The sequence below is a fragment of the Oryctolagus cuniculus genome, chromosome 5 (assembly GCF_051225735.1).
Source record: "Oryctolagus cuniculus isolate XC-2025 breed Fujian yellow rabbit chromosome 5, ASM5122573v1, whole genome shotgun sequence".
NCBI lineage: Eukaryota > Metazoa > Chordata > Mammalia > Lagomorpha > Leporidae > Oryctolagus > Oryctolagus cuniculus.
In genome coordinates, this window is record NC_142871.1 from 153,254,763 (window position 1) to 153,388,604 (window position 133,842).

Below are 133,842 nucleotides of genomic sequence, written 5' to 3' on the forward strand. Positions count from 1 at the left end.
AATCTGGTTGTTTAATAGCTCCGTTATTAAAAATTATATAAAATTGCAAGTCAACCTGGGATAGGTAAAAATGCTCATTGCTCCCTAACATTTTACGGTTTACTATCCCTGTTTTTGGAGTCGTTTGTGTCAATTCTATCGGGAAAGTGGAAATGCTGTTTAATGGCATCGGTATTGTGGGTCTCCTCCCAACTCTGCATTCAGTGTTGTGTGTGGGTAGCTGGAAGCCAGCCTAGTAGACTTTTTATTTGAAAGGCAGAACACGAGGAGAGGGCAGGGGAGGGGGTGAGATTGTCCATACATTGGTTCCTTCCCTAAATGGGCAGGACTGGGCCAGGCCAGAGCCAGGAACCAGGACCTCCATCCTGGCCTCCCACGTGGGTGGCAGAAGCCCAAATACTTGGCTCATCTTCCACAGTTTCCCAAGGCAGATCAGCAGGGAGGTAGATCGGAAGTGAAAGAGCCAGACTCGAACCAGCAGCCTGGGAGCAGAGGCTAACCCCCTGCACCTCAACACTGGCCCCTTAGTGGGCTTCCCCACAGCGTGGAGATCATCGTACATTGTAAATCAACAACTTTGTTCTTTTGACAATTGGTTAGACTTAAGACTTAAGAAAATACCATATATAATTTAAATTCAGCTTACAAGTATGACATATCTGTAGCTACTGAAAATTTAAATTTTTAAAAATGTATATGAAGGAAACAAATGTCATGTATTTCACATATACAGTTTTTTTTTCTAAAGATTTATTTATTTGAAAGGCAGAGTTACACAGTGAGAGGAGAGGCAGAGAGAGTGAGAGAGAGGTCTTCCATCTGCTGGTTCACTCCCCAGATGGCTGCAACAGCTGGAGTTGTGCCGATCCGAAGCCAGAAGCCAGGAGCTGCTTCTTCTAGCTCTCCCACACAGGTGCAGGGGCCCAAGGACTGGGGCCATCTTGTACTGCTTTCCCAGGCCATAGCAGAGAGCTGGATTGGAAGAGGAGCAGCCGGGACTAGAACCGGCATCCATATGGGATGCCGGCGCTTCAGGCCAGGGCATTAACCTGCTGCGCCACAGCGCCGACCCCAACATACACAGTTTCAAGAACACAACACTTCCCAATACTTCACTGAACTCTAGAAATGGCAAAGCTCTTCCGGTACGGGTCTTTTCTCCCTGCTGTATTCATCTTGCAACAGTGCAGCAAAAGCAATTTATTGCGAATAGAGAAGAACTCAGAGATTTCCAGGGAAAAGCGTGGGCCTGGGGGTTTTGCAGCTTTCTAACAGAGGTCATTGAGGCAATGGGTGCAGTTATATGTTAATGAAGCATTCAAACTGGGAAAACTGGGTGTTGGCAGAGTGTGATCGGTTCAGCCAGGAGCCAATCAGCAGTGGGGTTAACCAGGATTTTTTTTTTTAACATAAGGGAATTTGGAGGGTGCTCAATCAGGTCTGCAATAGGCTGGGCCTTGTGCAAAACGGGAACCAATCAGCAACAGCCAGGTGAGAGGCTCTGCGGCTGCAGGACACCGACCTGGCCGTCAAACCCATACACACACACACACACACACACACACACACACGCACACACACAGACCGAGTGGCGGTGCCCGCGGGACGCTCCCATCCAAATCCCCCTGCGTCACTGTTGTACTGTGGACAGCCTAAACTATCAAGAAATCTTATTTCACTGTGTAAAAGCAACTAGTGAGTCAAAAAAGAGGTGCTCGTGCTATTCACGTCTGAGCAAAGTTCTGACACCTTTCAGCTTGGTGAATTTCTTTTCTTTTAAAGGAACTAAAAACAATTAGTAATTATACCAGATCCACACCCGGTATGTGACTGACTTCTGTGATGACACGGATGGCAATGACTTATTTCCAGTCTGATTTTGTAACACTATTGGCAAAACGAACAAACAACCCCCACCCCCCTAATCAATTTTGCAAGACATAGTCCTTTCTTTGACATTACAGGTCTAAGAAGCATTTTATCTTAAAATTTATTTCTAAAATTATGCAGAGAAACATTTTTTTTATTTTTTACTTGAAAGGCAGAGATAGAGAGCTTCTATCCACTGGTTCACTCCCCAGAAACTCACAACAGCTGAGGCTGGGTCAGGCCACAGCTGGGGCCAGGAATTCAGTGGAGGCCTCCCACCTGGGACTCAAGTCCATGGACCCTTACCTGCTGCCTCTCAAGGTCAGCATTAGCAAGAAGCTGAAACTGGAGAAATAGTCAACAGAAATTTTTACACTAACCTTCAAATGATATAATGCACTTTATTAACATATGTAGATACTGTCAAGATAAAATCAATGCATCTCAATTTATTGAGAACAAAGAAGAATTTCATTTACTTGAAGCTTACTAGGATTAAAATCAGGCAAACACAAATTTAAACAATCTTGCAACTATGCTCTGAGGTGTACAAGATGGAAGCTGTTTTTAGAGCATAAGCTGCATGGGATTGTTAATTACTTTTCTTGTTTGTCAAGAACCCTGACTGATGAAGCAAGAGTGAAATTACCTTGTAAGAAAGGGATTAGGTGCATTTACAGGAGGCAATACAAAGGCTGGTACACGCTGCCGTCAACCAAGTGCACAGGGCTCAGGTCAAAGTTCAGCTGTAGAGTTCAGCTGAGACCTGTTTAAAAGGGGTCTCCCAGCTTCATTGTTCAGTGTGCTGTACCAATGCTTCTGCACTCTGACTTCCTGGACAGTAGGTGTGTATATATTTTTTTTTAACTTTTATTTAATGCATATAAATTTCCAAAGTACGACTTATGGATTACAATGGCTTCCCCCCCATACCGTCCCTCCCACCCACAACCCTCCCCTTTCCCACTCCCTCTCCCCTTCCATTCACATCAAGATTCATTTTCGATTATCTTAATATACAGAAGATCAGCTTAGTATACATTAAGTATGGATTTCAACAGTTTGCTCCCACACAGAAACATAAAGTGAAAAATAATAGATGATTTTTTTTTTAAATGATGATGAAATCAGAGCAGACCTATTGTCATGTTTAATCCCAGTGAGAGTCAAGTTGGGAATTGATAATTTCTTTTTCTTTTTCTTTTTTTTTTTTTACAGAGGATCAGTTTAGTATGCATTAAGTAAGGATTTCAACAGTTTGCACCCCCATAGAAACACAAAGTGAAATATACTGTTTGAGTACTCGTTATAGCATTAAATCTCAATGTACAGCACATTAAGGACAGAGATCCTACATGAGGAGTAAGTGCACAGTGACTCCTGTTGTTGACTTTACCAATTGACACTCCTGTCTATGGCATCAGTAATCTCCCTATGCTCCAGTCATGAGTTGCCAAGGCTATGGAAGCCCTCTGAGTTCTCCGACTCTTATCTTGTTTAGACAAGGTCATAGTCAAAGTGGAGGTTCTCTCCTCCCTTCAGAGAAAGGTACCTCCTTCTTTGATGACCTGTTCTTTCCACTGGGATCTCACTCGCAGAGATCTTTTGCCAGAATGTCTTGGCTTTCCATGCCTGAAATACTCTCATGAGCTTTTCAGCCAGCTCCGAATGCCTTTAGGGCTGATTCTGAGGCCAGAGTGCTATTTAGGACATCTGCCATTCTATGAGTCTGCTGAGTATCTCACTTCCCATGTTGGATCACTCTCCCCTTTATTTACTCCATCAGTTAGTGTTAGCAGGTACTAGACTTGTCTATGTGCTCCCTTTGACTCCCAGTCCCTCCACCATGACCAACTGTGAACTGAAACTGATCACCTGGAACAGTGAGATGGCATTGGTACATGCCACCTCGATGGGATTGAATTGGAATCCCCTGGTATGCTTCCAACTCCACCATTTGGGGCAAGTCAGCCTGAGCATGTCCCAAATTATACATCTCTTCCCTCTCCCATTCCCACCACCATGTTCAACAGGGATCACATTTCAGTTAATTTTCAACACTTAAGAATAACTGTGCATCAATTACAGATCTAAACCAGTCATATTAAGTAGAACAGATAAAAAAACTACTAAGAGGGATAATGTATTAAGTTGTTCATTAACCGTCAGGGCTATGCTGATCAAGCCACCGTTTCCCATAGTGTCCACCTCACTCCAACAGGTTTCCCTCTTGGTGTTCAGTCAGGTGTGTATATATTTATATTTCTCCTGGGGCCTTTGTTAAACATGTGTCAGATCACCATTTACAAAGTCCCCAAGGGAAATGCACAGACAGAGGACAATGAGAGGCAAAGGAATGCTTTAGAATCCCCTTGGTTTTTGCTCTCAAATCCCAGCAGATTTCCTGAGGGCAGTGGGAAGAATAACTTTTCCTGGCACTAAAGAAAACGGAAAAGAAATAAAACTTTCTCTGGCTTACCATTGCAGACTTTCCTCTTATCACCAGTAATGGATCCACAAAATAACAAAAATAGATACTCTGGCTTCTTTCCAGAAAGGGTTGATCATTTTGTGGCTGAAAGATCTGAGCTGTGTTGTGTGCCAATAATTAGAGTTTCATTTGTTACATAACTTTACCTTTCCTAACCAATACAGAAATTAACACAAGGTATAGCGTAGGGTGTTACAATAGAGTGAGAACAAAATAAGGTGCTGATTTATTTTGGCATTGGCTTCAGGGACAGGGTATAAACAGCAAGGAAAAACATTAGTTTTTGATTTGCATTAGTGAAACATTAAACATAAATTTTTACAATATATAGGTTAATTTCCATATCAAACCTATTAGTGAAGTTCCTAGCAAGATAAATGTCAATTATGTAATTTATTGTCAATTGTATTTCATAAAGCACTACCAAAAAAGATATAATCTCAAAAATGGGAAGGATTGTATTTGACAGAAACTAAAATTTCTAGACTCATTGAGTTGAAAAATGCTACTTTTTCTTCACCTCAAAGAGTTAAAGATGAAATTGAGAAATGACTTGAGAAAATCCTGCTAAAACTTAGCCTTGTGCAAATATCAAGTCAAGGTGGTGACCACTGCATCAGTTGTTAAAAACCTCCAAGTGGACTAAGATAGCATCCAGTAAACGACTTTAGCTCTCAAAATTGCTCAAAAAAATGAATGAAGGTGATGACTTTTCTATTAAACTGAGAGGCTCAGAGTACCCCAAATAAAAGACAAGGAGTGGAGAGAGAGGATGGACTGAGAGAGGAAGAGGGAGCAAGCCCTCTGGTTTCTTCATTTCTTATCAGGACATTAATTCTCTCAGGGGGTCCATCACAGAGCTTCTTCTAAAGCCAATTATGCCCCACAGGCCCCACCTCCAAACAGCATCATGTTGAAAGTGAGGGCTTCAAAGTTCTCGTGAATTTTGGGAAACAGATTCAGTCTATAACACCCATCAAGGACATATTTGAAGATGTATTTTCCTAACTTTTAGCTAATTATGTCTTATCAAATTTTGATAACTATACTCTCAGTTTTAATAGTTTTATAGTTTTAATTTCTCTTTTATTATAAAACAATGTGTATTTGTGTGTGTGTGTGTGTTTAAAATCCATTTGGGGGTGGGCATTCTGGCATAGTGGGCTAAGTTGCTGTTTGGGATGCCCATATCTCACATTGTGTTGGTTTTATTATGGGCTAGCTTGGACCTAAATTAATTTTTCAGGCTCTTGCCTTTAACTTAGAGAGTTTAAACATAGGCCCAAACATGGCATGCAGTGTGATAAACTATTTACAAAGTGAGAAAAATACACAGGCCCATTAGAACTTTATTAAGGGAGAATGGGGCCAAAGAAAGGGAATTATCATACCCTGCTCTGCTCGTCCTTAGTCCAGGTGGAGGAGAGGGCGACCTTCCCCTCTTCCTAGCTTTGTGTGAGCTTTAGAAAAAAGGCAGTGTTCATGTGGTACCACCCCACCTCCCAGGTAAGAGGAAGTACTTCCTGGGGAGGGGGTCCCTTGATTGACAGATAGATGAACATGGCAACACAGAGCAAAGGAGGTGTGGCTTCCAGCTCATGAACTTAAAATTATCTCTCTAAGCTTTCCCACATCATTTGAGACCTCGCTACTCCGTTTCTGACCCAGCTTCCTTTCTGTGCCTGGGAGGTAGCAGATTATGGTTCAAATCCTTGGGCACCTGCCATCCATGTGGGAGAAACAAACGGAGTTCCTGGCTCCTGGCTTTGGCCTGGTCCCATCTAGTCCCAGCTATGGCAGGCATTTGGGGAGTAAACAGAGATGGAGATATCTCTCTGGCTTGCTCTCTCTCTCTCTGATGCTACTCTCATTTCTAGTAAACAAAAAAAGTCAAACATTTAAAATAACATAAAAATCTCTACACATTAAGATATCAAACCCATCTGTAAATTTTCAAGACAATGTTTCCTTTACCCAATTCTCTGTAGGATTGTTGACTGTTTACCCTCTAGCCCTCCCTCCCTCCTTCCTCTTCCTGCTCCTCCTCCTCCCCTTTCTTCCGGCTGTTCTTTCTTTATTCAAGTGAGTCCTTCGAAGTGAGTCCTTCGCGGTATGTCACAATATTTTCTTGTCTTCTTGTTTGCTTTTTTTTTTTTTAACTGTAAGGACTTTTTGTTTTTATTTACTAGGATTCATTAATCTTTGAAACAATGGGTTCTGGGGCTTTTGAGGCTGGCTGAGGCGTTTTCAGTACAGCAAACCTCCCCTTCCCTTTGACCTGTCCTCACGTACTACCATGTCATTCCTCTCGCCCTGCAGCATCCCCCTTGTTCTTGTCACCCTCCGGCACGCAGATGGTGATCTACTCTGTTTTCTGCTGCTGTAACCAACTGGGTGATTTATAAAGGAAAGACTATTTGCTTCATGGCTCTGGAAGACCCAAGAACACGGCAGGAGAATCTAGGGAAAGCACAAAGGACAAAGGAAAACCCGGGCCAAGCCCATCCTTTTGCCAGAAACCTACAGCATTGATTTCATCGTGAGGAAAGAGCCCCGTGATCTGATTACCACCCGCAGGTCCCGGCTCCACGCTGCCGCTCGTGATGCCAGTGAGGTTCTGCCTTGAGGTTCCGAGGAGCCATTCACGCCACAGCAGCTGACGCAGACATCGGGCCTCCTGCGCTTCTCCCACAGCTTCTGCGTTTCTGCTCATTGGTCTCACCTCCTGCCCTTGCTGTCACGTCACTGTGTTACTGGTCCACCTCCCGGACTCTTTCCTCTCCATTCTCCTGCTGCGCCCAGCCAGTGCATTGATTTTGGTTATCGGAATTTTTTAGCCTTATTAAAAACCTCGTTGTTTCTCCTTTATGTCTTTTCTTTCTTTGCTGAGATTTTTTTTTTTTTGACAGGCAGAGTGGACAGTGAGAGAGAGAGACAGAGAGAAAGGTCTTCCTTTGCCGTTGGTTCACTCCCCAATGGCCTCTGTGGCCGGTGCACTGCACTGATCCGAAGGCAGGAGCTAGGTGCTTCTCCTGGTCTCCCATGCAGGTACAGGGCCCAAGTACTTGGGCCATCCTCCACTGCACTCCCTGGCCACAGCAGAGAGCTGGCCTGGAAGAGGAGCAACCGGGACAGAATCCGGTGTCCCGACCGGGACTAGAACCCGGTATGCTGGTGCCGCAGGCGGAGGATTATCTTTGCTGAAAATTTCTATGCTTTCCACAGCTGAGGGGTGGGCCCAGGGGTTCACAAACAACTTCATGGGGTCAGTCTCGCTAGTTGATCTCCGGGATCTCTTAGCACTTTCTGGTTGCCTTGGGGGCTCCTCTTTCCAGTCCTCCATTCAGAAAGGGAGGCTGTAATTCTGTTCTATCCTGCACTTCTGTAACTTCCCCTACATCTTGGCCACGTAATGGGAAGACTGGTAAACTCATCATCAGTTCAGTGTAGGAGGAACTTCAAAAAGTTTGTGGAAAGTAAAATTAAATGGTAAGTTTATTTGGTGTAAAAATTTTGAAATCCGTGCACAGTTTTTTCACAACGCACATTTTTTGCAACGGACTTTCTGAAGATCCCCCACATTTTCAGTTCATATCTTTCTCCCCAGTCCTCCTGCCCTATTTTTCCAGAGTGACCAAATGCCAGTCTGTTCAGCCATAGAATACTCATTACTGTGTTCACTGAGAGACACAGAGCGTGCCCATTCCTTCTTACTCAGAAACGCTCTGCAGTAAATTGCCTGCATAGTCTTTCTGAGATTTTATTTATTTTAAAGGCAGAGACAGGAAAGGGGGGTGGGGGAGAGGGGAGACACAGAGTGAGTGAGCTCCTCTCCACTGGTTCATTCTCCAAAAGCTTGCAGTAGCCCAGGCTGGGCCAGGCTGAAGCCAGGAGCCAGAAACTCAACCCAACTCTCACACAGGATGGCAGGGCTTAACTACCTGAGCCATCACCTGCTTCCTCCCAGGGTGTGAATTCACAGGAAGCTGGAATGGGGAGAGGAGCTGGGGCTCAAACCTAGGCACCTGATATGCGATGCAAGCAATCTAACTGGGGTACAGCGGTGTTATTAGCCAAAACGGGGAGCCCGCTGCAAGAATGGGCCTAGAGGGGGAATTCAGGAATTCTGATTGTGGCTACGTTAAGACTGAGTTGCCAAATGGCCACTCCAGGAGAGAGGAAGGCTACTGAAGACATGAGGTCCATTGCTCAGAGAAGAGGTCGGACTGGGCCCGCAGAAAGGCATGCCAGGAAAGGGGACTGGCCGGGATCACCCCGGAAGTGAGTTTAGATAGGCAAGAAGTTCAAAGACAGAGTTCGGGCACACTAACTTTAGAAGTCGGAAAAAGATAAAGACTCAGCAAGGTGTTGGGAAGCATCAACCACTGAGTCACGAGAAAACTCAGGCCTGAGCGACGCTGAATAACCAAGACAGGCCTGTGGAAGCGGAGTGGGGACAGCTGGGAAGCACCGACAGCCCTGCCAGTGACACAGGGGGCCCTGCTTGAAGTCTCCAGAGGGCCAGGACACCTGCTGGGCGGCCCACACCAACTTGCATTCTGATGGCGGTACAGCGTTCTGCAGCTGCTGATTGGCTCCTGCTTGTCACCAGGGCCCGCCCACTGTGGACCTGTTTGCGCGCACACCCAACTTCCCCACGTATCAGGTGCGCCACGTTAGCCCACGGCTGACTGGTGCTTCCCAGAGCCAGTCACAGCCAGGTTCTGCGACTTCCCGATTGGTTTACGTAGAATACCTCATTAGCATACAGGGGGACCAATCAGGCAAATATCTTCCTTCAAAAGCAGGTAAAAGGTCTGAGCCAAGCGGTCGTGGTGTTTTCGTGACCGGTTGTGGTTGCTGGGTGCTTGGTTTCTTTCAAGCTGGTTTGCTCGGTCTTCGTCATCTTTTAGCCTCTGTTCATGACAATCCTGAGACAAAGAACCTGGAGAAGAGGAAGCCTTCACACTGAGCACTGCAGCTCATGGAGGAAGCCGGCAGAGAGGAGAGCCTGGAACTCCAGTCCTAAGAGCTGCCACACGGGAGAATCTGGCGAAAAGAATCTGCCGGTTATCTTGGGGATGACACAGACCCCTCGTAAAACACTCCTCCTGCAACGCCAGCCCGGGCCAGTGTTGGCTTTACCAAGAGTGGGTGCACAAGAAAACCAGAGGAGAAAACAGAATGAAAATACGTCTGAGTGTTCTCAAAGGTTCTGCTACAAAACGTTTTTCATTTTCATGGAAAAGTCAGAGGCTTGGTGCAAATAGTTAAAATCCAGTCCCCACCCCCCCCAAAAAAAGTGGCGTCAGCCCACCAGAATATAGTAAGAATCTCCTCTATCAGTTCTGATGGGTCTCCCGAAGTTTCTCAGATGTGTATTCTGGAATACTGTGCACGGATCTCAAAATGTTGATACCCAAAGAAGCTTTTATCTTTTTTTCCAATTTTCCATGAACTTAGAAAAATGCCAGGGAGATGGTGGAAAAGAGACGGGGCATACCCTAGTCCCAAGAATATAATAATGCTGAGACCCTGACAATGGTGAAAGCAGGGACAGTGAGGGGTGTCCCTCCCCCCTCCCTTTGTTTATAAAGATTTATTTATTTATTTATTTATTTGGAAGTCAGAGTTACACAGAGAGAGAAGGAGAGGCAGAGAGAGAGACAGAGGTCTTCTGCTGGTTCACTCCCCAATTGATTGCAATGGCCGGGAGCCAGGAGCTTCTTCTGTGTCTCCCACATGGGTGCAGGGGCCCAAGGACTTGGGCTGTCTTCTACAGCTTTCCCAGGCCATAGCAGAGAGCTGGATCAGAAGTGGAGCAGCCAGGTCTCAAACTGTTGCCCATATGGGATGCCGGCACTGCAGGTGGCGGCTTTACCTGCTCCGCCACAGTGCCGGCGCTGCCTCCCGTTGTTAACTGCAAGCTTCCCCTAGCTGACTATCGTACTGGCTGCATGTAATAGTCGTTTGCGTGCCTGTTGAATAGCAACTCGCTACCCCGTAATAGCTGTTGTTGCTAAAGACGACTGAGTTGTCTTTTTAGGGTTCTGATAAAGCTGTGTAAAACTGGTTGCGGCCAGGGTGCCTGGAGCCTCTGAAGAACGAATCAGACTGCCTGGAGCGCGACCTGATGGTAGGTTTTCATCGTAATGTTAGATGACGTCTGTGATGGTGTCTCAGCAGCCAGTCTGAACATGCGATGTATACAGAGGCAGGGTTTGCTACTGTGCTCTCACAAAGGACCCCCCACCCTTTGCTTCTGCACCTAGCGTGTTTTTCACTCAGGTTCATCCAGTCGTGCCTCAACGACCCTTACGCTACTGATTTCCAAACCTCTTTCTGAATTGGAACATGGATTTGACTTTTGTTTTAGCCCCATATCCTGTATAGTAAAGCTTCTTTCTTGTCGCTCCCCGTCTTCGTGGAGGAACGACACAGGACCCTGCACTGTTCTTTCGTCTGCTCGGCCCTCCCCGGGTTTGCTGCTGGTTCTTCCCGGGTTGGCTACCGTCCCTTCCACCTCCGTGGAAGGGCGGTTCCCCCTGGCCACTTTCCCCACTTCCGCGGGGGAGCGGCACACCGCCGGCCGGCTCTCTCGGGGGCTGCACAGGTGTTCCTTCAGATAGATGTTCCTCTTAGATGTTCCTAGTGCATGTTGTTTCTCTCCTCCTTTATAGTCCTCTTCCACCAATCCCAACTCGGCTGCCCACACGCCGAGTACGCTGCTCTCCTCCAATCAGGAGCAGGTCCTACAGTTTGTCAAGTTGGTGAGAGGCAGCTGCGTAGAAGCTGTTTCCTCCTCTCCCAGCGCCATATTGTGGGGGAGCAGATGCATAGAATAAGTCTTAATTCCAGTAACTTAGTCTAGTCCGAGTTGCTCCCCACACTTTCTCGCAGAAGTTCAGGGTTTTTCTGATGACCATAGTGTGCACGGGTGAGGCAGGCCTGTTGCTGGCCTCTGGCAATGCTATGGAGTAGGTGAGCAGCTGATACGGGCTTGGTAAGGAGCTACTCAGAAGACAAAGGAGCCAAGAGGCTTCCAGCAGCCTCTGTGCTTTAGCCGTGCGCTGCCAAACCTCGGCCCTACCTCGCAGACTGAGCACACCCACTTTCATGCGGGGCCCCTGAGCCTCACTCCCCCAGTGCGCACAAGATGCCGTGATGAGTACCTGTATGCTAAGCTCCACATGGAGATGCCAGGAAACCTTCCCGAGACCATCATGCATACCGGACCCCTCCCAAACTCCACCCCATTTGTATGTTCAACCAGGCACCATCCCTTAGCTGATGAAGGCAGTGAGCAAATAGCTCGTGGTGATTCTCCACCATTCACTGCTGAATGTCTACTAGCCATGCCTTTATTCTCTTTAAATCCTGCGCCCATTCTTGCACTTTATACGTGTCTCAGCAGTGAATTTGTCTTTTACATGAAGCTGGTGGCACCTCCATACTGCACCCCACCACACAGGGTGTTGAGATCCTTATTCAAGGAAAGAAGGGGTAGGGGCCGGTGCTGTGGCATAGTAGGTTAAGCCTCTGCCTGCGGTGCTGGCATCCCATATGGGCACAGTTCGAGTCCCAGCTGCTCCATTTCTGATCCCACTGCCTGCTAATGTGCCTGAGAAATCAGTAGAAGATGGCTCAAGTGCTTGGGCCCCTGCACCCATGTGGGAGACCCAGAAGGAAACTCTTGGCTCCCAGCTTCAGATCGGCTCAACTCCAGCCTTTGTGACTATTTGGGAGAGTGAACCAGATGATGAAAGATTTCTCTCTCTCTCTCTCTCTTCCTCTCTTCCACTGTCAATAACACTGCCTCTCAAATAATTAAATAAAATCTAAAAGAAAAAAAGAAGAGGCATTGGGTGAACATTTGGAGGTGCTTAAGACTGCTTGGAATGCCTGCATCCCATATCAGAGTGCCTGGGCTTGAGCCCCGCCTCTGCTTCTGATCTAGCTTCCTCCTAATGCACGCCCTGCAGGTCAGCAGGTGATGGCTCAAGTACTTGGATCCCTGCCATCTACATGGGCAACCTCAATTGAATTCCAGGCTTCTGGTTTTGACCTGGCTTAGCTGTGACTATTGTGGGCATTTGGGGAGTGAACCAGTGGGTGGAAAATCTCTGCTTGTTTGGCTCTGTGGTTCTCTGCTTTTCAAATAAAGAGAAAATAAACGAATAAAATAATTTAAAAGGAGCATTCTTCTGGTTGGAGAATCAGTGAAGATGGCCTCAGCTGAGTTTGAAGCATGGGAAGACCTAATGAGCTTGATGTACTTGTCACTTAAACAATAAAGTTTAAGTTAAAAATTAAACTATATGCCAACAAAATCCTCCCAGTTGGGAACATAAGGGCTAAAGGTTTGGGGTAATCATTTACCTTATGGGTTTAGGCAGCTGCATAAAGCTGAGAGATAGTGGTTTGGAAGGTGTGAGGATCCTGCACTCCACCTCCCTCAGGTCAGCTTTCAAACTTTTGCCCTTGATGTTCTGCTTTTGAATTGGGGGTGGAGGGGGATTGAGTCTTTCTCCCTTGGAGAGTGGCTAAATTTGTTGTTTGGGGGTAGAGATTGTGAGGGTGGGGAAGACACTATCTCTTTTCTGAGATAATTTGGAAAGTGGGAGAGGATGTTGACTTTTCTTAAAAGAAACAGAAACCCTGGACCTCCAGGGGAAAATATTCTCAGAAAGCATAGGTGAGTTGGGGCGTGGTGGGGAAGGGGCTGAATTGCCTGAAGCATCTGCAGGTTAACCAGCAATACTGTTAAGGGTTAGTGTCCCCCAAATATAGGCAGCATACGATTCATATTTGGGGCTTGTTTTGGTTGGGGAGGACACATTAATTTTGAAAAGCATTTATCAAACCTGACAGTAAGTGCAAATGTTGAATAATTGCAGAGGAAGAGTTCCATCAGGCATAAAAAGATCAAATCCATCAAATCTGACCACACCCAATGAATTTAGGTCAGGGCAGAAATCAAGACACATGACACCCCACTGGTTTTTAGGAAGGAGTTCATGGTGGGGAGTTAGGGGCAGAGAACTGTGGTTTGGGAGCTGTGGGATCCGGGAGCCCTCACAGCGACTGAGGGAAAGTTGCACCCCACCAGGAGCTGGTGACTGGCTGGGAGCAGGCTTACTGTGATGCAGGGGGAAGAGACACAAATAGTCAGGGCAAGGAACACTCACGGGGAATCGATAGCTAAGAGGACTGACCCAGCTTCTTTGCAGTTCTTCATTTCCCTAGTCTCAAAGTCAACAGATAAGCAGGGACTTCTGAATTTCTACTTCCTCCTAGGTCCTCTGTTCTGAGCTATAGACTCATCGACACAATCTTTGCTTCTGGGGCTAGCAGTCATCCCAAAGCCTGTGAGTGTGAAACTCTGGAAACCTTCTCTCCTCCTTGCTCATCACCCACCCCCCCCCCTGCTGAGGGCAACATCACTCACTCATTTGCTCAGCCCTAAATCTCAAGGATTTCCCTTTTCCTCATTCCATGCCCACTTCACTGGCCAGTCTTCCCAGCTTCTCTCTGAAGCAGGAGCCAAATCCACTTTTCATCATGGCCAGCCTAGTTCAGTCTCCATCAGCTCTTGCCAAGGTGCAGAAAACAGCTCTTTTTATTTTTTTTTAAATGGATTTGATTTATTTGACAGAGAGAGGGAGTGACAGAGAGAAAGGTCTTCATCTGCTGGTTCACTCCTGGTTCACTCCCCAAATGGCCGAAACGACAGAAGCTGGATGGATTCGAAGCCAGGAACTTCATCTGGGTCTTTCACGCAGATACAGGGGCGTAAGCACTTGGGCCATCTTCCACTGCTTTCCCAGGCCATAGCAGAGAGCTGGATCAAAAGATGAGCAGCTGGGACTCGAACCAGCATCCATATGGAATGCCAGCACCACAGGCAGAGGCTTAATCTACTACGCCACAGCACCAGCCCCCAAAAAACAGCTTCTTGCTCAGTCTCTTGGATCGGGTCTTGTCCTTTCTAGGCCATGGACCACATGGCTGCCGAAGTAAATCCAGTCTCCTTGTAGACTGGTGTAGTTCTTTGATTTCATCTCCTACCATCAGTCTCCTCACTCACTCTGCACTGGCCACCCTGGGCTACCTTCTGCTGCAAAACCCATCAAAATCATCCCGGTTGCTTTTGCTTTGCCTGGAATGCTCTTGCCCTACAGCTTCCTTCAGCTCGCTCCCATTTTCAATTGATGCCAGTGACATTCAGTGCTATTCTTATATTTTCTTTGTAGAAAATAGCATTCTTCCTCCATTCTTTTCTTTTTAAAATTTTTTAAAGATTTATTTATTTATTTACTTATTTGAAATGGAGAGAGAGAGAGAGAGATCTTTCATCACTGGTTCACTTCCCAAATGACTACAGTGGTTGGAGCTGTATCAGAAGTGGGGCAGCCGGGACTTGAACTGGTGCCCATCTGGGATGCTGACACTACAAGCGGCAGCCTAACTCACTGTGCACAGCACCGGCTCCCAGTCTTCCTTGGTTCTTTTCATGATGTGTGCCTCCTGGCACTGTGACCATGGGAGCACGTATTTCAGGGAGTCCTCCACTGCCAACTTCCACTGCTCTCATTAACTCCAGAGAAACCGTCGTTTCTGGTCACCAGAAAAGCCGCCAAGTGCTTCTCTTGTAATTACAGTCATGCGTCGCTTAACCCTGGAGATAAGTTCTGAGAAATGCATCGCAAAGTGATTCTGTCCTGTGGGAACATCACAGGAGCACACTGACACAAGCTCAGACGGCTCCATCACCAGGCTGTGGGACCACCGTCACGTACGGCGTCTGTTATTGGCCCAGGTGTTGCTATGCGACTGTATGGAGGCCGGGCAGGGGTTGGGGGAATGCCTTTTAATGAGAACTGGGTCCTCAGTCACGCAGAACAAAGAGCTATGAAAACAGAACATTTCATTCATTGAGACAACAAATGTTTCCAGGATCTGTGAATGAACCTGTAGTCCCTGAACTCAGGTAGTGGCGCACAGGAAGGTGCTACATGGTCCAGCTCCTGGGATACAAGGTTACCTTGAAAGCTCACTTTTCATTCTTGGGACTGGTATCATCTTTTGAACTCAACTGATTGTCCTGAGATATGGACATAAGTAACCAAATTATTTTATAGCAGAAAATTCAGTCCCTTCCTTCTACAGCTTTCTTCTCAGAGTTACCAGAACTGCCCTATTTCAATAAACATTGGTTTTGGATTTTAATTCAACTTTCAGTTTATTTATTTATCTTTAAATATCTATTTATTTGAAAGGCAGAGTGACAGAGCGGGGAGAGACAAAGAAAGAGGGGAGGGGAAAGAGAGAGAGAGAGAGAATGAATCTTCCATCTGCTGTTCACTCTCCAAATGGCCAAAGGGGCTTGACTGCAATTTCATCTGGGTCATTTTCCACTTCTTTCCCAAGCACGCTAGCCGGGATCTGGATCAGAAGCAGCGCAGCCAGGACTTGAACTGGCTGTGCCACAGTGTCAGCCCCTCAGTTTATTTTCTGACTTTGATGCAGACTGAAGGGTTCCATGGTCTAGCATCTGTGTTTGCAGCGTGTCAGTGAGGCTACTTGTCTGTTCGGTGGTAACATACCGATATTAGTGCCGGCTGCACGAGACACTATGCACTGTTTCCCTGAAGAATCGACGTACATCTTCTTCCATAGTAGTAGAAGTAGTACTACACAGAAAACAAGTGGAAAACGATTTTGTTTCCCCAGCCACTCCTGCCCCATCCTCACTTCTCTTACATCTGCTTGGCCCCATAACTTCTCCCATCCTGAATCAGAAACTGGAAGTCTACGGGTCAATTTTCAGTCTCGGAATGATCTCATTGCGTGATGAATGGGTCCAGTGTGATGAAGAGTCCCGAGCTCCAACTTTTCGTAAGCGCAAACTTCTCTGCTTCCCCAGCTCGGATTGAGGCAGGGAACGTGGCTTGGTCTGGCCTCTGGTTCCTCTCCCTGCCAGTTCCACGGCCATCCTCTTGCCAAGGCCACTGCCCCTTCCAGGCCTGGTGCTAATGGGGGTGGGAGACACAGCGGCAGTAAGAGGCAGCAGGTGGCTCTCCTTGGTTGGAACGCTAGTCACCTGGCCCTGGAGCAAGCTGGGCTGCGTAGGTGCTCAATGCTGAGTCCTTTCAAGTCTCCTCCTGGGGATGTCACCTGTCGTTCCCATGTCCCCAGTGCTGTGTTTACTGACCCCCTCCTGTCCTCCCTCGGCTGTAGCGCACCAGGACCAACGTGGCCCCGCCAGTTATTGTGGGAAGGATTTTTTTTTTAAGATTTACTTAGTTGTTTATTCTTTGAAAGGCAGGGCAACAAAGAGAGGGGAGGGGAGACAGAGAGACAGCAAGAGTGAGAGCAAGAAAGAGAGAGTGAGATCTGGGGACTCCATTCAGGTCTCCCACGGGAGTGCAGGGACCCAACTTCTCAAATAATCAGCTGCTGTCTACCAGAGCCTGTGTCAGCAGGCAGCTGGAATTGGGAGCCCAGCCAGGCCCGAAACCCAAGCACTGCCACATGAGGTGTGGGTGTTGCAACCAGTGTCTTAACCACAGGCCTTCCACCCATCCCAGAGGCTTACCACTTCCACCAGTGAAATTCCATGATATATTATTTTAGATGACTTTTGTGCTTTTTGTATCATTTAGTATTCTTATGATATGTCTAGGGGTAGCTTTCATTTCATTTCTCTGGCTTGAGACCCACTGGGATGCCTGAACCTGAGAAATCTTGTGTTTCATTTATTCTGAAAACTTTCTATGTATTATTTCTTGAAATACCACCTCTCTTTAATTCTCTTTATTTTCTCTTCCTAGATGTCCCATTCAACACACACTGAACCTTTTCACTCCATTTCCAGGTTCTTGACCCTGCTATCATCCCTCATTGTCTCAGTGAGCTTTATTGTGAATGATTACTTAGTGCTACCTTCTATTTCGTCAGTTCTTCCATTAGCCACAGCTAGTCACTTAGTCTCAAACTTCAACGCATAATGTTTTCTCTTGTACTTCAGGTAATCTCTTTCTTAAATCTGCCAGTTTACTGAGATCCTCGGAGTGGTTCCTATGCTATTTTCCAGTCAATTTTAAGCTCACTTATGTAATGTCTTTATCACATTGTTCCTATTTCTGGAAGTGCTCCATAGTCTAATCGTGCTATGTGTTGAGTCTGGGGAATTGCTCTGCATGGATCTCTTCTTTGAGTGCTTGTAATTTGAGGTCTTGAGCTCAAGTTAAGGGGAGCGGGAATTTTGCGTGATCTGTGTTGAGCAAATCACTTGAGGCTTGATTCTTCAGCCAACTTTTCAGCCCAGGATGAGTTCTGAGTGGACAGTGTGATTTCCAGTCCTCAACACCCCATAACACAGTCATGAATTTCAGAATTTGGGGGAGGCTCTTTATTTTCACACTGGAGCTCAAGACAATGTGCACAGCTATCACTGTCTCGCTGCTGCAGTGGGCAGAGCCTCTGTAAGATCTGAACCCCTTCATGGCTTTTGGATCTGTATTAGGACCTCCCTTAAAGTCTCCTTGCTGGCACGAGCCTAAGGCTTCATCCCTCACACCCACAGAGCAATCAATCTCAGTGCCCTGCATCAATTTCATCCATAGCCCAACTCTGGTCAATGATGAGGTAGCACAAACCTCTAATTCTCATAACATCCGTGGAGGTATCTCTTATTCTCTTTGGGTTGAAAGGATCTTTTCTGTATTTTAACTGATACATTTAGGTACTTATAAGAGCAGTTTTTCAGGTAATTGAATCTATTGGAAACTTCCCAATAAAATTTCAAATAAGATTGTCAAATTTTCACATGCAGTTGATACTAATGTGAGTTTAGAGATATCTGAACACAGAACTAGGGGAATCTTGCAATTTATGAAGGCAATATAGACCAGGCCCCTCATTTTGGAGAAGCATGTAGAAGACCCAAGGTAACAACAGTGACCTGTCCCAGGCCACTCATTGATCAGCCAGGATGACAAATTGGATTTCCTGAATCCTAATCCAGCATTTTCTCCAATAAACAGCATTTCCTCCTAATTCGTAGAAAGAAGGATTGTGATGCTGTCATATGAGATAGAGGGTGCTTCACTCTTTGTATTTGCTTTTGCATTTTTAAAATGATTATTTCAGTAGGTAAATGCCAGTCCCCGGGAAGAGAGAACGAAAATGTGTCCTGAAGCAGCTGTCAAGACCACAGATGTTTCTAAGGAGAACAATCAACAAACGACTCAAGAGCAAATCCCCAGGAAAGGTAGTTATGCAAAAGAATCTGGTTGTGGTTAAAACCGGGATCCATATCACCTTGCCTTCCTTTTTGGATGCTACATAGCTTTCCTCTTCCTACTGCCAAATGCCAAGAATCCTATCTGCTGCAGCACATTTTCACTGATAACCATTTTATGCCTCACAAGACACCTTAAATGTATATAGGACAAGTATACATTATGATATTACTTAGAGATGAGAAAAGTTCAGAGCAGATTCTAAGTAGGAACATGGAGAGTGACCTTGGCTTGTCTGACTTCAAGTCCAGGGCATGTCTCATTAGATCTGTCTGCTCACGTTATACCCAGCCAACATGCCCCAGGAAGAACAGACTTTTCTTTTCTACCACAACATAGAAGTCACTCCTCTTCTTCTCATCTATATCACATTTAGTTATTATCTATTACAAGCCATAGAAAACTATAGAAGACCTTATTTTACTCTAAGCCCTTACTGACTTAAACTACACTATTCATTAATTCTCTTGAGTATCTAACCTTTCAAAAGATAATGCCTTTAAAAAATGAAACGATAACCAAGATGGAAAGCTTTGAAATAGTCAACACTTTAGCCAGCTTCTCTAGGGATGTAGGGATGTAGGCATGCCTTTGAGGAAAAAGAGTTCTCCTTATGTCATCCACCAAAGAAGAAACCAGAAGACACCCACTCCAACATGCATTCTACAATTAACCAGAATTTGGCCTACAATCAAAATTTTTCTGGCGGCCACAGCTCAAAGTCTCATCCATCTCTAAGGATTTCAGAGTCTACTTTCTGTATCTGTTTCTCCATCTTTAAAAATGGGATGCTAGTAATGTAGGATAAGTTAGCTGATAACAGTAGCTAATGCTGGCATTAAACGAGTTGAAATACAAATACATAGAACAATAACTCACATAGAGCAAGCACCCTATAAACATTACCTATTATTGACACAACTCACTCCATACCTCTCACACCATACCACTCCTCAGCCCACTTTCTGGAACATTCATTTACAGTTTATCTAAAATGGGACTCCTATTGCTTCTTGGCCTTTTGGCTAAGATCAAGTATAAAATGGGACTCCCAAGTGGTCTTTCTGGTTTCTTCCACTGTCTTGTAGGACATCTGCCCCACCACTCTGTTCAGCACTCTGGTGACCACTCCAGGAGCTGAAGCAGACAATGCCTTTGTAAACCACTTTACCCAAGCCTGCTGTTAAAAATGACACCGGGGCCTGTGCCATGGCTCACTTGGTTAGTGCTCCGCCTGCAGCACTGGCATCCCAGATGAGTGCGGGGTTCTAGTCCCAGTTGCCCCTCTTCCAGTCCAGCTCTCTGCTGTGGCCTGGGAAGGCAGTGGAGGATGGCCCAAGTGCTTAGGCCCCTGCACCCGCATGGGAGGCCAGGAAGAAGCACCTGGCTCCCGGCTTCGGATCAGCGCAGCGCCGGCCGTAGCAGCCATTTGGGGAGTGAACCAACGGAAGGAAGACCTTTCTCTCTGTCTCTCTGTCTCTGTCTATAACTCTACCTGTTAAATAATAAAAAAAAAATGGCATCATGCTAAAAGCAGTCACACATTTTTTGGCAAAGTTCATCCTATTTGATAGGACAGGACCACAGCTGCTCCTCAAAGTCTCACCAGATTACAGTGTTGCATCTCCAGGTATTACTTTCAAGTGCTTAAGAATAAACCCTGCTGTTTCATCAGTTGGTGTCCAACATCATTATTCCTCTCAGCTCTTTGGCTCATAGTCACTGGGCACTGGGATGTTCTCCACATAAGATCCCCTAAGGCACGCTGGGTTTTCTTAGGGTATAAGAGCCTCCCACCCCCACCCAATGGCTACTGTCATCTTTACTTGGTACAGCTATTTCAGAGATACTGAGAGAACCAAATTGTGGTGTCCTATGGAATGTGGGGGAAATGCCCCTCTGTCATTATAGTGAGTCACCTGGTCACATCATGGAGTTATTTCTGCCATCATATCCCAGAGACCCTGAATAAAAACAATTGCACCTTTGGGTTCTGCAGAGTGTCAGTGGCCTTTCTTGGGGGCTGGCACCACGGCTCACTAGGCTGATCCTCCACCTGCCACGCCAGCACCCTGGATTCTAGTCCCGGTTGGGGCGCCGGATTCTGTCCCGGTTGCTCCTCTTCCAGGCCAGCTCTCTGCTGTGGCCCGGGAGTGCAGTGGAGGATGGCCCAAGTGCATGGGTCCTGCACCCGCATGGGAGACCAGGAGGAAGCACCTGGCTCCTGGCTTTGGATTGGTGCAGCGCGCTGGCTGCAGCGTGCCAGCTGTAGCAGCCATTTGTGGGGTGAACCAATGGAATAGGAAGACCTTTCTCTCTGTCTCTCTCTTGCTGTCTAACTCTGCCTGTCAAAAAAAAAAAAGAAAGAATTCATGGAGCTCATGAGCTTTCTCCCAGAGGCCCATGAGCTTCTGAATCTATCTAGGTTCAACCAGAAAACAAAACAGAACAAAACAAAACAAAGACAACCAGAAGCCAGAAGCCATTCTAGGTATGTCAACAAAGAAGGTATTTAATATAGAGACTGGAAGATTCCACAGGTCTGGGAAGCAAAATTCAGGTTGGTTACTTATGGGAAATCCATAAGTACAGGATGAGACATCACTAAAGCGGATGATTTTCAGGAGGGTGTTCCAATGTCACAGGCAAATATACCATGTACATGGTCATTGATTCAAACTTACCTGCCAGCAACTGCCTCTTGAGCATGATGCTTTCTCATTGTGTTCAGCCTTCTGAACAGATGTCCTCATTAGTAGAATCTGACAGTAGAATCTACTCACATGGTGATTGATCTGAGGATTGTAGCTTCCCAGGGCTTGCCCCTCTGATACTATGTGGGCTGTAGAAAGGTCGGTGAGACAGAGAATCAATAAACAGTTTCAAGGCAGCTTCCTTTCTTCCTATAAAAACCCTCAACAGCTTTTCAAAAAAGCACCTCCAACTGGGAAATTCTTCCCACTACACACTATGAACTCCAAGGGTTACTGACAGATTTCACACTCTGGTTGGACTTAGGAGAGGAGGCAAAACTCTCATCCTTAAAGCATGGTACAAAGTTAGAGAAAGAAAGAGAATGGTACTGTGAACCTTCAGTTCATGTCCCCAGCATGGAGTAGAAATATCTAGAAGCTGGACAGACCACAGATCAGGTGGTTCTACACTGCTGGGTAGTGCTTACCTGGTCTCATAGCTCATCAGCCTCTCTAAGCCAACTTGGTATTGTGTGTGTGTATGTGTGTGTATGTGTGTGTGTGTGTGTGTGTGTGGTGGGGAGTACAGTGCAATGGAGCAGAGGAAAGCATGTGTGCCTAAGAAATGAACTTGGAAATATGGAGGGCTTATCCCAGAATTCTAGGTCATTGCAGAATTAAAATGGAAGAGTAGTTAGCCACCCTTGAATTGATAACAGAATTCCATGACACCCTCTTGGCTCCCACCTGATGCTTCCTGCCAGCCACATGCAAACCATCAGCATCGCAAGGTAGCCTGGCCCTAAGCCACCAAGGGTGCCTCTGGACACAGGTTTCAGTAGGGGCAGAACAAAGTCACGCATGATTGGCTGATTAGCCCTTACAGGGGTAGACCCCAAAGGACCTACATAAACACCCATAGCGAAAAATAAAAGGGAAGGCATGTGTTAGACAAAAGGGAGATCAAGGAGCACACCTGCATACATACATTGCAATAGCTGCTGCCTACAAGTGCATGCTCTATGACAGGCATTGTTTGCATTTTGTGTATAGCAATGCCATTGAATACTCAAAGGAATTCTTAAGGAAGGTACTGCTAGCCTTATCCTCATTGCACAGCAGCCAGACCTCAGGCACAGAACAATTAAGGAGCTCATCTAAGTCATCCAGGCAGAGAGGCAGCCCTTCCAAGATGCTTCCCTGGCTCATTATATGTGGGAGAATCTCCAATTTCTGAAATTTCTCAATAACAACAATAATATTAAAGCTCAGAGTGTATGAAGTAAATCATCAGGGAAAAGGAAGAACTTTATTTATATAGAGATGAGAAGGGGAACTAAAGAAGAATAAACGTCACCACTTAATTAAAATTGGAATTAGACGCAGCAAGGGGAGAAATTATTGCTATGAAGTCAAATCAGGGATGTGGAGCCAAATCTTGAAAAAGTCGTGGAAAATGCAGGCTTAAAAATACTGGATGAGGAAAACAAAGATTAGAGAATAAATGAAAACTGGTTAATGTAGCGTCCAATTCACTGAGTCTGCAATTTCAAGATAAGTGTGTAGAAGAACTAAATAGACAGCTTACATGTAGAAAATGCATGAATCGTATACAAGAATTGGTTCCTTAGGAAAGAAGATGCCACTCATAGCAATGAAACAACCTGCCATTCAGGTTAACCAGGCAGAGATTAAACACAACCAAACTTGACAAAATAAGAGACACAAAGATTTAAAATGTATGCTAATTATAAGGAAACATAAAGGAAATGAATTTCTAGGAATGATGGCTTATAATAATGTAAATTTAATTAAAGTATGTAACATAATTTAATTAATGATTAGATATGTGATAGCTGATATAATTTGATTATAATACAATTTTCTAGGAATCATGACTTCTAGAATTTATAAATTTGAATAAAGAAAAATAAGAAAAATTTTATGGGTCTGAAAACATGTAAGAAATCAAAGAGGTTGTCAAAAAGTTGTCCCTTTCTAAACAGACAAATTATATCTTAGTAATTTAACTGGAAAAACTCTATGAGACTTTTAAGGAGCAGAAAATGCCTATGTATCTTGTGCAGAGGAATTTCAAATGATTTATGTAGATCCTTCACCTTAAGATTTGTCTGGGCCAGCGCCGTGGCTCACTAGGCTAATCCTCCGCCTTGTGGCGCTGGCATACCGGGTTCTAGTCCCAGTCAGGGCGCCGGATTCTGTCCCGGTTGCCCCTCTTCCAGGCCAGCTCTCTGCTGTGGCCAGGGAGTGCAGTGGAGGATGGCCCAAGTGCTTGGGCCCTGCACCCGCATGGGAGACCAGGAGAAGCACCTGGCTCCTGCCTTTGGATCAGCATGGTGCGCTGGCCGCGGCGGCCATTGGAGGGTGAACCGACGGCAAAGGAAGACCTTTCTCTCTGTCTCTCTCTCTCACTGTCTACTCTGCCTGTCAAAACAACAACAACAACAACAAAAGAAGATTTTTCTGACGAGAAAAACACCAGGCAAATCCCCACTGAGGGGCCTTGTACAAAATACCTGTCTGTACTCTTCCAAACTGTCAAGGTTCATCAAAAACCAGGAAAGCCTGAGAAACTGTCACAGCCAGGAGGAGCCTATGGGGACTTGGCAACTAACTGCAATGCGATCCCAAAATGGAATTTTGGAACAGAAAAAAAGACACTAACTAAAAACTAAGAAAAAGCTGAATAAAATACTAACTTTAGTTAACCATAATGTCAATGTATTTGAGAATTCAATGATTCCATAAATCTAAAGCTGTTTTAAATGATAAAGTTGTTAAGAAAACAGGAAATGGTAATTGCCTAAAATATTTTGGGTCAGAGATTGAGGTGGCAAGCTGGTAACTTTCTATTTTTTCCAAAGCTCACATGGCAAGAACAGCACATGTACACACACATATAACACAAACTGTATGCTTATAATTCTAGCTAATGTCAGAGCAAAATAATTCACTTTTTTTTTTCATTGAAAACAGCTAGTAAGACTAAGGCATCATTCTAAGGATGCCATGATAGGCAGATATCTTTAATAATTGTTGCAATGAATTTGCATGAGCTGGATCAGTTGTGTCCTGAGACACAGGTCGTGAACCTGTTTTTCGGGTGAGAAACAGAGGCAATGGAAGCTCAGAGACTTGCCCAAGAACACACAGCTGAAAATAAAGCACCTAGGATTGGAACACAGGAAACGGACTCTAGGACTGAAATGCATCTGATAAAACTCATGTAATCTCCTCAGATATTTTAGAACAAGAGGATAATTTGATACGATTAAAGCGTGTCACACAAAAAAACAATAGCATACCTAATGGTATAATGTGAGAAGCCTTTCTAGTAAATTTCTGTACCTAAGGACTGTCACTCATCATTCCTATTTAATATTGCTTTGAAAATGATAAAATTACTGAAGTGAATGAAATAAATGTTGCAAATGGAAAAAATTATTTTAAATCATTATTTAAATCATAATCATTCCATTATATGTAATTTTAAATTATTACTATTAGTCAAAATCCACAGGGGAAAAACCCAGTTACAGAAACAATACAAAATAACATAAAACTTGTGTGGAACTTAACTGAAGAGAATTATAAAATTTTACTGCGGGCAAAGCAAAAACATTGAATATCTGGGTAGGCTAGGAGAAAGCAATACTATAAATGTGGCAATCCTTCTTAACTTAATTTGCCATAACAATAGACATTGATCAAAAATCCAGGGTAAATTTTTGTAGATGGGGTGCATGGGCTCCTAGAGTTAGATGCCCTTAGATTTAAACCCAAAGTGAGGGTTGGCCAATTCCTAGAACTCAGCAAGAACATCAATACACAGAAGGGTGCAGGGCTGGCCCCTCCAAGTGTGACCAAGGACTCTGATCACATATTACACATATTATCCATCTTCTCTGCAGGGACAGGCAAGTAAGCCTTGCAGCTGTTGTCAAACCAATACGAATATGCTACTCAGTCACAAGGACAGCCCCAGAGCTCTGATGGCACACTGGCATGCTTTGTGCAAGCTTGGATTGCAGTATTATGACACTGAAATACTTCTACCATCTAACTCTAGCCTATCTTTCAAGTTTCCTCTCCTACAGGCCTCCAGCAAGTCAATCTTTCATGTTCTTGTGTTACAAATGCCACTTTGTTACATCCCAGCTGCCCCAGCAAGGTGCCTGGGAATCATTTCCAATCATCCTCTCTCTTTTGCCCTCTATATTCAATTAATCACTGTTTCAAGTCTTTTACATCTGTTTCTTCCCATTCCCCTTCTCATCAGTTCATCCCTTGGGCCTGCTGGGACAGCACTGCCTTCATGCAGGCTCTGACCAATCACACCATAGTCTCTGTTGAGGAGTGCTTGGGGGGCGGGAGAGACTACCTGCCTCAGCTCCTCCCAGGGGGCAGGTCCACCAGACACTAGGGGGCGATATCTGCTCTCTCTATATTTCTGCTTCACACACAGACACCAGTCTTCTCCCTCTTCCAGACTGGGTAGGGATTGGGAAAAAGCATTCTGACTTAAAGACTTGTTGTGCCTTCTGGTTTCAGGTTTTTGTACAGTCCGACATGGCCTGGCCTTCATCTTGCATTTCTGTAATTTTTCAATCTACGCCCAACAGACGAACCTGAGCATCGCCATCACAGCCATGGTGAACAACACGGCCCTGCCCAGCCAGGCCAATGCCTCCTTGAGCTCCCAGGACAACTGGAATGAAACGCAGACGGAATTCCAGGCAACAGTAAGTTTAATGAGGCTGTGAACCCTTCCTCGGATTCAAATGATTTGACTTAAAGGATTGTTTTACAAAAGAGTGTGAATCATTTAACCAGTGAATATTTATGAAGAATAAACTATGTGTCAGGAGAGGCATGAGAACATGCTGTATATCTAAGGAGATTATAACCCGACTTGGTGTATATGAGTGTAACTGGGGCCTATGAGTGATGGAAGCAGGCCATTTCAAAGACATAAATTTTTCTCCTACAATGATGGAAATCACTCAACCTGGGTCTCCCATTTGGGTGGTAAGGACCCAGGTACTTGGGTTCTCACATGCTGCCTCCCAGGGTACACATTAGCTGAGAGCTGGAATTAGGAGTAGAATATCCTCAAACTCAGGCATTTCCATATGGAATGCGAGTATCACAAGAGACATCTTAATTGCTATACCAACTGCCTGCCCCCAACGATGTCTTTTCTTGATAGACTCTCTCTATTTTATGGTTTTATTATGTTTTAACTGGCTGATTATTTGTGTCAGAGTAGTGGAAAAGGTTGTGCATCGTTTAGAGTTTTTTCTTTTTTTAAATGAAACCCATAGATTAGAGGAATTTTAGAGAACTAAAAGGAAAGGAAATTGACCCTCCTCCTCTTTTTGCCTCTCAGGTCCTCACAATAAAAGCTGTCAGCTTCCCAACCACAGACCAGTGAGCTTCTCTTTGTTGTTTAGGCCCCTGCATATGACTGGAGTCCTGAAATCCAGGGGACCATCCTCAGCTCCCTCAACTATGGCTCGTTCTTGGCTCCCATTCCCACTGGCTATGTGGCTGGAGTATTTGGAGCCAAGTACGTGGTTGGTGTTGGCTTGATTGCTACCTCAGTCCTGGGCCTCCTCATTCCACTGGCCGCTGACGCTGGAGTGGCCTGGCTCATTGTTGTTCGCGTTTTTCAAGGCATAGCCCAGGTACCACACTATTTTCCAAGTATGAATGAAACATAGGTTTCGGAATGAGCTCATATTTCTAAGAATGGAATTTCCCTCCCCGCCACCCAGGTTATGGTTTTCACAGGTCAGTATGCACTTTGGGTCAGATGGGCTCCACCTGTGGAAAGGAATCAACTCATTAGCATTGCTGTATCAGGTAATTGACCCCTCACCCTCACCTAATACACACAGTCCAAGAGGATGCAGCAAAGACCCACACTTGCTCTAAAGCCTTACCCCAAATGGAATACTTACTGTGTACTAGACATTCTTGTGTTTTGCACATATTAATTTCATTTGAGCCTCAGAACAATCTTTCAATTCAGCTATATATAAAATTATTTCTGTTTCAAAGACAAGGAATTTGAGACACAAATAGAGTAAAAACGTGTTTCAGATCCCATAGCTGAAAGAAAGAACACGGCTTGAACCTAGGCAGTTGCACTGAAGCTCATACCTCAGTCATGTGTGGCTCAGCTTTGTAGGAAGCATGCAGAGTGCAACGCTGGCCCCTCACCCAAAACATCCTTGCATCTTCTGTTTAGGGGCGAAGCTGGGATCCTTTCTTGTGCTCCTTGTTGGCGGTCTCATCTGCCAGAACCTAGGGTGGCCTTATGTCTTCTATATTTTTGGTGAGTTTGTACTTTCTGAATCTCAGAATTTTATCTAATGATAGAAAATGGTGGGCGTAATTTCTGTGATTCAACTTAAATCCTAATAGATACAGGTGTTTATACTGTTAATGTTGAATGTTCAGAGCTCACCATGTTGTGAGTTTTATGTGTTATAAAATGGCATACAAGTTTTAGTAGCCTGAGTGTGCAGCTAGAATAACCTTATGACTTTGAAAGACATCATAACATTCCTTCTCACTTCTTAATTGCAATGAAAGGACCCTAGAGAAGTTTCTTTAGAAGAGGCTGAAAGTGCCATCTTGGTGGGACTGTAATGTTGGTCATGCTTATTTATTTAGCACAGTGTTTTAAATCTCTCCTATTATTACAACAACCAGCATATCATGTGAATTAACCTAATCATAGGTTAGATTCTAATGGGTGTAGAGAATTAATCAGGAGAGACTGCAGAACAAGGCAGACCAGGTGAAGCTCAGGAGGGAATATGGTACACAGACAGATGCTGCAGAAAGATTCCAAAATCACTTGGAATATTCCAGAAGCAATATTTCACCACATCACAATTTGACCTTCATTGACCTCTGGTTGGGATCTGTCCAGCAGATTTGGTACAATTTTGAAATGTTTCCTGAAATCCCACCTGCAAATTGCCTGATTCCTGAAGTTAAATCCCACTGATGTTTTCATTAGGGAGTTGTCTTCTCACATCAATGGTCCCTGTAACATCAGGTCAATATATTCACTAGAAAAAAATCTTTGAAGATTGACTACTACAGTATATCAACCTTCAGAGATTACAAAAATTATTCAAGGAAAGGGCCTTACTGTGTTTAAGGTTTTGAGAAACAGTAAGAAGTACAAACAAAATAGAAACTCATTAAGTATTTATTGAATCAATAGTAATGTCTTCCAATCCCAATGAGCACCTTAATGCTTCCCACTTGCTTAAGTTCCTTGATGGCACAACTGTGACTTTGTAGTGTCATATACTTAAAATTTAGCAAAATACATGGTGTACGGTGGCTTCTGGATCATGTTTGTGAAGGAATGTGTAAATGATAAGTTAGCCATATGAAGAGGCCTCTTAAACCTCTGTTAAGATTTTAAAAAGGGAATTTAAAAGAGATTTATTTATTTATTTGAAAGGCATAGTTACAGAAAGAGTGGGACATACATACATACACACACACACACACACACACTTTTGTTGGCTCACTCTCCAGATGACTGCAACTGGGCCAAACCAAAGCCAGGAGGACTTGGGCCATCTTATGCTGCCTCCCCTCACATATTAGCAGGAAACTGCATTGGCAGTGGAGCAGCTGAGATTTGACCTGACACTCATATGGGATGCCAGTGTCAAAGGTGGCAGCTTAACCTGCTGTGCCAAAAAAACAATCCCATAAAAGGGAATTTTAAGTCATATTTCTACTCAAAACTGCTAATGTTGACTTCCTCAATACTTTAATAATGTATATGTATTAGAGACAATTTCTTGGTTCAGTATTAATTTCATTTAATGTCTGGAAATGATCTGGGTAATCCATTTTACATAATAACATACTGCTTTGAACTCTTAAGTGTTCTTGGGAAAGGAAACAGATATCCAAAGTTTTAATGAGGAAAGAAACTGCAGAAGCATGGGTAGTGGTAGGGCTGCTGATAGGTACTTAAATGTGGTGGGTACATTCAAGCACTTGGGGCAGACACAGTAATAAGTAGTAACAGCGTGTTATGCCTCCAAGAAGGGCATTCCAGAAACTCAGTGGTTTAAGATAGCAATCATTCACTCGCATTGTTCTGTGTAGCAGCTGGGTGGTTCTGCCTTCGGAGTGTGGCATCTGCTTTGGACAATGGATTAGCTGGAGCATGTCCCTCCCAGGGTCAGAGCACTCCCTGTTCCCCTCAAAAAAGGCAATGCTACTTAATGCCTGGGCTTAGAACTGTCCCATTCCATTGGCACAAGCAAATTAGATGGCTGAGACCAAAGTCAAATGGTAGGGGTATCTGACCACCCACCATAGGGCCATGAAAAGATAGTACTGCATGGAGAGGTGGGGTGTAGGAGCCATTCTGTCAACCTCAGGGCCAGGGCTGACTGAAAGAAGAACTCCAACTGGATCCTCTTTTTCCAGGTGCAATTGGGTGTGTCTGTTGTCTTCTCTGGTTTCCTCTTGTTTATAATGACCCCAAGGATCATCCCTTTATCAGCGCGGGTGAGAAGAGTTACATCGCGTGTTCACTGGCTCAGCAGGTACCTGGGCACTTCCTCCCATTTCCCTATGTCTCTGTGTCTGCACATCTCAGTGAAGAGTCCATCGGAACAGAGCTCTTGTCGCTGATGGATGGATACTGATATGTGCTTTCTTCCAGGACTTGCCAAAGAAGTCTCTTCCCATTAAAGCTATGATCAAATGTCTACCACTTTGGGCCATCTTAGTATCTTATTTTTGTGAATACTGGACTGTTCATATAGTAACGTCATACTCACCAACATACATCCGCTCTATACTTCAAACCAGCGTCACAACTGTAAGTACAGAGAAAGACAGTTTACTTTGCCCTTGTGTTTAAATGCTTCGTTATATAATCCTCTGTTTTCCCCACGGTCACAAAATCAAGGGATTAGGCCCAGGTCTCCAGGTGGGGCCTGCCACCTGGTTTACTTGGATTCTGGTTGCTCTTAATATGGTTTCCTACTTACTGGGTTGGGACAGTGTGGGTCTAGGCCAGCTTGGTATTCACAGAATGTCATACTTTTAAGGGACCTACACACAAAATTTTATCCTCATTTCAATCAACATTTGGACACAAGATACTGTGCAGATAGTATAACAACAAAAGAAATTCTGCCTTTGAGAAAACTAATGATGACTATCAACAATATATATTGAAAATAAGACATTATTAATAGGACATAAAGTCCCAAATAGGACATATATAAAAATTGTAGATCATTTTAATATAAATGTTTTGTTCAAGTTTAACATAGAAAAGGTGACATATTTGTAGCTCTCTGAATTTTCATTTGGCTGACAGGAGCCTTTCAACTTCTGCTGGATGGATGTCTTTTTTTAAAAAATTAATTTTTATTTATTTGAAAAGTAGAGTGACAGAACATTTGCTGTTTCACTCCCCCAAAATGGCTGCAATAGCCAGGGCTAGGTCAGGCCAAAGCTGGGAGCCAGGAACACCATCCAGGCCTCTTACACTCTCACATGGTGGCAGCAGCCCAAGGAGTTGGGCCATCTTCTACTACTTTTTCAACTGCATAATCAGGAAGCTGGATCAGAAGTGGAGCAGCTGGGACTTGAACTGGGACTCTGTTATAGTATGCTGGTGTTGCAAGCAGTGGCTTAACTTGCTAGTGACAATGCCAGCCCCTAGATGTATATCTTAAAAGTGGCAAAAAATGGGTCTGGCACTGTGGCTCGGTAGGCTAATTCTCTGCCTGCTGCACCTGCATCCCATATGGGTAGCCGGTTCTAGTCTCAGCTGCTCCTCTTCCAATCTAGGTCTCTGCTATGGCCTGGGAAAACAGTAGAAGATGGCCCAAGAACTCGGGTCCTTGCCCCAACATGGGGGACCCAGAGTAAGCTCCTGGCTCCTGGCTCTGATCCGCTCAGCTCCAGCTGTTGCAGCCATTTGGGGAGTAAACCAGCAGATAGAAGACCTTTCTCTCTCTTTCTCCCTCTCACTGTCTGTAACTCTACCTCTCAAAAAATAAATAAATAAATAAATAAAGTGGCAAAAAGTGTATCAGGTGTCATGGCCTGCTAGCGACAGATCACAAAGCCCCCAACTACTACTCCACCCTTGTCTTCTGTACTCAAAGGTAGGCCTCTTACACTGATGGTAACAGAGGGCTGACCTTGGTGGTGGGCAGAGTCTGGGGAGTATGCATGCACAGAACTTTCTGAGCTGAGTTCAGAAAGTCCCAGAGGGAGTGGCTCTGTGTCTGCTCAAAAAGGGTCAGGGCCTGAGCCAGATTTGCCAACCAGGGACTCAGGGGACAAGCCGGCTGACAGGGCTGGCCGACAGATATCCTGAATCTCACTGGGGCAAGTGATTTGTGGCTGGTGTGGCACCAGGAAGACCAAGCTGAGGAGGAGGAGGATGGGGGAAAAGGGCCTTAGACTAAGTTACATAAGCTTATTCTCATCTGTAGAATGATCCACTTGAACCGGGTGAGGCATTACTCCTTTTGACTATTTGGATTGTACACTGCACAGGATGATCTTTTCCTTGTAATTTAAGGCTAAAATTTTAATTTAGAAATTGAATTGGTAATAACAAGATTCAACATTTAGAAACTAGATTCATAGGTAAACCGTGAAAAAATCTTACTCTCATTCATGTTTTTAATGCTCCTGCTATCCTGGCCCACTCCATAAATCACTCTGAAAATTTCTTATTTTGATCCCTTTTGAGAATGCAAGCACCCATGAATGGTTATTTTTATTTTTCCAATGTGCTTTTTTACGTAGAATATTATATACTATATATACTGATATGTTTTATATATGTGGATACTTCAAAAAGTTCACAGACATGTATTGTGAAAAAACTACACTTGTATATAAAAAATGTTCTTTTACATCAAACTTACCTTTTAATTCTATTTTCCATGAACTTTTTGAGTTCCTTGGTACTAAGTTTTTGCCATTAAATATGCCATGGAGATCTCTTTACACCCATGCACGAGAACCTTACTGATGAACATTTGTATTGTTTCTAGTCTCTGAGTAATGCCACAGTGAAAACCTTGCTCAGCTGTCATGCATTTGCATGAGCATTTCTGCGGCATAAATTTTTGCATATCAGGTTGCTGAGTCAAAGGGTGACTGTCCTATCAATTGTCCCCATATAGATATTTGAGACCTGGCCACAGAACATGCCAAAAACCTCCCATTTTTTTTGCTAGTTTGGTCCTTGAAAAGGCATATCTTGCGATTGTGTTATTTTGCTTGTGTTTTATTTTAAGTGAGCTTATGATTATTTGGTAACTTTTAAATATGTTTAGGAGCCACTTATCTTTCTTTTATCTTCACTTGTTTATATCCTTTGACTATTTTTCTGCTGGTTTTGATCTTTTACATATCTATTTCCTGCTGAGTTTTGGACTTGTAGGTAAAGACAACATTTATGTTTTGCAAAGTGAGCTGCACGTGTACGCTTTCTCAGGCACCACGGTTACACTGGCTCATTCCAGGAGCATGGGATTTGCATTAAAAGTGATTTGTATATAAAGAGAAGCCATAGATGTGGACAACCCATGAGAGGTCAGTGCGTGTCACAGTGGGCGGTGAGGGCACACGTATTCACCTCGTCTCTGGTCTTCAGAGTGGGATGCTGTCATCACTGCCACATATCTCTGGCTGTATCTGCATTATCCTTGGAGGTCTACTGGCTGATTTTCTCCTCTCCAGAAAAATTCTCAGACTCATCGTCGTCAGGAAACTCTTCACTACTATAGGTGAGGCTCAAACTGATACAGGGGTGGATGTGAGAAACGCAGGCGGCCCCCTATTCATTCTATTTTTCCTCTGCCTCAGGGGTCCTTGGCTCCTCTGTGGTCCTCGTGTCTCTGTACTGGGTCAAATCCAGCCCCGCGGCCACCATCACCTTCTTGATACTGACTACCGTCTTCACCAGCTTCAATCAGCCAGGCTCCCTCATAAACTTCTTGGATATTGCTCCTCGGTATGGACCCCTTTGCCTCATTCCTACCAGCTCAGTGCCGGTCCAGTAACCTTAAATCTGACATGCAGGCAACTTGAGACATTGTAACACAGGTCACAGGTAATGTCAACTCCAGTCCTACCTCCAAATAATTCCTGCAAGGGACCTGGAGCTGGTCAGTCATGCTGAACTTGGTGTTTCCAGGTATAAAAAGAGAACTCAGCAACCATGTTCACAGCTCAGCTGTGGGAAACACACACTTTCTGTTGAGGAATGTGGCAATCACACAGGACTTGGAGACAGAAAGTATTCATGAGAAGTCACAGGGTTAGCTCATATGAGGCTCCAGTGAAGGGTGAGAACACAGAATCAAAGCAGAAATAGTTACCTCTACTGGAGGTCCACAGAGTAGCCTAAGGCTTCCAACTGTAGCTCCAGGGACCTGTACAGTCTAACACAACATACTTCATCCTTGGAGAAGTAACCACTGAGACATGTGGGAGATACCTTGGTCTCAGCAAGCAAATTTCTCATGCAACAGAGGTTTCTTTATACCCCAAAACAAGGCTACAGAAGCAGGCTCAATTGTAGTAATCAACTATATAAAACAGGTGCAAACCATCATTCTGCATAAACAATACACAATATTGACCAGTTAGGACATATTACCCCTTGGAAGTCTTGAATTTTAGCACAGGATTAAACTAGTCATTAATCAGTACATTTCATTCAGGTTTAACCAAGGGTCCGCACCATCACAGGCTAGGCACAGAGCTGCAACAGAACAGCCGAGAATAATCCTCTGCCCACATGGGAATGTCTCTCTTTTCTCTCCCACCATCAGGTACGCCGGCTTTATCAAGGGACTAATGCAAGTGTTTGCAATCTTAGCTGGAGCCATCTCTCCCACCGTTGCTGGAGTTTTAGTCGGTCAGGTGAGCTTGACATTCGGATGAATATTCAAAAGAGAAACATATAGGAGTCACTTGGTAAGAGTTGGATTAATGATATTTTTGTTATCTCCTCAATGTGCTTCAATGACAACTCAAGAATCTTGAACACTTGACCATCAGCCCCACTTAGAGAAATCATCACATGTTTGGGTGTGGAGTAAGGGAAATGCTGACTGTAAGGAATCTGTGCTTTATGAGTTCTTAGAGGATAAGCTTCATGTGCTCAACACAAGATTTCTAGCAATATTCATGATGTTTCTCCTAGAGTGGACCACCACCCTGGTTTCCGGGGACTGAGGGATTTCCCAGGATTTGGACTTTCAATGTTAAAATATTGAATGTCCAGGCAAAATGAGATGATTTGGTCACCCCATACAGAAACCTGCAAATATTCACAGAGTGAATAAGCCATCCATGAGTGAGGGTGCTGAGCGCTCGCCAGGGTGAAGGAACAATGTGCACTCACATGGAGGCTCATGAGTGGTCAGTGCGGAGGCTCTTCCGAACAGTGCTGCTTACACGGTGCTTTTCTATTGGCACAGTCTTCCATCCTAGGACATGTATTTTACATAGTCAAAACAAATAAACTCATTTGAGGACTTGAGCATTTCCTAAAAATATTACTGATACAGACTTGAAGAAAGATGTATGTTATAGCCACACATCATTCTTCAACTTTCCTGTGGTTTTCCATAAGTAAATCAGGAAAGGGAGTGTAGAATAACAAAGGAAGGGTATTTCTGAAAGAGTATTCAAGAATGTTTATTGTATTAATTTGAAAGAAGAGATGAGAGAGAGAGAGAGAGAGAGAGAGAAGAGAGAGAGAGACAATTGTCCACAATAGCCAGGGTTGGGCCAGGCCAAAGCCAGGAGCCAGGAATTCCATCTGGGTTTTTTATGTAGATGGCAGAGATTCAACCACTGTAAATATCACCTGCTACCCCCCAGGGTGTGCATTAGCAGGAAGCTGGAATGAGGAGAGAGCCAAGACTCAACCCCAACCACTCTGATACAGGATGTGGGCATTCCAAGTGGAGTCTTAATATTATACCAAATGCCAGTCCCAGAAATTATATTTTTAAATAAAATGAATTTCCTTCTCTTTTTTGAAACTTTAATTCCCTTCCTGACATTGACTAACACACTGTCAGGAAATTATTGTTTGAAACAAAAATTCTCAAACTGATCTTGCTTTTCCTGCAACTTGTCCATTCATTCATTATGCATCCATTCATTCATGCCACAGTGTTGTGCACTGTTTAACTGAATAAGGAAAGCAAAAGTTCATTCTCTTGTGAAACCTATATTGTAGGAAAGAAATGGATAGCAAATGAGTGAAATAAGTAAAGTATATGGCATATTGAATGATGGTAAGTGGTAAGAGAAAAGAATAGGGCATGTCACAGGGATAGAATTTCAATTTAGATGAGTGATCAGTGTCATTGGAAAATGTCACAATCAAGCAGACTGGAAGGAAGGGAGGGAGTTGGGTAGGTGGGTGTCTTTGTGGGGAGCATTCGGCTAAGGGAACAGCCAGTCCACAGGCCTCATGGCAGAAAGGTACTTGCTCATTACAAGAGCAACCAGGAAGACCCTGGAGAGATAGCTAAGCTGGGGGAGGGCCAGATGGCTGTGAAGCCACAGCCTTTTGTGAAGCAGAGGCACAGGAATTCGGTGACTCTGAGTAACCTGGAGTTTCCTGCCTCTAGGATTCAGAATTGGGTTGGAGGAATGTCTTCTTGCTTGCAGCTGCCATTGACATTTCTGGCTTGATCTTCTACCTCATCTTTGGCCGAGCACATGTGCAGGACTGGGCTAAAGAGGAGACATCCACCCATTTCTGAGAGAGCCAGGTGAGGGATAAGATCCCGGCACTTTTATTCCCACCCACACTTCCCTTTTGTGCTGCCTCACCAATTTATCACTTAACTGGAGCTGGTGTTGTTTCTAGTGTTTTCCAAGAGAACTTGGCCATGGAATACCAACGACATTGTCATGCCTGGAGATTTTAAAGGAAGAAAAAGGGCAACAGCTCCTGTGTCTGAGTTTCTGTGAGTTCTCCACTCTTTCCACTGTTCCTGTGGTGAAAACATCAGGGGCTGGAAGGACATTTTCTCAGAAAAGCAGAGGAGAAAGCTGGAACCATGGGAGTGGGGATTGAGAATCACAAGGAGAGTGGGGCCCAACCACCCTGAGAGCTGTCATCGAAGGAAAACCTGCAACAAGGGAAAGCATCGTAACTTCTGGAGGCCAAAACAGGCAAAGCTGCTGAGAGATCCCAGTGAGAAGCGATACAAGGCCACTCAGACTTGGCACGGAGAGGAGGCCTAAGTGAAAAATGACAAAGACGGAAGGACGATAGCGTGAACTCATCACGACAAGGCAAGTCAGCATTCCTGCAGTTAAGGAGCAGGACCAGGCTCCCACTCTTGCAGATGACTGGCTTTCCACGGATGCTGCTGTGGAGCTGGAGCCACCCCCAGGATGCCTGAGCTACACAGGCACTCTCCCCCATCAGCTCCCTCACTCTGACCTTCCTTCTGGCCAGCTCGACCCCAGTCCCACATCTGGCTTGTGGATATGGGCACATCCTTTGCATCTCAGTGAGTGGACACTATCCAGTTTCTCTCTCCTCCCCTTCATGCTGTCACCCCCATCTTGGGTACCCATTGCTCCTCTGACTTGGAATCCTACTCACCATCCCATGGGCCTAGTTCAATGTTCACCTCCTTCACCTGAAATGTCTTCCAAAATACATGCAAGACCCACATTGGCTTGAGCCTGTTCCAAATGTCTACAGAGTATGCATGGTGTGTCTGCTTCATTAAGTTCCCATACAGGTAGCATGGGGCAATGCTGAGACCAAACACTAAATGAGTATCAATGAACACGTACCATGGTGGCATGGCAGAAACTACAATCACACACAGCTTCCAGGAACGGAACGTCTCAGGAGGAGAGATGACTTTAATCAGAGGATCACACAAAGGAACGTGTGATGACAGCTGTGGGAAATGAAGTAATGAGGAGCCCTGGGCCAGGAAAGTGGACAGTGAAGGCACTAACCTGAGAGCGAGGGAGGACCACGACCACACAGAGCTGGGTTCTGAAGGACAGCAGTTTCCTGGTGCAGAACATTCTAGAAAGAACGCACAGCACAAGCCAAGGTTTGGTGGCAGGAGAGAGCATCAGATGCAGCCAGAGCACAGAGAGTCAGGGAAGCACGGTTGGTTTGGGAGGAGGCTATAGAAATATTAAGGTCAAGGACACGTAGAGCACCATGAACCAAGAGAAGTGCAGTGGCCTTTATCCCGCAACTAGAGCAGTGTTTCAGCGGGAAAGTACACAGTCAGGGTGTTGTGTTTCAAAATTGCTCTGCACGAGGCAACAGGTTAGAGCAGGAGTCCACAGTGTATTCCAGGAGAGGGATGGCTCCTGGCATGAGGGAGTGGACACGGTGAGGGGTAAACAGAATATCTGATTTATGAGAGAAACCTGACAAGGCTCCAACACTGAAAGAGTAGAAGCTGTCCAGGGCGACTCCTGGGTTTGCTCTCAGGTTATTCCTTTCTGTATCTGAAACTTTACATGGCATTTAAACAAATAGACATTCTCTGGGTTTTCAGTGGAAACACCCGCTTCCATTTCCTACTTAGTCTAATGTGTTTACACAAGTTAGCTGCAAGTGATCATTCCTTTACCTAGGCACATAAAATGCATCTTATTCCAGAGAGAGGAAATGCTATCCAACAGGTATTTGGCCAGCTACTGAGAGAAAATTCAACACCTCCAACCAATATGTTCTGCTTTGAGTGCACAGAGTCTATTTGAAGAAAAGATCGTTTGTTTTTCTTTCTTGTGATATGGTCTGTTTTTGGCAAAATCCTTCACAGAAATCTGTGGTTAAATAATTCCCTAGCAGGGTATATGATAATGTCACACTGGAAACTCTGGTCTAGGTAGAAAAAGAAAACAGATGTAAATTCCCAAGTGAGGTGTCAGGGCGCCTTTCAGAGCCTACTCAGAACATGATCTTATTCAGCCACAGGGGTCTAAGAGCTTAGGGTTCCATGAAAGTGAATTTGCCACAGTGTGTACATGGGGAAAGGCTCTGTAAGAATTGAAAAATGTGTGTTTTTTCCAAGAACCAGGAATGAGGCCAAGACATCTACTCTTGTCAGTTCCATTCAGAATTGTATTTGGAGTTCCAAGCAGGGCAACGAGGCAAGGAAAAGAAACAATGGCATCCAGATTGCAAAAGAAATGTAACTCTACATACAGATGGCATAAGTTTGTATACAGAAATCCATGAAAAAAATAATAAACTAGTAGCAATAAACAAGGGCAGCAAAGCTGCAGGACACACGGTCAGTCTACAAGAATCAAGTCTATTTCTATGTACTTGCAGTGAGCAATCCAAAAATTGAGTTTAGAAAACACTTCCATTTAAAGTGGGACAAAAAAGCCCAAAGCACTTAGAAACAAACTTAACAAAAGAACTACAAAGTTTACACTCTGAAAACTGTAAAACATTGTTGAAAGAAATTAAAGTCTGCTCAGGCTTCTATAACAAAATACCATTACCTCACACCATTTATAAAAATTAACTCAAAATGAGCCAAAGACCTAAAAGTAAGAGGCAAAACAATAACAGAGAGATGCCCAAGCCATCCATGGCTGATTTAGGAGACATGGACCTCCTGAGACAGAAGCAAGGGCTATGAAAAATAAGACACCAATACCACAGAGGAAACCAAGCCAGTAAAGGCATCTAGAAAGCAAATAGCTAACCATCCCAAGTCGGTGATGGTGGGCTTGTTGAAACAGCTGCCAGTAGACAAGATTCCCACCAATCCCCCAAAGGAAAAAAGTGGAACAGGTGCAAGAGTTAGAGTGGACCCCTTCCAAGCCCTCACTGTAGATGCAGACTGTTCTGAGGGCTGGTGGGAAGAAGACAAGGGGCGACCGTGACAGCACCTCTCCCAGTAGAACCCTCTCCCCTGCAGGCTGCCTAAGTGGACTGATGGCCACATGCTGAGCTTGCTGTTCACTGGGAGCCACCCTGGGACGTGATGAGTCAGCGAAGAGCCTGGAGCAGGAGTTGGAATCCTCATCAGACCTCACTGGGCGAGTTTCTCTGACTCTCACCTCTTTCATGCTTGAGAGCCGTGGTTTCTTTGCCTGGAGGATCTCCTCCTTGCTCCTAGTGCTCTCCGCTCTGTTTATGCCTTTTAAACTTCCCTTCAACGGGTAACTTTTAGGCACGGTCATATCAGATCTCGGCAGGCTGACTGTGAAACACCAAGCAGGCTGCTGCTTGGCTGAGGTGTTACAGTTCAGACCTGACCAGTTCAGACCAGTTCCTGACTGACCCCATGCACTCCTGCGAAGGAGCCTGAGGACACCCAGGCGTCTCGGATCTGGTTGAGATCTGGAATGCCAGGTCTGAACCAATCCACCCTCTCCCTAGGTCACAAACAGGCTTTTCTGGCCATGGGTAACTCCCCATACATTCCCATGGACTCAACCTTAAAAAACTGGAAAAACGTCATGGAGAAACCTCTAGCTAAATCATAAGTTCAAGTAAAAGGCAGACCTGTGTTACTAGGTGAAGCAATGGGAGACAGACCCAGGGTGCTTCCACCTCTTTGAGGCTGCCCACCCACCACCGGGAAATGAGGAACAGAAGTGCAGGTCTGCTGCCGAGACCTCCACGGGGGGAGGAGCCCTTTCAGGAGCAAATTCCAGGAGTGCTCCCTGTTGGTGACATATACTGGCACTGTCCATGTGGTTACGGTGCTGAAGCATACAAAACACAAGAGTTAGGGGGTGTGGCAGCTTCCACTGAGATGTCAACAGGGGCCCTGCGAGGCCAGGCGGAACTGTGCTGCAGGGCTGGTGCCCTGGTGTGAAGCAATGTGTAGTGAGGCTGTGCTGGGGAGCTGCAGAAGAAACCCAGCAAGGTGGGACGCCCACCGAGAAGAGCTACAAGCAGCAAGGCAGGACAGCCTGGAAAAAACACGGGCTACCACTTAGCAGGTTCAGAGAACAGCTCTCACGCCCCAGCCTCTAGAACAAGCTATTGCTTATGGTCCAACTCGGGCTGAGGATGGCACTCGAGGCTACCTTCTAGCTTAGCCCTTTGGAGATGTTTGTTGGGAAGCCTTTCCTCGCCTCTGGTTTCCTCTTTGATCCTCAATATCAAAAAGGACTTTATCAGGTGCAACAAGATTCTTCTGGTGCTAGAATCAAAAAATCATGAGCCAGTCAATCTCCCCCAGGAGATCTATCTTTGTATTGTTTTTTTAAAAACAAACAAAAATCTTCGAGAGAAAGATCTCTCTCTGACAAGTTGCATCCTGAGTGAAGGCCTTATCAGAATTCAATGGTTTCATGTAAAAGTGCTATTCTTCTAGGGAGTCTAGCCCTTGGCACAAGTTGTTGGTGAACCTCTAGCTCCTTGAACTGAATCTAGGGATCAGTTAGCAAGGGTTTTGCTTTCCCTGACTAGGAAAGGACAATGCCTTAACACAGCGGAAGCAGCCAGAGCAGACCCTCCTCTCCAGACCTCGCATAAAGATTATGGGATGGAGATCTCGGAGGGGGTGAAAAGAGGACCTGAGGACTGCCAGCACCCGTGCTGCAGCCCCTAGATGGCAGCAAATTAGAACCCAAAAAGCCAACATGGGACCTTCAGGGGATATAGACAACAATTTGCTCCTTCCAGCTCTGGTAGATACTGAACCAGGTAGACATACTCTCAGACAGGTGCAGGTGGAACCACGCTGGTGCTCATCCCAACACCTTGGGACAAGAACATAACACACAACCGGCCTGTAAACCTTCAAGTTTTAGACACTTGGAATAAAGCTATATACTACCATCTCCCTGGTAGCACACTTATTCCGAAGGGAACCATGGTGATCTCTCCTGGCAATTCAGAATTCTACCTTTAGCGCAGTACATAACGGACTTGCTCAGGTTTGGCAACCTAAGAGCCTGTGACATCTGCCCAGGACACGCCCCTCCGCATCACTGTATCTTCTCAAGACCCTGTTAGTGCATGCATTCCACCTGGTAATCACAATTTGCCTCTACCAGTACCTATTTAACATCTTTGTTATCACCCCTAGCACTATTCTCAGTAACAGGAATTTTGTTTGTTTCTTTGTTTGCTTTTAGTGGCCAAGACCATGGTTCTGGTAAGTCTGCCTGCTGGCTGTGCTCAGAATTTCCTTTGTCCTTGATCTCCAGCCAGAGCTGGTGTTGCTACAGTGAACACTACCAATTGGACCCTCTTCTGTCTTTGAAACAAGGGCAGTGTCCAGGGTGGCTGTCTGGACACTGTGAAAATAGAAAGCACATACTTTGTAAGGGAACTGATAAATAAGAGTTGGCCTTCTTTGGGCTATCTGTTGACTCATTACAATAGCCATCAATGTTTGGGGTCTTAATTCAATTTGCTTAGAGCATCTCAGTGATGTGCCCTACATTGTAACTATGGGAGCTGGATGCAACGTGATTCACAGGTGCTTACCCTAGGGACTCTGCAGATGATTAATGAAGCACAAAGATGGTAAGGGTGGAAGGGTTTCATGGGGACGGAGTAAGCTCATAACACTACCCTTCTGCCATGAGAAAGACCACTCCTTCCTTAGTGGTGGCCTGTGTTAGGCCTCTTGCTCCCACTGCAGGGTAAACATCTTAAGTAGAATCTGATGGGGAGGGCAAATGTAAGCCAGATACAGCTGTGGCTTGTGTCCTTGCATTGATGGCCTCATGGAAGGAACACCAGGGAACGCATGTACTCATGAACCAATTGTGCTTGTTTACTGTTTAATGCTGTGCCCTCTAGCCAGGCGGTAAGGATTTCTGATCGGCTGTCTGCTCGTCATCCGTCCCACCGGTAAGCAGAATCCAGAATCAATCCATGATTCTCTCCCAAATTTGGAGGTGGTTTCTCGGGCACTAATGAATGGTATACACAAACCTTCTGAGACTTTGGGCTCCATAGCATGACAGAGGTTTATCTAACTCCCAGTTTTGGAGGCTGAAAGTCCAAACAGCATGGAGCTGGCTCTGGTGAGGGCCCTCCTGGCAGTATCATAGCACAGCAGAGGGCATCACAGCAGGAACGCACGTGATAGTCGGCACATGGAGAAGAACGAGTGGGGAAGAAGGTGGATGGCTTTGCTCAGGGCCAGCTGATGCTAAGGGGTGCCCTAAAGACTCACAATGGGGTCTCCTTGGCCCAGTAGAAGAGTTTAAGAGTCTCCTATAAGCATCAGCTGATGAATTCAACATGGATCATACTCATCCAGCTGTCAGGGAAGCAAGACTCTTTGGCCATGAGACAGAAACAAATGTTCTATTGAATGTCACATTCAAATCAAACTTTTCTTACTGTGCCAAAGAACACAGTTGATTAAGACAACTACAAAAACTTCCACTAAAGTTGAGTGTGAATAGTGGAACAGGTAAGGGCATTCTGCCCCTCTTTTCTTGGTGCTCCAACATAAGTTTATTATGCTTAGTGGCTCACCCAGGGCTGTCCCAACAGCCTAGAGTAAGGTGGCTGGGCTCACGCAGATGAGGTTGTACTTGTGCAGGAGGGCAGCCCAGGTCAGGTGCGGTCTGACCAAGGTGCAGAAGGTGCTGTGCTGGGTGACAGCCTGGAGTGCTGAAGTGGGTTAAAGAGAGCTTCTGAGCAGAGATGTACCTTCCAGTGTAGACATAAGTGCCCCACCAGAGCTGAGGAAGGCAGATGGGTAGAAAAGGATGGTGTCTGGAAGGGAGCACAGGTGAGGGGTGTGGGACTAGGGGAGGAATGAGGAAGAATCTGTGGCCGTGAATGGATGGCAGCCAGCAAGAGACTGGTGACACACAGGGTAGGAGGTGTGGCGGGGAGGAGAAAGGGATGCATTAAATACATATGGATATCAAGGGGGAATGGAGCCCACTGCTGGGACAGGGAGTTACAAATATGGAAAAGTGGAAAACTGGAATGAACCTTGTAATGGTGGATGGGATTGGAGGTATAGCTGTAAATTCATGAGTGGTAGGTAGATTAGTAGACAGATGGATGGATAGGTATGTATGTAGAGACCCTAATTTTGTCTATGTAAAAAAAAGCTTGAGAGCAGAGACCCTGGGAGCCATGGACATACCCTGGCATTGAAATCTTGGTTTCTAAATGTGATTTTCAAACATTCAGAGCAAACAGAGCCTCTGAGGGAAATGGCTAGTGAAAAATACAAGATAATCCTAGAATAATATATTTTGTCAGAAAATAAGGAAATATTTAAAGAATATCCCAACCTGGGGCTGGCGCTGTGGCACAGCAGGTAAAGCCACCACCTGCAGTGCTGGCATCCCATATGGGCGCCAATTCAAGTCCTGGCTGCTCCACTTCCGATTCGGCTCTCTGCTACGGCCTGGGAGAGCAGTAGAAGATAGCCCAAGTCCTTGGGCCCCTGCACCCACGTGGGAGACCAGGAAGAAGCTCCTGGCTCCTGGCTTTGGATTGGCACAGCTCTTGCTATTCAGCCAACTGGGGAGCAAACCAGCAGATGGAAGACCTCTCACTCTCTGCCTATCCTTCTCTGTAACTCTGCCTTTCAAATAAATAAATAAATCTTAAAATGAAAAAAAAAAATGAATGGTCCATCCTGAGACAAACTGAGCATCAAATTAAATACTGATGGGAAAATATAAACCACTGAATAAAGTAGGAAACCGTGAGTCCATACTGAAATAAACAAGAAATTGAAAGTCTGATATGGATGGGAATATTTACACAGTCCCAGAGTAGCTTCCCACAAAGCACTTATAAATTTCAATGGAACAAGGAATAACTTTGCACAGGAAATACCTGATAGATACCACCCTACTCAAGAGTTAAGATCGCAAAGAGTCATATGAACCAGCACCATAGGCCTCTTGGGAACCCTGGCCTCAGGACACAGCCACACTTGCATGTACTTTGCCTGCCATGTCTAACCTGAATCTAATCATGTGAAAGTATCAGAAAAACCTATCCTGAAGAAGGTTCTACAACATTGCTGACCTGGAACCTTCAACATTCTTATCAAGGTCGAAGAAATATTGAGGAACAACTTCAGAATTAAGGAGACCAGAGACATGGCACCTAACTGCAACATGGGATTTGGAACTGAATGTTTTTGCCAATAAAGAACATAATGACACAGCTGTTGAAATGTGAATGAGCTCTGAGAATTGGGCTGTAGACATTGCCAACATTAACTACCTCAGATTTATGGCTGTTTTGTGGTTATGAAGGAGGACAGATTGTAGGAAACACATCCTAAAGCAACGGCAGGGCAGTAGGCGTGGGTGTCATCATGCTGGCAACAGACTCTGAAACGAGTGAGGGAAAAAAGTTCTTTGTTCTGTTTTTGCAATATTGCAATTTTTTTTTCAAGTTAAATTGGAATATAACAACAGAATTTCCTTTTGATTATATTCCTTATGCCACATTTCTTCAACTCATTGGCTACGATTTCAATAAGAGTCCATCTCGGGATCTGGTAAACATCTGATCTCTTATTTTAATACTCAGTGAAACCCAGGGTCACGGGTTGGAAGATGATGAAGTTCTCATTCTTATTTAAGTCCTGTCTACAACGTTAACCATTCAGGTGACTCAGCCCCAGGAAGCAAAGCGGTTGCTGTGTTTGTATTAGACAAAGAGCTGCACAAGTCACAAAATTGCATGTCCTGTTTTATCTTTGATACTAAAAGCTTGGAATGAAATATAATGTTCAGTTTTTATATTAAATTTCATCCCAATTTCCTTGTAAGATTAACTTTGTAGGGGCCGATGCTGTGGCGCAGTGGGTTAATGCCCTGGCCTGACGTGCCAGCATCCCATATGGGTGCTGGTTTGAGATCTGGCTTCTCCACTTCTGGAAGATCCAGCTCTCTGCTATTGTCTGGGAAAGCAGTGGAAGATGGCCCAAGTCCCTGGGCCCCTGCACCCACGTGGGAGACCAGGAAGAAGCTCCTGGCTCCTGGCTTTGGATTGGCACAGCTCAGGCTATTGAGGCCAACTGGGGAGTGAACCAGCAGATGGAAGATCTCTTCCTTCCTTCCTCTCTCTCTCTCTCTCTCTCTCTCTGCCTCTCCTCTCTCTGTGTAATTCTTTCAAATAAATAAATCTTAAAAAGAAAGATTAACATTGTCTTTGATCTAAAAAGGTTTAATGTTAAGAATGAAAGTCAGCTTTCAGTATTTAAAATATATTAATAAATCACAGAAGAGAAAAATATGAAATCATCTCAACAGAAGCTACTGAAGCAGTTAAAAGTATACCACTCTGGCCCATGAGCTATTTAAGTTAAAGGCTATTGAAAACAACAGGTGCAAGACCACTCTGACTTTGAGCTGTTTCTTAAAAACCGGAGAAGGGATTCTCATGAAAATTGTCCTTGTTCCTGTCATCAAGGAGAAGAAACCTGAGACCTGAGAAATTCTGTACAAATAAGCCTTGTTAAACTAACCCTTATCTTTTTTAGCCACTTCTCTATCCAATTAATTACCCTAACCCAAGCCCCTTTGCCTTATCACAGTTTCAGAGTTTGCTATTTTTGTGCTATCCAATATGTAAGCAACAGACTCTTAACTGCTTCTTTTGGTCTGCACTTCTTTATGAGGACTCCAGGGCCATGTAGAACTTGCACTATGCCTTCTCCTGTTAACCTATTTTATGTCAGTTTCATTCTCAGACTCAGAAACCTAAGGGGATGGAAATGGAGTTTTTCCTTCACTATACCACAAATGCATTTGACAAACCTAAATTTCCATTCTTGGTTTTAATTTTTCAAACTCAAAAGGAACAGAAAGTCAACTCGTTAACATCATAGCTATATTAAAACTGTAAGGCAAAAAGAAATACCAATGTTAACCAATTATTTAAAATTTTTTAAACTTTTATTTAGTAAAATAAATTTCCAAAGTACAGCTTATGGATTACAATGGCTTCTGCCCCCCCCACCATAACTTCCCTCCCGCCCACACCCCTCCCATCTCCTGCTCCCTCTCCCATTCCATTCATATCGTTTCATTTTCAATTATCTTTATATACAGAAGATCAATTTAGTATAAATTAAGTAAAGATTTCATCAGTTTGCACCCACACAGAACATAAAGTGTAAAATACTGTTTCAGTACTAGTTACAGCATTACTTCACATTGGACAACACATTAAGGACAGAGATCCCACATGAGGAGTAAGTACACAGTGACTCCTGTTGTTGACTTAACAATTTGACACTCTTGTTTATGGCATCAGTAATCTCCCTAGGCTCTAGTCATGAGTTGCCAAGGCTATGGAAGCCTCTTGAGTTTGCCAACTTCGATCTTATTTAGAAAAGGTCATAGTCAAAGTGGAAGTACTCTCCTCCCTTCAGAGAAAGGTACCTCCTTCTTTGATGGCCCGTTCTTTCCACTGGGATCTTACTCACAGAGATCTTTCATCTAGGTCCTCTTTCTTTTTTGCCAGAGTGTCTTGGCTTTCCATGCATAAAATACTCTCCTGGGCTCTTCAGCCAGATCCGAATGCCTTAAGGGCTGATTCTGGCCAGAGTGCTGTTTAGGACATCTGCCATTCTATGAGTCTGCTGTGTATCCCGCTTCCCAGGTTGGATCGTTCTCTCCCTTTTTTATTCTATCAGTTGGTATTAGCAGACACTAGTCTTGTTTATGTGATCCCTTTGACTCTTAGACCTATCAGTGTGATCAACTGTGAACTGAAATTGACTTGGACTAGTGAGATGGCATTGGTACATGCCACCTTGATGGGATTGTATTGGAATCCCCTGGCACATTTCTAACTCTACCATTTGGGGCAAGTTCGATTGAGCATGTCCCAAATTGTACATCTCCTCCCTCTCTTATTCCCACTCTTATATTTAACAGGGATCACTTTTCAGTTAAATTTAAACACCTAAGAATAATTGTGTGTTGATTACAGAGTTCAACCAATAGTATTAAGTAGAACAAAAAAAATACTAAAAGGGATAAAGTATTAAATTGTACATCAACAGTCAGGACAAGGGCTGATCAAGTCACTGTTTCTCATAGTGTCCCTTTCACTTCAACAGGTTTCCTTTTTTGTGCCTGGTTAGTTGTCACTGATCAGGGAGAACATATGAAATTTGTCCCTTTGGGACTGGCTTAATTCACTCAGCATGATGTTTTCCAGATTCCTCCATTGGTTTTGACTGCTGTATAGCATTCTTTTTTTTTTTTTTTTTGACAGGCAGAGTGGACAGTGAGAGAGAGAGACAGAGAGAAAGGTCTTCCTTTTGCCATTGGTTCACCCTCCAATGGCCGCCGTGGCCGGCATGCTGCGGCAGGCGCACTGCGCTGATCCGAAGGCAGAAGCCAGGTGCTTATCCTGGTCTCCCATGGGGTGCAGGGCCCGAGCACTTGGGCCATCCTCCACTGCCTTCCCTGGCCACAGCAGAGAGCTGGCCTAGAAGAGGGGTAACCAGGAAAGAATCCGGTGCCCCGACTGGGACTAGAACTTGGTGTGCCAGCGCCGCAAGGTGGAGGATTAGCCTATTGAGCTGCAGCACCAACAACTGCTGTATAGCATTCTATAGAATACATGTCCCATAACTTCTTTATTCAGTCTACTGTTGATGGGCATTTAGGTTGACTCAAGGTCTTAGCTATTGTGAATTGAGCTGCAATAAACATTAAGGTGCAGACAGCTTTTTTGTTTGCCAATTTAATTTCCTTTGGGTAAATTCCAAGGAGTGGGATGGCTGGGTTGTATGGTAGGGTTATATTCAGGTTTCTGAGGAATCTCCAGACTGACTTCCATAGTGGCTTTACGAGTTTGCATTCCCACAATGGGGAAAGGGGAAAAAAAAAGGAGACATAAATATCAAAAGAGAAATAGCAAAGTTGTAATTGTTTGCAGGTGAGGAGGCTCATCTACCTGCAAATCCAAGAATCAACTCACAGACTATCCTGACAAAGTAGCTTAGATATAGTGAAGTTTTCTGCTAAAAAAATAAATATTCAAACTATATCTTTCCCACATCACAACCCACAGTTGCAACAAAATATAATGGATAAATATCACATTAAGAAAATAAGTGAGTATGTGGCTCTGCAGCTAAGTCACTGCTTGGGATGCCTGCATCCCATACCAGAATGCCTGGTTAGAATCCCAGTTGCTTGGCTTCCAATCCAGCTTCCTGCTAATGCACACCCTGGAAGGCAGCAGGTGATGGTTCAGTACTTGGGTCTTGACCACCCACGTGGGAGACCTGCATGAAATTCTGGGCTCCTGGTTTCAGCCTAGCCCAGACCTGGCTGTTGAAGACATCTGGAGGGAGGGAACCAGAAGATGGAATCTCTCTCTCCTTCTCCATTTCAAATAATATGAAAATAAATAAAAATGTAGAAAAGAAAATATAAAATAAGAACCTTAGATGTTGTGAGAAAAACACAGGAAATACAGGAAGCATCTGTGACACTCAAAGCAGGAAAAATAAAAGCCAGTGCAGTGGTGCAATCTTAGAATGCTCTTAAAGTGAATTACACTTTGATACACATTTGAATTTCTCCTACACAGTTTTGGTACAATTTCATGCACTTCTCTGGAATAATATTTTCAAAAATGAAAATGACAAAGGTCACTTGAGCTGATATTTAAATATATTCAAAATTGATACCTATAAATATATTAGGTAACAGATCCCAGTAACAACAGACAGTAAATATTAAGTCCAGAAATAGACACAAGTATTTAAAGTGTATTTGATTATAACTTGGTATTTAAAAATTGAATTACTTTTCAAAAGCAATGTTGGAAAAACATCACCTGGACAACAACCCCAAATCTATATTTATGTCATTTAATAAAAGTCTAGAGAACTAAAAACACTAAAAAGAGACCACGGCAGAGAGAGAAAGGTCTTCCTTTGCCGTTGGTTCACCCTCCAATGGCCGCCGCCGGCCGGCGCACCGCGCTGATCCGATGGCAGGTGCTTCTCCTGTTCTCCCATGGGGTGCAGGGCCCAAGCACTTGGGCCATCCTCCACTGCCTTCCCTGGCCACAGCAGAGAGCTGGCCTGGAAGAGGGGCAACCGGGACAGAATCCGGCGCCCCAACCGGGACTAGAACCCGGTGTGCTGGCGCCGCAAGGCGGAGGATTAGCCCAGTGAGCCACGGCGCCACACCCACTTTTTGTCTCTGATTTGTCTCTGCTTGAGTTCACATCTCTCGGATGACAGCAAGACTACCCACTGCTTTAATTGGTTGGCACACCCAGTTAAGAAGCCCGCAGGAGATTAAACTGTTGCACAGTCCTGGGTTTGTTCTCCGCCTTCAGGCCACAAGCCACAGGCTGTGATTCTGCCAGAGGGGAAGCCATAGCCCTGTGAAGTGACCAAGTTTACTCTGGTAAAAGAGGCAGAGGGAACATGTCCCCACCACCCATGGACTTTCATGAAACCAAGGAATGTCATTCTCTACTGCTCATTTTAAAGGTGGATTTATTTATTTTTTTGGAAGGCAGAGTGACAGAGATAGAGAGAAAAACACAGGGAGAAAGGGATCTTCCATATTCTAGTTCATTACCCCAATGGCAGCAACAGCTCGGGCTGGCCAGGCCAAAGCTGGGAGCCTGGAACTCCACCTGGGTCTCCCACTGGGGGGCAGGGACGCAAGCACTTGAGTCATCATTTGCTGCTTCACAGGTGGACTAGCAGGGACCTGACACAGGATGCAGGCATCCCAAGAGGTGGCTTAATCCACTGCACTGCCGTGCTGGCCATTTGCTGCCCTTTCCAGACCCAAATCTGCTCATCAAATTTATATAATGAAATTTATTTATATCAGTGCAAAACAACACGCAATAATTTAAAAGACTTTAAGACCATGCAATTATATCTTTTAATTTACATTACTTCTAACCTGGTATTTTTTGAAAAAAAATTATTTATTTTGTTTATTTGAAAGGCAGAGAGAGAGACCTTCCATCTACTGAGGGTTCACTCCCTCAGTGATGGCAACACCTGGGTCTGAGCCGGGCTGAAGCCAGGAGCTGGGAACGCCATCTGGATCTCTCCCATGTGTGGCAGATTCAAGTACTTGAGCCATTGTCTGCTGCTTCCCAGGTGCATCAGCAGGGAGCTGGAATGCAAACAGAGGAGCTGGGACTCCAACTGCACTCCAGGATGGGAAGTGGGCATCCCCAGCAGCGACTTAACCAGCTGCTACACAACACAGCCCTGAATAAGTTTCTTTAAATTCTGTTATTTATTTGCTTGAGAGGCAGAGAAACAAAGACATAGGCATTAACAGAGAGACAGAGCTCCTATCTGCTGGTTCCCTCCCAAAATGGCTGTATTGACTGGGGCTGGGGCTGGGGCTGGGGCTGGCCAAAGCCCGGGCCAAGAACTCAGTCCAGGTCTTGCAGACACCCAGCTACTTGAACCGTCACCTTCTGCCTCCCAGTCTGTGTTAGCCAGAAGCTGGAAATGGGAGCAGAGCTGGGAGGGGGACCCAGTGCTCTGTTGTGGGCTCAGGCATCCCAAACAGGTGCTAACCACTAGGCCAGACATTGTCATCCCCCCTCAGATGTCTTTACATCCCCGTTACATAAAACACTGACCTGCCTCACTCCCGCACGACAGATACTCAGCAACACCACAATCCACCACGTCTTACGGCACTGCCGTGAAGAAAGACCATCTCCTCTCTCAGCAGTGGCGGTGATGACAACACGACCGGAAGTGGACCGCGGAGAAGTCTGTGCGGTGCACGTGTGTAACTACGTCTCAGTCCCCCCGCGGTGCACCGACCGCCGGGACCCACGTTCCCCTCCGCCCTCCAGCTCGCGTGCTATCTCAGGAGATTCTCGCACCGGCCACAGCTTGCTGTATCCTAGCACGGGCTCTGCTTAGGCTCCCCGAGGCTCCCACTGTGCAGCTGACTTCCGGTTTGCCCACTTTCTAGCCTCCTTTTGCGTCTACCTTCTGTGTCACGTCTCTAAATGTCACCATGTCTGAGCGCTCCGTGACCAAATCACCCTTTTTGTGCGCAGGCTCCACCTTAGGTGTCCAGCTACACACCAGTCATCACCCGTCCTCTCTAAACCTGGACGCCTCCTCTGTGTTCCTGACTCGTTTGCCCAGAGAGCCCTGGCTCCTGGGGTGAGATTCCTGACAAACATCTCCAACTCCACGTGGGCAAAACCTCAATGTCCTTGGCACCCTTTACCCTTGAACACCCTTTAGTTGCCCAAATCTGCATCACATTCTTGATTCTTCTCTTCCTGCACAGGGCACAGTCTCTCTGCCTTATCTGGGCAGCTCCACCTCCACAGTGTGTCTGAATGTGATTGCTTCTCACCGCCTACCTCCATCCTGGTTCACCCTAGTGGCGTCTTTCACTGGAACTCTTCAAATAGCTGCTGTCTGGGTCACCCAGCTTCCCCTTTGCCTGCCTGGAGTCCTTTTTCAGTGGACACAATGGATCCATTGCTTGGTGAGTTACCAAATGATCAACCTCAGACAGGCATTGCGCAGAGGAAACCTTTATTTAAAGAAGACAGAGGGAAGACACAGCTCCAGAAGAGGAAGTACCTCTTGAGAAACAATTATGGGTTTTATGCCAAGGGTTAGGGGTAGCAAAAGAGAAGGGAGGGGGGATCCCTTCTTACTCAAACAACATAAGCAACATACAACTTCCTGCTTTGTCATACATTGTGTGTTCCGAAAATGGTGGCAATCTCCTCTAAGAGGAGAATTTAGTGTTGCAATGAGAAAAGTTCAGCTTAGGTAGCGAAGGTCTGACTCAGACTGCTTTCTTGTGGTGTTAGCTTTCCGTGTTTGGAGTGGTCTGGCCCCTCTGACTGCAATGCTGCAAGAGAAGCTTCCTTGAACATCCTCTGTAAAACAAGCTCAAGAGAATATGTATTTACACAGTGTCTGAATGTTTACCCCCAGGCCAGTGACCCCTTTTTGCCTGGATCTTACTCTTGGTTATGTTTTCACCCTTTCTCTGGGGGTGGCCAGTAGGAAAACAATCAGGCAAGTTACTCCCTACTCACAAGCATCCAGCAGATTCCATCATAAAAACGGAACTGACTTCAAACCCTCTCCTACCATATCCTGCAAGCCCTACAAATCTGTCCTCGACCACTTCCAAATCTCCTCACTCACTAGTCTCCAGCCACACCCCCTGTCATTACTCCCTCTCCAACATACTGAGCTCGCTCCAGTCACAGATTCCTTTCCTTGGTTACTTTTTATGCTTGGAACACTCTTTCTCCTGACTTTGATGAAGCCCTGCTTCTCACCCGTAAAGTCTCACACAGGTGCCCCTCCCTGAAGTCCTGCCCAAGTGCTCTCCTGAACTGCTCTACCACATAGTGCATTCCGTGTTCTTACTGCTATGTGAGGATACTTAATGCTTTTATTTGATACAGTGATTCATCTCCCCTGACCCACTTGTAAAGCTCTTTGAGGGGCAGAAGTTCTGACTGTGTGTTGCTCACTATTCTTCCCAGCTTCAAATAAGTGGTTTAAAAATATTTATTTACTATCTGAATGAATATTAGAAAACAGGGTTCCTGGGGCCTGTGCTGTGGTGCGGTGGGTTAAAACCCCAGTCCGTAGCACCGGCATTCCATATGGGCACTGGATTAAGTCCCAGCAGCTCCACTTCCAATTCCAGTTCTCTGCTGTGGCCTGGGAAAGCAGTAGAAGATGGCCCAAGTCCTTGGGTCCCTGCACCCGTGTGGGAGACCCAGAAGAAGCTCCTGGCTCCTGGCTTCGGATCAGCCCAGCTGCAGCCATTTCGGCCATCTGGGGAGTGAACCAGCAGATGGAGGACCTAACTCTCTCTCTCTCTCTCTCTCTCTCTCTCTCTCTCTCTCTCTGCCTCTCTGTAACTCTGCTCTTCAAATAAATAAATAAATAAATCTTAAAATAAAAAGGGGAGGGTTCTTAGTCTGGAATCTTTGAACCTATGTGGGGGCAAAACACCTACCTCTGTATTCCCCTAACCTCTGCCTGAATTTAACATTTCCTGTCATTATGAGTGCAGGCCCAGACCACAGCAGAGGTGGTACTGACAATCGACAGCAGTGGAAGTCACAGTGTTTTCTGATGACACAGCAATGATGACCAGCCCATATTTCAAAATATATTGTTTTCTGCAACACTAAATTTTGAAATTAATCTATTAACATAATAAATAACACATGCATGTGCCCTTTAGTATCTGGAACATGATTTCAGCATAACTAGTCTCCTTTAGAGCCCTCTGCATTATGTTCTGGGCAGTAGCCCTTTATACAGAAGAGGTTGAGAAGTCCTATTGTCCATTTTCACAACTACTGTCCCTGGAACTCTGAAGTGCAAGACACAAAAACAGGAAAGACTAAAAACTGGAAAACTGCCTCATCTCAAAACCAACAAGGACTATTTGCTAATTCAAAACATTGAGGAAAGGAGAAATTGGAAATCAACACACAGCTGCCTGCCAAACTCAGGAGGGAGAAGTCAGCCAGGAGAGAGGTGGGAATGCTCAGGGCAGTGCCTCCTATCTCGGTGAGGGTGAGTTGAGGCAGGAGACAGGGAGACATCTGGGAATCAAGGGACCTTTGCAATGCTGGCATCCTGGACTGGTTGGTAACAGCTCTGGGCTCCAGGAGAAACACATGGCCGTGACTCAGACCTTTTTCATTTCCCCTTAGCCTCCTACACCACAGTGGGAAGTTGTAAGGTAACCAACTGGAAACCAAGAGTGGGTGTGAGCATGTAGAGAAAAAATTCTGCTGAGGTGGCAAACTCAATGCCTGTGTCCTGTGGAATGACTGACAGCATGAAGATGTAGGTTGGGAAGCAACAAGCATCCATACACCCAACACAGAGCAATGCCAAGGAAAACCTCACTCACGGGGTTCCTACGTCACCTGCCCTAATTTCTGAGAGGCACATTTAAGGCTTCCTCACAGGTCCTCCAGCTCCAGCCTGATGAGAGGATGCAATTGGTGATCCAGTCAACAGAGGGGAACAAAGAAATTCTATCCACACCATGATGGGAAAATTACAGTGCAGTTGAGCTGGCCCTTGTCAAAGAAAGGTTAAGTAGGAAAATGGAATATGATCTATATTTTGGAAGGGAAAATAAAGCAGAAAAGGTATGCAGCATGTGAATGATAAAATGAACACATTTTCAAAGAGGCAGAGAGTGTATGTGCAATCAAAATTTAAAATATTCCATAACCCTCAGAATTGCCAGAGGGAGACATGAGGGCAAGATTAAGAGCATTTTTTCCTTTAGGGAACATGAAATAAAGTGACAGAAAATGAAGTATATCTGTAAAGATAATAAATTAGGTTGGATCAAACTCTTTTATACAAAGATGAAACGATCTCAAGTGGGTGGAACTCGACTATGAGCTGTGCTCAAGTTTGTACCTGGGAAATTGAAGACAAACCTTTGAAAATGCTCAGGGGATATTTTCTAGTGTGGCTTATTCATAAAGACCACTTCAGTAATTTCTACAGTAAAGTGTTCAGGTAAACTCCTGTACTTTTAAACTGTTAGTTACATTCCATTCACTTTAAGACTACCTTGCTAAACATCATTGATTCCAGACTGAGATTTTTGCTATTTCTAACCAGCATCCTTGAGTATGCATGCATGCTGGCAAGTTTTGTGAGTGTTCCATTTTGGACATTCTTCATGATGGTAATACTGAGTGGTTTATTTTTTGAGCAATACTAGCAAATTTTTCTCTAAGCATCATTTGGATCATTTCTAACAGTAAATTTTCTAACTGGTTATTTTTCCTTAAGATAAAAAATATCTGTTTCTTTAATAAATAGGTTATCCAGAAAACTTATTGCATTCACTTATTTCTATGATTTTCTAGTCAACCCACTTGGATTTTGTAGGTGAACAATCGTTTTATCCACTCATGATGGTAATTCACCCTAGTTCCCATGTGTATTCTTCATTTCCTTTTCTTCCACCTCCTCCCTGTTAAGTGAAAACCTCATGGCTTATATTACAGATAAAATGCCACCCTAGGTGTTTACCCACTACACAAACCCTACCTTCTCTCAGCTCATTTTGGACAAACCCAGGTTTGCATCCCAGGCCAGCCCCTGCTCTGGTGCTTGGATTTCATCCCCTCTGCTGGCTGAAATCCTTCAATTCTCCTCCTGTGCCTTCTCTCCTCTGCTGTGAAGCCTCACTACTGGGCCGAACCTTCACAGCTCGTGTGGTGTTGCATTTATCTTCTGAAACAACCACCCACCCCATAACAGAGCTCCCCCTGATTCGACAACTCTCGATGGCTATCGCAGCATTCTCTGTTAATTGGTACAGCAGTGTGTATCCTGGTTGTCTACATTTACTCAGCTCATCTACTCCCTTTGTTTTTCCACTATAAAATAAAATGTAGACACAGAAAATGGCATAAAGTGAATATGTGGCTTAGAGAATTATTATAAGGTAAATACTCTTAATGAAAAGTAGAGTATTACCAAGACCCCAGAAATTCTCCATGTAGGCCCCCCCAATAGTAACAACTACCCTGATGTTTATAATAATCTCTTCTTCTGTATTTCTTTGTAGATTTTTGTCTGCCTATCTGTCTATTTATCATCTTCCTCCCTGTATGGTTTAGTTTTACCAGTAGTTAAAGATTTAGTATGTCTTTTAAGCCTCCCCACCCCACCCGGGATTCCTTTCTTTGTTAAAGAATCTGAATCCTTTGGCTGATAGAATCCTGACACTTTAGGTCTGGGGATGGTATCCTTTGGATCTAGTTCAGTATATTCTCTGCTTGCTGTACTTCTTGCCAAACAGTAGCTGTATCCAGCTGGATTTTCCGAGCAAGACATTGGTGGTGCTGTATTCTTTCACACGGTGCTTTTATGTCTCTCTGCTTGTGGTAGGAATAGCCATTCAACACTCGGGCCTCTTAATTCATGGGAGGTTACAAGAGAGGCATATTCCATGCCTATTCATTCTTATTTATTGTAGCTGAAATAATTCTAAAATGAATCGTTTCCCCTACTGTTTACTGGTCACTAATAGAGTTTGTGTAAGAAAGGCTCAATATCAGATTCTCTTTTGAATACACTTCAATAAACCTTTTTCATTTGACAAATGTGATGTCAGGGTCACCTTTAAGGTGCCTATTGCTCGGGGCCGGTGCTGTGGTGCAAAGGGTTAAAGCCCCTGCCTGTGGCACTGGCATTGCATATGGGCACTGGTTCGAGTCCCAGCTGTTCCACTTCTGATCCAGCTCCCTGCTAACGTGCCTAGGAAAACAGTGGAAGATGGCCCAAGTTCTTGGGCCCCTGCACCCAAGTGGGAGACCCAGAAGAAGCTCCTGGCTCCTGGCTTCAGATTGGCTCAGCTCTGGCCGTTGCGGCCATTTGAGGAGTGAACCAGCAGATGGAAGACCGCTCTGTCTCTACCTCTTTCTGTAACTCTACCTTTCAAGTAAATAAAAGTAATCTTAAAAAAAAAAATAGTCCTAATAAAAATCTTTCACGGTCTAGTTCCTTGGTAGTGCTTGCCAAATTCACTCACACTTTTTTTTTTTCACTTCTCCTCACTAAGGCTCCCAACTCTTCCTTCTACCTCACTGGATTCCCGTCCCAGTCTCAGTTACAAACTTCTCCTCTTCCTCACCCTTTGATGGTAGGGTCCCAGCCTCCAAAATCTCTATCTCAAGCTCTCACATCTCCCCAGAATTCCAGAGCAGTGTGGGTATGTCCTGCGGGCTGCATGGCCTTTCCGTTAGGATGTCTCATGAGGCCAGCCTCAGCAGGGTCTCCTCCCCCTCTATCCTGCAACCCTGTTCTTCCCCATCCCAGGGCTCATCTTTACCTCCCCCTCTTACGTCGCCAGTTGCAAATATTTTCCTTAATGTGATCATTTCTCACCTTCAGAGCCGTGTATGTTGTTTTTCCTTAGCCCAGTCCTGGATTTCTGCTTTAGCAAATATAAGGTAGAAAATCACGCTTATCACATTAATGATGGACATCAGGAGGAAGATTTTAAACCAGGAAGATTCTGGATCCTGACGAATTAAAATGCAAAGTAATCATAGGTTACTGATCATGCTTTTGCATGTTGTAATATTTAAATATAATGTTAAAATAATACAGACTCAATGCAGATCATAGACATGGAAAATATATTTATAAATAGCTAAAAGGTATCATTTTACTTTACAAAAATAAGAACTTTTGTCTCTACTATATATGCCAACTAAAATTCTATTTTAATCAAATACGAAGTCTACTATACCAGTTTCTAGTAGCTCATAGCTAACTGCTATACCTTCTTTTTCCATTCTGATTGACTACTGCCAAACTTTCTGCATCTTTTCTACCATTAGCACATGAAGACAGACAATAGGCAGAGGGAAGGTGTACTTTTGTGTTTTACTTGACAAGTTTAACGTATTTCTATATATCATAATTATTATTTTGTTAACGTTTATATTTTTCATGTATTATTTATATTTGACATTGTCATGTTCTCTTTTAAAGATTTATTTATTTATTTGAAAGTCAGAGTTACGCAGAGAAAGAAGGAAAGGCAGAGAGAGAGAGAGAGAGAGAGACGTCTTCCATGTGCTGGTTCACGCCCTAACTGGCCACAATGACTGGAGCTGCGCTGATCCAAAGCCAGGAACCAGGAGCCTCCTCCCTGGTCTCCCACATGGGTGCAGGGGCCCAAGGACTTGGGCCATCTTCTACTGCAGAAAGCTGGATGGGAAGTGGAGCAGCCGGAACTTGAACCGGTGCCCATATGGGATGCCAGCACGGCAGGCAGTGGCTTTACCCGCTATGCCACAGCACAGGACCCATTCATGCTCTCTTTTGTTTTGTAACTGTTGATTCACTTTGGAGAGATTTGCTGTTGCTTTCCTTTTGTGCCACATCATTACCACTCTTTGGTGTCACAGACCACCGACCAAGCAGATACGCAATCTCCGTTCCTTACCTGACTAAGGAACAATCCAGCCACGGTGGAAGAAGTCATTCCTCCTGTCATCCCAATTAAAGTTGTAACTCCTTTAATAAATACATAATACCTATACAAACAAGAATGATAATACACAGGTGTAAAGTAGTACAAATGATGCAGGAAAACAACCGAATCCATTGAGGTTTCAGAGAGACAACTGATGGTTTTGTGAATTGACCATTTCTGCTTCTCGAATTCCTTTTAAAAATGTCAGAAAATATATAAATATAAGCAACTTTTGAGTTGCACAAAAGAATGAGAAAACCTGACATTAATATAAATAAATCTTAGGAAAATGGGACCCTACTTAGAGTGAAACCTGGCAGAGTCAAGAAACTTATTGATATAGTGGAGAAATTCAGACAGTGGTGTGTTTTGGTAGTGGGAACTGGAATGGAGATAATAAATGTAAGAAATACACATAGCAGACAAATATATGAAAAAAGGTCAATACCACTAGCCAGTAGGGAAATGCAAATCACAATAAGATATCGCCTCACTTCTGTCAGAATGGCTATTATCCAAAAGACAGAGAGACAAAAAGACAAATGTTGGTAAAGATGCAAAGAAAAGTGAACTGTTGTACATCATTGGTTGGAATATATACTAGTGCAACCACTGTGGAAAACAGTATGGAGATTTCTTGGAAAAACTAGAAATAGACTTGCCATATGATCCAGTAATCCCACTTCTGGGCGTTTGCTCAGAAGACACGAACACACTGTGTCCAAGTGTGTACCTGCACCTCCATGTATGTAACAGCACTACTCACAGCAGCCAAAATATGGAATCAACCAAGGTGTCCATCACCAGATGAATGAATAAAGAAAATGTCACACACACACACACACACGACAATTATTCAGCTATAAAAAGAATGAAATTCTATGATTTGAAGAAAAACGGTTAGAATTGGAGGACATCAAGTTGAGTGAAATGACAGACACAGAAAGACAATATCACGTGTTCTTCATTTTATGTGGGAGCTCAAATTTAACAAAAAAGTTAAAAAACAGAAATGCCTGTATGTATCATTTTGCTGCAAATACACTTTTGTCAAACTTTGTTTCAAATCTTTGTCAAATATCTTTATAAGAATTTCATACTACTGGGGCTGGTGCTGTGGTATAGCGGGTAAAGCCGCCTCCTGCAATGCCAGTATCTCATATGGGCACCAGTTCGAGACCTGGCTGCTCCACTTCCAATCCAGATCTCTGCTATGTCTTGGGAAAGCAGTAGAAGATGGCCCAAGGCCACAAAAGATTCATTCCACCAATGTGGGTGACCTGGCTTCAGATTGGCATAGTTCCGGCCATTGAGGCCATTTGGGAAGTGAACCAGCAGATGGAAGACCTCTCTCTCTCTCTCTCTCTCTCTCTCCCTCTTCTCTCTGTGTGTAACTGTGACTTTCAAGTAAAATAAATAAATCTTAAAAAAAGAATTTCATACTACTATAATTATAATGATTTTGTGAATATTTAAAAATTTATATGAGTGATGTTGAATAACATTCCATTTGATTACTGTTTATAGTCCTTGCCTATCATGAACTACAGTCTTTTCATTTTTTATTTGTTGAACACTTTAGTGTAGCATTAAGCCTTTGACTGTAACGTAAATTCAAATTGTGATTTCAAAAAAAAGTAAAATATTAAGTGGAAAAATTTATACATAGAAATGTCCAAAAAAAATATCAAGGGGTCTGTTCATCTGATCTAGTCCCAAGGATTGCTCCCAACACTCAGACAAGGAAATCAGAAACCTCTTTTATAAGCAACTGTGATTGGCTAATCTTGGATGTTCAAGTCAACTCTAGCAGGAAGTGAATTTCAAAAGCAAGGAGGCCACTGGAAAGGATAGGAAAAGGAGCTAAATCCATCAGCCACAAAGAACAAGGGAGTGCTTTTTGGAGCGCAGAATCACAGTGTAATCAAGAAGTGAGTTTAGGGGCCAGCGTTGTGGTGTAGTGGATCCCGCTGAGAATGTTCTTCACATCTACAAAAATAATGAGAGTTTGATTTGCCTGTTTCCAACATATAGATACATAGGTAGGTAGATAGATAGAGGTAGATAGATAGATAACGGAGCTGTATTGTACACATTTCTTTTGCCTGGTGTTGTCTTTCTCTCAATAACTTAGGTGTGAGATTCAACCATGATGAATCAAGTAGCTATAGTGTATTCATTTTTATAGTTTATTTGAATGCTACAGTTTATATTTGCTGAAAATGTGATCATTTTAATTCTATAACAAAATGTTAAGATTTTAAACAATGCTGCCAAGAATATTCTTGCACATGCATCTAGGTACAGTGTGCAAGAATTTGTCTAGGTTTTGTATTGAGGAGTAAAATTCCTGGGTCATATAGCACATGTGTCTTCAACCTTACTAAAAGTGTCAGACTGCTCTCCAAAGTGATGATATCAGTCAACACTCTCATTAGCAATGTGTAAGCTCCATTTTATTTATAGGACACCAGGTATTGACAGAGTTCTTAATTTCTATCAATACAAATAATATATATAACATACTGTTATATGAGTGTGAGTTGTTTGAATTTCACTGAATTTGAGATAGTTTTATGTGTTTAGTAGTTGTTTAAATTTTATGTTAAGTGTCCTTTCAAATCTTTTTCTTATCCTACTATTGCATCACCTCCTTTGAAGAATTCATTTGCGGACAGATGTTTGGCCCAGCAGTTAAGATGCCTCTTAAGACAACCATATCCCACATTGGACTGCCCGAGCCTGAGTCTCAGCCCTGCCCCTCACTTCAGCCTTCTGCAAATGTGCATTCTGGAGGGCTCACATGGGAGACCTGGATCAAATTCTGGACTGAGCTTCAGCCTGGTCCACCCCTACTATTGTGGGCATTTGGAGAGTGAACCAGCAGATGGCAGATTCTCTCTCTCTCTCTCTCTAATTAATTAATAAAAACACTAAAAAGTTGTTTTTACAGGTTCTTAATAAATTATGGATATCATCTTTTGCTAATGTTATGTACTGAAAATATCCTCTCAAGATATCAAACTCACCTTTTCTATCTCATAATGGTGTGTTTTAATTAAAAAAAGAAGGCTCTGAATGTAATCATTTAAATTTCTCAAACTTTAAGGAGTTATTTTTAATGAAGATGCTTTTTTATTTGAAATCTCCACAACACAGAAATCTTTTATCACATTGAATTGTTAGCTGTGCACATCAGCACATTCCAAGCAGACATTAAGAAATGCCACCTTCATTGTGATCAAAAAACATATTCTGAATGATTGCAATTATTTCATTTTAATTAATCACAGCCTGCTTTCCCACCATTGGCAACTGAAAGGAATGTGAATTCTTCTCTTATTGAGTATAGTATTCCATATTTGTCAATTAGATTATTTAAAATTTTTTTGTCCTAATCATCTATATCATTATCAACTTTTTGTCTACCTACCTTTGTGGAAAAGCTGTGCAATATGTCCCAAACTTTCTTACTTCCTTATGGCTTTATCTAGTTCTGTAAGTTCTCTCAACTCATGATGGCTATTAATTAAAGCTGATTACTGAGTAAAAACAGAAGTGGAATTCTGATATTTTATTTACCAGTATAAAATATCATCTTTTTCTGGCAATACTCCTTGCATTAAGGCGTATTTTTTATCTGATATTAACATAGTAATTCCAGGCTTCTTTTGGTTAATTTCATTGTTTTTGTATCCTCACATTTAATGTGTCTATCTTATTGGATACATAGAGCTGCACTGCATTTTTGAATGAATTCAATAAGCTTAACTCTTGGTTGGGGTATTTAGTATGAACTAACATAATGAAATTACTGATATAATCATATTTCTGATTATATTTACCTATTCACTATTTTCTATTTCACCTCCACTTTTCTGTTCCATGTTTTCATTTTTACTTTATTTTAGTTTCATCCATTTTTGTTTCATTTCCTTCTACATTATGGGATGCTGGCACTGCAGGCAGTGGCTTTACCCACTATACCACAGTGCTGGCCTCTCTTCATTCATTCTTATACAACAGTGCTTCATCTTTTTTTTTTTTTTTTTTTTTTTTTTTGACAGGCAGAGTGGACAGTGAGAGAGAGAGACAGAGAGAAAGGTCTTCCTTTTGCCGTTGGTTCACCCTCCAATGGCCGCCGCGGCGATCCGATGGCAGGAGCCAGGAGCCAGGTGCTTTTCCTGGTCTCCCATGGGGTGCAGGGCCCAAGCACCTGGGCCATCCTCCACTGCACTCCCGGGCCACAGCAGAGGGCTGGCCTGGAAGAGGGGCAACCGGGACAGAATCCGGCGCCCCGACCGGGACTAGAACCCGGTGTGCCGGCGCCGCTAGGCGGAGGATTAGCCTAGTGAGCCGCGGCGCCGGCGACAGTGCTTCATCTTTAAAAAAAAAAAAAAAAAAGGTGTATTTGTTTATTTTAAAGGCAGAATCATAAAGAAAGAGAGAGAGCGAGAGAGAATATCTTTCATCTGTTGGTTCACTTCCTAAATGGCCACTAGAGGCAAGTCTGGGCCAGGCTGACGCCAGCAGTGAGGCACTCGTGTACTTGGGCCAGTTTCTGTTGCTTTGCAGGGGCATCAGCAGGGAGCTGGATTGAAGGCAAAGCAGCTGGGACTTGAATATGGGAAGCTGGCATTGCCAGCTATGGCTTAACGCACAGCACCACAACAGGGGCCCCAATCTTTGATTATTTTATTTTTGCAATTCCCATTTATTAATTATTTTATTGGAGTTCTGTTACTAATGAATTCTTTCTGTTTGTTTTTAGATCTTTCTGTTTTATCTTAATTCTTTTTTTAATCTTTGTTTTTTTTAAACTTTTATTTAGTAAATATAAATTTCCAAAGTACAGCTTATGAATTACAATGGCTTTCCCTCCCCATAACTTCCATCCCACCTGCAACCCTCCCATCTCTCACTCCCTCTCCCATTCCATTCACATCAAGATTCATTTTTTTTTTTTTTGACAGGCAGAATGGACAGTGAGAGAGAGAGACAGAGAGAAAGGTCTTCCTTTGCCGTTGGTTTACCTTCCAATGGCCGCCGCAGCTGGCACGCTGTGGCCAGTGCACCGCGCTGATCCGAAGGCAGGAGCCAGGTGCTTCTCCTGGTCTCCCATGGGGTGCAGGGCCCAAGCATTTGGGCCATCCTCCACTGCCTTCCCGGGCCACAGCAGAGAGCTGGCCTGGAAGAGGGGCAACCGGGACAGAATCCGGCGCCCCAACCGGGACTAGAACCCGGTGTGCTGGTGCCACTAGGTGGAAGATTAGCCTATTGAGCCACAGCGCTGGCCCAAGATTCATTTTCCATTATCTTTATATACAGAAGATCAATTTAGTATAAATTAAGTAAAGATTTCATCAGTTTGCACCCACACAGAACATAAGGTGTAAAATACTGTTTCAGTACTAGTTATAGCATTAATTCACATTGGACAACACATTAAGGATAGAGATCCTACATGAGGAGTAAGTGCACAGTGACTCCTGTTGTTGACTTAACAAATTGACACTCTTGTTTATGGCATCAGTAATCTCCCTAGGCTCTTGTCATGAGTTTCCAAGGCTATGGAAGCCTTTTGAGTTCGCCAGCTCTGATCTTATTTAGACAAGGTCATAGTCAAAGCGGAAGTTCTCTCCTCCCTTCCGAGAAAGGTACCTCCTTCTTTGATGACCTGTTCTTTCCACTGGGATCTCACTCACAGAGATCTTTCATTTAAGTTTTTGTTTGTTTGTTTGTTTTGGCCAGAGTGTCTTGGCTTTCCATGCCTAAAATACTCTCATGGGTTCTTCAGCCAGATCCGAATGCCTTACGGGCTGATTCTGAATGAAATTTTTCTTGATAGGGACTTCTGGGTTAATAATGACTTTCTTTTCTGCATGTTAGAAATAGCAATTAGTTTGCTTCTGACTTATTTTAGTAGTAAAATAAATATTTACTGATAGATTGTCATTAGGATTAATAATATATAAAACACACAGACAATAGAAATAATGATGAAGTAGCTAACCCTGGTACAGAATTTACTATATGTATGTACCCTACATTAACCTGTTGAACCCTCTTAACAACTCTTGAGGTAATCATTCTCTTATTACACCTATTTATAGGTAAAGAAAATAGCACAGAGCAACTAAGTAATTTTCTTGATGTGAATAGCCATGCTGACTTGAGAATTTGTGCTTCTAATTGTTTTGCTAATCTGCTTCACATAGGTTTTTGACAAGTGTGTCCATCTACATGTAGTGTAAGTGAATAACTGTTCCTTATGTGTCTGACTTGTGGAGGTCCTTCTCCAGAACCTTTGGCCTGCTGGCTACATACTGTAAAATAACTGAAATCTTTTTTTTTTTTTTTTTGATAGGCAGAGTGGACAGTGAGAGAGAGAGAGAGAGACAGAGAGAAAGGTCTTCCTTTGCCGTCGGTTCACCCTCCAATGGCCGCCGCAGCTGGCGCACTCTGGCCGGCACATTGCGCTGATCTGAAGCCAGGAGCCAGGTGCTTCTCCTGGTCTCCCATGGGGTGCAGGGCCCAAGCACTTGGGCCATCCTCCACTGCACTCCTGGGCCACAGCAGAGAGCTGGCCTGGAAGAGGGGCAACCTGGACAGAATCCGGTGCCCCGACCGGGATTAGAACCCGGTGTGCTGGGACTGCAAGGCGGAGGATTAGCCTATTGAGCCGCGACGCCGGCCAATAACTGAAATCTTAAAACACCCTTCAGAGCTTGTATTCAAGAAGGAAATGTTTTTAAAACCTTACCTGGTAATAGCAAACTATCCAAAAAAGAAATCAATAAAATAATCCCATTCACAATAGCTACAAAACAAATATATTTAGGGACAAATTTAATCAAGGAGATAAAATACTTGTGTACTGAAGGCTATAAAATATTGGTGAAATAAATTTAAGTAGTCCAAATAACTGGAAAGACTTCCTCTGTTCACAGATCTTTAGGATTAATATTGTTAAAATGTCCGTACTACCCAAAGCAATCTATAGATTCAGTACAATCCCTATCAAAATTCTAATGACATTTTCACAGAAATACAAATCCTAAAATCCAAAGACACCGTTAAAATTTTTCAAATAGCCAAAACAGTCTTGAGCAAGAAGCAAAAGGAAGTATCATATTATCTGAATTCTAAATATACTTCAAAGCTATGGTAATCAAAATGATACTGTAATGGCATAAAAACAGATACACAGACCAATGGAGAAGAACAGACAGCCTAGAAATAAACTCATGCATTTGTGGCAAATTGATTTCTAACAAAGGTGCTGACAGCAACAGTGGTAGAACGGACAGTCTCTCAATAATGTTGAGACAAGTGGATATTCATAGGCAGAAGAATGGAATTAGATCTTTACCTCATACCATACAATAAATCAACTAGAAATGATTTAGAGACTTAAGTGAGACCTGAAATCATAAACTAGAACTACTAGATGTACATAGGAGAGAAGGTTCATAATGCTGGTCTAGGCAGTGCCTTTTGGATATGATCCTAAAAGTACGTGTAACAAAAACAAAAACAGACAAATTGAATTAAATCAAGCATCTGCATAGCCAAGGAAATAATCAACAGAATGAGGAGACAACCTAGAGGATGACAGGAAATATATTTTCAAACCACAATTTGATAAGGGGTTAATGTTCAAAATATATGAAGAACTCAAACAACTCACTAGCAAGGAAACAATCTAATTAAAAATTGGACAAAGGGCCTGATTAAATATTCCCTCCAAAAAAGATGCACAAATGATCAACAGGAGTATGAAAAAATGTCAAGTATTACTAATCATCGATAAATGTAAATTAAAACCGTAATGAGATATCACTTCATACCTGTTCAAATGGAAGCTATCAAAAATGAAAGCATGTTGAGAAGAATGTGGACAAAAGGGAACCACTGGGCAGTGTTGGTGGGAGTAGAAATTAATACAATGATTGTGGAAACAGTAAGGTGTTTCCCAGAAAATTAAAATGAGAACTACCACATGATCCAGCAATCCCACTGCTGCATATGTATCCAAAGGTAGTGAAATTGATATGTTAAAGAGAAATATGCTCACTGCAGCATTTTTTACAGTAGTCAAGAATCAACTAAAGAGATTCTTAGGAGCCAACTAAAAGTGAAATCCTGTCTTTTGCAACAAAATGGATGCAACTGGAAGTGAAATAAGCCTTAAAAAGACAGACACCATATGTTTTTCCTGATCTGTAGTAATTAGTAAGAGTACCTAAAATGTAATGTATAGGTGTGAAATTGACATTGTGAGATTATTTTTTTTTGACAGGCAGAGTTAGTGAGAGAGAGAGACAGAGAGAAAGGTCTTCCTTCCGTTGGTTCATCCCCCAAAATGGCGACTATGGCTGGCGTGCTGTGCTGATCTGAAGCCAGGAGCCAGGTGCTTCCTCCTGGTCCCCCTTGTGGGTGCAGGGCCCAAGCACTTGGGCCATCCTCCACTGCCTTCCCGGGCCACAGCAGAGAGCTGGGTTGGAAGAGGAGCAATCGGGACAGAACTGGCGCCCCAACCAGGACTAGAACCTGGAGTACTGGCACCGCAGGCAGAGGATTAGCTTAGTGAGCCGTGGCGCCAGCCAACATTGTGAAATTTTTTTGAACTTTTATTTAGCAAATATAAATTTCCAAAGTACAGCTTATGGATTACAATGGCTTCCCCCCCTCCATAACTTCCCTCCTGCCCGCAACCCTCCCAACTCCCGCTCCCTCTCCCATTCCATTCACATCAAGATTCATTTTCAATTATCTTTATATACAGAATTTGATAATTGTCTACAGCCCTTGTCTCTACTGTTGAGAAAAGGTGTTTTTCTTGTCATACTATCTGTTGAACTCTTTACTTAATGTAGGGATAACCTTACAAGCATAAAGTAGACTGAAAGTAGCTCTTTGTAAAATTAAGAGTGGGAATAGAAGAAGGGGGAGGAAGAAAGGTTGAAGTGTGCGCACGAGGGAGGGTAGAGTGGGTAGTATCACTATGTTCCTAAACCTGCATATATGAAATACATGAAATTTGTATACCTTAGATAAAAATTTTTAAAAAATTTTAAAAAGGGGTAAACAGATAAAGAAAATGTGGTATATATTCTACTATGGAATATTGTTTAGCTCTAAAAAGAAGGAAATGCTGTCTTTTTTGACATCATGGATAAAACTGGAGTACTTTACTTTAAAAGAAATAAAGGTGGCGCAAAAAGACAAATACCACATAATCTCACACACATATGGAATCTGAAAGAGTTGACTTCATAGAGATAGAGAGTACAGTGGTGGTTACCAGGGGCGGAGAGATAGGATTTAAGGGGTCTTTAGGGAGGTGTTGGTCAAATGAAACAAAATTTCAGCTATAAGGAATAAGTTAAGTAGTCTATTATACAATATGTTGACTAATTAATAATAGTGTGTTACGTTCTTAAGACTTGCTAAGAGTAGATTTTACGTGTTCTCACCACAAAAAAGTATGTGAGTTAATATATATATGCTAATTAGCTCCATTTAGCCATTGCACAATGCATCTGTATTTCAAAATATCATGTGTGCAGGATAAATATATGCAATTTTGTTAATTAACATTTTAAAAATTTTAAGAAAATCCTACCTGGGAGCAAGATCCAAGGCATTGATAAGTGCTCCTCCCAAACAGAAGCTGCTGCTTGCATTAGCAAGTATGAGAAAAGTGATGGTGCTGTAGAAGCCGGAACTCAGGTAGAGCAGGCACATGCTGAAGACTATAGGCAAGAGAAGTCCTAGGGGTGATGTAGATAACACAGTCAGGTGCATCTGGAAGATGTGGGGGACGTACTCCCCAAGTGCCCGCATAGCCTGGCTATCCCTTACCTATCGCCGTGAAGAGTTTCCGAATAGCAGTTAGGCTGAGCATGTTCCTGGACATGAGGAAGTCTGCTGTGTGACCTGCTATGACACCACAGATCCAGGCAAACAAGTAGGGGAGGCTGGACAGCAGCCCGTTCTGCGGAGGAAACGTTATTCTGAGAGTGTGATCAGTAAACCAATTCTGACACACACCATAGTCCTCACATGGAAATTCAGTAACAAACATGGGGACTTCCATATACACAGAAAACCATCAACATACAACACCAGGGCCGAAGCTGTGGTGTAGTGGGTAAAGCCACTGCCTGCAGTGTCAGCATCCTGTATGGATGCCGGTTCGAGTCCTGGCTGCTCTACTTCCGATCCAGCTCTCTGGTAGGGCCTGGGAAAACAGTAGAAGGAGGGCCCCTGCACCCACGTGGGAGACCTGGAAGAAGCTCCTAGCTCCTGGCTCTGGATTGGCCCAGCTGCAGCTGTTGCGGCCATCTGGGGAGTGAACCAGCGGATCTAAGACTCTCTCTCTCTCTGCCTCTGCCTCTCTGTAACTCTTTCAAATAAATAAATAAATACATCTTTTAAAAAAACATACGACACCAGAATTGCTGCTGCAGCCACACTACAGAGCAGATATCAAAAAATAAGTTTGAGGTTAGTAATACCTAGAGCTGTCACAATCTGTTTTTCTCCTTTTGGTATATGGGACCTGAAAGTGCTGTGGAACAAGAGGAAGACTATGTTAGAAACGAGAAACAAGGGCCCTGAGGAACCTGAGAGGGGGCAAAAATGGTAACAATCGCAAACACACAGAGAGTGCCCACTCTGGCCCATCCTCTGTTAATCCCTACAACAAATCCTTGGTTTCCCCAAAGATGAATCTGACTCATGGAGTACTTTTATGATTCTTACTGTAATGCCAGCCCCTAGGCTGGGCTTCTAGAAGTTTATTACGGAGTGCTCCAAAGTAGCATGCCCAGACTCCATTGCTAAAGGAATCCTGGCTCGTTATTATGGTATCAGAAAAGAGGAGCTTGGAACATCAATAATTCCCAAAATCAGATAATCTGCCATGGGGGCACCAGCCCTTTCAGAGCAAGACCAGGTGTGTGTTTATAGCCCAGGACTCATTGCCTTACTCCAGGAGAGAGAATTGACGGGAGCTGGGCATGGTGGTGGTGGCAGGGGCAGGCCTGGTAACATTCAGGGAAGGACTCCAGTCCCCACTGGGAATGGTGGTGCTGAACCCTCGGTGATACACAGGTGCAATCATTCACTGAATGGGAGGTGGGGAATGTGTGGGAACACCGGTGCACACGGAATGTTGCTGGAGTGTCAGAAACTATGTCTATACCAGCACCTTTTGTTCTGGGCAATATTCATATAAAAATACAAAATTGCAAATCTCCAGGTAAAGAGCACTAGCTAATGGGTGTGTGTTGTGGCGCAACAGGTTAGGTCAGTGCTTGCGACACCTGCGTCCTTATCAAAGTGTCAGTTCAAGCCCAGAAACCCTGATTTGGATCCAGCTTTGTGCTGATGCATCCTGGGAGGGAGTTCAAGTGCTTGGGCCCCTGCCACCCATATGGGAGACCCAGATGGATTTCCTTGCTCCTAGATTTGGTCTGGTCCAGCTTTGGGGTATTTGGGGAGTGAACCAGCAGATGAAAGATCTCTCTCTCTCTCTCTCTCTCTCTCTCTCTCCCTCCCCCACCCCATCTCTGTTGTGTGTGTGTGTCTGCCTTTCAAGTAGATGAAAATAAATATTTTTTTAAAAAAAGCATTAGCTAAATGGTATAGGAGGCAAGCAAGAGCTGAGCCTTGGGCCGCTAGAATCAGAGAAAGGAGTAGTGTCCTTTGTAAAGTTGAACAGACCATACACTCACCTCTCTTATGTCAACATGAAGCATGGAGTTGATCAACGTTGGGGTGTATACAATCAACATGCTGTATGTCCATAAATAAGCAAAACAGCAGAAAGAAATAGCCCAGAGTGGAAGAGACTTAATCATAGCCTTGATGGGCAGAGATTGTCTTGTTGAGCTGCCCTGGAAATGAATTCATTACTCATTAGCCAATTAGGACAAGCTGGAAATGTCTCATTTGCAGTAGAATCGGGGAGATGCCAATTCTGTGTTCTACCTGCTGGATGAGGGAGGACGTGATGTATTCTTTCTCATGCAGGCTCACGCATGGGTGGTCCTTGGGATCATCATAATACAGAACGAACCAGAGAAGACACACAGCGCAGCCACAAGCACCTGTCAAAGCAGGAGAAGTTGGGGCTGGGAGTTTCTATCTCTGTTGGGTCTTTCTTCCACTCAGGTATTTTCAATGCATCAGTCTGAGAATCTGGACCTCCCCTTTCTTTTTTGAAACTTTGCAACAGGCTCATGGTTTTCATAGTCCTCGTGGTATCCAGTTGCCTCTCTATACGGACTGAATGCTTTAGAAATGGTGGCAGAGTCCTCTGACTCTCCAGATGCCCCAGACTCTGCAGCTTCCCATGATAACAGCTGGCCTCCTTGTTCTTGGACCCTTCTTCAAAGTCCAAATGTGGAGGCAGACACCTAAGTGTCTAAATCACTTTGATTAAAATTCTTTTCCTCTTTTCTCAGTAATAAGCAATATGCGTATGAGACACTTCATAGCAACGTGACTGTAGTAGAAGGAGTAGTCCTTTGGGTTTCATGAAAATATGTATGGCACCTGCAATTGCCATGTCACTGTATAGAATGCTACAGTAGGAATACAACATGAACACTGCTGTGGGTTCAATCTTTGATCTGCAATGCTGGGCAGCATTAGTTATTGAGATTTTCTTACAAGGAGCTGAAACCTCACCATCCTGTAGTTTCTGTATATTTGATTTGGTTTGTAGCACAGTAGAAGTGTGCATTTCTCTTCCAGGATAGTTATAGAACATGTCAGCTGCCAAGCTTTCCTTTCCCCTTAGACAGCCCCGGCTTTTTCAGCCCCTGTCTTGATACAGGGCTTATCTCATGCCTATTCTTACCATTGCTTACTACTACTAATGACTGGAATGGTGATTAAGAGCAGTGGAATTTGAGGTTTTCAAATTATCGATCTGCCATTTTCTCACAGTGTGTACTAGATGTCTTCTGTTTGTCCCTCTGGTCCACTCTCCAACCCCCTTCATCCTGCTCTGCCCACTGATGGTTGACTTGAATGAACGTCACCAGCCCATACCCTCTGCTTTCCAGTTGGGTTTGGCCAACAGAAAGCCCAGGGCAGAGAGGGAAGGAAGAGAACTGAGACTGGGCTGTCTTTTAAAAAATAATCACCTCGCTGCTAGGGCAGCTTCCATGTATGCATCTTTTTATGGAAAACAACAGATGCTCTCAGGGCAGCCTGCTCTGTGAAGCTTTCCTTGTGGATTCTGATCATGACTCCCTCCACTGCCCGCTGCAGGGGTGGTACTTTGTCCTTAGGCCCAAGTTTCTTCACCATCCCTGTGGTTCCACCACATGTCAGACCTATCCCTGTAAGTAATCACTTTGTAAATAAATCCTTCTGAACCTACTGTAAGTATGACTTTGAGCAAATTATCTAAATCCTTACTCATTTCCTCACCTCATAAATGGGCATAGGGTCAGTGACGTGGCATTAACATGCAATGTGACATCCCATATGGGCACTGGTTGGAGTCCCAGCCACTCCACTTTTTCCACTCAGCTCTCAATGCATCTGGGAAAGTAGTGGAAGATGGCCCAAGTGATTGGGCCCCTGACACCCATGTGGGAGACCCAGATGGAGTTCCAGACTCCTGGTTTTGGCCTGGCTCAGCCCCGGCTATTGTAGCCATTTGGGGAGTGAACCAGTGGTTGGAAAAGCTGTCTTTCTGTCTCTTTCCTTCTCTCTCTTCATATCTCTCCCTCTCTCTCTGTAACTCTTTCAAATAAATTTTTAAAAATGGACATCATAGCACCCATCCAGCAGTCCCTTAACCTGAAATCTGAAATCAAGATCTGAAAATCAAAAGCGAATTTATAATTCAGTTGTCAATCTCAATTCTTCATAGTTTTTAGGTGCTCCAATTTTCACAAATTTCATTTTTCAATGCAGAAATTAATACATTTGGGGCCAGTGTTGTGGTGTAGTGGGTAAGACCACCAGTGGGTAAAATGCCAGCATCACAGATATGAGTTCCTGTCGTGGCTGCTCCACTTCTGATCCAGCTCCCTGCTACTGCACCTGGAAAGCAGTGAAGGATGCCTCAAGTACCTGGGCCCCTACATCCACATGAGAGACCTGGAAGAAGTTCTTGGATCCTGGCTTCAGCCTGGCCCAGTGCTGGCTATAGTGGCCATCTAGTGAGTAAACTAATAGATGGAATATCTCTCTGAGTCCCTCTCTTTCTCTGTAACTCTTTCAAAATAAATAAATAGATCTTTATTAAAAATTAATACATTTGATTATGGAATGCTGCTCCATATCATGCTTTGAGTATGATATATAATTAGTATACTTATCATATTATCTTCCTTGAGTCTGAAAAATTGTCTGTTTTGATCATCTCTTTCACTAAGCTTCAAATAAGGTATTTAGAGCTATAGTATTGGCATTGTAGAAATGGAAAATTATATACAAAATATGTGTGTAATTTTGAGCATGATCCTTGCCTGTAGAAAGAACTCTGTGAATGCTAACTTCTCTCGCTCCTTCAGTGGAATTTAAGATTTTTTAATATGAACTTCATATAAATTATTGTTAGGTTTTTATTTCTTAAATTGGGTTTTTTCTTCTTAAATTCTAAATCAAAACTGAAATTTTATAGGAAGAAACTCACCAAAAATGTAGAAGACCATGGGCCAGCCCAGAGATTCACAAATGATACCCGTTACAAGCAGGACGATGAACGGACCCAGCAGAAACCCTGATCCAAATGCACAAAGGACACTTTTCATTAATGCAGACGTCTGAAAGTAGAGAAAATGTGGCCTCAACCTGGTAACAGATAATCCCCTGTGATGGATATTTGTACACAGTAGTGCTGGTCAGAAGAAGGAAATAAAATATTTGCTTTTCTCTTTTTCTCTGTTATTGATCTTTCTAGATCATTTTTTCATCTTTAGAGTAGGAAGGCAGGAGGTAGGTGATGTCCGAAGCTCTTGACAATTTAAAACGTGTTTCTACAGCTCTAGAGAAGAAGACAATGCCATGAGATGAAAATGGGACTCAATCATCCATCTCACCTGATAGACTCATAGAGGTAAGGCGGCCTCGCTCCAAGGGAGGAGCCCATTTGACCCATATCTCATGCTGGGCTGTTGTGACTGTCCCCTGGAACGAGAAATATTAGGACGGTTTACCTCTGGTACTCTTTATGAATTTAAGATCTGTTCAGTTTGGCATTATTTTAATACCTGAGTTATTCCTTGGACTACTCTACATACAATGATCCAAGTTTCTCCGACTGCAGCAGCTTGCGGGATGAATATGCTGACCAGAGAACTCAGAAATAATGCAAAGCCAATCAATTTCTTTATAGAGTATATTCCAGAGATGTATCCAACAGGAATCTGAATGAGAAAAGCGCCATAGAAGATGGAGCTAAAGATGATACCCTGGACATCAGGGCTCCAATTATAGACGGGGTTCTGAAAGATAAAAGGAGACATGTTGAACCACTTCATATATTCAGGCTTCACTATGATATTCAGAGACTTAGGGAGACTGATCTTACTGCTCACCCCATATAAAGTAGCTCTCCTCTACCTAATGTTCTGTGTCAAAAAGCCTTCATTCATCTGTAACACCACTTATGTAGTTATTTTCCTTTTATCACTTGTATTTCCAACTATGGGTTGAGTATCCCTACCCAAAGTGCTTGGGGTGGACCAGTATTATAGATCTCAGATTTTATTTTTGGGGTTTGGAATATTTGCATGTATACATAATTGAATATCCTGGGGATAGAACTCAAGTCTAAACCTCAGATCCACTTATTTTTCTGTACACCTGATATACATAGGCTGAAGTTCATTTTATACAGTACTTTCAAGGCAACCGTGTTGGGACTGTGACGCATCACTTAACATCAGGTGTGGAATTTTCCACCTGCAGCATCATGTCAGATTTGGAACATTTAGGATTTTGGCTTGGAGAATCTTAATTTGTATAATGTAAAGTCCTGATAGCCAAGGCACCATTTGCACCTCCAGTCACTGTCACATCAGAGACATTTCATATTCATTTCTTGAATGTTCCGACCTGTGTGTAAACTCTGCTACAGAGCACTGCAGATACAGAGATGGTTAGTTCCTCTTCGCTTCCTGTAATGCCTCCATTCATTCAAGCTCATTACAAAATGAACTTTTCCTTTTGCCACATTGCTCTCAGAGAGCAAATAGTGGTAGAGGGAACCAAGAATTCCATTTCTGAGTTGTGGAAATAACTGAACAGGATAGCAGAGAGTTAAGATCATTTCCCTTCTTTTCCTTGGCTCTGATATGGCTTGATTTTCCCCGGAGTGAATCCACTTGTCAATTCCATGTTAGAGGGCCTTCTGTCATTCTGATACATTATTAAAACTGATAGAAGAACTTCCAAACATTGAATTTATATCGGAGCCTGCATTTGTTTTTGGGCTCACTGAACAAGAGAAACCTTAATGGTAGTCAGTGAGGACAAGGTATAGCTTCTTTGGAAGTGTTCAAGATAGTCCCTTTCTCTGAATTTTCTCTGTTAGCTGCACAATTAGAAGGAACATAGTGACAAATGAAGGGCTTTGTTGAATGAGGAGTGACATTGCTGGGTAGTTTTCTGGTTGAATATTAAATAAGGAAATAGGTCATAATACATGTGTTCTCTCATCATACTGCCTTATGTCCATTTCATGTCTCTGTCACCCTATCGCTGTGACCTGTAGACGATTGTTTTGAGGATGTAAAAGGATTTGCATAGAGCATTCTGGGAAGAGAGCTTCTCTAAGGATATTGAGCCATGTGCAGTGAGGCACTTCTACATGTAGCCAGGTGACAAGTGACACGCTGGCTCTTTCCCATTGTGACAGAAGGGACCACCCAGAGGATGAAGCAGAATGTTCTGCCAGGTTTTGTTGGTCAGTTTTGATGTTTACTTATTTATATTTGAAAGGACAAGAGAGAGAGAGTAAGAGAGAGAGAGAGAGAGAGGAAGAGAAAGAGAAAAAGAGAAAGAAAGAGAAAGAGAAAGAGAAAGAGAAAGAGAAAGAGAAAGAGAAAGAGAAAGAGAGAGAGATCTTTCATCTGCTGACTCACTCCCCAGATGCTTGCAACAGCTGGGGCTGGGCCAGGCCAAAGCCGGAAGCCAGGAACTCAATCTGGGTCTCCCATGTGGGTGGCAGGGACCCAAGCACTTGAGTAATCACCTGCTGTCTCCCAGAGCGTGCATTAGCAGGAAGCTGGAATGGAGAGTGGAGCTGGGACTTAAACCCAGATACTCCAGTATGGGGTGTGGACATGCCCAGCAGCAGCTTAACTACTGTGCTGGACGCCTCCCTCTGTTTGTTGTTGTTGTTTTCTGAATCACAGAAAGCACCAAGGGAATAATTATGCACCCTCACCCACATCAGGTGGGCCAGTAGACATTTGTTCAAGTCTACTTGTGCTGTGAACAGATCACTTAAAATCTCGGAACTGTTTTCACGGCATAAAACTATGAACATTCATGTACACATCTCTGTATGGGCATATGCTTTCGTTTTTCTTCAGTAAATGCATAGCAGTGGAATGGCTGCATCACATGGTAAGTCTATGCTTAATTGGGTACCTAATTGCCAAGCATTTTGCTAAGTGGATGTACCATTTTGCATTCCCACCAGCAGCATTGAGAGAGGAGAGAGTCTTGGCCTCTCCACATTCTCATCAATACTTGGTAAGTCTAGTCTTTGGAACTCCAGCCATTAGTAGAAATTGTGTATACTAATGTATCTCTGGGTCTTAACTTGTTTTTCCCTAACTAATGATGTGGAGCATCTTTTTATGTATTTGTTGACTGTGTATATTCTTTGGTGAAGGATCTACTCACATCCTGTCTCTATTTCTGTATGGGGTCATCTGTTTTAATAGGTCATTGAGTTTTAATGGCTGTCCCTTGTTGATAGATTCGCATACATTTACCTGTGTCCCTGGATTGTTTTTTCTCTGTCTTATTAGTGTCATGAATTTTGATGAACTCCAATTTAATGTTTGTTCTTTTATGAATCTTGAAAAATCAATAGTTCACATATGTGTATTTGTGTTCCACTTCACTGATCTACTCTATTGTCTTTACACAGATATCACACTGCCTTATTTACTATAACTTTATAACACGTCTTAAAGTTAGATGGGCCATGACAATCCTCCAACTACTGGTTTGTCAACAAACATGCAAAGGTCCTTCCCTGGAAAAAGAACAGTTTTGTCAACAAATTATGCTGGAAAACTTGTATGTGATATGTAAGAAAAGATCTTCCATGTAACATATACAGATATTAAATAAATGAATCATAGATTTAAATGCAAAGCCAAAGGAACAAAACTTCTAAGAGAAAATGTAGACTGTTTTGCACCTTGTATTATTGCAAATATTTCTTAGATGCAACAGCAAAAGTAAAGCCCATGAGAAATGTGTTAAAAGATGTTTTTCATGAAGAAGGAAAGTGATATAGCTCAGAAATGCAGATTTACTGAGAATATTAGACAAGACTAACTGAACATGTAGCTCACTTTATTTAGAATTGGTCTAAAAGATAACTTTATATAAAGTTTATATTTGTGTAAAGTTTTTTATTTGTTTATATTTATTTAAAGTTTATATTTAAAGTGTATGGATAAGCAAAGTGAATAAGAACAATGTTATAAGAGATAAAAGAATTAGGAATATTCGGTGACAAGGTGTTTGCACTATGCATGATGCAATATACTGTTATTTGGAAGTGGATTTAGATTATCTTAAGATGTGTATTGTAAACCCTGTAGAAACTACTAAAATGGTGTGTTTTAAAGAGTGAATGACCAGGGGCTGGCACTCTGGCACAGCGGGTTAACGCCCTGGCCTGAGGGCTCCACTTCCGATCCAGCTCTTTGCTATGGCCTGGGAGAGCAGTGGAAGATGACCCAAGTCCTTGGGCCCCTGCACCTGAGTGGGAGACCTGGAAGAAGCTCCTGGCTCCTGGCTTCGTTTCAGCACAGCTCCGGCTGTTGTGGCCAATGGGGAGTGAACCATGGGAAGGAAGACCTCTCTCTCTCTCTCTCTCTCTCTCCCCCCCTCTCTCTGCCTCTCCTCTCTCTGTGTAACTCTTTCAAATAAATAAATTAAAAAAGAAAGAGTAAATAACCTGCCAAGAGAGAAGATAAAATTGAATTATAAAATGCTCAGTTAAACTTAGGGAAAGAAAAAAAGAGAAAGAAAAAAAAAAAAACAAACAAATGAGTATCGATTACCAATTGTGTCTTTGTCTATTCCTCTTTCAGTTTCCAGTTTTTGCTTCCTGTATTTTGTTATTCTGTTATTAGGGACATAGATGTTTAGAATTATGTCTTAGAGTGTGGACTTCTTTATGGTTAGATAGTGTTTTCTTTATCTCTGAAAATCTTCTTTGCTATAAATTCTACTTTGAAATTGATACATTTGCTCCAGTGTTCATTTGATTAATGTTTCATGGTTGCATATAGTTTACATCTATTTTTATACTTTTACTTTTAACCTATCCTTATATTGTGGGAGAATTTCAGGCGGCTAGCATATTTTGAGTTCTTTATTTCTTATCAAATCTGACCATCTCTGTCTTTTGATTTGTATTCTTAGAGACCGTTCACATTTTAAAAGGTTATCAGTATAATTAGATTAAAAAATCTACCATCTTTTAACATTTCTTGCACAGCAACCCTGTTGGTAGTGAATTCTCTTGGGTGATATGTGTGTTTGTGTGTGTGTGTGTTTGTGTTGGCCTGAAAAGTCTTTATTGTCTTACTTTTGAGGATAATTTCATTGGATTGAATTTTAGGTTCACAAGATTTTTTCTTTGAACACATTAAAGATTATTATTCTGTTTGCATGGTTTCTATTATGAAATATGCTGTAATTATTAGCCTTGTTCCTCTGGAGGTAAGAGACTCTTTTTTCCTAGGGTTTGATTCAAGGTGGTCCGTTTACCTTGGTTTTCTGCAGTTTACATAAGGTATGCCTATATATGTTTTCTTCTTGCTGGTTGCTTTTCTTTTTGCTTTTCATCCTGTTTATAGAGTTCTCTGAGCTTCCTAGATCTGTGGTTTGGTGTCTGCGATTAATTTTAGAAAGTTCTCAATGGCTACTTTTTAAATATTTCTTCTTCTGTTTTCTTTCTGGTATTCTGGTTGTTCATGTTTGAGACCTGGGATGATCTGTTAAGGTTTTTTCCTCGTCACTGTTTTTCTCTTTGCATTTCAGCTTTGCAAGTTCCCACTGCCCTGTCTTCCTGTTCCTTAATTCTTACTTCAGCTGTATTGAATCCACTAATGGACCTATCAAAGGCACTGGACTTCTGTCATAGTTTCCTGGATTTCTAGTATTTCTTTTTAATTCTTTCTTTACAGTTTTCATTTCTCTATTCATATAACCCTACCTTTTATTGCATGCTGTCTTTTTTTCCCACCATGGCCCCTAACATATTAATAATCTATATTTGAAATTCCCTGTTTAGGATTTCCTACATCTGTGTCATATCTGGATCTGGTTTTAGTGATCACATTAAAATCAAGATGCAGTACATTTCATATAGAATGTTATTTTTAACAAAACAAGTGGTAAAAATAAAAAAAAAGTTCATATTCCCCTGTATATTCATAAATGAACACAGGAACAGTACAGTGAAAAGTTATTCCTCTCACCTGTTTTCATTTTTTCCTGCATCTACATTTTCTGTCAGATACCAACACATTAATTAAACATTAAAATCATGACAGTTTTAAATAAGTATTTTAATTAATTAGGTAAATATTTAAATATATGGCATATTTTAAAGTTTAAACAAAAAAAAGAGAATGTATCTTTGCCTTCCACTTCTAGTTTAAAATGCTTTCACTTTTTTTCTATTGTCCAAACTCTCAATTCTAAAGAAGCCTTGACTGTTGGGTTCAGTCAACAAGCCCTTAAGAAACATTGAGAGCTTTCATTCTTTCATCATGGGATGCGTTGATTTGGATCATTACTGCGTATGCAATGACAAGACTTGAACTTCTTGCCCTAGTTATTATTGTTTTACCAATAATATTCAATTTTTATACTAGTTAGTAAGCAAGACAGGGCTTATGGGTCATGTCTTGATGTACCTTTGTATTATCCAGGCGCTTCTCTGCGGAGGTGTTGGGCGAACCATGTAGATTCGTGTTGTTCACCATGGCTACCATGGTGAGGCTCAGACACATGCGCTGTGCGATTATCACAATGTTACAAAAATGCATAAAGAGTGCCAAGACATATCGGAAAGAACAGAAACATGGACCTGGGAAGTAAACAGAAAGTCTCAATTGTTAACAGAGCTGGGTAAAATCACACTTTAACTTTTAGGAAAGGCCCCTTGGAGATTTGGAGCCCTGGATACTCAAAGTTTCATTGAACCTACTGGCTTTTGAGACATTATCATACAATAGAAAGAAGTGTGATGACTATAGTAATCCCATAGCTTCTAAAATATAATTCCAACTATAATGCCCCAGAAAATTAAGCCAGTCTTCCAAAACTTGGACTCATGTCTATTCTAAAGGGATCCTTTCTTTACAAATGTATTTGGTTATTCTTGGAACTAAGTCCCCTAATAACAACAAAGACATCTGTCAAGGAAACTGCTCTATTCTCTAAAAAGACCATGGTTTAAAAACTCATATTGTGCACATTGCAGAGAAAAATTACATTTTCTATACTAAAGGCTTATTGAGTTAGCATCATGTTAGAATAATTAGCATACTATTGGCATAAAGCTAAACAAATTCATTAATAGAAGAAACCAGGGAGTTAAGAAAGACACATTTATGGTCAAATATGTTTGCACAAACATACTAATGCAACTAAATGTAGAGAAGTAAAGTCTTTTTCAACAAAGAGCATTTTCCTAAGAGAAATATAGACATATGTTTACCAAAACAACTGTTACAAAAGTGTTTATAGCAGCTTTATTCAAAACAACAGGATGCTTGGAAAGGATGAACATGTTGTGGTATTTTAGAACGATGTAAGCTATAAGGAATAAACCACTGATAACACTAACAGTCTGGATGAGTCGCACCAAAAACATGCTTACCTGAAGGAGTGAGACACTAAGAGTGTCTACTATAGGAATCTCTTCCTATGAAGTTCAAAAGCAGGAAATGTTAATCTTTATGGCCTCCTCACCTCCAAAGCCAGGATTGGGAACCTCCCTCATGTTGAATCTCTCTCCTACTTGGACTCCCTCTAACTTTTCTGGCTCTGGCCTCTGGAGCAAGAGTTAAAGGGCTTAGTCAATTAGACTGTCCCACTTGAATAATTTACCTATTTAAGATCAACTGATTTGGGCCAAATGACACCCTTCAGGCAGCACCTAACTATGTTGGCTTAAATAACTGTGAGAAGGTATGAATACACGGGTGGCAGCAATCTTAGGATTTTCCCAACTACCACCCTCTGGTGCCTGAGGATTCATGTTCACCTACATGAAAAACACATTCGTTGCCCCATCTCAAGGGTCCCAAACACTCACTACAGTATCAGTTCAAGTCCAAAACCTCATAGGAGTGCAAAGTCCAAAATCTCATAAACTAAATCATCTACATCAAATGCAGGTGAACCTCATAGGAGTCATCCATCCTGGGGCATAATTGCCAACTGTGGACTTGTCCCACCAGATAACAATTGGATAGGCATATGATAAGGCTATAGACATTCCGGCCTGGAAGGGGAAAAAAGGAAGCATTGATCCATAGAAGTTGTGAAGCTAAGGTAGGAAAATGTTGTATTTTTTTTTTTTTTGAGGCCTTCAAATTCATGGCTCTTGGCTCCTGACCCCTCTGGAGAGTACAAGAGAGACCAGGAACCTTGAGAGCTGTGTTAGAGTTCCATCTCCCATACATCCATGCTAACAGAGTTTCCACAGTGAATAAATGTTAACTCATTAAGAGATTGTTCTATGTCTATTAGATGGTGATGCACGTTTGCTCTCTATTTATGTTGAAAGACGTTTATATATATTTTTAAGGTTAAGCTACTCTTTCATTCCTAGGATAAACTTGACTTAGTTTTGGTAGATTTATTTCATGTTTTATAAATTCTTAGATTTCTTTTGCTAATGTGTTAATTTTGCATCTTTATTCATCATTGTATAGAATTATTTTGAGATGTACATATACATATATATTTGACCACAAATGAGATGAACAATTTCAAAATATTAAAATAAGTAAATAAGAGAATTGATTAAAGAAAAAGTACAAAATTTAATAAGCCAGTAACTTACATAAGTTGAAAAATTTTATCACCCATTGTCTATCTCCTATTCTCTGGGATTTTGTTCCCTATGATATGGACACACTTCTAAGTCAGTAGTAGTAATTCCTTACTATCAATCTTCTACCTGACTTAAAATAGTTTCTGTTAGTATTTAGTGAACATCCAACTATGTACAAAGATGCTGGCTTAAGAACTCTCATCCTGCCTCCCTGCCTTCTACTGGTGCTTCTGCCGTTTGAGATGAAAGCAAAATGTTGCACCTTTTTGACATTCTCCACCAAGTACTTGGTAAGTATGCAAGAATGGAACTCATAACTCCAATGCGAGCAGCCAGGGCCCAAAGCGTCTTTTTGCTTAGGGATTTTCTCACGGAGAGCATAGGGTACTTGTTTTCACCTCCTTTCCTGAACCTTACCAAACCTCCTTACCTGTGTCCCAAGGCAATGCCCTCACCTAGACTCTGTGGGGTCATAATTAACAAGGAGAAAGCCTGTGGAACAGGAGTGAGAATAGAGGGTACCTTTTCTGGAAGGGAACTGGTTATCCATTTGCTTACGAGGCTGACTTTGCTCTTTGTCTTGCTGAGAGGTTTGGTCTCCATCCACTGTGAATGCAAAACACATGGATGTCAGCATAATAGGGGGAGGCAGCTGACCAATCACCACGCACTACTGCTCTCTGATTGAACACCTGCACCAACAGGGAATTTGCTGCGTCATCCCAGTGCTCATCTAACTCAGAACGTGCTCCTCTGATATTTCAGTTCCATGGCTTTCTTGGTTGATTAAAAATGTACAGAAAACCCAAAAACTATTGAAAACACACGGAAAACCTTATCAACCCAGAATTCCATATCTAGTGAAAATATCCCTCAACAGTGAAAGAGAGATAAAAGACTTTATTAAACAAACAATAGATGAAGGAACTCATGGCCAGTACACATACTCCACAAGAATTGTTAAAACAAACCCTTTGGGGACACGTTGCAGCATCCCATATGAGCAGCAGTTCAAGTCCTAGCTGCTCCACTTCTAATTCAACTCCCTGCTAATCTACCTGGGAAAGCAGTAAAAAATGGCCTGAGTGCTTAGGCCCCTGCTAATCACTTGGGAGACCCAGACACAATTCCTGGCTCCTAGCTTTGGCCTGCCTTAGCCCTGGGTCATTACAACCATTTGGGGAATGAGCCAGCAGATGGAAGATTTTTTTTCTCTCTCTTATTCTCCCTCTCTGTAACTCTGCCTTTCAACTAAATAATACTTTTTTTAGAGAAGTCTTTAGTGGCAGGAATTGTGTTGCTGTGGGTTGATCTACTAATGCACAAATCGGAGTCCTGGGTTGAGTCCGGACTCCTCTCTTTCTGATCCAGCTTCCTGTAGCAAATGATGGCCCAAGTCCTTGGGTTCCTCCACCCTGATGGAGTTCCTGGCTCCTGGTTTTGGTCTAACCCCACCCTGGCTGTTGCAGGCATTGGGAAACCCCTACACACACACATACTCGCTCACTCATTCTCCCTGTCAAGGAAATAAATAAATCTTAAAAGAGAAAAAGATGTCCCTCGCACAAGAGGCCATTGTTATAGGTAGGAACCTTGAATGTACAAAAAGCAAGAAACAATGTTAGGACAAAAGCAAACTGTTTTCTTGTTCTGGATCTTATTAGAATTGTGAACTAAAGACCGGCTATCTAATGACGACCTCCCAGAGAGAGAGGCAGCTCGTTCTCCGTACCCCACACGTGCCCGTCCCACAGCCGTGGCTTCCGTGGACAGAGCAGCCCTGAGCTGCATCTGCAGGGGACGCAGCAAGCAGAGGGACGGGGCTGGCGTGGCCTCAGGCCAGGCAACTTCTTACACCAGGCTCCGCCGCCGGCCCGCGCTGCCCATCCCACACCTCGGGATGTGATACCAGGTGCTCCCAAGACACCTAAGTCTTGTCTTTTTATGATTTATTTATTTGAAAGTCACAGTTACAGAGAGACAGAGGGAGAGATAGTGAGAGAGAGAGAGAGAGAGAGAGAGAGAGAGAGAGAAATCTTCCTCCCAAACTCCTCCTTATTGCTACAGACCTTAATTAAGGTCTTCCTGAGAAGGCTCCCTTGTCGCCCTCTGGGAAATGAATCGGTTATTAACTTCATGTAATGAGCAGCTTAGAAAAGTGACACTCACCTGATTCAGGACCGAACAGGCATTCCTTCTTCTCTCGGAAGACTTTCTTGCAACTTTACACCGTGTTGAAGGTCTACATTTACTGGTATTAGTCCCATAAATCTTTCACCAAACCTTTTGACCTCTGTCAAGGTCAAAAGCTTAATCTTTAACTTTATTTTCTCTCTTGCCTTGAATCTTCTCAGCGATAGTGTGAGTCTTAAAATCATCCAGTGGACTAGAAACTTCCTGGGTACCTGTCAATCACTTCACGGCATAAGACACAGACACCCTGAGTCCCTCTCCCTGCCCGGGAGGCAGAACAGGGCGCAACGCCTGCTCCCAAGATTTCTCTGCTGGAGGTGGCTCTGGAGCCCCACACCTCTCACGGGACAGCTGCGGCTTGATAAGCCCTATTGGCTTTTTGTCTCTTCCCGCCCTCCCCCACTGCCCTCCCTTCCTGTCTCCTTTACTGTAACCCCCTCCCTCCATTCCTTCTCCCTCCCTGCCGCCGTTCCTTTCATTTCTCCTTCCTTCCCTCCTCTCCTTTCTGTCTTTCTCCCTCCCCCATCCTCCTCTCAAGAGTCGCATCTGCCTGACATCCAACAACTGAGCAAGAGGTACATTTTACCAAGGGACAGCCCCTGAAGGGTGACCCCTAGTGCCCCCCGCCGAGGCCTCCCACCACACACACACACACACACACACACACACACAGCTTCTTCTGCTGTGGCTCTGTGACTTGTCCTGGTTCAGTGTCCTGGCTATAACTCTGCCTGGGGAGAACTTCTAACTCTTTGAAGGTCATCTGCTGATCTGTGAGTAACACCCAAGCTCCGAAATCAGCAGTTTTGCACTATAGATCAAACTGGTTACATACTTAACAAGGATTTTAAAGTCTGTTACACATTTGAAGTGCCTGTGAAATGTTTGGCACGTGGCAGGTAGTCTGTAAGTTGAACCAGTTATTTTTTTCCCTAAAGAAATGTTGGAAACCTTGAATGTCTTGTTATTCCTTTGAATTTCTTCTTCTTGGAAGCCTGGATTCTGGGTGTTCCAGGGTTTTGTAATGTCTGTTCTGGAAAAGGGGCTCTCCCGGTGATTGAAAGCGCTGAGTCAGCAGTTGCTTACTGCCCATGTTTTAGACAAACAACACTCCCATCTGGTGTCATCGTCCCAAGTTCTGGGTACTGATTACCTAGGAGGGAACCAGCTGCCTGTTTCATGTGTGACTCTTTCAAATGGTTTCTGCAGCTGGATTCTTTATTTTACTTCTTATGTTTATATTTTAGTATTTTATTATGGAAATTTTCAGATATACAAAAAAAGTAGAACAGTCTACTATAACCAAATGCTTATTGATGACCTTCAGAAGTTAACACCAATGTTTGTTTTCCAGAGTATTTTTTTTTTTTTTTGGACAGGCAGAGTGGACAGTGAGAGAGAGACAGAGAGAAAAGTCTTCCTTTGCCGTTGGTTCACCCTCCAATGGCCGCCATGGCCGGCACACCGCGCTGATCCGATGGCAGGAGCCAGGTGCTTCTCCTGGTCTCCCATGGGGTGCAGGGCCCAACCACTTGGGCCATCCTCCACTGTACTCCCTGGCCACAGCAGAGAGCTGGCCTGGAAGAGGGGCAACTGGGACAGAATCTGGCGCCCCGACCGGGACTAGAACCCGGTGTGCCAGCGCAAGGCAGAGGATTAGCCTATTGAGCCACAGCGCCGGCCCCCAGAGTATTCTAAAGCAAATCTCAGGTATGTGCATTTCTCCTATAAAAAGATCAGCATAGACATCTAATTCAATCGGACTTTTGAAAACATAGCTAACATACCATTATAAACCAGAAATCCTTAATATCATCTAATATCCAGTCACTATGATACTTTCATCAATGACTTCAAAATTGTTTCTTTTATGCTTCTTTGATATAAATGAGGTTCCAAAAAGGATCACTGCTTAATTGTTAGGGCTCTCACATCTCATGATTGATAACAGTCCTGTTCCTCATTTTATATTTGTTGTGTCTTGGAAACAGCAACGTCAAAAAAGCTGGGTCATCTGCAGAGTCTGTCATATCGATTATGGTGTCCATTGATGTATTTCTTTATTCCTTCTCATCCTATGCACTGTCAGCTATACACAGAGACTTGGTTAAACTCAGCACTAGAACACTTCACTGGGATTCTCTGTGCTTCCTGTGGCGACCATGTTGTTACTTTCAGTGATGGTAAAATGAACCAGTGGGTTTAGATGTGTTCAGTGTGATTTTTTTTTTTTTTGACAAAGTTCTTTTAGCCACTGTTAGTAAATGCTGCCTAGATTCATTGTTTCATTAGAAGATGCGAAATGGTGATTTTTCCAATTCTATCGTACCTTCCGAATTTATGAACTGGAATTTACTTAGGAAAAAGGAAACTGATCTTACCAAATATTTGGTAACCTGGAAATACAGATTTAACAGAGAAGGTCTGATAAATTCTTCATAAAATTTCAGGATAATGACTTCGTGTCTTAGCAAAGATGACCAAGAACAATTACGACCTAATGGATTTTATTTGCTGTTTCAGTCCATCAAAGTCCTTATTGCCATTTGGTGCTCAAATTACCCCTTCTTTGGCATGAGGAGTCCCCTTGAGCTGGCTCCCACGTCGTTGTGACACAGTCCTATGGTCTTGGAGAGCTTACTTCTTTTCTAGCACAAAATTTTCTCCAGTCCAGGCAGCCAAGGGCTGCCTGATCTTGGACTGTGAAGCTCCACAACTGTGAGCTGTCATAAGCGTCCTACTTCCATAGGTAGTTCTTTCAGATGTAGTGATGAAAAGCTGACTAATACAGACTCATCTAAAGTCTTATATCACAAACTAAAGAATAAATAAGTGGTCAGCCACTAGAGCCAACAGTAGAGAAAATGGGACACTCAAGGATACCCTCCAGTTCGGCTGGGTGTGAGATCTTAACTCCTCTCTCCACCCCTTCTCCAACCACTGGGGAAGGTGCTTGTCTCCTGGCAAACCAGACTCTCGTTTTCTGAGAGTCCCTTGGTCTTGTCCACCTTGCTCCCTTCCCCACAGTGCCCCCTATCTTCTTTGGTCTGGGGCTTTCTGAGAGATCCACAGGCAGGGGAAGGTTGGAGGTCTGAAGAAGGGCAGAGTTGAAAATATGCACACTTGGTAAGAGCTCAGAACTCCCACCACTAACAGGGAAGGCTGGGGATTCAGGCGCTTGATCTTCCAGTTGACTCATACTGGGTCCCCCTCACCCAAACAGCCTTCCTAGCCCAGAGAAATCCTATTCATCTGCAGCACCTGCAGCATCCCAAATGTGAAATGATCCCCAGATATCTGTGCACTGTGGCTTACCAAGGCCCAGAGGACAGGTAGGAAGGTGTAAGAGGGGACTCAGAATTCTGATGCAGTCAGGGCTGGGCGTCGGTGAGGTGTCTATAAGGGTGTGGTCCTGTTGGGGCCACGCCTTCTGCTGTCAGGTACTGAGGGACCAACATTTCTGATGCTACCAGTTTCCACAAGGCACGGGAGGAGCTTCATCTCTCCATTAAGAGCTGCCTTTCATCTAGAATGCTTGGGGACAACTTTCCCCTAGGCTTATAATCTGTCAGGTCTTAGAGAGGTGAGGATAGCACTTGAAGTAGCATTGTCTTGCCAGGCAGGTGTATCAACTCTGCTCTTTACTTTCCCAGCAGGGGGTAAGTGTCAGGCTTCCCTGGGGCTGGACGGTAGCTAGAGAGCTTTTCAGCGGCTCTGAGTCCAGCCTTTGTGTTTTTGCTCCTCTGACAAATACTGAATCTGATCTTAGAGCACTCCTGTGCTGTTGGAGATAAGGATATGCGTAAATGTTGTCAGGGAGGGGTTCTGACTTCATTCCATGCTCTGAGGCAGCTTACCATCTTGAGTACCAACCAAGAGCCAACTTCTAAGAAGTTACACCTGCCATTCCCCACATCTCTCAAATGCTGGATGTGTTGATGAAGCCAGTGCATTCCCTTTCACTTGTATACTATTTCCCCTTCTCATAGAGAGGAGGAGAGGGCCTTAGGGATTGTAGTGTTACAGTAGGCAGGGGGTTGGCTTTGAATTATCCAACTCTGGAAGTTACCCTGAGAATCATCATCCAAGGTCTCCTTGTGGAAACAATGGCTGAGATCAAGTTCTTTAGAAGGCGACCTTGACATGAAGGTTACTGGAGAAAATAAACAGGCTTACCAAGCCCACTGGTGGAGGAGGGTAGATATGTCCTGGAAGAGAGATCGAAGTCTGTTTCAAGTCTTAGGGAATTTGGTAGACAATGTGAGCTTTGCCTAAGATGTCCCAAGCAGGAGCAAGAGGAACCACTTGTATTTTTGTAGTGAACAGTTGTGAACCAAGAGCTCCCAGGGAGGCACGGGTTCCTGAGCACATGGGGCTCTGACAGCCCGAGGACAGCCCTCCACTAAGGCGAACTAGGCACCAGGTGTTATGAATGGGAGCTCCTTCAGGACACCGGCCACAAAATGGGAAAGAAAACTCAGGAGATCCCAAGGGAGGATGGAGAGTGTGTTTGCCCATTACTGAATGCTGAAGACGTTTTACCTTTGATGGGAAAGACCTCTCTACTGGGTACGTACTTCAGTTCTGCACATGCGCACGCATGCAGCGAAGGCGTGGATTGTCTCACAGCGAAGCTAAGCGGTTTCATTGCTAATATTCAGTAAAATCCGTAGATGCCTGGTACACACAGGAGCCCTCAAGGGTCGGACTCTCCCAAAGCTTTTCCATAAGTGACTGAAGACTTTCTGGAAATGAGGAAGGAAAAACACTTACTCATGTTAGGGTCTGAAAAAGCCCACCGCCCGAGGAACAACTCCAAGAGACTTATTCTCTCATGCAACCAGCAAAGGGTTAAATTTATTGATCCAACATGTTGGGGCCCTCTGACAAGGACAGAGGAGCAGTGAGGAACTACAGCATAGGGTTTATAAAGGCAAGAACTGCAAAATCGGGAGGGGGGAGAGAATACACGGTTGCTAAGCGGTTGCTAAAATCTTACAATCAGCAATTACGATTTTAAGACATTGACAAATCACATCTTCATTATTAGCCCAGGTAACCCAGGTGCAACATTTCTACTTTTAAGCTTGAGCAATCATGCTAGGGGGTTTTTGTGCATTGCCAAGGGTGATGTAGTGCACTGCTATTGTCCGATTATTTGAGATCATAGTTTCAGACCAGAGTCTCACGGTGGGGGGGTTGCTTTCCCAGAATGCAGTCTCAAGTGCTCCAAAATGGAGTCCCTACTGTCAAGGTGCTACTTTATTGTTTTATTTTTACAGCTGCACCAGGAAGGTTTAAACCTGTAAGCTTAAGCTTAACTTTTTACACCCGCATATATACAATTTTAACTCTTCACTCAGAGCCCAATTTCCGTATTAGTGATTCATGAACAATTGCACAGTAATTGGAGAAGATAAGCAATTAACAGAAGAGTAAAAACGAGCGTGGTTCGGTTCCTAAAATCTGATAAGAGGAGCCAGTGAATTAAGATTTTACCAAAATCGAAGACATGGGAGACAAGGCAGCCCTGACTGGAAACCCATGCATTCGAAGGTATTAAGTGCTTGTACTGAAGGCTCAAGGAAATATGGCCCAGCTTCAATCAACACATCAGCAGGGCCCGGTTCATGTTCTCGGGGACAGGAACGAGCAGCTCGCATTTCCAGAGGCCATTTCATAGGACCTGGGGAAAGAAAGGCACTAGCAATGTGTAGTCTTATCCTTCTGAAAATGTGTAAGTTATTTAACCCTGATGGTTTAAGCCCACAGTCTCCACTGTGTTGAACACTTGGGTGCTGGGTGATGGAGTGCTTGAGGGTGTTTTTTGCTATGGCTAAGGGAAAGCTGAAGTGGGAATGCATTTAGTTTGGGCTGAAATTTGGAACATTTACATCATTCAATTCACTGTGCCTGCTCACATGTGAGATGGAATACCAAATAATGGGAAAGGGTGAATCAAATGAACATATTAGCAAGGGTGTCACATTTCTTGTTGACTTGACAAAAAATGTTAACATTTTGAGAGCAAAACTCAAAGTAATAAGTCCCTCACTGGGATACTCAGAAGTAGTTGAGCTTTATTGGAAGCGGAGGCTTGGTAGGAGCAGGCAGTGGCTTGTCACATAAATGCAATTTTTCTCCTTGTAAATGTAAATCTAATTCATTCTCTTCCCCTTCTGCCCCAGGTTGGTGTTGCCTGAGGAAACAAAGGTTTCACAATGCATGGCATTATTTCTTGGCTAGCATCTGGAAACTTCCAATTTTATTGATATACTTTAATGGGCTTACTCATAAACAGTTCCTTCCCCATACCATGTGGACCATGCCTATAAAAACTTCATTGTAAAAACTGCCGAAAGTATTTTTAAAACTATTAGAGGTCATGTACATGACTAGTAACTAATTGCTTGCACGTAAGACTACGGAGAGGAAGGTCAGAGTGCATTGACTGAAGGCAAGCACACAGAGAAGGAAACCAGCAGAAATCCATTGTAAGTTGATGCACCCTGGTCACGTGTATGCTCTCACGGGACAGCCAAATGGCTGTATTCTTTACACAGGAAGCAAGTCACTTCTATTCAATGGCAAAACTCAGAATGAGGAAGACAAGCACATACAAGAGTGAGCAGAAGGGCTTGACTGGAACAATCCTGCGGTGAGATACACTTTCAGAAGAGAATGAACTAGATTTCTGTGGCTGATCTTTGCTTCTGCTGTCTTCCTTTATGATGCTACCCTCTGATGATAAAATAGTGATCAATGAAATACATGTGCTAGAAGGGACAGCTGTCTGGAATAAGTCTTAAGCTAATGGGGACCAGCAGGTGAAGCCTACAAAATATGGTGAGTGTATGCGCGTTGACTGAAACCAAGCAGGAAAAGATAATGAGCTTCACAGTGCAATGTCAGTCCATAATGTATTTGGAAAGCGATAGAAATACCAACCTTGATTAATACTTTTTGAAGATTTTATTTATTCTTTATTTGAGAGGTAGTTACAGATAGTAAGAGGAAGAGACAGAGAGAAAGTCTTCCATCTGCTGGTTCACTCCCCAAATGGCCACAACAGGTAGGGTTGGGCCAAGTCGAAGCTAGGAGCCAGGAGCTTCTTCCACATCTTTTGTGTGAGTGCAGGGGCCCAAGAACTTGGGCCATCTTCTGCTTTTCCAGATCATAGCAGAGAGCCGGATTGGAAGAGGAGCAGCCAGGACTCGAACCAGTGACTATGTGGGATGTCGGCGCTGCAGGCAGAGGATTAACCTACTGCGCCACAGTGCTGGCCCCTGATTAATATTTATATTCATTTTTTGTACAATGGCATTTTTGACTGTTGTTAATTTCTTGCCCCTAACACAAATAGCATGACTTCGAAGAAGCAATTCTGGAACTTCAATTTCCCTGCAGTGAGGAAATAAAAGTAATATTTATTAATCCACAGTGTTGTGAAGATTTAATAGATCATATATAATTTTTGACTTCAGTCAGTGTTCCTGATCCAAGCACTATACACTTTTATGATGGAGAGAAGAGGTTCTAGGCACAGACTCTTGGGTCAGACTGGCTGAGGCTGAATCCCAGGTTTGCTAGTTGGCTGTGACCTAGAGGAAGCTACTGAGCAATTCTGTAGCTCTTAGTACCCAATGCTGTTATTACTCATTAGTTATTACCATTCCAAAAACATCTCTCTCGGCAAGGTTGCTGCAAATGCTGCCTAATGTAGATCAGCACATACCAGCTCTTACAAATGCGAGTTTCCCTAGTGCCAGGGAAGAAGGAAAATCGCTAAGTATCCTGAAATGACAAATTCTGTAGTGACTGTGCTGAAATACAGTCTCACCAGCCATCCGTGTGCTGTTGTGCAGGAAGTGGCACCCAGGATTCTCCAAATGAATAAAGCAGCACACAGTTTGCTCCTACATGGGCTTAGCCCTCACTGCACTGCCACACACATGAGGTAACACCACGTATGTTGTCATCTAGAGCTTCAAAGCCATCCGTGTGCTCGCTCTCATACCCAGTGTTGCTGCATATGGATTTACCGTGGAGCAGGCCTAGGAACCCCAGAGCACTGTCATGTGGACTCCCAGGCTAGCCCAGAATTCTGCTGTCACGTGGATCTTCTGCCCTGCCTAAGCTCTCATGTGGACACATCAACCTGTCTTCCTTTAGAAAAGCAAATCCGTGCCGTGATCCAAATCAACTTCTTCCCTCACTCAAACGCACCTTGCTGGACCTGCTTTTAGAACCCTTTTCCTTCTTTATTAAGCAATACAAATATTTCTCCTCTATTTAAGAAAGATTACAGTTACAAAAAAAAAAAATGTGGGGCAAGGGTTTGGCATAGTGGTTAGGATGCTGCTTGGGATGTCCACATCTCATATTTAAGTCTAGCTCCATTCTCCATTCCAATTTCCTGTAGCCTGCATTCTTGGAGACAGCAGGTGACAGCTCAAATAGTTGCTTTATTGCCACCCATGTGGGAGACCTGCATTGAGTTCCTGGCTCCTGGCTTTGACCTAGCCCAGCCCTATTTATTTTGGGCATTTGGGGAATGAATCACCTAATAGGAAATCAATCAATCAATCAACCAATCAATTTATCTTTCTTTCTCTGCCTTTCAAATATAAAAACAAAAACAAAAGGCAAACAAAAAGATGTCTTGAGGTGTTTTGGATGTCAGAAAGGCAAACAAATCATTTTTAAAAACTTGGTTGTGATATGAAGAACAAAATTGCTGTCCTAAGGAGATTCATTGAGTGATTTATAACATTTAAAACGTAATACACTTTGATGCGAATTAATGGTAAAACTAGTATTCAAACAGTACTCTATACTTTGTGTGTCTGTGTGGGTGCAATCTGTTAAAATCTTTACTTAGTATATACTAAGTTGATCTTCTGTATATAAAGATAATTGAAAATGAATATTAATGAAGAATGGGATGGGAGAGGGAGTAGGAGATGGGATGGTTTGCGGGTGGGAGGGTGGTTATGGGGGGAAAAACTGCTAAAATCCAAAAGTTGTACTTTCGGAATTTATATTTATTAAATAAATGTTTTCTTAAAAAATTAATACACTTGAAGGTAGAATAATTTCAGTCAAGTGATTCAACTTGAAGCCATGTTTAATTTTCACAGTGGATATTTTAGTGACATTTAATACTCAAGATCTTGCAGCTAAGGGAAACATATAGAGCCTTTGGGACACACTGCCGAACAGGGAAAATTCACAGGTTTTACCTGTAAATTAGCAGGAGGAAAATTTGTTTTTCTTCTGCAACATCAGGATCAAATGGAACAAAGGCTATTCCTTACACAAAAATGTATCTACTTTGGAACACTTTAGTTAAATAAGTGTAGTGAGCAAGTATTTTTCTTTTTTTTTAACAGAGAAAGAACACAGTTCCAATTTTATATTTTATTTATATATATATATATGATTTTATTCATTTGAAAGTGGAGTTACAGGATTCAAGAGGAAGAGACAGAGAGACAGAGATCTTCCATCTGCTGGTTCACTTCCCAAATGGCCACAATGGCTAAGGCTGAACCAGACTGAAGCCAGGAGCCAGGAGCTTCTTCCAGGTCTTCCACAGGAGCTCAGGGTCCTAGTACTTGGCCCATTTTCTACTGCTTTCCCAAGTGCATTAGCAGGGAGCTGGATCAGAAATGGAACAGCTGGGGCTTCAACAGACATCCATATCAAATGCTGGTGTCGCAGGTGGTGGCTTTACCCACTATGCCACAATGCTGGCCCCATCTTCATATATTTTTAAGGCAAACTCCTGCATCAGAATCCTTGTCATCTTCCAAGCCCTTGATCCATCTCTGTCCCCCTCTTCTGTAACTCACTTTTGCTGTTTTCCTCTCCCAGAGCCTGCCCTCTGCCTTGAGTCACTCTTCCTTACCTTGCAACACCTTGTGTTCTATTTTTATCTCCCTTTCTCAACTAAACTTTGTGAGACTATTTCTTCTGTTTTCTATGCTCTCTCATTTCCATTCTTTCATTGCCTTAGTCCATTTTCAGTTGCTAGAACAAAATAACTAAGAGCAGGTAGTTGATAGAGGTTTATTTAGCTCACAACTCTAGAAGCTGGGAACTCCAAGAGCATGGGGCCAGAATCTGATGTGGGCCCCACTGTTGAATCACAACATGGCAGAACCATCAGTTGTGGAGACAGAGCAAGTGTGCTAGCTCCGGACCCCATTCTCATTACCTCGCCTAATCATGATAACCACACCAAAGCTCCATGTCAGATACCATTAACATCCGGGTTTGGGGGATAAGTATCCAATGCACGAGCCCTGGGGATGCATTCGCAGCACTCACCCACGGACAGCACATTGCTGAGCTCATCCTTTCGTCTGCTACATGTGCTGTGAAGAAACCACCAGTGAAGTCCTAATCACAAGGTGGTTTCCCTTCCTGGCCTCATCTAACTCAGCTTCTTCACTCCATTTATTATTGATGACCATTGATCTTAAAAGGCCATGCCTGCGAGTTTCTACGAGAGCTGTGCTCTCCTACTGCTTTTCGAACTTACATGCCTGTTGTGGGTAGACCTTTCTTGTCCCGCCCACCCCTTAATTGTTGACATTCTGCCTTGGCTTGGTGCTTTTCCATCCACAGACTCTTCTTGAGCAGTTTGCCCCACACTCAGATCTTGCACATTGAACATCTCTATTTTTCTCCTGTGTCGTGTCTCTAGCCCAGTTTCTTTCAGTTTCATAATCTAGCCCCTTGTTGAGCATGCTGTTATGGGTTGAGTTGTGTCCCCCTGAGAGATGTCAAATTCCTTATCTCCAATATCTGTGATTTTAGCTTCATGTGGAAGTAAGGTCTTTGCAGATAATTAGATTAATATGAAGCCCTTAGAGTGGCCCTATTAAAATAGGACTAATGTTCTTACAAAAAGAAGAAATTAGGGTTACAGAGAAAGAAACGTATAGGAGGAGATGATATGACGACTCAGGGAGCAGGCTGCCCACAAGCCAGGCACACTTGACGCTGCCAGAAGCATAGAACAGAGCCCTCCTCACAGCCTTTGGAAGGAGCCAACCCTGCAAACGCCTTGGTTTTGGACTCTTAGAAGTTTAAGACAATAAATGACTGGCGTTTGGGTTAAGGCAGCCGCAGGAAGCTAATATGCATGCCCACTTTACCCCGCTAGCCCCACAGTCAGCTCCTTATTTTCCTACCGAAAAGGGCTTGTCCTCTTGCATTCCCTGGCTTGGGTGTTCAAACCCCTCTGCATCCTGTCTCTCACACTGGAGACCCTTAGCCTCTTTCTTTCCTCTCCTGCACCCATCTAAGCAAATGCCATGACCTTCCAGTTCTAGCTCATAAATGTTTTGCAGGTCTCTTCCCCCCATCCCAGCTCTCTCTGCCCTAGTTCAGTCCTCACTGCTACTGTGTAGACCACAGCGAAGATGTTCATTTAACTACGCTTCTGGAATTAGGCCAGAGTGTCCCATCTAGAGAGAAAACTATTGCTATGATCTCTACGTTATTGCTAGTGGGGTGAACTTCAGACTCTCAAACATAGAAAAGAAGATCTTCACACTTTGGCCATACTTACTTCCCCTACAGGTATGTGGTTTCTTTCAGAATATATCTTATTTATTTATTTTTTTAATGCTTTTGCACAAGCGGTGCTTAGGATGGGCAATCTTATCATAAGACTCCCCATTACCACGTAGCCTGGGAGTTACTTGGTGAAGGTGTTCTCCCCTGTGCCCCTCATCTGGTCTCCAATCTTACCCTGTGTGTCCCTCTTCCTTTGTACCTATCACCCCGCACTGCGATGGCGGTTGTCCTGTGCATTGTTTCACAGAGTGGCCGTCTGATTGATTCCAGTGTCCCCAGGTTCTGGATAAGAAGATCTCAGGAATCGCAGAGTTTATTCAAACTTAGCCTCCTCTATCCCTGCCCTGTAGCAGATCTTTCCAAGAGACAAGTTCTGTGCAGTCTTCCTGGGCGAAGCAGGGTGAGGCAGTGAATCTTCATGTAAGAGATGGAGATACAGTTGCTGGTCCTTTGATTACAGAATGTTCCTCTCAACTACTCCAGCTGTTGGTATAACAAATTATTATAGCCACTGTGATAGATGACCGTGCCTGGCGGATTACATGAAACCCACATGAAGACAACACTGACCCTCTTCTTCTATGTCACCCAGCTGGTAAATGAAAGAGCTGATATTTGCTCACAAGCCATTTTCATACCCAAATTCTTTTTTCATTTATTTTTATTTTTATATATTTTTTGACAGGTAGAGTTATAGACAGTGAGAGAGAGAGAGACAGAGAGAAAGGTCTTCCTTCCGTTGGTTCACTCCCCAAATGGCCGCCATGGCCGGCACTGCGCCAATCCGAAGCCAGGAGCCAGGAGCTTCTTCCTGGTCTCCCACGTGGGTGCAGGGACCCAAGCATTTGGGCCATCCTCCACTGCCCTCCCAGGCCATAGCAGAGGACTGGACTGGAAGAGGAGCAGCTGGGACTAGAACCCGGTTGCCCATATGGGATGCCGGCACCGCAGGCTGAAGATTAACCAAGTGAGCCGTGGTGCTGGCCCCAAATTCTTTTTTTGAACCTCTCACTGGGTGCCTGTTTCTTGGAAACATCTTCCATCTCCATTAGCCAGCTTCAAAGTCTATAGATGAACAGGCAGAAGAGCTTCAACCTCCTATCTCCCCCTCTTTTTTGTCAGCTTTGTTAATAAGAGTTTTTGCATATTCTCCCAAATTTTTATCAATATGAAAAAAACTTGGGGTTGAGGGCGTACATTTAAGTGACAACTGTTACACAGAAAGGCTCCTGAGAGTCATTCCCAGTAACACTAACATAGGGGCTGGCACTATGGTGTAACCAGTAAAACTGCTGCCTGCAGTGCCGGTATCCCATATGGACACTGGTTCGAGTCCCTGCTGCTCCACTTCTGATCTAGCTCTTTACTATGGCCTGGGAAAGCAGTGGGGGATGGCCTGGGTGCTGGGATCTTGCACCCACGCGGGAAACCTGGAAGAAGTGCTGCTCGTCACGGGGCAGCAGGTCCGATAGCGCTCCTCAGGGCCATCCTGGGGAGCTCAGGGGCCGAGCGGGATGATGAGTGTCGGCGGCAAAGGAACCACACCAGAGCCAGGAGATCAGTCAATGCCCAGGGCACAGCCAGGTTCTCGACTTTATTGGGAGGGGAAGAGCTTTTATAAACACAGAAAGGGGGCTGTCCAGGGCACAAGGGAACTGAACCAACCAGCTGAAAGGTAAAGCAGGACATGAGCCGGACACGCCCTCAAGAGCCTATCACAGCCGAGGACACAAACTGTCCACAAATACAGAAGTCTCCTCTCAGGTTAGGTACCTCCCCCAGGGGCCATCTTAGATTGTTGGAAATGCTGAGTCATTGAGATGTGGAAGTGCGGCAAACTCGAGCAAAGGCTTAAAGGCCTTGTCGAGGGAAGGCTTAGCAACTTTGTTTCCTTTTGTTGGAGCCCCCCCCTTGCCCTCCCCCCTGCCCTGTAAAGAAGCTTCTGGTTTCAGCCTGGCCCAGCCCTGGTCATTGCAGCCATCTGGGGAGTGAACCAGAGGATGGAATACCTCTCTCTCTCTCTTTCTCTCTCTCTGCCTCTCTGTAACTCTGCCTTTCAAAGAAATAAATGAATCTTTAAAAAAAAAAAAAACCACTAAGATGACTCATTACTGACTCAGGGAGGGCTTCCAGGTTAGGCTGCATTTCCTCCGTGCTTACCCCCTTCACCTTCCTGCCCGCTGAGGGTTCTTCGCCACCCCAGGGCTTGAGCTGCTAATCATTAATGAGATCCCTCAAATAGAAGTTGAAAGAGAGGGGCTTTTTGCCAGTCAGGCTGTAAGAATGTTTTCAGAAATGCATGCCTTCCCCATGATTTTTTGGGTTAATATAGTATAGCCAAAAAGTGTAGGCAACAAAATCAAAACTAGACCACTGGGATTATATCCAACTAAGAAACTTCTGTGCAGCAGAGGAAGCAGTCAACAGACTGCAGAGACAACCACAGAAGGGAGACACGCTTGCAAGCAATGTGTCTGACAAAGAATTAATATCCACACTCTGAAAGGAACTCAAAGTACTCAACAACTAAATAACATCAGGAAACCGCATGACCAAATGAAACTCAATAACCAAATAAACTCAAGAAACTGAGTAACCCAATTAAAAGAGGGGAAAGTAATATGAATAAACCCTTCTCAAAGGAAGTAATTTATATGGCAAATGAATTTATAAAAAAATACTCAGCATTATGAGCCATCAGGAAAACGCAATCAAAACAAGGAGACATCATCTCACCCCAGTCAGAATGGCTATTATAATAAATAAATAAATAAATGTGGGCAAGGATGTGGACAAAACAGAACCCTCATGCATTGATGGTGGAAATGTAAATTACTAAAGCTGATATAGAGAACAATTCAGGAATCCTTAAAAAAACTAAAAACTATATGATACAATCCAACTATCCTATTTCTGGATGCATTTCCAAAGGAAATGAAATCAGTACATCAAAGAGATACCTGTATTCCCAAATGTATTACATAACTATTCACAAAAGCAAAGATATGAACTCAAACTACATGTCTATCATTGGGTAGATGAATGGTTTAGAAAATGGTATACATATCCTCTCTCTGATCTGTGGTAACTAATAGAGTACCTAAAAGGTTATCCAAAGAAGGGAAATTTATACTTCAAGATGGCAATGATTTTGAACAGACCTTGTCTTGACTGTTGAGGAATGGTGTTTTTTTTAATTTCATACTATTTTTTGAGCTCTTTACTCAGTGTAGGCTTAATCTTATGTGTATAAAGTTAATTGAAAATAGATCTTTGTAAAAAAGAATGAGAATAGGAGAGGGAGGAGGAAGAAGGGTGGGAGTGCAGGTGGGAGGGAGCGTAGAGTGGGAAGAATCACTATGTCCCTAAATTTGTATATATGAAATGCATGCAGTTTGTATACCTTAAAAGGTTTCTAGGTAAAAACAAAACAAACAAAAAACACAGCATATGTACACAGCAGAGTATTATTCATCCCCCAAAAGAAAGATATCTTATCATTGGTGTAAAACGGATGAAACTAGAGAAAATCAGTTAAGTGAAAGAAGTCAGATTCAGAAAGGAAAATACCATGTTTTCTCTCATAGGTGGAACCTAGAATGAGTAAAAAGTTGATCCAAGCATGGAATAATGCTTACTTGGGTATGGGAAGGGTTGGGGTTAGGGGAATACAGGGCAGGTGCAGATCAGATATGAAAGCAGAGAGACGGCCGGCGCCGTGGCTCACTAGCGGCACCGGCACACCGGGTTCTAGTCCCGGTTGGGGCACCGGATTCTGTCCCGGTTGCCCCTCTTCCAGGCCAGCTCTCTGCTGTGGCCAGGGAGTGCAGTGGAGGATGGCCCAGGTGCTTGGGCCCTGCACCCCATGGGAGACCAGGAGAAGCACCTGGCTCCTGCCATCGGATCAGCGCGGTGCGCCGGCCGCAGCGCGCTGGCCGCGGCGGCCATTGGAGGGTGAACCAACGGCAAAGGAAGACCTTTCTCTCTGTCTCTCTCTCTCACTGTCCACTCTGCCTGTCAAAAAAAAAAAAAAAAAAAAAAAAGAGAGAGAAAAGAAAACAGAGAGACAACAAATTCTAGTGTCCTGCAGCATGGTAGGTGACCCTAGTTCACAGCAGTGGATTGTATATTTTGTGAACAAATCAAAGAGAGGAGCTTGAAGACCCCAAAGATACAGTAATGACAAAGAGAGACAGAGACATCAATTGCCCTGAGTTGTTCAGTACATATTGATACATTTAGCAAAATGTCACAATGTATCCCATAATTATTGTTAACCAAAATTTTTTTAACTTTAAAGAGATGGAAATGCTAACTAACCTGATTTGATTATCACACACTGAATACATACATCAAATCATCACATTCTAGCCCCTAAATATGTACAATTAAAATAATCAGTTTTTTTGCTTTTTTTTAAACTTTTATTTAACAAATATAAATTTCCAAAGTACAGCTTATGGATTACAGTGGCTTCTCCCCCCCATAACTTCCCTCCCACCCGCACCCCTCCCATCTCCTGCTCCCTCTGCCATTCCATTCACATCAAGATTCATTTTCAATTATCTTTATATACAGAAGATCAATTTAGTATATATTAAGTAAAGATTTCAACAGTTTGCACCCACACAGAAACACAAAGAGTAAAGTACTGTTTCAGTACTAGTTATAGCATTACTTCACATTGGACAACACATTAAGGACAGAGATCCTACATGAGGAGTAAGTGCACAGTGACTCCTGTTGTTGACTTGACAATTTGACACTCTTGTTTATGGCATCAGTAATCTCCCTAGGTTCTTGTCATGAGTTGCCAAGGCTATGGAAGCCTTTTGAGTTCACCGATCTTATTTAGACAAGGTCATAGTCAAAGTGGAAGTTCTCTCCTCCCTTCAGAGAAAGGTATCTCCTTCTTTGATGACCTGTTCTTTCCACTGGGATCTCACTCACAGAGATCTTTCATTTAGGTGTGTGTTTGTTTTTTTTTTTTTTTTTTTTTTTGCCAGAGTGTCTTGGCTTTCCATGCTTGAAATACTCTCCTGGGTTCTTCAGCCAGATCCCAATGCCTTAAGGGCTGATTCTGAGGCTGGAATGCTGTTTAGGACATCTGCCATTCTATGAGTCTGCTGTGTATCCCGCTTCCCAGGTTGGATCGTTCTCTCCCTTTTTTATTCTATCAGTTAGTATTAGCAGACACTAGTCTTGTTTATGTGATCCCTTTGACTCTTAATCCTATCATGATCAATTGTGAACTGAAATTGATCACTTGGAGTAGTGAGATGTCATTGGTACATACCACCTGGATGGTATTGAATTGGAATCCCCTGGCACGTTTCTAACTCTACCATTTGGGGCAAGTCCGATTGAGCATGTCCCAAATTGTACATCTCCTCCCTCTCTTATTCCCACTCTTATATTTAACAGGGATCACTTTTCAGTTAAATTCAAACACCTAAGAATAATTGTGTGTTAATTACAGAGTTCAACCTATAGTATTAAGTAGAATAATAATAAAAAAAAAAGAACTAAAAGGGATAAAGTATTAAGTTGTTCATTAACAGTCAGGGCTATGCTGATCAAGTCACTGTTTCTCATAGTGTCCATTTCACTTCAACAGGTTTCCTTTTTGGTGCTCGGTTAGTTGTCACCGATCAGGGAGAACATATGATATTTGTCCCTTTGGGATTGGTTTATTTCACTCAGCATGATGTTTTCCAGATTCCTCCATTTTGTTGCAAATGACCAGATTTCATTGTTTTTGACTGCTGTATAGTATTCTATAGAGTACATGTCCCATAATTTCTTTATCCAGTCTACTGTTGATGGGCATTTGGGTTGATTCCAGGTCTTAGCTATTGTGAATTGAGCTGCAATAAACATTAAAGTGCAGACAGCTTTTTTATTTGCCAATTTAATCAGTTTTTTTAAAAATATTGTCAAACAAAAAAGAAATGCTTGCCTTCCTCTTGGAGTCCTCATCCTCTCTGCAGTTTCTCCTGTTAATGTCAGCTTCTCCACTCGTCCCCTCGTCCCCTTGTGGATCTCTCCTCAGAGACACAGGGGCATCCTCTCCTCCAGACATCTGCACGTGGTTGTTTTACTTTGCTTTGTGGATCTTTAATGTCTTTATTCTGTTTTGAGGAGGTAATAAAAAAGAGAGAGATTATAATTCAACAAAAATGCTTAGTTTGGGGGCTTGTGTCTTCTTTGTTGTTTTAGTTTCTTCTCCTTTGAAATTTTGTCAATGTTTTCATCTTGTGATTATATGCAATAGTATATTACAAGTAAACATGCACTTCATTTAATTTATTGCTTTCCCTTTTCCCTGGTCTCCTCCTTTTTCCCTCACCAAACCAAAAAAAAAAAAAAAAAAAAAAAACCTGCCCACACATTTTGTCTGGTTTCTCCACATTTTTCAATTTTTAGTACTGGTAGATATGTTGACAAATGATATAAAATAATGCTTTTGTACGCTTTCTAAATGTACACACACAATCATGTAATATGGACCATTCTATGATTCACCTTGGAAAGTAAGTGACGTGAGTTGGGAAGCCCGCGTGGGGGTCGAGCTCTCTCACTTTCTCTTAGGAGCATGTCCACTGCTCTCCAAGCTTGTGTGCAGCTCTGCTTGTCCTTGTCCACTGGGCGAGATGATGCCTTCGGACTCCCTGCTTTTTGCAGATCATTTGTCTCCAGCTCCCTGAATACTCTGGACGTCTAACCCAGACCCTCACCATAAGCAAGAATCAGTTTCCAGCCATAGGACTTCTGAGCTCTCCCGGCTTCAACTCCTGCTCTTAACATTTTAGTTTATGGCCCTGAGATGTTTAGTTCGGCTTCTTATTGCTGTTTGAGCTGTGATGTGAGAGAGTAAACCACTTCCCAGCACCATTGCTGGGGATGGGGAACCTACTACTGAGATTGGGAATTCTAGAAGGAAGACCCCAAACACAGAGAATCGGAACTACAGTTTGCTGAATGCTTCTTTTATGTTGTTTTCACAACCTTTCAGGTAAGTTGTATTACTTTCTTTGGAAGACAAAAGAAAAGAAAGATAGTTTTATTCTAACTGCACTTGAGCAATATAAGTATGGAAAGTCGAAGTCCATTATGGGGGTAGATGAGATGTACCGTGTTCCTTCTTGTGTAAAGGATTTTTCCCTGAGTCATTTTGGAAGGACTCTGGACCTGGGATAAATAATCAACAGCTTCTGAAGTCAAATAGTGCAAGAAATATTTCTGACCCTGAATTGTCCGAGTCAAAAACTGTGATCTGGTTTCGCAATATAATGTTTAACTTCATTTTAAAACGTTTATGAGTTGTTTGCTCTTGCATTCTAGTTGGTTTGATTTGGTAAGAATAGACTCAATTGCCTCTGTGTAGACAAACTCCAGCTTTGCTTTATCTTTATGATTAGTTTTTAAGCACCAATAAAGGCGGAAATATCTTTTGTCTTAGATCTTCATGTATGCCTTTAAACATTTTATATATTTATACATTTTGATAAAATTGACTTTTTAACTGCCTTGTTTCAGTCATGATAATCGTAGGAAAGGATGGAATTTCTTCTTTGATGTAGCCGGTATCCTCGGAGCTGTCTGCCCGAGACCGTGAGCGACTGTTCGTGATCAGCGAGGCAGCTCAGCAGGTAGTGACTCTGGTTCTGGGTGATGCCCCAGAGGCCCCCACTGCATGTGCTATGGTGATCATAGAAGGCCGCGGTGGGCCTGGCCGGGCAAGCACCTCTCCCCTCACTCCCTCCCACACACCTCACCACATCCAGCAGGGATTCGGTCATTCAAGAGCAGCTAAGTCTCACAGAGCGAGTCTGAGTCTCGAAACAGAAGGCAGCGGCCATTCTGGAGTGTGGCTGGCTTTTCACATTCACTCCACACCATGACCCCTGTGGCCCTGTCATGTCTGCTCAGAACTTTAGGTCCTCGCTAGGGTGCTGGCCAGTGCTTTTTCCTTCAAGTTCCAGTACAGCTCTTGCCTCCCGTCTCTGTTTGGCAAGTGGAAGCAATCTGTTCATGAATCTAGTACCATCTCGTTTTGTGCTCTGACCATGTCTTATTTTTCTATCAGGCGAGAGAAACACTGTGTCTCTAGTGTCTACACAACACATTCAACTATGTTCAGCCCTGCCCTAGATCGCCATACTGCAACATTCCTTGGCTTTCCCTTGGACATGGCTGTCTCCCAGTCTACTTCTCAGTTTCAATGTTGCTTATCCAGAAATTATACTACTGGGAATGTCCAGCTAAAACTATGAATTATACCACTGGGGACAATGGCCATGGAAAAGAAAAAAGAACAAGTGTCACAAATATAATATGTAGCACTGTGCAGTGCTGGCATCCCATATGGGTGCTGGTTCTAGTCTCTACTACTGCTCTTCTGATCCAGCTCTCTGCTATGCCCTGGGAAAGCAATGGAAGATGATCCAAGTGCTTGAGCCCCTGCACCCTCATGGGAGATCCGGAAGAAGCTCCTGGCTTCAAATTGGCACAGCTCCAGCCATTGTGGCCAACTGGGTAGTGAACCAGCAGATGGAAGACCTTTCTCTCTCTACCTCTCTCTCTCCCTCCCTCTGCCTCTCAGTAACTCTGCCTTTCAAACAAATAAAATAAATCTTTAGTAAAAAAGAATAGGTTACTAAATTAATTTCAACAAAATTTTCTGAGAACTGAGAGGAGAACAAAATTCATTTATTTAATTAAAGAGCTTCAGTAAAAACCTAAAACAAATGCTTTGCCCAAAGGTGCAGCTTTCTTGTTGAAATCAGATACTGCATTTCTTCACCATCATATCAGAAGGTCTAATTGACATCATAACAAAAGAAAGAAATGTGAAATGATTGGAAACCAATTAAAACTATAATTATTGATGGGTGGTATTGTCTATAAACTCATATGAAAGCAAAAATTCTACACACAATAAAAGGGTTTACAAGTTTGACTTTTGTTAAAATTAGATTCAAAGGTCAATTGCATGTTTAATTGCCATCTCAAGAAAAAAATTGTAAAAAGAGAAGATACAATTAACAACAGCAACAAAAGAATGAAACAGCAAAAACAAAAGATATAAAACTTTAGGAATATATATAACAAGAAATACAAAAGGTTGTTATGCAGAAAATAGTAAAACTTCATTATAGAAGATATTAAAATAGAAGTAAGTAGATATAACATTTTCATGAGCAGGGGCATTGAACAAATCCTCCAAACTAACCCATAGACCTACTGCAATTTTAACCAATATTCCAAAATAGTTTTCCATAGAACTAGATGAGGTGTATATCCAGATAAAGATTATCTTTCTAATTTGTCTCTTCTGCTGCAACCCCTTGTTAGGGTCTACTTTTGATGAGGCAAATTCTGCACTAAATGTGTGCTGGGCACTGTATGAGTGCTCTCCATTGAGTAACACTTGTGCTTCTCACAGCACACATGTATGGCAGGAACCATTAATGCCCATTCTACAGATGGGTTAAGACCCTGTAATTAAGTTGGATATTCAACTACCCAGGGAATCTCATTGCTATTTCCATTCTTTCATCTTTCAGACTATTCCATTTGTTAGGCAAACACTAAAACAGATTTCAATTTTCTTTTTTTTTAAAGATTTATTTATTTTATTGGAAAGGCAGAGTTACAGAGCAGCGGGGGATGGAGAGGGGATAGGGGAGAGAGAGAGAGAGAGAGAGAGAGAGAGAGAGGGAGAGAGAAAGTCTTTCACCCTCTGATTCACTCCCCAGATGTCCACAATGGCTGGAGCTGTGCTGGTCTGAAGCCAGGAGCCAGGAGCTTCTTCTGGGTCTCCCATGAGTGTTTAGGGGCTCAAGGATTTGGGCCATTTTCTACTGCTTTTTCAGGCTGTAACAGAGAGCTGGGTCAGAGTGGAGCAGCCGGGACTTGAACCGGTGCCCATATGGGATGTCGGCACTGCAGGCGATGGCTTTACCTGCTATGCCACAGCACTGGCCCCCCAACTTCAATTTTCCTTAAAATTTCTCTTCTGTTTTCCTTCCTTTTGTATTTTGGGACTACTTTGAATTTAAGCTGTGCCAAATTCCCTTTTATCTCTTGAGACAGTTTCCCTCTCTTTCTTTCTTCTTTCCTTCTTTTTAAACTAAATTTAAAGTTTTAAATTCTGAAGATAATTGTCATTTCTGAAAAACTTTCTTCCTTATGTGTGTGGTACTTGTTTTAAGTATACAAGCAAATGTTCACTTATTTTAATTATTTATACTAATATTATTGTAATTTGGGGAGTTGTAAGTTTTCTGTTAACTTTTACACTCTATCTTTGAGAATACTGAATTGTACTTGCCTGTTGATTTTTGTTGCTGGCACTGGAAAGAAGTCTGTATTTCCATACCTTAAATGTGACTTACTATTTACGTGGAGATTAATGAACTTTGTGATCCCAAAAGCCTGACTTTGGACAGGAGAGTGAAGCCTCTAGCAATTCACTTCTTGATTAGAGTTTTTAGTTTCATTTCATGCTGTTTGAAGCTTTTTTTCATGGTTTAATACCATCATCATAATATTCTCAGCCTCTTACGGTGTCTTATTTCCTAATATGGTAAGCATACTAGAATTGTAGAATTTTTTTCCAGTTTACTGAGGTTTTTGACCAGTTCTGGAGGCACTGGTGTCTCAGCCCCTGCGCCAAGTACTCCAGGATCACTCTTCCTCCCCAGGGGAGAATTCTTGCTCTAGCCAAAGTTAGCTCAACAAGGCAGCTTCCAATAATATTTGACTGTGGGTGAGTAGATGTATAAACCAAACCTAACCACAGTTGTTACTCATGCGCTTAGGTCAAGGATGTCAACCTCATCCAAGTCGTTGAAGCTGAAATCTACAAAATATAGATGCTGCAGGGAGAATCTCTCCAAAGTGCTCTTGTACAGGCCACACTGAGGTACTTGGTTATCTGATTGCTTTCTGCTTTCTGTATGGTTCATGCCAAATGTAACATCCAAACAGACATTATTTTGTACAGATCATTGCCATATATTCTTTTTTATTTTTTATTTTTTTATTATTTATTTATTTATTTTTTTGACAGGCAGAGTAGACAGTGAGAGAGAGAGACAGAGAGAAAGGTCTTCCTTTTGCTGTTGGTTCACCCTCCAATGGCTGCCGTGGCCGGTGCGCTGCGGCCGGCGTACCACACTGATCTGATGGCAGGAGCCAGGTACTTATCCTGGTCTCCCATGGGGTGCAGGGCCCAACCACTTGGGCCATCTTCCACTGCACTCCCGGGCCACAGCAGAGAGCTGGCCTGGAGGAGGGGCAACTGGGACAGAATCCGGCGCCCTGACTGGGACTAGAACCCAGTGTGCCCGCGCCGCAAGGAGGAGGATTAGCCTAGTGAGCCGCGGCACCAGCTGCCATATATTCTTTCCTTAGTTTTCATCCAATCACAGATTGAATTGTCCCATGCTATGTTTGAAATCAGCAACCATAAATAGGTTCACCACATGAGTTAGTAAAAGTGTCATTGCTTTTGGAATGATCAACCTGAATGAATGTCTTTTTTTTTAAGATTTTATTTGTTTATTTGAAAGGCAGAATTACAGAGAAGCAGAGGCAGGGAGAGAGAGAGAGATTAAGAGAGAGAGAGGGAGTCCTCCATCCGCTGGTTCACTCTCCAGATGGCAGCAAAGGCCAGAGCTGGGCTGATCATAAGCTAGGAGCCAGTTGTTTTCTTGCAGATCTCCCACTGTGGGTGCAGGGGCCCAAGGACTTGGGCCATCTTCTACCGCTTTCCCAGGCCATAGCAGAGAGCTGGATTGGAAGTGGAGCAGCCAGGACTTAAATCGGCTCCCATATGGGATGCCAGCACTGCAGGCAGCAGCTTTACCTGCTACACCACAGTGCCAGTCCTGAATTAATGTCTTTAATTACTGAGGTTAACACAATTGCTGGATTTAATTTTTTTCTGGCCTAAGTCGCTATCCTATGTCTTAGTTTTAACCTAATTCTGGCCATGATATGGTAACTGCTCTTCCAAAGTCTTGAAATCATCTTTGTACCCAATTGAACTATGTAACATTGTTTTCCAAGTTCTGAAGAAACTTCTCCCAGGATTTCAGTGAATCTACAGATTAATAGTGATAATAGAAAATTGTGTAAACTTCTCATTTGCTATTTAATAAAATAAATATTTTTTTAAAAAAAGAAAACCAGCTTGAGGTATTCAAGTTTTTATATACTTCTTATGATGTGTGTGGAGCTGTACACATGTTTTTTCATGGAATTTATCTTAAAGTAACTTGTTTGTTCATCTATATGAGTGTAAATACAATAAGATTTTTTTCCCATTATATTTTCCAACTGATTTTCTATTTAGGAATGCTATTGATTTTCATACTGGCATATTGTATTGGGCTGCTTGGCTGACTTATATCATGTTAGTTTTCAAGCTACACAGCAAGCTATCACACAGTTAATTAGTTCCCCAGCAACAGGATGGAGGAAGCTGCTAGGCTGCCATATTTTCATGTTTGGCCAAGAAGGAGACTGCCGTCCAAATGGATTTAGACAGCTTGTCTTTGTTTACACTGCTAACACAAATTACCACAAGCTGAGCGGCTCAAACAATGGAAATTTATTTCTCACAGTTCTGGAAACTGGGAAACCCAAGATCAATGTGCTAGCAGACCCCTGTCTGGGTAAAGCCTGCTTCATGGGCAGAGGGAGGTCTCCTTGTATCCTCACAGGGTGGAGAGCAGAGAAAGAAAGAAAGCTCTCGTGTGTTTCAGTGGGAGCACTCATCCAGTTTAGGAGGGCTCGGTTTTCATGGCCTAACTATCTCCCAGTATTGAGGGTTAGGATTTCAACAGACAGATTTGGGCGACACAGATATTCAATCTACAGCAGAGTTTATACTCAAACAGCAAAAGCAAGAAAAACATGTGATGCAACACTCGGTTTCTCTAGGTCTTTAAAAGGACACAGAACTGGATGGAATGACAAGTGACGTAAGAACTGGGTCGGTCTGTCATGGAGGAGCCAACTTTAAACTATACCCTAGCAATTTGATAGCCTACACCTGTACCAAAGATAGTCGTAGAAAGTCCTGTTGCAGGGGGCTTGTGCTGTGATGTAGCAGGTAAAGCCGCCGCCTGCAGTGACAGCATCCTATATGGGTACTGGTTCAAGTCCCAGCTGCTCCACTTCTGATCCAGCTCTCTGCTATGGCCTGGGAAAGCAGTGGAAGATGGCCCAAGTCCTTGGGCCCTTGCACCCACGTGGGAGACCTGGCAGAAGCTCCTGGTTCCTGGCTTCAGATCAGCACAGCTCCAGCCATTGCGGCCAACTGGGGAGTGAACCAGCAGATGGAAGACCTCTCTCTCTCTCTCTCTCTTTCTCTGCCTCTGCCTCTCTGTAGCTCTGCCTTTTAAATAAATAAATAAATCTTGAAAAAAAAAGAAAAAGAAGTCCTGGTGCCTCACTGGAAGCAGAGATGATGGGTGAGAAGCTGCCTCCTGGCGGCCTCCTGTACTGCAGGTCATTTCCATTGAGATGTGGGGCAGGTGACAAATGGCCGCACGACAGTTTCTCACACGACATTATTCCCACCTTCCACAGGGGGTCACGGGACATTCTGCCAGGGTGGACCAAGTGCTGCTGAGCCCTGCCTGTGGGACCCACGTGCAGTTCTGCACCATTGCCGGGCTGCATGGCACAGCCACTCCCAGACACCACATGGTTGTCCTGCTGCACTCTTTTCTGTCATCATCTCTCTTCTATAAATGCATTATGTAATAGTCTGAGGCAATGACAGAAAACAGTGCGGAGAATGGACTTGAATTTCTCAAGGGCAATACTCAGCCTTATTTGACATATTATATCCATGGTAGTAACAGGCATTGATTTAAGTAACTATAAAATATTACTGCCTATGCATTTAGCATCTGCTAAGATGCATATGATTCTTTTCTCCTTTAATTAGTGTCATAATTTATATTTATGATGTGATGTTCAACAACAGTAGGAACCGCAACAAGGGAATAATATCTTGGAAGTGCTGAGGCAAAACACTTTCCAATCTCAAACTCTGTGTGCAGCTAAACTACAAAATTAAGGGTGAGAGTGAAAGATAAATGTTTAGACCAGGACTGGAAAATTTCATAACTCACAGAAAGATATTTAACTTAATGTGTAGCAAGAGAAAGTGGTAATGTTAGTTTCCGTGTTTGGATTTCAGAAATCTGAGTTTTGTAACACACAACCAACACTGAGATAAATTACTGATAGACACATACATTGCTACAGCCCTCTGTAGAAGCATTTATTATCATTTAAAACAGATACTTTTGACCCAGAGAGTCAATGTCTTGGATTTTCACCCTAAGTTGCTTTGGCACACGTGTGTGCACTGACATATATGCAAAGATATTTATAGCTACATTGTCCATAGCAAAGAAAGAAACCAATAATATCAGACGTGTACCATTTAATATGGTGACAACCCCGTTCAGGATGCTCTCCATATAGCAATTCACTGATTAACTCTCTCTACAAACCTGGCGGAGAGCAGACTGAGCAAGAGTTGTTCGTTTTCAGGCCCTCTTCTACAGGTATTAAGAACTGTGGACAAGATGGTCTTCTGTGTTTGTGAGCCCGTTTTACTCTTCCTGGTGTGGAGTTAACTCGTGAGTGCAGAGGCCCAAGTCAGCCAGGTGCTGCCGCAGCTGTGACAACACCTGCTGCTGGTTCCCATGCAACAGGCACTGTCCGAGAACCTCAGCGGTGACCAAGGAAATCTCAGTTATGACCAGGATGTGTCCAGTGTACCCTGAGAAGGAGGGAGCTTTATGTCTTAGAGCCACTGTGGACACAGTGATGAATGACCCCGGGTTTGCCTGTCCCTGCAGATAGGGAACGCACCATGGGTGAGAAGGAGTGTGAGGATGCGAGGTGCTGCCTCAGCCGGTAATCAAGTCTGTCACCCGTAACCAGGCGTTCTTCCCTGTCTGCAGTGCAGTATCGTTGCTTTTCAGGGTGACTGATAACCACACATGAATCTGCATTGCTTAAACCTGGTTCAAGCATGTCCTTACCCTGTAAGACAAGTATAAAACCTGTACCCAAACTCAGTAATGTGGAACCAGCAACTTAAACCTGGTTGTCTCCATGTTTAAGTCCACTGTTCGATCGCCTGAGTAAACTTCAACTTGACGTTTCAGGCTTACTCTGATTTCTCCACTAACACCAACATATTCGACACTATTTGTTTCCCATCAACATCTGAAGTCACTTTTTGTGCCTCCCCTGAGCAACCTGCACTGGACAGTGGTGCCTTTCTTGATGCACTAAGATTTTGTAGTTTATTTGCTAGCATTTGATAGTTTGCCTTACTCTGACTAGTTCAGAAACTGGTACCAGATGGAGAGTGCTTCCATAGCAAAAGTAAAATAATGGCTCTCCTTGCTCCGCCAGAAAATCAATCAGTGAAGATCCTGCAGTGAGAACGACACTTCAGTGAGCGTGGTGCCTGGACCACACACAGACAAGCAACAGCAGGTTGGTTTGCAAGGATAAGATAGTCTGAGCCAAACTCGGCTTTAACATTCTCACCTCTTCATTCATTCATATTTACTTTTACAAAGGCTCCAAATGGTCCACGTTGTGGGCATAGCAGGTAAAGCCACTGTCTGCAGCACCGGCATCCCATATGGGTGCCAATTTGAGTCCTGGTTGCTCCACTTCCAATCCAGCTCCCAGCTAATAAGCCTGGGAAAGCAGCAGAAGATGGCCCGAGTGCTTGAGTGCCTGCTCCCATGTGGGAGACTGGAAGAAACTCCTGGCTCCTGGCTTTCTGACTGCCCCAGTCTGGCTGTTGTGGCCATTTGGGGGAATGAACCAGCAGCTGGAAGATCTCTCTCTCCCTCCCTCTTCCTCTATAGCTCTGTCTTTCAAATAAGTAAATAAATACCTTCTTTAAAAAAGCCTCCAAAAGCTAAAAACTCAGTTTTCAAGCTTCCTTTGAAACTAATGGGGTTATGATAGACATTTCTGGGTACATAAGCATTTTCTTGCTTTGCGGGTGGATATGAGATCCAGATATGCATATGATGATTATGAGAAAAAAGAATGAGGAGGAAAACCAAGAGCGGGGATAGGTATATTAATCTGGTAGTGACAAATGAACTGAAACTCTCAATGCTGTACAAGACTAAAGGTCTGCTTATATCTTGCTCAATACATACATATCTACATACATACACACACACACATACACACACACATATGTATGTCCAATGAGATTGGATATTGGATATACTCTCATTTCATGGCACCCTCCCCCCTACCCCTGCAGGACCAGCTTGATGGGCAGATTCTATTGAGAATGTGGGTGTTGCCCTACAGAGAGAAAATAAAGACAATGATGAATCATGAAGTGGCTCTAAAAGCTTACTGTGGGTGTGCCTCATTTGACTTCTGTATACACTTCCAGCAGCCAAAGCAAGTCATGAATACGAGTGCGCCTGATGCCAACTGGTGGGAAAGTACCACCCATCCAAAGGGAAGGGCAGAGATGGCTATCAAGAAAATTACAACCCATCATAATTGGAACTTCAGCTCATAACTCTGCAGTGCACGCTCCTTTCAATTCAGAAAGCATATTCCATGCATACTCCCTCCCCTATCCCAAGAAAGAAAACCCAAGAGTTCCCTCCAAGCCCAGCACTAGGGTTAAAGGGAAAGATCTCTTGATAACACTTGCATCAGTCTGAATTTGGGTCCTTCTGTCCTGGAAACCAATAAAGTAAAATGACAAGCCTCCCCTAACCCCACTCACACCACCAAACATACAGCCGTGGAGAGGTAAGGAGGTAAGTGCACAGACAGGAAACAGACAAGTCACTTGCCCCAGGAAATTCTGAAATGATCCTGTGTAACCGCTGCTTTTGTTCTACCCGGAGGTGGGGAGCACACGCTGCACCCTAAGAAAGTCTCCACGGTTCACTGTCAGCCCTGGCCCTGGCCCTACTGTCTGGGAAATCTTTTCCTTTTCATCGTTATTTCCGGTTATGTTTGAAGAGGATACTGGAGGGTGGGCATCTCCCTGGAAGGCAAGTAGCTTTCCCAGTCTGTCTTCTGCCAGAAAAAAAAAAAAAAAAAAGTCCCCCCAAATCCTAAATAATCAGAGTGCTCTTTCGTCCAGGTCGACTCGAATTCAGCTCTCACGAACTTTTCAGTGCCTTAATCATGACCGTGTGCTAACCTCGCCACTCCCCGACCTGTTCACTGGAGATTTGCTTTTCTCTAGCCAGCTCTTTCTGTGCACTTAATTTGGACAAGCTGTCCGCATTGCCTTGGCTTTGGTTCTCGTCACGATAAGTTTTAACTGGATTTTCATTTCTTAAACCATTTTACCTCCTTCTAACAAATCTATGAGTCTCAGTATTCTGAAACTGGAGACTAAGCAGAAGGGGCCGGGAGAGGCCGCCTTCATGGAGGATCCAGGCAGCAGCCACCGCAGCTCGGGTCCCTTTTGCTTCGGAAACATGACCTCTGGTGTGGCTGTCTCTGACATCATCGTTACATGACCTCTGGTGTGGCTGTCTCTGACGTCATCATTACAGATACCCAATGACATGAAGGTGCACAAGTCCTCCCCGCCAGAGGAGCTGAAGAAACGCAAAAAGGCCGAGCTGTCCTGCACCAGCGAGGGCAGAGGAGCTCCACCCTGCGGGAGGGCGTGAGGATCCTGGTGGGAGATGCAGGCCAGACTGTGGGCGACCCCCACGCCACCTTCATCCAGACGCGGCCAGACAAGGACTGCCCTACCCCCTGCGAGACCAAGGAGAGCAAGAAGGAAGCCCCGGTGCTTATCTTCCGGGGCCCTGAGCGTGCTGCACCCCTTAAGAACAAAATGATCTATGCCAGTTCCCAGGCCGCCACCAAGAAGACGCTGATGGGAATCAAGCACGAACTACCAGCAGGTCCAGGCCCGCTGCACCCTGGCAGAGGAGCTGGGGGCCAGCGCTGTCATCTCCCTGGAGGGCAACCCTTGCTGATCCTCCTCCAGCTCCAGACCTGCCCTTGGGGGTTGCAGGCTGCCTCCGTCTGCCAGACTGAGGGGCTGGGAACATCCCCGCAGCGGAAGGGTAATTCCTCTGCCCAGTTCCCAAGCAGCCCCCATGCCCCTGCCCTTGGACTTTCTTCCTCCCTCCATCCCTGACGAGTCTGGACTCCCGAGACCGCTCTTGCTCTTGTTTCTCCTGGATTGAGAGAGACTAAGCTCCCCCCAGGCCTCTCAGGTTTTTTTTTTTGGGGGGGGACGTGGCTATATTTTTCAACACCTCTATTCCCCACCTGTTCCTTTCCCTCCTCGTGCTGCCAACTTCTAATCCAAGTAGTGGCTGAGCGTGTCTGTTCTGTGTGTATGTGGGACGTTGTGGAAGTGACTCCTCCCTGTGCCACCTGCTTCCGCTCCCTTTTTGCCCTGGACTCTGCCAGTAAGGGACCCTCGATATACACGTGAAAAAAGACTGACTGGAAATGACACACGTCAGGTTGGCTCAAATGGCATTGGTCAAAATGAGCCACGTGAGCAATCTTCATGTTGGTGAGGCAGGAAGCGTCACCCTTCCTTGAAAGAGGAAGCAAATATTTGTGTGCAAATCATTGGTGGACTGGGAAAGTACAAACAGCCTGATGGTCGATGTCATTATTGCATCTCTGGGTGCGCTAAGCACACCTTTCATTAGTGAAGTCAGCTGTTGCAATCTGCTCCTAACTCACATATTAAAATGTGTTTTTTCAGTGACTCTCATTATCTGAGTTCTATTAATTCTATATAACTGTTGGGTCTACTATTATTTGCTTTTATTTCTATTAGTATATCCTTTTCTATTATTTCTTCTAATTTTTTTTATCTGGAAATCTAGGCAAGGGTGTTATTTGTGTTCTCTTGGGTCTTGCACATTGTGAATTGTTTCCATAGGTGCTTTGATTTTGAAATGGTGAGGACATAGGAAGACGGAACTTACTTGCAGGAATCCTAAGTAACCAGGAGTTGAATGATTATCTAGGAGTATTCCTACAAGCTTCTGCTGATTATCACCAAGCTGAGGCAGTCTGAGGTGCATTTTATGGCCATGTAGCTGTTTTAATCCAAAGCAGTGCAGACTGGCTTTTATTAGTTCTCACTCTGTGTCAATCAAGAAAAACTTTCTTGTTTCCCTGGTCAGTAGACAGACATTTTCTCATCTACTTGCTGTCACAACTGTGGCCTTTTGTGGGTCCTGACTTTAGGTGATGTGACAACGGGAAAAGAGACTCATTGCAGAAATCTTAATTTTGACATTAGATTGGTAAATATAGCTGAAAGGAAATAAATGTCTGACTCTGTAGTTGTTGGCATCACATTGCTCCAAGTAAGCTGATGCAGGATGGAAGTTGTATAGTACCAATATGGGACCCACTTGGCAATGTGGCTGGGTACAGTTCAGGAGAGGAAATATCATAGCCAGTTAGTTCTATCCCTGCTGTGTAGCATAGTCTTAGAAGTGGTGGTCATGACCAATTTTACAAAACTGGCATTGTGGTATAGAGGGTAAGACCACTGCCTGTGATGCTGACATCCCACATGGGCAGCTGTTTCAGTCCCAGCTGCTCCACTTCCAATCCAGCTTCCAGCTAATGCACCTGAGAAAGCAGCAGAGGATGGCACAAGTCCTTGGGTCCCTGTACCCATGTGGGAGACATGGAAGAAGCTGCTGGCTCCTGGCTTTCGTCTGGCACAGCCCTGGCCATTGTGGCCATTTGAGGAGTGAACCATGGATGGAAGATCTCTTTCTCTCTAACTGTGCTTTTCAAATAAAACAAATACAAGTGGTAGAATAAGAGTGAAAACTTGAGGGGCTGTCTCTCGGTCTAACGCCCCTCGGATCGGTTCACAGCAGCAGCGCCACCTACTGGAAAAGTGGACCCATGAACCTGAGTCAGAAAAGCTCTGATGTTCTTCCACTCTTCAAGGAGGCCAGTCCTGCCTGTCTTTAACCATGAACTTGCCTTTTAATTTTGTTGCTATTGTTATGTAATCAAAGAGCAAAAATCCATCCATTAATTGGATTTAAACCTTCCTCTCTAGTGCTCCCTTATTTTTCGTGTATCTCCCAGTGACAGATCAAAACTGAGAACAAGGTGAATTTCTCTATAAGGAGGAGGAGAGCAATGACAGGTCAGGATTATGTTACTGACTACAGTGCAGGAAGTGGGGTTTTAATTGTATCAAGTTAAAGGCTCTGGCTCCAACGTCAGATTCACTCACTTCAGGCAGTAAGCCACATTGAAGCGGCTTCAGGGAAGAAAGCCGCTAGGGTAAGGGCGATTCCTGTGCAGAGAGAACAGTGAATAGAGCAAGCATAATAACCCCAGAGAGCTCAGGGTCTGGAGTTAAGGATTTGTATCCCATGCTCTTCCTCTCATATCTCCGCCCTCTCTCCCTTTTCTGTCTCTTTCCTTGCCCTAACCCCAGCTGCTCCTGTTTTTGTTGTCTTTTTATTTATCATTTTGTTTCTATTAACCTCCAAGAGAGAAAAATCGCTTTGTCTGTTTACCTGGTAGGCAGGGGTCCATCCTGTCTGCACTGTAGGAGAAAAATGTGTTTGTACTAAGGCTGCAGATCAGAGACTCTGTGAAGGATTCTTAACGTACTTCATCTTCTCAACGGTACTCAGCCAGGTTGTCAAGCCAAAGTCTTCCAGGCTACACAATGTCCACCCTGAATTCAGCTTGTCTTAGACCAGTCACTACAGGTGGCAGAGGTAGGGGTCCCTTCTTGGCCAAGCTTGTCTGATACGTGCCTTTGGTAACTGGAGAGTCCTGACTGGTTGTTACCTTAAAATCAGAGTTTCTCACAGTGTTAGGGAAGTCAAAATGGAGCCGTGAGCATTTTTGCAAAATTAGATATAATGTATAGACCAGGGCCTTATTCAACATAATTGCACATCTCAGCGTGTATCATATACAAAAAAGGAAAATGTCCCCCGATTATTTACTTCTAGCTTTGTGTGTTTGTCAGTATATCTTGAATTGAATTGCAATGCTTCTTTTTGGCAGTTATTTAAGACTTTTATTAACAGGTGCCTGCAGTTTGTGGATTTTTTTTTTCAATCAAGTTGTAAACTTTTACTACAAATGAAAAATGAAGTTCTTAAAAATCTCAACTGGAACCAAATATGAAAGTTTAAAAACCTTTAAAGGTGTATTGAGAAAAACCGGGCTTTTTAAAAACAAACACGTTTGTCATTACCAAAAAGAGACATCTTTAGGGTTAAATAATGAAAACCCCGTGCTGCCGAGATAATGCAGACCACCCTAGTAATCTGGTCAAGGGGCAAAGGCAAGCACTGCAGTCTTCAGCTCCCATCCTTTGTTCTTGCTGGAGTTCCAGATTCATGTCTCCCTGTTGGCAGATGATGGTAGAGCTGTAAGCGGCCCCGTCTCGGCCGCGCCCTGCTCCGCCTCGGGCGGAGTCTTCAGCGGTGGCCCGGCTGCTCCCGTCTCAGCCATCTGTGGTTCAGGGTTCTCCAGGCATCGTCAGCGGCGGCACCGACGCCGAGGAGGCTGCTGGCCCAGGGTCTCTGCCGAACAGTGTCCATAACCGGATGCATACTCCGTCTCACTGGTCTGCCTGTTCTCCTGCACCTGCCACCACCTCGGCCACACAGGCGGGTTGGAACACCGGGGTGGAGCCCACAGGGTCTCCGCGTGTAGCACCTGCAGTGGGGCCGGGGTGGTGGGCCTGGCCTTCGGGAGCGCTCTCCCATCCCGCCTCCTTTCCCCCACTCTCGCTGTTGTAGTTCTGGGGGTCACTGCGTGGAGGACCCCCACGGTGGCCGGCGGCTGCAATGGCTACGTCTGCTGCATGGTCCCTGCCATGCACTGGCGCTGCATCAGGGCCCGGCACCTCGGCGGCCTCCGCACCCTCTTCTCCTTCAACAGCACCCCGCAGTCTCTCCTTCCTGGGTGCTGCTTCTTTATGGCAGTCTGGGGCGTTCCTGTGATGAACCATATCCGTTTCTTGGAGGGCTGAGGGCCAGGGCGGCCTCGCTGCCCCTGGTGGCCGTGACAGTGGCTGTGGCGGTGGCTATGGCTGTGGCCGGCTGCGGTGCGCTGGTAGCCAGGCCTCTGGCCGCGGTGGGGCTGCTTGGGGCTCGCTGGGGTCTGCTCTCGGCTCCTGCTACCGATGGAACTTACAATACCTCTCTACTCATATTTATTCTGTGTGATATTGTCAGAAAATCTCCAAGAAAAACACTTCTCTGAAGCATATATTTTATGTTTTATTTATGTTGAGTTCCACATTTAATACACTCATAATTTATTCTTCATAGAAAAAGGCGGCATTTCTTGGTCTTTCAGAAAACTCATATTAGCATCTGGTTGCTCAAGCATTTAACTGTTTTGCTTCTTTTTTATGTATTGAGTTAATGGATCTATAGGAGGGTACTTCAAAAAGTTTGATGAAAACTGCCTTAAAGATAGGTTTATTTTGATGGAAAACTATTTTAAAATCCAGGCATAGTTTTTTCATAATATGCATTTTCATGAACTTTTGTATACCCCTTATATACAGGGATTTCAAAATTTTATGCACCAAAATAAACTTGTCTTTTTAAAAAGTTTACCTATTTATTTTCATTTTTATATGAAAGGTAGAGAAACAGAGATCTTCCACCTACTGCTTCATTCTCCAAGTGCCCCTGACAGCCAGGGCTGGACCAGCCCAAAGTCAGGAGCCTGGAACTCAATCTGGGTCTCTTACGTAAGTGACAGAGACCCAGGTACTTGAACCATCATCTGTGGCCTCCCAGGGTGTGCATTAGTGGGAACCTGGATCAGAAGCAGAGAGCTGGGACTTGAATCTAAAATTCACTCTAAAATGTGTCCCAAGCGGTGACTAAAGCCCTGAGTCAGACTCCTGCCCCTAAATGTACCCATTTCTTTTCCATGAACTTTTTGAAGCACTCTTGTATATTAGTTTTCCATTACTTATATTTTAAGCTTATTTTCCTTTTGAATTTAGTTATCTAGATTCCCATTTCTGTTTCCTTTATTCTACTACCAATCTCAACTTATTTTGTGATCAAAGTATGGAGAAATGCTATTAATAATGTGCGTTTCTCAGCAATGAATCCAACCAGTTTTCTGAGAAATTCAGCTTCAAGAACTTTAGTTTGATATGGTCATAAGTATAATTTAGCCTACATCACTAAAATATTTCAAAGTGGGTTTTTGGTTCTTTCTTTGAAATACATGTAAATAGGCATGTTTATCTCCTGTAAAGCAATTTGTGTGATATTCTGGGGTACAATTAAGAGGATTCCTTAAGATACTTACCAATATTTAATTGATCCTAAATTATATATTATATTACATTTTATTATTCTGAAATCCATAGGCAAAGCTGACAGTGCGTTAGCATTTCCTTTGACTGTGGTCTGTCTACAATCACATTATTCTTGACTGAATGTCTAAAGCACCAGGCTCAAAACTTGCACAGAGTAATGATTTGGAAGAAAAACGTCTAGGGCAATAGAGGCATTATTAACCCCCAGGAACTAAGTAAAAGATGGTTGAAACCAACATGCTTTGCAAGCATTCCCAAGCTATGAGTTTAGCTGGGCTATCTCGGGAGACGTAGGGAGAGAGGGAAGAAGAAAGGGAGGAATTTATTATTAACAGACAAATTACAAATCCAGGATCTGTTTTTATCTACTAAGTCTTTAGCAAAGTTTGAATAATCAAATGCTCTCCTAAAATTCTGCATAAAATCAGACTTCTCTGAGTAATGAGACAACCTGACCCACTAAATGGCAGTGGACAGATCTGCATCTGACAGAACCAACATCTCCCAAATCACATGAAAGGCAATCCCGATCGCTCACGAGAACAGGCTCCATCGAACCCTGCATGTCTGCATTTCTCCAAACACATCTCAGCCCATGGGTGCTTTCAAGGGTGGTCCTGTTTATCAAGCATCTCCCTTCTTTAGGAAAATTTAGGGCCAAATGTAGAGTAATAATAATAAAAAGTCATTACCAACTTTTTTAATGATTCAGGATGTTTTGGATGCAGGTAAAGAAAACCCTGACTTAATTAGTTTAAACAATAGATGAGTTATTCTTTCTCACGAAACAGGTTACCAAAGACAGGAGGGATCCAGGGCAGGGCGATCGCTGCCTTCAGTCTTTCTGTCTCTGCCCTCCTCCACTTGGCTGGACGTCATGCCACTCACAGTCCCAGCAGTCATGTAGGCAACACATTAAAGGCCAAAAGAACCAGTATGCATCTCTCAGAAAGCAAGCAGTGTCTTTCCAGAAGACTTCTACCTTTTCCGTATTGCTGGGACCATGCCTGGTCCTTGTGATGGAGAGATTCCGGCTGGGTAGACAGGGACCAGGGGGCCCCTTCCCCACCAGCTGGAGATGAGCCTCCGAGGGCCCGGGAGAAGTCAAGTGGAAGATGCTGTTGCCATGTCCTTGTTATCAAGGTTTCTCTGTGCTATTGGATCTGGCCTAGGTAATGAGAATTATATGCACCTTGGGGGAAAGTTGCATGTGTTTTCTGTTAACTTGCACCCATTAACCAATCAAAACCAACAATCTCCCACACCAATCATGAGACCGGTCCCTATAAAAACCCCCAATCAGCCCACAATGGCAAACTTCTCTGGGATCCCGCTCAGCACTGTTAGGAGTTTTTGTCTTGCACTTTTGCTTTCTTTCAATAAATCACTTCTGCTTTACATACTCTTTGTTGTCTGCCCTCCTCACTCTTTGTGGATGTGAGATACCAACCCACAGAGAAAAAGAATCTTGACAACCTCAGGCTCCTGCAACACTAGGTGCTGACAGAGCCAATCAGCTACAGAGGAAGACATTGCACACTGGTGTGGCCCAATCAGAATCCATCCTATGAAGCATCCTGTGAAGCTAACGGTGTGACCATCCTCCCTCAGGGGTCCGGCCATGGCGAGGACTGGGGATTGCTGGACAGAATATTGACAGTGTCAGCATCAGAGTTAAGGTGAGAACTCCTGCCACACCTAATCTCACTCTTACTCTTTCCCTTCTTTATTTTTTTCCTATAGCATTTATCAGTCTCTGGCAAATTATATGATTTTATTTATTTATTGTTGATATCTCCTAAGTAAAATACAAACATTTATAATTTACTGTATTCTTCTCTATGTGAGGTTCTTTATAGCTAAGTCAGATTCTGTAAATTAAACATTGATTTCTAGTGTTGACAACCATAAATACATTTTATTTTTGTTTAATTTTAAGGATTATTTATTTATTTGAGAGGCAGAGTTAGAGAGATAGAGAGATAGAGATGAGAGAGAGAGAGAGAGAGAGAGAGAGAGAGAGAGAGAAAGGTCATCCATCCACTGGTTCACTCCCCAAATGGCAGCAATGACCAGAGCTGGGCCAATCTGAAGCCAGGAGCCAGGAGCTTCTTCTGGGTCTCCCATGTGGGTGCAGGGGCCCAAGTTTTTGGGCCACTTCCACTGCTTTCCCAGGTGCATTAGCAGGGAGCTGGATTGGAAGTGGAGCAGCGGGGACACAAACTGATGCCCTTATGGGATGCCTGTGCTGCAGGCAGAAGCTTATCCTACTATGCCACAGCACCGGCCTCAAGTACATTTTAGATAGTAAAAAAGAAAGAAGTAGACACAGTCACAAATTTACAAGTATGAAAACATGTATAGATTTTATAGCTTCTTTTGCAAATGTTTCCATGACATAGTATCTATAGCATCCTTTACTACTCCTGATCTGCCGTCCCTTTGCCAGCTCTCAGCACCTCAGCTGGCCACATGTCTTGACTGGGTGAAGCAAAGCCCTGAACCATCTTGGGAATTAATGGTCCAGCTTGTATGAGGGCACTGCATTTTTTCATTAGCTTTCCCATTTGGACGTAAGAGTAGTAAAAACTCCCCGAGAATTCCTTTGGTGCTGAAAAGTATGTCTCCCCAGCCATTGTATATAAAGGTAACTCTGTGTTTGATAATCAGGAAGGATGGTTCCAACCTGGACAATTGTATAATGCCTATAAATTCCTTTTTCCTGGGAAGGAATTGGTGTGAAGTTATTTGCAGATACCGTGTCTCATTCATGAATGTATGAAATATTTTTAGCGATTCCCCAGTGCAGTTCTCTTTTCCTCAGCACACAAGAGTGTATCACCAATCCCTACCTCTGCCCTTAGGGGTAGCCAGTGGATTGTGAGTTGAAGTTAGACATGAAATGAAAGGAAATCTGCCTCTATTCAGCATTCCTATTTTACCTAAGGGCAGAAAACCTTAATCTACGTCGGAGAGGGTCTGAAGGACGCAGACTGAGAACCCTGCGAGGCACTCAGTGCATTGTGGGAAGGAAGCAGCAGGCACAGGGTCAAGGTTCTCCCTGGGAGAGGATTGCACACACTTACAAAGCTAAGGCTCCTGAGACAGAAGCTCACTGTGCAGTGCAAGGGCTGAAGCCTAATCAGAAGAATAGAGGATGCCTCTCTCCTCCACACTCTACTGCCACTAACCTATCACTAGCACTCTGGTAATAGCTATAGGTTATATCTAGGAGAGCTGCAACAGACAAAATATCTTTTAGGAACAGCACAAATGAAAGACACCAAACCAAAGGAGGAGACGAAAACGAGGTCAACGCAAGAATTCGAAGCATCTGGTGTTTTTATATTTGAGATACAGCAAATCTCAAACATAGACTCCTGGGTGGATCAACATAAGTCCTCACAGTTGAGGCCTATTTACTTTCATATTTAGCGTTTATACAGTGTGTCTGGATGTCAGCATCAACAAAATTACCATGAATTAAATGTCATTTCATTCTCATTTCACACACACACACACAAACACACACACATACAAATGGTAACTAAGCAGGGGTGATGGATATGTTAAGTAGCTTAAATATTAAAAATAAGCACTGCATAATTAATAAACATTGTTAAACACACACATATTACATTTGTTTCAAATACAGATTTGCTTGGGCTAGGAAAAGAGGCTACAGCAGGATATAGCAAATTTTCTCATTGTTCAATTTTCTTTCAGCAATTTGTATGTCCATGTAAGCCTTAACTTTAAGAAGCCACACCCTTAAAAGTCCATGGTATATTCTAAAATTACTATACTAGTCAAGTTGATTACACTATCTCACAGGGCTAATAAATGTTTTGGAAACAATGGCTGTAGAAACATGTAGTTTAACAAAGACAAAGGAAGTTCTTTCTGATTCTCAGAGTCTGAATGAAAGAACATTAACAGAGCAGAAATGAAATGACTTCATAGCCTAGCACTGCAACATTCTTCTGTGACTACAGGTGACTGAGTTGCTCCACAGAATCTATTTTCCCCATCCCAAACTTGGAATAATAATATGTATTTTGTTTGTACTTTTGGAGGTTAAATGACATAATACTGATGTTAAAGGGTATTATAGGAATATTATGTTGCTAACAAGTAATATCACACACAACAGCTGGAAACTGTATTTGGTCTTTTTGGGCTGCCATGGAAAATACCAAACACTTAGTGGCTTAAACAGCAGAAATGTATTTTTTCACAGTTCCGGAGGCTTGATGTTCAAGGTCCTGGCCAATTTGGCTTCCTGTAAGGGCTTTCTTTGTGGTTTGCAGAAGTTCTCCTTCTCGTTGGTGTCCATCCTTGGCGGGAAGAGAGCTCTAGTATCTCTTCCTCTTCTTATAAGACATCAGACCTGTGAAATCAGGGAGCCATTCTATGACCTCATTTGACCTTAATAGTATTACCTCCTAAATGCCCTCCCTCTGAATATATGAAAATACATTTCTACTGGGGGTTAGGGTTTTCACATATGAATTGGGGGTAGGGCAAGTTAGTCCATTATAGATACTAAATGCTTTTCTCCTAAGGGCTAAAATAAAGTAAGAACAAGAAGACAAGACAATGTCTTCTTGGAATACTCCTACTCAATGTCATACTGGAAGACAATCTTATAAAGCAAGTAAAAGAAATAAAATGTACACAGATTGTAAAGAAAGACATAAACTTTCCTAATTTCCTAATTCCTACATAATATGGTTGTCTACGAAGAAAATCTGAACAAAAGAAGAAAAAAAATCTACCAGAAATAACCCTGCTGGAATGAGTGTATGTAGCAGTTATAGGCTACCAGGTCAACGCAGAGAGCAAACTGTAGGGTGGACACTGCGGTAAAGTGGGTTGAGCTACCACTTGGGATGCCTGCATTCCATATCAGAGTGCCAGATTGAGTCCTGGCTCCTCTGCCTCTGATCCAGCTTCCATCTAAAGTGCCTGGAGAAGCAGCAATGGCGGCTCAAGTATTTGTGTCCCTGCCACTCATGTGAGACAACCTAGATGGTGTTCCCGGCTCCTGGCTATGGTCTGGCCTGGCCCCAGCATTTGAGTAGTGAACCAGCAGATACACGATCTCTTTATTTCTATCTCTCCCTCTGTCACTCACAGTAAACTGTATTTCTATATTCCAAGAATGGGTTTGACTTTGGAATTTTAAAAATAAAATCAAGACAGTTACAAAAATATGAAGTCCTTAGGAATAATTCTTTTAAAAATGCATGTGAAACGCCTAAGTGGAGAGCTGTTAAACACAGAAGAAAGAAGTCCAGAGAGATCTAAACAAATGGAGAGATGATCATGGATTGGCAGACTTAATATTGTTAAGAAGTCCATTGCCTTTATGAAAAACAGTATGGAAGTTCCTCAACAAATTAAAAATAGGTCTACCATTTGCCCCAGTGATTCCACTTCAGAGTGTATTTCAGTCCTGAAGAAACTGAAATCAGAATATGAAAGAGATACTTGCCTTCTCCTGTTAATTGCAGCAGTATCCACAATAACCAAGATTCAGAATCAACCTAGGTCTTCATCAACAGAATGAAGAAAATGTGATACACATGCATAATGAAGTAGTATCCAGCCATTAAACAGAATGAAATCCTGACATTTACAGCTAAATGGATAGAACTGGATATCATTATGTTAAGTGAAATAAGCCACACACAGGAAGACATATATAGAAGTTAAAAAACAGTTGAACTTAGAATAGTGATACTGCAGGCAGAGAAGGGTGGGGGAGGGAAGATAGGGGGAGGCCAGAAAATGGGAACAAACCCAGTGGGATAGAACCAGTTCCACTGCACCATGGCACAGAGAGGTGACTACAGTTCACTACATTATATTCTATACTGCGTGATGAGCTGGAGGACTACAAACACAAGAAGATAAGGAGATGGGAAGGCTGGTTGCCTTTCTTGATCAGTTTATGCTATGTAAATGTGTTGAAGTATTGCACTATACCCATAGATGTAGATAAGTGTTGCATATTAATCAAAAATCTTAAATAGTAAAATAGTTTATAAAAAACTCATGTGCATGTACTGATTATTTTATTGTTATTTAAAACACATTTTGGGAAACAGGAAAAACTGCCCAGTATTTATCACCCTAATACACTAAGAATTTTCAACCAAATGGATTTCTCATGTTGGTTTTCTTACTCTACCTTTGAAAAATTTTGATTTGAAACCATGGTGTAGACAAAATTTGAGGCAAGTGTTTTAGATTCATTTTTCTTTTGTATTATAACATTTTGGGAGCTTCAGGGAATCTTGAAATACTCATTCAGTTATTCCCATTCAAAGTATCCTTATCACATCTTTTCTGCCCTCTCAGAGCTTGGAGGCCTGCAGGAAGGGAACAGGACTTCTAGAAGGCGGCTATGTCTGGAAGACTGTGGTGTGGGACCATCCTTGCTGGTCATCAGCGGGGTCTCTGGAACCAATGGAAGCACTCAGTACCTGTTAAAATGAAAGATGTTTATGCTTGAGATAAAACTGAATTCTGTTTGGGCAAGAGATATGCTCATGTGTACAAAGCAAAGAACAACGCAGTGACTCCTAGAGGCAAACAACAAAACCAGAGAAATCTGGGAAAAGGTAACTCATGCTTATGTCAACAGAAGCATGGTTCATGCCAAACTCCGAAGCAATCTTTCTGTGAAGGCCTCTGGACACAGAATCTGTGTGATGCTGTACCCCTCAAGGATTTAAACTATTAAAAAACAAATAAAAGTGGATTTGTTCTCTTATTAAGAAATGATATTGGTATTACACACCCATTTCATGTCAGGCTATTTGTTATGAACTGAACTAAAAGAAAAGATGGTTACCACCTTCTTGGAGGTTATATTCAGATAGAAATACATGTGCAGAACTATAATTAAAATAAGATGCGACAAGGACTCTGCTGGGTGAGTGATGCTACCTGGGGACATGTTGTGAGACTTCCCGGGAGATGGAGTGTTTGAGTGGGAGGTTTGCAGGTGGGAAATCGCGTACAGTGGAAATGTAAATGCAGGGCTCTGCTGGTCTGGGAATTAGAGATAGTATATGGTGACTATGCAGGAGACAGGGTTTGGTGCCTACAAACAATGAGAGTTTGCAGATGTTTCTAAACTTTGAGCATGAAGGTAGCAAGGAGGAAGCAGTGTGGGGAAAGAGGAGAGAGTGGGAAGCCAACAAGACATGGGAAGAAGAGAGAGCCGTGGGACCCGAGAGAGAACACAGCGATGCTGAAAGCCCAGAGTTAAGAGGGAGGGCGGATGGCAGATGCTGTGACATCCTTTCCATGGGGCAACAAGGCAATGACCCTGGAATCGCTGAGTTGGCAGACAGAGTCGGCGCCAAATCACACAACAGAAAACAAGGCAGATGGAGGCGGGGAAGAGCCCACAGCCAGTGCAGAGGGTTTTTAGTGGTGAAGCAGACGGCAGAGCCCACCCAGCTCTGCAGGATGTGTGGGGTGAGGAGAGGGCTACCTCCCAGGCACCAGGTCCAGGTCCAGGTCCAGCATGTCCACTTGGCTGTTGAGCCAGGTGCTGCCTTCTGAGCTCTCGCCCCATCCACAGGCTGCTGCTGTGTTTGGTTAGGGCTGTAGATAAGCAGGTCAGCCACGTCTAACTGACTCCAGCAGAGACGGGGACAGCCTGCAAGATAAGCGAGCTGATCTCACAGTCTCCTGTGCACACCTGGAGCCATGCAGGTCTGATGACAAGAACTCAATGTGAAACCCAATAATGACTAACTTTGAATAAATTTGTGGATAATGACGATGTCTGCACAGGAGCAAAGAGTTCCTCCCTTGTCTCTTAGTTGTAGATCATGTTCTAGGCCACCATTCTGAGCCTGTTGGACACATTGTAGTTCCTCCATATGTATGCACACATGAGGCTCATCCACATCCAACCTCTGTGTGCCAGCAGGTATGTATGCCGCTGTCTCCAAATGACTCGAGACAGTCACTCCTTCAGAGCCAGAGCAAGAATTAGAGCTCTTGGCGCCAGCCCCCTTGTGCTTATAAAGCTGTTAGGAATGCCGGCGCCCCGGCTCAATAGGCTAATCCTCCGCCTTGCGGCGCTGGCACACCGGGTTCTAGTCCCGGTCGGGGCGCCGGATTCTGTCCCGGTTGCTCCTCTTCCAGGCCAGCTCTCTGCTATGGCCTGGGAGTGCAGTGGAGGATGGCCCAAGTACTTGGGCCCTGCACCCGCATGGGAGGCCAGGAGAAGCACCTGGCTCCTGGCTTTGGATCAGCGCGATGCGCCAGCCGTGGCGGCCATTGGAGGGTGAACCAACGGCAAAAGGAAGACCTTTCTCTCTGTCTCTCTCTCTCACTGTCCACTCTGCCTGTCAAAAAAAAAAAAAAAAAAAAAAAAAAAAAAGCTATTAGGAAGGAAGCTGTCCACTGTCTCCCCAGGGCTCAGCCCCTCTACCTCGCTGTACCTTCCTCTTATGTCCCTGGCCCGGGGGATGTGCAATGTTGGACTGTTGGGGCTGATTCACCTGTAAGGCTAGGAAGCACTTCCTCCAACTGAAGAGTCAATGATCAGAAGCCGCAGGGCCTCCCAGGTTTCAGAAAAGCAGCTAGAAGTGAACATTTTCCAAGTAGTTTCCAAACGATCTGAGGAGCGCCTTTGCGCCCCCTGCAGGATGCCTGTGGACTCGGCTCCTTCTGTCTGTATACTGAAATTATTTAAATAAATAGATTAATAAACCAACAGCATCTGCTTACAGTTCAAGTCTTAAGAATTGTAGCGGCGCGGGTAGGCACTATGGCGCAGTGGGTTAAAGCTCTGACCAGCAGCGGCGGCATCCCACGGACCAGGGTTCGAGTCCCAGCTGCTCCACTTCCAGTCCAGTTCCCTGCTGATGTGCCTGGGAAGGCAGCAGAGGATGGCCCAAGCGATTGGGCACCTGCACCCACGTGGGAGACCCAAGTGAAGCTCCTGGCTCATGGCTTTGATATCATCTGGGGGCGGAGCCAGCAGATGGAAGATGTCTCTCTGTCTCTACTTTCCCTGTAACTCTTTCAAATAAATAAAATAAATCTGGAAAAAAAAAATAATTGTAGCGGCATTCTGAGCAAAAAGAGGAGTTCTAAAAAGAACTATCTCACCTTAGTTTGGCACGAAACATAGCTTAGGCAGAACTGGTCTTATTCCACAAAAGTGAAAAAGGAAAAGTTAAATTTATAGAAACTTATTTCTAAGATATATTACCAGTTCTTACCAGAATTTCAACTTTATTTTGGGGAATGACACTTTGTTGTTGGTGACACTGTTGATAGTGGATTGCGGTGGTCTGACCCTCTGGACGCTGAAAGGGTCCATTGACTCCCTGCCCGTCAGCTTCCTGGGCTCTGTTCAAGAAAGAGTGAACACTTTATGAAAATTTCACCAATGGAATTCTCTACCATAAGTACTAATTAAAAGGACAAGAGATTGCAGGTTCTAATCTATGTATTCTAGCAATGGAGAAAGCCACTGCAGCTATCACCTTTCAAGTCTGCTTTTGCTCCTCAAAGTAGCCCCTACCTCAATTTCTTGAATTGAATCTATTTATGGCTTACCCAATCCTGAATGGGTTTCTACAACTACAATATAAAAGTCCTCACTGATGAAAACTTAAAAAAAAAAAATCAGTGTCATGGACTATAATTGATATAGGCTTTTTTTTTTACAAGTTTTTATTTATTATTTATTTGGCAAGTAGAGTTACAGACAGTGAGAGGGAGAGACAGAGAGGTCTTGTATCCATTGGTTCACTCCCCAATTGGCTGCAACGGCCGGAGCTGGGTCAATCCGAAGCCAAGAGCCAGGAGCCTCTTCTGGGTCTCCCACTGTGGTTGCAGGAGCCCAAGCACTTGGGCCATCTTCTACTGTTTTTCCAGGCCATAGCTGAGAACAGGAGCAGAAGTGGAGCAGCCGGGACTCGAACCATTGCCCATATGGAATGCCGGTGCTGAAGGTGGAGGATTAACCTATTGTGCCACAGCGTCAACCCCATGATTAATATAGTCTTTAGGCATTTTCCTGAAGGAAGTAAGAATAAATTCCTAACATTCCTACAGCTTTGATATGAAACAAACCTATGCTTCAGGAAGCAGGTTATTAAAAAGTCAAAAGGTGACCATGGCTAAGAGGACAGAAGAACTGGCAGCATAAAAGAATGATTTTAATTAACAAACCATGCTTGGAAAACATTTAAAGAAGACCAGAAATAGCAAATATCAGAATGCATACTGCTTAGAAATAAACATTTGTATACAGAAATGGTCTTCAAAGTCTTTTGAAGGTGTGCTATGTAAAATAACTTAGAAAACTTTAGGTGCCCTTTTGAGCATATATAACTTGATATCTAAAACTTTTTATCAAAAATATAAATAAATACAAAGAAAAGGAAGCATTCACTTTTTTAAGATGAAATATGATGAGAGATGACTAAAATTAGAATGGATATTTCATGGGGCAGGGGTTTGGCTTAGTGGCTAAGATGCCCACATCCTATATCACAGTGCCTGGATTCAAGTCCTGCCTCCACTCCTGGCTCCAGCTTCTTGTTAATGCAGACTCCAAGGGGCAGTAGGTTATGGCTCATTAGTTGGTTCCCTGTCACCCACATGGAAGACCCAGATTCAGTACCTGGCTATGAATTTTGTGGACGTTTGGGGAGTGAACCAGGGGATGGGAGCTCTCTCTCTCTCTCTCTCTCTCACACACACATACACACACACTCTGCCTTTCAAATACATGCAGACATATAAAAATAAAGTTTAAATGCCAATTTTTAAAAAAGCATTTCATGCTATGATTTGATTTTAATGAAGATTTTAACTTTGTTGTATAAGTCATCCTAAATCTAGAATTAATCATGTAAGTTTTCATCTGAGGATTTTATCAAATATAGTCTTACACTTGGTGCTCTGGGAAAATATTATGGCTTCATCTGAAAAACCAATTCCCAGGGTAGTTATTGAACCTGGTGATTGAAATTCTATTAAGATGCTCCTACCACACACTGAAATACCTAGGTTTTGTTTGCAGCTCTGACTCCTGACTCCAGCTTCCTGCTAATGCAGACCCTGAAGGCAGCCATGATGGCTCAAGTGATTGTGTTATTGCTATCCATGTGGGAGACCTGGATTGAGTTCCTGGCTCCTGGCTTTGGCCATGACCCACAACCAGCCATTGCAAACATGTAGGGAATAAAGCAGTAGATGCTAGCCTGTATATGTCTCTCTCTCTCTCTCTCCCTCTCTCTCTCTCTCTCTATGTGTGTGTGTGTCTCAAACTAATAGTGCTTTTTATAGAACCAGTTCCTTAAATTATGCTGTTTCGGTTGTCCTGATTTTAGAACATTCTCACTCTGGCCAATCTTCTCCTATATTAAAAACAATGCAGCAGACAAGGAAAGGCAGGCAAATCTGGAGCTGAGGTGAAAGTATTAGTTGTTAACAGGTTATCCCAAAACCAATACTTGGAATCATCCCCTTGTTGACAATAAGAAGGTGGTTACTCTTCAGAAGCTGTGCTAAAGTAAGACATGGATGCTTTTCTTTCTGAACGTGGCCACAGGGATATTGTGGACATGGGCACATTCTTAAGCAATTTCAGGAAATAAGTTGGAACCTAGGGAAGTTGAGGAAGACCTTCAAAAGTGTTTGTGTGCCTCTGCTACTGAGAAGTTCATGAAGAAAGCAAAGAAACAAGTCCGAGGATGAGAGTCAGCAGAAGGCAGGAGATGGACGATAAATAAGGTCCTTCTATACAGATGCCCAGATGAGAGGTTCCTAGTGAAGAAAACACAGCACACTGAGGAGTCACTAACTAAAACCAGATTGAAGGGAACCCTAAGTAAGACTACTAGCTGAAACGAAACTTACTCATCATACTCAAGGCAATGTCAGCTGCAAGCGCTCAGCTCCTTGGAGGATCTTGGTGACAATAAATGGAATTCCAGGGAAAAGCATCCTTCAGCAGCTAGCCAGAATGTTCTCCTCCTACCAAAATTAGCTGGCTCATCAGACGTCTTCACCATATTAGACACTAGAGGAGAACGGCAGGAAGTCAATAGTGTTTTGATGAAGAAAAATTGTGAAACAATAATTCTGTTTCTGGCTAAGTCAATATTTTAATGTATTAAAACTCCATAATGATAATATAGCATAACAGGAAAGAAATTCTCAACCATTTTGGGACTCAGAGGATTATGCAAGTATTGTTAAAAAAAAAAAAACACAACAACTGAAAGAACTGACCTCCATTGAAATGTTTTGAGAAGAAGAAAGGTGAGGGATGGTCAAGGGAACAAAAAATTCTCAGGCATCAGGACTTAGCTGTAGGAGGCAAGAGGCACCACACCCACATGCCAGTTCCGTATCAGCAAGAGCTAAAGGAAGACTGCTTCCTAAATACAGCTCCCTGAGTACTTTATTTGCCTCATCCTCATTCCAGACCTTGAATTACATCCAAATAAAATAACAGCAGCAAGGATGGTACCTAATATGATGCAAATGGCATAATTCTTGTATGGAAAGTGTTCAATGTAAAAGTAATATATTGAGTGCAACAGGCTGAAGCAAAATTTCCAGAGGCCACTGACAAAACCCAAGAGGTTGTCCATGGGTGAGGTGTTAGTGGTCTCCATGTGGCAGTTCCCTCTTGTGTCTAGGGAGAGAGTCAGCAGTCAATTGTTTTCTCACTCCACGGGTTATTAACGTGAGAAATTCATCAGTGAATTTGGGTGGCACACAACCACAAAAAGCCATCTTCCTCCAAAGGTGCACTTGGAGGAGAAATCCTCTAGGCAATAACCTCTTTAATAATTAAATGAAAATAAATTAGCTACATATTCAAAATTAGATTTAAAAGAACAAAAGGGGTAAATGATAAAGGATGAAGTTAATAGGCAAGAAAATGAAAAAGACAACCATCTTTAAAATAAACAAACACTGAGTGGTCTAAGGAAGCGCATGCCCTCCGTCAGAAGCACAGAAGGAACTAAAACCTCAGATATAATCAAAGGAATTTGTTAAAAGAAGATAATTTAATAAAACTTTGAATATTTCCCAAATACATTTAAAATTGTGTATAAAATGGATAATACTCCAGGGTAATATAAATTGTCAAACTGATCAAAGAAAATATAGAACCCCTTTAATGGACCAATAGCTGTCATGGATATTGAAAAGGATTATCAAACACTTCTCAAAGTGGTGTTAAGCCTCTGTAGTTTTCAAGTCTTCAAATGACAATAGTAATTTTAAAAATCCTATTCTAGAATGTTCATCTTTTCCAGAGTGTTGGCGAATAAGAGAAGTTTTTTTTTTTCCCTGTTTGCGAAATGGGCAGCTGCCTCATATCCACACGTGATAAAGGCACACAGAACACGTGGATGCGTAGAGCCAGGTGCCTCCATTAGCACAGCCCCAAAGTCCTAAATAAATGACAGGAAAATCAAATTCTCCTGTATAGATAAAAGAATACTCAAGGAATATTACTCAGCACTAAAGAGTATGTTAACATAACTCATAATATTTAATAGCTAAAGAGAAAAAGTGGATAATCTCATCATCAAATAGATGACAATAAGCTATTTGAGAAAAGTGAAATAATTTGCTTGGCCAGTAATGTGATAAACTACCTTTAGGGATTGGATATTGGGGGTGGAGTGAGGGTGGGGGTGGATTAGACCTGCATCCAACCAGTTCACAATTGCATCTACTCTGAATCCATTAGGAAATGTAAATGACATTTCTTCCTCAAGCCATTAAAGAAGGAGAAATATGCTAAAAATCTGTCCTATAGATGCAGTGTGTCAGGAATCAGAGCAGCCGCTCAGAAAATCTAGACAGCCTGAGCCTTTGTTGTTCTTAGCTCCTGAGCCAACTGATGCTCTCAGGGTGTTTTGGAAACTGGAGCTCACTCCCTTTGCAGTATGGGAATTGAGTTTGATCTGAAATCAAACACAGATTGTCCCACTGCTTTCTGTCCTGCTCTGATAGTAGTAGAGAGTGCAGCAAAGGAGCGGGGAGAGGGAAGAGGAAGAACAGGAAGGTAGGGGACCAAGATCCAGTCCCAACTGCTTTGGTGAGATCTAAGCCAAATGAGAAGCTTTGAAATGGATGAAACAATATAAAGCTATTTTAGCAAACTGTCTACATACATAATTGAACAAATCATCAATGTGTACTTTTCACAAAGTAAACACACACATGTGTACTTAACTAACACCCAATATGAGAAAAAAACCTCATCAACACCACAGGAGCCATTCTTAGGCACTCCCCATCTGGTCAAGACTTTCCCTTCATGCTCAAGGAAAATTACTACCTTGACTTTTTTTTTTTTTTAAGATTCATTTATTTATTTGAGAGGTAGAGTTACATAGAGAAGAGGCAGAGAGGTCTTTCATCTGATGGTTCACTTCCCAGATGACCACAACAGCCAGAGCTGTGCCAATCCAAAGCCAGGAGCCAGAAGCTTCCTCCAGGTCTCCCACGTGGGTGCAGGGGCCCAAGGACTTGGGCCATCTTCTACTGCTTTCCCAGGCCATAGCAGAGAGCTGGATCGGAAGTGGAGCAGCCCGGACTCAACCAGCACCCATATGGGATGCCAGCAATGCAGGGGGCAGCTTTATTCACTACGCCACAGCACTGGCCCCTTGACTTTTTAAAGTAGAGTAGTTGTACCTGTTTTTAATCATTCTGTACAAATCTTTAGAAGAGGGTACTCTGACTTCTTTCATTGTGTCTATGAGAACCACCCACTGAGTCGCCTACCGAGATCTGTTCAGTAGTCCGTGATATAGTTACTCATTCTTCCCTTCAAGGGCAATTTAGTTGTTTCCTGTTTGGGCTATTATAGGCAGTGCTCCAGTGAACAGTGCTGTACGTGATTCTGTGAATGGATGTATGCCTTTCTAAGTGAA

At 43.4% G+C, this 133,842-nt stretch overlaps 2 protein-coding genes, 1 long non-coding RNA gene and 2 pseudogenes across 10 annotated transcripts; 4 read left to right on the forward strand and 1 right to left on the reverse strand.

Moving 5' to 3' along the window:
• Positions 1–18,510: 18,510 nt before the first annotated feature.
• SLC17A4 (solute carrier family 17 member 4) lies at positions 18,511–37,128 on the forward strand. The gene is made up of 12 exons (XM_051855979.3): positions 18,511–18,635; positions 25,932–26,122; positions 26,834–27,067; positions 27,158–27,245; positions 27,634–27,720; positions 29,859–29,977; positions 30,097–30,255; positions 33,067–33,199; positions 33,279–33,426; positions 34,250–34,340; positions 36,068–36,211; positions 36,310–37,128. Exons 1-11 carry the CDS (start codon positions 18,551–18,553, stop codon positions 36,200–36,202), a joined length of 1,470 nt encoding a protein of 489 aa, XP_051711939.1. The 5' UTR covers positions 18,511–18,550; the 3' UTR covers positions 36,203–36,211; positions 36,310–37,128.
• Positions 37,129–50,269: 13,141 nt separating this feature from the next.
• Positions 50,270–83,976, reverse strand: SLC17A1 (solute carrier family 17 member 1). Of its 5 annotated transcripts, none has more exons than XM_008262343.5 (13): positions 83,887–83,976; positions 82,240–82,323; positions 79,568–79,740; positions 73,658–73,891; positions 73,487–73,574; positions 73,081–73,167; positions 70,413–70,531; positions 70,157–70,318; positions 68,280–68,412; positions 68,041–68,188; positions 58,383–58,473; positions 57,314–57,450; positions 50,270–50,528 (listed from the first exon to the last, which is right to left on the reverse strand). In XM_008262343.5, exons 2-12 carry the CDS (start codon positions 82,265–82,267, stop codon positions 57,316–57,318), a joined length of 1,398 nt encoding a protein of 465 aa, XP_008260565.3. In that variant the 5' UTR covers positions 82,268–82,323; positions 83,887–83,976; the 3' UTR covers positions 50,270–50,528; positions 57,314–57,315.
• On the forward strand, positions 51,010–57,307 carry LOC149126798 (uncharacterized). 4 transcript variants are annotated; one of them, XR_016234767.1, is made up of 4 exons: positions 51,010–51,336; positions 51,442–51,582; positions 51,681–51,884; positions 53,076–57,307. It is a non-coding gene; the product is annotated as an uncharacterized LOC149126798 (long non-coding RNA). The 4 variants fall into 4 exon arrangements; XR_016234766.1 differs by having other exon boundaries at positions 51,442–51,550; positions 53,058–57,307; XR_016234765.1 differs by having other exon boundaries at positions 51,442–51,550.
• Positions 83,977–95,716: 11,740 nt separating the features above from the next.
• Positions 95,717–113,543, forward strand: LOC100349588 (cofilin-1 pseudogene; annotated as a pseudogene).
• An 11,754-nt stretch (positions 113,544–125,297) lies between these two features.
• Positions 125,298–125,628, forward strand: LOC149126799 (large ribosomal subunit protein eL33 pseudogene; annotated as a pseudogene).
• Positions 125,629–133,842: the final 8,214 nt, after the last annotated feature.

Excerpts from the sequence above, each read along its gene's own strand:
- SLC17A4 (XM_051855979.3), top strand. The coding sequence starts at position 18,551 with ATGTGTCCTGAAGCAGCTGTCAAGACCACAGATGTTTCTAAGGAGAAC. Across the intron at positions 18,636-25,931 it reads AGAGCAAATCCCCAGGAAAG|GTTTTTGTACAGTCCGACAT; the intron begins GTAGTTATGCAA and ends TTCTGGTTTCAG. Across the intron at positions 27,068-27,157 it reads TTTTTCAAGGCATAGCCCAG|GTTATGGTTTTCACAGGTCA; the intron begins GTACCACACTAT and ends CCCGCCACCCAG.
- SLC17A1 (XM_008262343.5), bottom strand. The coding sequence starts at position 82,267 with ATGGATAACCAGTTCCCTTCCAGAAAAG. Across the intron at positions 73,892-79,567 it reads AGCGCCTGGATAATACAAAG|AACCCCGTCTATAATTGGAG; the intron begins GTACATCAAGAC and ends TTTATCTTTCAG. Across the intron at positions 57,451-58,382 it reads CTGGATTGTTCCTTAGTCAG|GATCCAGAATCTTCCTGGTT; the intron begins GTAAGGAACGGA and ends TTAATTCGTCAG.